At 41.3% G+C, this 144,179-nt stretch overlaps 4 protein-coding genes across 6 annotated transcripts; 3 read left to right on the forward strand and 1 right to left on the reverse strand.

Moving 5' to 3' along the window:
- The first annotated feature begins 26,347 nt into the window (after window positions 1-26,347).
- Window positions 26,348-50,821, forward strand: LOC115388225 (prepronociceptin-like). Of its 3 annotated transcripts, none has more exons than XM_030091254.1 (3): window positions 26,348-26,353; window positions 45,330-45,463; window positions 50,211-50,821. In XM_030091254.1, exons 2-3 carry the CDS (start codon window positions 45,344-45,346, stop codon window positions 50,805-50,807), a joined length of 717 nt encoding a protein of 238 aa, XP_029947114.1. In that variant the 5' UTR covers window positions 26,348-26,353; window positions 45,330-45,343; the 3' UTR covers window positions 50,808-50,821. The 3 variants fall into 3 exon arrangements, with proteins under 3 accessions (XP_029947114.1, XP_029947096.1, XP_029947105.1); XM_030091236.1 differs by lacking the exon at window positions 26,348-26,353 and adding an exon at window positions 31,032-31,063; XM_030091245.1 differs by lacking the exon at window positions 26,348-26,353 and adding an exon at window positions 31,032-31,063 and having other exon boundaries at window positions 45,333-45,463.
- Window positions 50,822-54,840: 4,019 nt separating this feature from the next.
- Window positions 54,841-70,384, forward strand: pdpr (pyruvate dehydrogenase phosphatase regulatory subunit). The gene is made up of 18 exons (XM_030092461.1): window positions 54,841-54,952; window positions 55,562-55,835; window positions 56,119-56,252; window positions 58,066-58,147; window positions 58,274-58,437; window positions 58,586-58,707; window positions 58,998-59,115; window positions 59,704-59,853; window positions 62,937-63,129; window positions 63,334-63,458; window positions 63,793-63,948; window positions 64,260-64,393; window positions 64,608-64,756; window positions 64,851-64,963; window positions 65,089-65,183; window positions 65,430-65,519; window positions 66,708-66,890; window positions 67,454-70,384. The coding sequence occupies exons 2-18, from the start codon at window positions 55,573-55,575 to the stop codon at window positions 67,859-67,861; spliced, it is 2,679 nt and encodes an 892-aa protein (XP_029948321.1). The 5' UTR covers window positions 54,841-54,952; window positions 55,562-55,572; the 3' UTR covers window positions 67,862-70,384.
- Window positions 70,385-70,569: 185 nt separating this feature from the next.
- mrps11 (mitochondrial ribosomal protein S11) lies at window positions 70,570-72,879 on the reverse strand. Its single transcript, XM_030092473.1, has 6 exons — window positions 72,716-72,879; window positions 72,471-72,563; window positions 72,263-72,361; window positions 71,939-72,068; window positions 71,569-71,634; window positions 70,570-70,725 (listed from the first exon to the last, which is right to left on the reverse strand). Exons 1-6 carry the CDS (start codon window positions 72,790-72,792, stop codon window positions 70,618-70,620), a joined length of 573 nt encoding a protein of 190 aa, XP_029948333.1. The 5' UTR covers window positions 72,793-72,879; the 3' UTR covers window positions 70,570-70,617.
- A 492-nt stretch (window positions 72,880-73,371) lies between these two features.
- mrpl46 (mitochondrial ribosomal protein L46) lies at window positions 73,372-78,129 on the forward strand. Its single transcript, XM_030091335.1, has 4 exons — window positions 73,372-73,632; window positions 74,718-74,919; window positions 75,320-75,490; window positions 77,712-78,129. The coding sequence occupies exons 1-4, from the start codon at window positions 73,372-73,374 to the stop codon at window positions 77,954-77,956; spliced, it is 879 nt and encodes a 292-aa protein (XP_029947195.1). The 3' UTR covers window positions 77,957-78,129.
- Window positions 78,130-144,179: the final 66,050 nt, after the last annotated feature.

Genomic DNA, 144,179 nt, shown 5'->3' on the forward strand with positions numbered 1-144,179 from the left:
AGATTTGAAAAATCAAGTTTTTAGAAATGTGAACAGGCTCAACAGTGGAAGGGATAGATGTGACGATGATGATTATCCACAGTGGATCGTTTGCCTTTTTGATCAGGAAATAAATTGAAAATACTACACGTGAAGGGTTGAACAGTAGGATTCAAGTCAGCAAACTTCTGGTTATAAATCTACTTCCTTAACCTCAAATTGCTGCCCATTTCTCACGAAGTATTTAACTCTCAATATCACAAAAGAATTGATTGTAATTTGGTTTCAGGCTGAGGAAAACATGCGAGAATCTTCTGCTGTTTTATTTTATGGAAAAAAACCACCATAGTTATTCCACTATGATTGGATAAAAAACAAAATCCAGCTTATAAGTCCAAACATGTGATTTTTTTTTTTTTTACATATTACATGTTGACATTATTAGATACATAGTTCATTAGTATATAGAAACTCACAACATTCAGTATTGCCTTGCTTGTGTCAAAGAAAATACATTCACAGCAAATTGTTTCCCTTTTTGTGCAAAGCTCCTTTCAGGAATGGAATAGAATGGCTGTTATTGCAGTGAATGTGGCAGGAAATACAAAATAACAACGCAGTATTGCTAATTTTTCCATAGATCAAATTCAGTTTTGTTTCTGTTACGCGTTCTGAGCTGTAATTTGTTGTTTCTGTTTATTTAAAGTTAGCATGTTTATTACATGCGGCTTTCTTTGCTTCATAGTTTTCTCCGATTGTGTTTCTCTCTCTCTCTCTCTCTCTCTCTCTCTCTCTCTCTCTCTCTCTCTCTCTCTCTCTCTGTGTGTGTGTGTGTGTGTGTGTGTGTGTGTGTGTGTGTGTGTGTGTGTGGCGATGAGAGTGATAAAGGAGGAGGGGTGGAGGGGACGGTCCGTCTTCTTATCTGTTCCTTTGTTAAGATGACACGATTACAGTAATTGTTCCGGCCACTAATCAAACCTATGCAGGAGATAGTGTGTGTGTGTGTGTGTGTGTGTGTGTGTGTGTGTGTGTAATAGTGGTAGTTTTATTTTAGCAACTTCTTCAGAAATAGTTGTATTTTTTTTTCATTATATGCACAAGAGTGTGCTTGTTTTTGTGTATTTATTTGTGTGTGAAATCACGACCGTGTTGTTATTAATCCCTTTTTGAGGTGTTCCTTCCAATGTTGCACAGGGGATGTTAGTGGAAATCCAGCCACAGACCAAGAAGCAATAATGTGATATATTAAAAGCTCGGCGTACTGTGAGCGTTACGGAGCTCCTCTGGACTGTGGGCAACACACAGCTCGTGGTCGCAACAGGCTGCAGGAAGCAGCCAGCCGGTGATTGGAGTGATGCTCTGCTGAACTCCCCGAAGACCTCAGGGGGAAAGCCAGACGGGATGGAGACATCATCGAGTGATTCTACCCTCCAGCACGCACACACACACACACACACACACACACACACACACACACACACACACAGAGGTTCACCCTCCGTAAGCTCTCACAGCCAAATGCAGGACCGTCTGGAAACTGAAGATATCTGGATTTATTATGTGTTTACTATCAAGTGATCCATGTTGAAAGATCCGTCTTTTTAATTTTACTGTCTCTTTTATGCATGTTCAATCCAAAATACCGCATCAAATATTATTTGAAAACTAAATAATTCTGGGAAAATGATTTAAACCCCGGGTGACAGCAACTGCTAGAAAAATATATTCAATCGGTGCCATCATGTTGGTGAATATCTGGGAAAATATGAGAGGTGAGAAACAAAGAAAGCAGCTGATTAAAGACCTTACATCTAAACTGAGAAACTGTCTTCAGACTGCTGAGATGGTTTTATATGAAATAAACTTCTCATAGAGGCTTTGCAAAGTAAAAATTTCCATACAGACTAATTTATTTGTGAACATTGCCTAAATAATGAAAACAGAATGATATATCTGCGCTATATCTCCAAATAGCACAAAACCACAACTTCCTCATTTCCTCTTTCGTGTTTTTCATTTTGTGAAAACTTGTATCAGTCAATAGTATGACCTTTTGAAGCTATCCAGTAAACAGTTTGAACCACTTCAAGACCGTCCCATGTATAATATTGTTTGGTTTTAGTCAGTCTAAAAAGATTTATTTTCACCTATCTCAAGTGCCTTGTTAAAGGGCAACTCCGGTTTTTTGACACCTGGACCCTATTTATAGGTGTGTGCATGACTTCCAGGGACCGAATTGGGGCCGAATGGGTAAACGGTCCGGAGCTGCTCCATGGAGGCTCCTGTGGTCCCAAAGGCGGCGGAGGCGCACCGCGCGCGGCCGCCGCGTTCCTCCTGAAGCCCTTTCCTCACCGAGAAGTCAGGCACCCAGGCGCTGTGACAGCTGAGGCCGACTCTAAGTGCCTCTCTGCTGGGGAGAGGAGCTCCGCAACGCTCCCATCAGAGCTAATTGTGGCTAAGTTAGCGAAAACTGTCAGCTCATCAACCGTCTTCAGGTGGGTCAGCTGACTAACCTGAAGACGGTAGATGAGCTGAATTTATGATAGCACTGGCAATGGATGAAAAAATATAGCCAAAATGAGCGATTTTGCAGAGATTATGTCCCGCGCTGAAGCTCCCTTGCCGTGGCCTTGCCGTAAGTGCGGCTAAATCGGTTGGATATAAATAACTTCTGAAGGACTCCGAGCTGCACAATGTTTGTCTGAATGAGTATATGAGCATGCACACTCCTAGAAATAAGGTCCAGGGGTCAAAAAACCGGAGTTGCCCTTTAAGTCTTGAGGAGCTTCCCACTATCTCAAGAGAAAACAGGTCTTTTTTTTTGTTTTTTTTTCTGTTACTTTCCAAAACCAGATCTGTTCACAATAAAGAGACGTCGGAGTCTTGCTACATCTGCCAGTGTCATCAGTTTGGAAATTAAAGATTACACAATGCAAAGTCAAGACTTAGGGATGTTATGCTTTTATCAGTGCTTCACTTTTTCAGTTACCACCAATCATCACTGTTATTTTGAGGCCGGTAACAGTTGCTATAGTCTATAAAACACGTTCTAAGCTTCATTTCTTCCTTCAGGTCCAATACAGATCACAGAAAATGAAGTGATGAACTTAAGGAAAGACATGTTCCTGGAAATGAGCTTTCAGATGTTACACAAGTGTTTTCTGTGCGTGACAGGTTTGAAATACATGGCTTCTTATTTGGGGAGCCGATGATGTGACTAACTCATGATTAACGAAGAGAACATGAAGGCAATATGGACTAATTGAATAATTGTGGTCAATCAGATAAAATCATTTACACAAAGCAGCTTACCCATGCAGCAACAGTGCAGACCACAAAACTCTGAAGACAAGCATTTAGAATGTTAGAAGCCAGGAGGACGAGACAGAGAGGCTCGAAACTGGGAACAGACAATATAGATTCACACCGTATTTCTTTGCATTGAGTGAGTTTACAAAACACAAGGGCAGACGAGCAAGAAAATAAGCTGTCATCAGCACAAAAAAGACATGGTAGTAACATGAGAGTTAATATTAAACATAATTTAAAATATATAACCTATAACCTTTGTTACCTGAACTGGAAACAGAATGATAGATTTTAAATTCAATGACAATCAATAGCTGATGCCCAGGGGGTGTGTTACATTATCCCTTTTTTTTATTGCTTCAGTGATTCCCACAAATAATCAAAAAGCTGGATTCGAGTTTTGCAATCACCGCATTTATAGTCCCCTAAAATTACCATTACTCAATTTAACAGCTGTCAGACACGAGAGAAAGAAATGTTCATATTTTTACTATGATTTATCAAACCTCGTATAAGTAGGGAACTTTTATTTCACTGAATGATCATGTGAAAAATTCCTGCACTGTCAAAAAGCTTTAACTGTCGGGCAGCAACGTCACTGCGTGACGTGAAACAACTGGACGCGACCTGAAGTTAGTCCGCCGAAGTCGTGACCTCAGAGACGTGACGCCACACAGAAGAGCTAAAGCGATGCATCAAACCCCACTCAGTGCACAAACCCAAACCAAAAAACCTCCAGCCAACCCAACCCTAATGGGATCTCAAATGCTCGCTTAATATAATTGTCTTTATTGCCAATTCCCTCAGTGGAGGGCACGGTGCGGGCTTACAGCTGAACGTTAGTGCTGGATGCGTCCTGCAGAGGTTGAGGAGGGCGGTGGAGGTATGGGACTAAAAGCCGAGCCCTGGTCAGGAGACAGTGAAGATTGCTCTTTATGGCCTCGGTGGCGGAGGTCCTCAGCAGAATGTGGTCGTCCATTACTGCGAGCTCTATTAGGTTAATGACTTTAGCAGCTTTATGGGCATGAGCTCATTACTTAGACAGGCCAATCTAATCATCAGCCGCACTAGCAACCACGGACGCTGCAAAAATGGCTGCTGGCTTAAGATGGAAGGGCTTCCCCTGTGCAAACTGGGAGATATTAAGGCTTCTGCTGTGCACAGTGTATTTAACCCAACAAGCTGGAACTGTTAAAGCTAAGGTTAATCTAAACAGTTCAGCTTTTGTTATGTCAGAAATATCAAATTTACTCCTTTATGCATTGATAATAACTGTATGATAGACTGAAAAAAGCTTGTGTTTCAGCTGTGTGTGCCGGAGGGCTACATGCATGTTGAGGGATCACCGTGTCCACGCATGAGTGAGTTCTGTGTCCACCAGCGGTCAGGCAGACAGTGATGGAAAACAGCAGCAGCACCATCGACTGCTTCTGCATCGACTCGTCGTCCTGATGCTCTCTGGGTTTGGGGGGTTCAATAGGGAAGCTGCAGGAGCTGGACTGGTTCACCTCACACACCAGCCACCGGCAGGGTTATTTTAAACCAACACTTTGATCGAGCGCAGTGGTCCAGAGAAAGGGTGTCTCAGCCCCCCGTACTGTGAAGATCCTGCTCCTGTGATCTTTCAGACGTCACCCTGCTCTTACACACCTTATTTTAATACAAACACTCACGATAAATTCTGTTACTTAAAAAAAGAAGAGTCTCCTACTGCATCTTGTAGCCATCTCAAGTTAACTCTTCTCAAGAAGGATTACTAATTACCGAACAGCAAAGCTTGTGGAAATGGGTTAGGCTACACAAGGCTGTACCGAGTGGCTGTACAAGGGGCGCCCTGACGCTCCGTGTGAGCACCGCACTTCTCGACATCACTCGGCATCGCTGCCCCCCCACTCGACAACTCTCGGCACGGGGTGCCCGGGCCAACCCTGTATTAAACACATCATGCAAACCAGTTAAACTCTATTACAAGGATTCTCTCACGAGGGCCGGGAGACTCTCACAGGCCAGGTCCGGCCCACGGGTCACCAGTGGAATAGCCCTGAACTCCAGTCACCAGTCACATCCAAGAATAACAGCTTTTGTGTGTTGTTACAACTTGATTATATGCACAATTTCAATCTTTGCATTTGTTTGTAGTTTCTAGTTGTTTCAAACTAACACTCATGGTCTGTGTAGCATAGATGCAGTAAACTTCTGGAGCATCATTTGTGAAAACAGGAGTCAATTTGCCGCATTAATCCTGATATAATTTCTCTAACACAGATGTTTGAGACAGGTATGTTGGAGCAAGAATACATTCAATAAACAAATATAGGAACATCCCAGCACTGAGATTGAGAAATTACTAAGAATTATTGCAAAAAAAGCTGTAAATTAATCTTTATTAAGTATTTCCTGTAGTGAGAATTCCCTCCTATACTGATGGTCTCTTCAGCACAATCTAAAAACAACCACAATTTAAACCAAATCAGACTGTCAGGCTAAACAGCGCAGGAAGAAAAAACATATCCGAGCAGGTCAACAATGTACTGGGAAGCTTGAGTAGATGGGGAGCTAAAAATTAAGAGTAAAATTTACAAATGTATTCCAACATTTATTGCCAATCATTGAAGGGAAGCCAAGCCAATAAATTTTGCTGTCTGAAGAAATTTCAACAATTCAAGACAGTGATATCCCAAGACTGGAAATAAAAAATACTGAATGTTCAAATAAATTCGTGAGTGTTATTTTCCACATTTCAGTCCATGTTGTTCTGTGAGCTGGAAGTACTTGGCTGTGTTTACAGATTAAACATGGAAGAGATGCAAATGCCAGCATGTCATAGATTGTTTTTGGGGAATTTAAATGTTTTTTATTGCAGGCAACTGAAACACTGTGGCCCAGTTCAAATGAGTTTCTTGCTATTTCCAGTTTGGATTTGGAGATGCAGTATTTAAGTTTATACATATGTTCAAGGTTTAATTTAGTTCATTTTCTGTCCAGACATAGTTCAGTTGAGCTGTTGAATTGGATGTGTTTTGCACGTTTTCAAGCTGGTAGCTTTGAGATGCTGCTGATACATTCTCACGGTGAGCCTGCTGACATTCACCCTTTCTGCTAATTTGCTGCCATTGGTACTTGTGTGTTTTCAGGGGTACATCACCATGCTCTTGATCCAGTTCAGCCATTGCTCCACATTGATGACTCTGATATTCCAACCTACACATTTACCATTCTTAAACTGAGACCTTGTCATAGAGATGATAAATGAAGTGAAAAGTTGGACATTCAGCCTCTGGTTGTAGTTTTTTTTTTTTTTTTTTTTTAAACGTGAGATTAAGGTGACTATTAACTGGAAAAGTGACCAACTTAGCTACATATTTCTTGTCCTTGAAAGTAGACATCTGCATTCACATGATTTTATTTTGTCGCCTAGAGCAAATCCACTTCATTTAAATCCTCTCAAATTTTTAATCGCTTAGTATTTTCTAATTTAGTCTGTTTCCCTGCATTTTTTAAAAAAATCTCATTCTCTGCTGTAGAGTTCTGTGAGGTTGAACATTTGAGAATTCTTATGAAAATAAACCTCAATATTCTTTCAGTTATGGACTTTAAGAGGATATATGCGTCGATTAAATTAACAAAATTCAGGCTCCTGTGTGTGTGTGTGTGTGTGTGTGTGTGTGTGTGTGTGTGTGTGTGTGTGTGTGTGTGTGTGCGCGCGCATAAGTCTTTGCATGGTTTGTATGTGAGAGACGGAGAACTGGCAGCAGAAATGCAGCATCCAGGGAACACTGGTAGATAACGAAATATTTCTGTTCCCGCTCGACTGAATACCAATCACTTTCACTTTCAGATAAAGCCCAGAGGAATGAAAACAGACCAGTGCGTGAGTGCGTCTGCATGTGTGTGTGTGTGTGTGTGTGTGTGTGTGTGTGTGTGTGTGTGTGTGTGTGTGTGTGTGTGTGTGTGTGTGTGTGTGTGCCCACCTTAAAGACTGCACAGGGGTGTGTGACAAAAGACCATTTACTCTTTTAAACGTGTGGTATTAAATATTTCTGCTGTTTTGCTGATCCAGCAGTCCTCCAGTCACTTTCCCCATCTTGTTCTGAATTGCCCCTCAGGTGGAAGAAACCCCCACAGCAACTGCTGGGCTGGGCTTTGCTCAGTCCCAGATGCGTTGGCCTCCTGTCCACATCCTGATTTCGCAGCTAATGGTTCTGCCCTCTATTAGTGCCCCTTTCCTTCACAGGCTCACCTCCTCCATCCTTTTCCCACATCGGGCTCTCCTCTGGTTCTGCTCTTCCTTCTTCCTAAATAGACTCTCTGTTCAGCTCTGCTTTTCTTCTAAATCCAGGAAGGCTGTACACCGACCCTCATTTCGGCAACATCAGGAGTGCTTAAAGATGTTCTGGCTCTCTAACGTGGCTAAAACATGAATGTGAAACACAGATCATGAGGATTATTAAAGAAATTAACCAAAATGATCAGAAAACCCCTCAACATTTTGACATATAATACATTAACATGTAACCTGAAAAGAAAAAGGTTTCAGGAGTTCGATTTGGAGAAAGCACCAGTTAAATAACTGAAAGAAACATAGAGATACATGCTCGTAATGCTTTGTGATGAAGATTTTCAAAGTGTGGGAGGATGAGCCCTCCCCCACATTGCATTCCTCCAGCTCCCGCTCCTCACATGCTTTGTCTCAAGTAGTCATTTTTGGTTGAATGCCAGACCTAATGATGTTTTAAAGATTATTAAAGAGTGTTGCTCATGGCTGTCAGAGTCCATGGACAACAAAAAGCATAATTCTTGTGCTTGTTGGATGTTTTGAATCTGAAGAATCTGGTAAGAGTAGTCTGCAACTGTTAGATTTTGTTTTGCATTAAAACTCTATTTATCCTTCCAATAATGATCCACTACACTTTCAGTGAAGTTGATTCTAAAATATGTTTAATAAGTCTGTTATGATTTCTTGTCAAAATTAAAATCATGAGAGAGATTCAGTTTGGTTTTATGGTTTCTCTGAATCTGTGAATCAGATGAAGGCCCATCAAGATCAAGATCTAGACAAGGGCTTTTCAACCCTGGTCCTCAACTCCCACTGTCCTGCATGTTTTAGATCTCTCCCAGTTGTAAAACACCTGACTGCAATGAGGACTCTTTACTGGGCCTCTTTACAAGCACGATAAAGACATCAACACCAGATTGAGAAGCACTGAAGCAAGAAAAGAGCTAAACCATGCAGGACAATGGGACTTGAGGACCTGGGTTAAGAAGCCCTGATATGGACACGATGGGTTGAATTCATCGAAAGACCACGTTGTCATTATTGCTTTCAAAGATCCTAGTATAACTGCAGCAATGATCAAATTCAACTCTTCCTAAAAAAGATAAATATATGTGTCTACTGTTGCTAGTTTTGGTTGTTGTCACTATTGTTCTATCAAGTGTGAACACTTCAAAGCCACTATATTGTCATCATACAACAAATATCTTAATCGAGGCTGACAGAACACAAAGGATATCCAAAAACAGAGAAACATTGCATCATACATTCTGCTGTGATTGCAGTCTTGTTGAACTATTTGAGTTTTTCTTCGGGCTAAAATTAATCATTTATTCAGTGTCAGTTGCCAATATGTCAACAGAGACTGTATTCCTTAAAAAAAAAAAAAAAAACAAAAAGAAAAGCTCAAAACACTATATTTATTGGTTTTCTATAGATCCATTTCCCCAGCTTTATCTTTCTTTCTGTTTGGTTTTTACTTTTACAGTGCTTTCACACCTGTTAATGTGAATGAGGCTGCACATTTGGTATGGACCAGGATAGAATTTTGATACACTGTAGTCACAACCCAGTCTGCTTTTGTCGCTCTGTACCAAATCCTGCATGAACGAGCAGAGCATCATGTTTCCATGAACATGATTATTCTAGCAAGCACTTTTGGCATAGCCTCCAAATAGGGTTGAAGATGAACGCCACTCCACAAACCACCACCCCAACCATCCACCTCAGCCAACCAAGAGAGACTTTTAATCACCCATCACTGATTGGTCTCTATTTAGAGAAGTAATTCTGTTGACGGCTGCATTAAAATCCTTCTTCTCCGCTTCAGCTTTCTTCTCCCCCTTTCACTCATCTTGTTTTATTGGAAAACCAACAGTCAGATTATTGATGCTTTAACTATTGACCAGTAGATGACTTCTCACTATGACTTACGCACATCGCTTTGAATTTGCTGCTCTCTGCCTTTGTCAAGCCCCGTAGCTGCAACGGACAATCAAAAGACTGATGAAGAAAGATATTTATCCAATCAGTTGCTCAGCAGATCGAGCTGATGCAACCGTCCCAGTGTGGCTTTTACAGGCGGATAAATCAACCATTGTGTTGGTGTTGGGACTGAAGCCTAATTGGCTTTGGCCTCGATAGCTCCTGCTAAATGAAGCCAGCGATGGTTGGTCCCTGCTGTCGTCACAGTACACATCATTCATGACCATTAGCCGAAGCATAACACTTCCTCTTGTGAGAAGGCTGCTCTGATATCACCGATTGATCAGGAGAATTGACCCATCCTGTAAATGATGATCGTAAAGAACTGTTCTTCATTCAGAAGAAGATAGACTACCTAGTAGTTTAGAGTCTTCGCCTTGAATTATAGTTTTCTCCAGTGTAGGAAATCCTAACTCATATTGATGTTTGTTCTTCTGAATTCAGTCATTCACTCATTTAGCTGTTGTTATGAGTTATTATGAGTATAAATAAAAACATTAGGCTGTGTTCAAGTTACAAGAGCACTCTGACTTCATATCCACACATGCTAAGACCAAGCTGGATGAATGAGCTGTATACAGCTGCACACAGCTGCACAGAGCCATGCTGAAACTGTAATACAGGGTCCTCCAAGACCTTCCACAACTTTCTCCCCACGACTCTGAAAACATCTCAGAATTCTGTGTTATGAAGACAATTGTCAGTCCTATCTGACCCTTGCACATACCTAATGTCTTGCTTATCATGTCCCCTGTCATTAGAGTAGTAATGTATGTGTATAATCTACAACTTCTACAACTTCAAATGTTTGTATTGATCATATTTTTATCAGACAGATTCCACTTTGTTCATGCTAATAATGACTCTTTAGCTCATACATGTTTCCTCTGGGTAATAATACCAAGAAACATTCCATCTAGTTCCACTGATATGCAGATGACACACTAATATATTTACCTATGGAACCAGATGATACTGGTCAACTTTAAACTGAAAACCTGCGTCAAAGACATTAAAGGCTGCATGAGCCATAATTTTCTGCTCCTGAACTCAGCAAAAGTTCCCTTGTTAAAACGTTAAATGTAAAAAGTCTTTCTTTCCACCATTGTATATGCTAGTACAAGTGGTAGAGAAAGTGTAATTAAACTGAATTGAATTTATTAGACCAAAAACTATAAAAGATGGATACTTGGTCTCAGCTGGTTTGTTGTTTTCCAATAATAACCTTTTTTTTTGTTTCAAGCTTTGGTTGTGCTGTGAACAAATACTTGATGGGAGCTGATGAAGGTCGCAGCAAGAGGAACATACACTTAAACTGGCAATGCTTCAATTAGACAGGAAAGAAGTGCAGACTGTAGCGGAGAGCAAAGGGGCAGTCGCAGTAACCTTTTTGGCAACTTGTAGGCAAGAAAATGACATGGTCTGACGCTGAATCACATCTGTGACATTTGCTCCACCGAGACATGTTTACATGTGGCGAGAAACACCTCCGGTAAGGCCAGTGAATGACGGAAGCTTCTTTACCTGTTACGAACTTGTGAAAGTATAAACAAATAAAAGACATTTGGGAAAATAACTTTGATGTTCTTCATCTTCAAAAACACATATGAAATGTGTGTTGTTTCACTTTGGATGCTTTCAATAACCTCTTGTATTTCCATCAAAGAGATCCCTCTGCCTCCATTGGCATATTCTCCACCGCCCTAACCTGTTTCTCATTGGGGCTTTGGTGTAAAAGTCGATGAATTGTTTTAACCAGGTCTTGATCGGATCAGGTCTCTCAACGTCTGGCAGGGAGAAGATAAGACCTCTTATCTCCTTTCGACAAATCTGCAACCTCTCTTGTCCTCCCCATGGCTGGATCAGGGAGAGGGAAAAAGACAGAAAATACCAAAAGACAACAATGCGTAACTGAAAAGGAAAATGAGGAGGACGGAACGTGATGAAAGTTAATGAAAATAATCTGTTAAATGTCATCATTAAACCATGTGTGAACACAAAAAAAACCTCGACAATGTTTACAGGTAAAGATGAAAGAGTTTGAGGATATCATCACATTATGAAATGTCATTTGACTCTGTTCTGGTAATTGATTGTCAACATTTTTTTCTATGCACTACTCTTGACACTGAAATAAAATTGTTTGAACCAATTCAATTTCTTGGTTTTCAGCACTAATTGGTCAGAACATGGACCACTAGATTACCATTATAATGGATGGAGATCAAGAAGTCTGAGCCTTCACCTATGAACCTTTGACTTATGTGCTGACAAGGTATTTCTTTTTCCTTAAACCATGGACAAAACAAAAAGAGGAGGTTTCCACCGGCATGTTCAGCATCATGACCCTACAATTAACCTTTCCATAACAGTACCAAGCAGATGCATGCATGCAGAATTTAATCAGTATTCCTGCACCCCAAGACTCTCTAACTGGTTGTGAATCTTCCTCTGATGGCCCAGGCTCTGACTGTCCTTCTCCCAAAGGATGAATTTTCCATGTTTGAAGTCATTTTGAGGATTTGATTTTGTGTTTTAGGTCATTGTCCTGCTGCCTCACCCAACATGACAGCTAAAATTACATTGCCTTGCAGATGCCTTGATAAACTTTGGACGTCATGTTCCACCATGTGACTGCAAGCTTTCCAGACATAGAGACAGAAAAACCGCGCTAAATCCATCATGTTTAATATCTCTTGTCTCACAAAGGGTGTTCTCTTTAGGGAAGACAAACCAAGCTGCCACCCCAGCACATGGTTTACAGTCATCAATGGTCTTTCAGGTTTGGTTTCAAACAATTGCTGTTAAAACGTCTGAGGAAATGGCACGTCACATATTGATAAAAAGGTTCATGATCAGCTGATCCAAAGGTGTCAAAGAGTCTCAATTTGAGTTTCATTCATTAGAATTGATTAAAATAGGTTTCATTGGAATGCTGTTCATCCTTCAGGATGATGTGAAATATTCTCAAATGTCAAATTAGGACTTTCACACTAATATAATATATCTTATTGTGTGTCTGTTTGCTATTAAGGCCTCTCTCTGACTCTGTCTCTGTCTCTCTCCAGTTCATGACTTATCATGTAGTTGCATTTTAAATTTCCAGGTTAAGTTAGGTCATGGTTTCGGGCATGGATGGGACACAGTCATGTTCTGAATCTAATCAGTTCTTCAAGTCTGTTTTCATGTCTGGATTCATGTTTACTGTTGTGACTGTGCCCCTTATGCTCATGTATATTTCAATATCCACTGTCTCATGCACCACCAATTCATGTCAATTGCCTTATGACCTCCATCTAAATATGTTTTTCTTAGCTGACTGGATGGAGATTTGCCCATAAACCATGTGTGAGAACACTGCCAGCAGAAATCTTCATCCTGATGCACCACATGATTTGGTGCACTGGTCATACTCCTATTCTCACTTCACTGCTCCACACAGACAAGAAGAAAACTTTAGTTGCACAGAGAAGGACCTGTTTTTCTCAGAAAATCTTCATGGATGAGTAATCCAGCATTAAAGTAACAACGAGGGAGTCTTTAGCTCTGATAAACTCTGCCAACTGATTGCCAACCAATCATTAGCCGAATAAAAAAAGACCCCGATCAATGAGCAGAGGCTCAGCTCTACACGTCATTGCAGGAAGTTGTCCCACCCTAACAGAAGCTGGTCATCAGTGTTACTCCAACAAAAAACGGAAATATGAAAATGAAAAAAATGTTTATACAAAGCTCATTAGAGGCGAATAAAGAGTTTCAAGCATTTCTTATTGTAATCGTAATAATGTCTACCATGATCTGTTACATTCACCCATTCATACACTCACATTACAGTGGAGCTAGAGGCCATGCAGGGTACTCACACACTACTGGGAGAAATGGTCGGGATGAAGTATTTATGTCAAGGACACTTCAACATATGAACAGGATGATCTGTTGGGTCAAACCTTCAGCCTTCAAACTGTACAAACTGAATGATCTTTATAGCGAGTAATTCTATTATTCTCTTTATAGCTATACAATTTACACTCATTCTGTTAATGGAATTAGCAGAAGTGGGGTTGTAGATACCAGAGGATGGTGTATTTCTTTGCAAATTCCACAAAAGAAATTGCATCCTGCACACAGAAAATACACAGTATAAACAGATGATTCTTTAATAATTTGTTGATTACAGCAGCTTCATGTAACGACATTGCATATGAAATTTGAAATCATTCATCTGATTCTTGCAAAATTTCTGGACATTGTTGCTGGACTTCCAGGAAAAAAGGAGAAAAGAGCAGACATCTTTTTGTTAGTCACTGCATGTACAGTATGAAATGAGTTAAGTCTTAGACAAGCCTGTGAGTAATCCACTGGCAGCCGTCCGTCCACCAGTGACCTTCTCGATATGGTCCTGACATAAAGGAACATGCAGTTAGAGAGGAGACGGCGGCCTGGAGATGAAAGTTAAGAGGGCGCTCAAATACTGCCTCCTCATGAAGATATCCTGTGGTGAACCAAGATGTTTGTCAACTGGACTTGTTGATGAAGACGTCTGGGTAAACCAGCATGACAAACCATAAGATATAATTTAATTTAAAAATGGAGACAAACTGTGAATGTTACGATCCAAAGAACAAACCAAGATGAGAGTAATATGCAAAATACAAGATGTCACTTTGACTGAGTGTTTCGATGTCCTACACTAATTAAAATGATTAGATAGCTTTATCAAGTTAAAAGAACAAATTGCTGACACTCTGAAACATTGTGTGACACCAGCTTTAATTGGAGTCCAAGGAGCATTTTAAAAGACATTTCTCTTATTTCCTCTTGTTGTTTTGAAGCTGCTTATAATTAGCATCTGTTGTGGTTCTGTCTGATTTACTGTTTAGCTATCAGCCATTTCCCACAGGAAAAGTCCTAACGAGTATTTAATTAATGACATTGATTCATTTGGTGTGGGCAAATCTGCTTCATGGATCGGACCCTGAAATTAGACAGGACACGCTTCCTCGTGTTCTTGGACATTCCTCTTCCTCGTCTCAGCTCGGTGGCCCCGCACTCCCTCGAAACTCTGCTCCACACAAGTTTCAAAAGGGCCGGCGTGATACCTCTGTAGGAGGACTGTTTCTCTACGGTGCTGTTGGGCTTAATTAGCGATCAGCTGGATGCAGTCAGCCCCACAATACAAGCTAATTGCTCATTTAGCATCTTGTGTCTCCTTTCAAGCTGCCAAAACACCAGAGTGTGTAATCAGGGGTGGGCGCTCGATGAGGCGACGCAAATAAGTCAGCGTTGTACTGTGTGGGTGATCGTCTGATGCCGTCATTCGGTCGGGTCTCTGAAGATGGAGGAGAGTGTAACTTTGATCTGAAGGAGATATGCATCTGATGACTCCGTCTCTGCTCTCATCATTACATACTATCTGCTCTCCGTTAACTCGATTTGCGTGTGAGCTGATTCCATATGATTTGATTTGAGCTAAGCTCGTCCAAGTTGAATCGAGTTGTATTATTTCATCCTTTCTGGCAGTTTTCTGACGAGCGGGCTCCTGCCGCTGCCAGTCAGCATCACTTGCAACACTCTTCATCATCTTTTTAGGACCAGCTCGGGAGAATTTATCATTCTCTCCACCGTGATTGCTTGAAAAATTAATTATACAGGCACTAAAAAGTCATAATGTTGACACTAAAGCCCAGTGAACATCATGCAGTTACAAACTGGATGGAGTTCATTTTTCTTTTTGAAGTTTACGTGAGGAATATTTCAACCTGTGCTTCAGGATTTTTTTTTAAGTTTAGTTGAGTTGGTTGAAATACTAAGACTGAATAGAATGGAGTGGGCATCGAGCCTTTGACGTCGTAGTTACGGGACTGCCTTTTGCTTTATTTGACTGAACTGCCGTCTCTCCTCTGATGGCTATCTACTAATGAACCATTGAGGTAAAGAGACAAACACAATAATGGCCTATTGACCTCCCGAGGCTTGTTTTTACTGCTTCAACAACCTCCGTCTGAGTAACAGCTTGTTGATAATGCAGCGGTGACATTTTCTGACTGTGTTTCACAGAGATGAGACCTCAGCAGAGACCCTCAACCAGGCCAGCTAAGCTCAAGGAATTGTTTTATTTTTCTGATATGCCCTGTTTTGCATCTTGATGAGAAATGAAAGAGAATGAAAAACTCCTCTGGCTGGTTAATATATGAAGCCAATGCAGGGATGTCAAAAATGTGACCTGGGAACCAGAATGTTGGGATAACACTGTAAGGTGTGAAATTTAATTAGATTTTTTTGTTTTTTAGCAGCGATTGCAGTATTTCAACTGAGTTGATTCGTTGATGTTGTAGGAGTGAAAACTACTGCCTCAATGATGACGTAGTATCAGCATCAAAGCTCCACTGTGAGCATGGAAATGAAATGCTGAATCCTGAAACCTGCTGCAAATGGCAGTCATGATGACGGCATAATATTGAAATTACATTTATTTCCCTTTTATGGAAAAAGATATATGACTTGGTATTTTCTAATACAAGAATATACACACAAAAATATATTTTTTAGTTAATGCAAGTTTCTTTTAATGGTGCTGCTGGAATAGAGTGGGATGCTGAATTCTTCGTAATCTGGGCCAGGCGACATTTATGAGCTTGGATGATGAACAGATGCTGATGAGCTGTGTCACTAAGCCACATCCTCTAATTCTCTGCTCTACATTCCAGTCTAACAGGCACATTTAAAACTAGGCGTATTTATCCGACATTTAAACTCTTCAAGGAAAAAATGGCTGTCCATCACAGAACCCAAGCTGTGTGTTGATGAGTGTTCATGTATGAGAGAAGAAGCAGACCCTCTGCAGAGTCTATATCTAATCTCACAGCTGGAGCATCTGTTGACTTAAGGAAAGCAAACATGATGGATGCTACCTGAGGCAGGAAGTGCTCCTGAAATAGTAAAACAGCCGACATGTTTGACATGAATCCTCCTGAGGAATGACCAATTGACCAGACCTATTATAGCTTGCTTCGTCTGCCCTGAAATGGACTGAAACCTCCTTGAATGATTTCACTCTGTCTTTTCTGTTAACATCTAACTTGAGTTTCAGAAAGTGTGAATCCTGCGGGTGTTACAGTGACACATATCGCCAACCTACATCCCCCCAGAACAGCATTGTTCCTTGATGGCTAGAAAATAACGACCCCTGCCACATGACATCAATGATTCAGGAATGATTTGAGGAACCTAATGAAAAGTCAATCCACTGTTGTCTTGGTTGGTTAGTAAATCTTTGCATTATTGCTGTCTTAGCATGGCCCATGCATGACAGAATGAACTCTTGTATTCTGGAGGGAACTGAACAGAACATACCATCTGGCAGACAGGTCTTGGTTTGTTTTGTGTGGTTCAATATAGATCTGAATGTATAATAGACTAAAGACGTGGGCTTGCTCTGTAAAACTTTCAGGGTTGGGGAGTAACGGATTGCATGTAACGGCGTTAGGTAATCAGGATACAAAAAAAATTGTAACTGTAATCCATTACAGTACACGCAAAAAATATGTAATCTCGTTACAGGTACTTCTAATAAAAACACGGATTACTGAGCGGGATTACTTTTGAAAATCAGACAACACGTCACTTTACGACACTTTATGGCACAAACCGCCACATCGTAGATCTATAAACAATGGACACCGTAGATATATAAATGATAGACGCCGCATCGACTGCTGTCTTGGAGCAGCCTCCCGCTCTACTGATATGTTTAACCGTGAATGAAACAACCCGCGTTGCCATGGATTTTACCACCTGCTGCTGGAGTCATGGCTGCTCCCAGGGAGAGAAACTCATTATTTGGCTGGAAACGTAGATGTAATTTTGTTTTTAAGTCAGATGAGACCAGAACTTCTCTGGACATTGTAAATTCTGCATCCAGCTCTGAAAAGCTCTCAACATCCAGAGACTCATCAAACCTGAAGACACATCTACAGGTACGATACACACCTGAACTCACAGTGAAGCTAAAGTGTTATTAGCCTGCTAACCTGTCAGTAACCTGCTAGTTGAGAACCACAGCCTCACCAGGCTGAACTCAGAAGAATCTGATGGAGGCAATAATATCTTCAGCCTGGATGGAAGATTTATTGGAGGCTGCATGTTTCTTTCTGTCACTGAGGAATAAAACAACTGAACTCTTGAAAAAAAAATACTTTGCATGGCCGACCTGAACACAAACCCTGCTCCTCACTACAGCAGTACAGCTACACAGCAGACTGAGTATATAGTATAAATGTGTGTTAACAGTGTCAATGCGGCTCCTGGTGCTGCTGCTGGACTGTAGAACTACTAGAGGAACACAGACTGAACTGATGGTTCTGATCCTGAGTCAGAATGAAAGTAAGTCAGATTCTCAATAGGTTTAGAGGTTAAAGGTCATGTTGTTGGTATTAACTGGGGCTGAACAAACAGAGTTCAACAGAGTTCATCACACTCAGAGCATTTAGTGTTTACTGTGTAGAGTTGTCAATAAACTGTGAGAACGAGACATTGTATTTGTCTTTATTTTTTGTGTTTGCTGGTGAAGTAATCTAAAAGTGACTAAAAGTAATCGGTACATTACTTTTTAACTGAAGTAATTAGAGTAAGTTACTGATTACATTTTTTGACAAGTAACTTGTAATCGTACCGGATTACAATTTCAAAGTAACCCTCCCAACCCTGGTAACTTTGCAGACAATAGATCAATTTATACTGCTGTTGGGTCTCTTTAATACATTTTCTGAGTTGCTGATTATGTTTAAGCAACCAAAACAGAACACCACAGTAATATCACATGCATTACACTGCACTGAAGACAGGATTGTTGCAAAAGTTATTAAAATGTATTGCAAAATGTGCATCATGTATCTGCTTTAAAAGAAGCACAAAATCAGATGTGTTATTCCTCGTCCCATGTAATTGTTACATAATAGTGACCTGCACAAGTACGAACATAACAGGAAGATGTTGATTTTGTCTCCAGGAAAATCTAGGTGATACATCACGTTTCAAACTTTTTTTTCAGAAACAATTCATATTTGATCATTGTAACCAGATCAGAAATCATAAACTGAATAAGCAATATTTTGGCCCAAATTAAGGACAGGGATCAGAGTACACACACAACTTAAAATTTAAAGTGTGCCAAACATATTTAAGGTTTATACTGACAAGGTAAACATCCATACAAGTGGAAGCTTGTGTTTCTCACTATGCAAGGCACAGGAAAAGGCTTTCCTCTTTCTGAAGTTTACTACAAACTATTTAAGTATTGATGACACCAACTGGTGCAGTGGCCTCCAAAACATCAGCATTGCACTGAAGCTGAGCAATACATGCTGATTTATTAGTTCCTTCTAACTTTCAGTGAGGCTCAGCCATCTCATAAATGTTTTCTTTTTCCTGAAAGCTGCAAAAAAATGCATTGATAACATCAGATAGATATCAGTTTCAAAGTCAAGTGTAACCACACTACTGATAAATGCTGCTTTCCAAAACTGGACACCTGGTAATTCTGACAAAAATCACATATTTTGCAAATTGTATGTATTTAATCCTTATAATAAGAACAAATGTTATGAAGCCAAGCTCAAAGACAATTTTGGAATGAAACAAGTACAAACAAATCAAAACATTGAACAGGTAAAGAAAAATTAAAAGAATTCAAACAATTATTAAATTACTGGTTTTCAATTAAGCTTTTAAAGTGTTGAGGTTTCTGCAGTCACTAACTGTTTTTGGGGCATGACTTCCAAATTCGATGGAGCGATTGGGAAGGCTCTTTGCACCAGGATCTGGCACCTCTTAAAGAGGTAAAGAGAAGGAGGTTGTTGTCTGATGAATGAGGCAGACAGTGAGATGTAAGGTGACGTTGTGCAGGGGTTTGAAGGTAAAGAGGACCAGTCTGAACTGGATACCGTGAGCGATGGACAGCCATTAAGGTTCTATCGTATACACGGTCTTGGGAAGGGTGGAGATGGAAAATAATACAGAGCTGACAAAACACTGTTGTGGTTGAAGTTGGTTGATGTAGTGTTCAACAGTAAGACTGGCATCAAACAGTTTGTCAAAGAGTTGGAAAGAAAGTAAGCTGGGGAGGACTTCATAAGGGACAGGTGGCTGTTAGTAAATGCATTAGTCAGGTTTGAATGATTTTTTTATGTGGAATTAATTATTCAGAAAAAAATAATGTAGAACTGAAGTATTGTAGTTTGTCTTTACATGGGAACAGCAATTCTGAACTGAGCTTTACATGAAAAACACGTTTAATGGCCTTTATGCACTATGCAGCTCTGCTTGGGATCTAGGGATTGAAAACAGTGATGATCGAGTTTGAACGAATTGTCCAAACTTGTTAGTAGGGCTGCAGCTATTGATTATTTTAGTAATCGATTAATCTATCGATTCATTTGGTCGACTAATCGATTAATCGGACATTTTTTATTTTATTTTGGCAAGCATAAAACTCACCACGGACAAAAAAACGAACTACTATTAATGCATGCAGTAACATTTATTAAACTGCACAGGAACACTCATTGCTAGGAGAATATTGCACTTTTAATTCACAAATTATTTAAATTAAAAAAAAAAAATACCTGATAGGGCTAAGGCCTTACCTTCATTATAAAAAAAATGCACATGAAAGCTGATTATTAAAGAACACTTCAAGTACAGTAGGCAATATTCAGTATTATCAAACAATTCTTATTGATATTAATTTGTCATCTGTCTTGTGCAAAAAACAAAAGTAATAATACTCAGGCTGAGTCCAAAACAGCACATTCACCTTTATAAACTGACAGCTGCCCTAAAATTCTAAAGTGCATTCAAAGGAGTGCAAAACAACAATTTCAGAATACAGTCACTTCTTTTTTTTTGTAGCATCGATATGGTGCTGTTATAATACGCCAGGTCCGCTTGGCAGTGCAAACTTTACACCGAGCTCTTCCCTTTTTTTCGTTTAAAGTTGTCCCAAACATTTGACATTTTCTGGCATTTTCTTTGTTGTGCTTCCTCCTTTTCGCCAGCATTTTCTTCATTCTGCTCTTCAACGCCCCGACGCGCCACGAAAACGCGTCGGATGCGTCTCATCGCGGCTGGAACGCTCGTTCCCATTTGTTTTCAATTGTATTTTGACGCAAAATCGCGGAAAGCATTTGGCGGTGTGGATGCAGCTTTGTCCATTTCTCGCGTCGTTTCACCGCGCTGTGCTCCATCTGCTTGCTCCGACATGTCTGTGCGGCTTACACTCTCGTGCAGAAACATGCTGTGCTTTAGTTCCGGGCGCTACACGCTAGCGGGTTCACGGTAGTTTCACTGTACACAATTAATAAACGAATCCTCGAAGCAACAGAATTTAATTCGAAGCTTTTTTATAATCGAATTATTCGATTTATTTGATGAATCGTTTCAGCCCTACTTGTGAGCCACCGTTCAGTAAACTGTCTCAAAATTCATCACCTACATTAACTCACTCACTGAAACATTGCAACAACTAATTAACTGCCAAGAGGAAAAAAAGCACTTGCACACTGCATCAGCTTAAGAGGTATTTAGGTGGATGCTTGAGTCAACTTGCATCAAGTCTTGCATCAATGCACGCTCCCGCTGGCCTGATATCCTTAGGTTTCATTATGCTTAGCGAGCAACAACTATTGAGTATTGAGGATGGATCTTCCAGAAAGTAAGAAAAGACTGGCTTCTAGCACTGCCACAATTCCAGCACAGACTCCACCAGGTAAAAGAAACTTAAATTTTACTCAAGCACTACTAAAAGAGCGAGGAAGGAGTTCCCCTCTTCCATGCATGCAAGCCACAGGCACGAGTGTTTCACTAAGCTGCAGTTACACCCAAGGCCTGCAGGGGCCATTGTTTCGCATAAAACATGCAAACTCCTTAATGCACCTTTAAGTTTAGATAAAACCAAAGGTAGCAACAGCACCAATCAGTCAAAAGAAAAACAGAATATCTCTAAATTGGCTGATTTTTTACAGCCCCAGCAGATACATTCATTTCAATCTTGTAAGTGATTGACAGGTGTCATGTCCCGCCCTCTGTGGTTTACTGAGCGTTTTGGGCTAACTTCAGTTTGCCCACAGGCCACTGACTTTTGACCAACAGCGGCGATTTAACGCAGCGGGGCTGCTGTTTGGGCCAGGGTTGGAAAGGAGGGACAAAAGTTCAGCTATGGTGGGCGTTAGAATGAACTAGGTGGACTATTTGCTTTGGATAATCCAGTTATTTGGACCGATTGAGTGTACTTGCCACGCTGTCTATCGAGACGGACTTCATCCAAAAACTACCAGACTTCAACGACATGGTGATTAACCTGTTTGCATCCCAGAAAGGCGTCGATGTGAGCTTCTTTTCAAATAAGGCAGGCCCATGTCGACCTGTTAAAGGACTGTGACACCTTGTTTTTGCTGAGGTTATCTGTTGTACTGAAGGTGTGTTTGGCACTGCATGTCACCAAACAGTTGTAATAAGACAGTTTCAGCAGGCTGTCTGTGGACAGTCGTTGAAGTTGCGTTGGAACACGTCTGCAGTGCATAAACATGTGTGCATGTGTGTGTGAGAGAGAAAGAGAGAGAGAGAGAGAGATGATGTAGAGCACTAAAAAAGTATAGTGGACCTGTAATTGATGTAACTGTGTATCATAGGTGATGCTGCTTTTGCAGCTCTGTTAACTATTTAATCTGTATTATGCAAGCATTTGTTAGCCCCCCCAACAAATTTCACCACCATCCGCCACTGAATGGTTGTGGTTTATTTGGGATTGTACAGATAAAACAAAAATCATACCATGCAGTTGTTTTTTTTTGTGGTAGAGATGGTATTTGTAGAGATGTACAGTCATCAGACTTACAGAAGATTGTTGTGGTGATGGATCGCATAAGGAGAAGATAGTCGATAAAAGGAGGGGACCAAGCACTGTACCTTGAGGGACACTGTGGGGCAAACTAGGATGTTAGCAATCGTTTTTTTTTTTACCTGTTTGTAAGGTTTTTAACCAGGTTATTGCAGTGTCTGTGATGTTGATAGTGAATTTATGATGAACGAAATGGGACATGTATCTGTAGAACATAATAAGTATACCTGGGCCGTTAACGGCGATAACGTGCTGCGTTATCGCGAGAGTCTTATCGCGCGAGAAAAAAATGTTGCCGTTAATCTAATCTGTCCTGTGCCCCAAACCGAGAGTCACACCACGCTCCAGCTGAGTGTCAAAAAAACACACACGCGCTTTTAGCGGTGAACCACGGTCCATTCCTCATTATTTGCCATGTTGAAGTCGGCCGAATTACCAGAAAAATCACGAGGAAAAGGCTGGTATGAGGCACAAACTGAAATAAGGAGCGCAAATATGGAGAAAATGAAAGTGAAACTTAAATCGCGTGTTTTGTCGGTGCAGCGTTTCGTCCAACTGGGCGTTTTTCTGGCGCTGAAAACACGCAAAATAAAGTATATTTCCCTTCAACACACAATCTGGTTTAATAAAGGTAAGTATGAGGCAAAATTTGGTCTAACTGAATTTAGGCTGTCTTGGAGATGGGATGAAGTTTGAGGAAGTGAGCGCCCTTAAAGCTCAGGTTGGCGATTTGAATGAGATACATTTTTTTAAATACTGGTTAAAATGATGTTTATGACCTGATGGGAAGCAATTCATAGTGTGTTTTTAAACTAGTTTGGAAAATATCCGCTATCTGCAGCAGGAGTAAAACGGGACAAACAGCAACCAATAGTCTTGAGGGGACACCTTTTTTTAAACCAATCAAATCCCTTCGCCGTTCGACCTGCCCCGTGCGCGTACATGTACGCGTGCACTGGCCCTGGTTCAGTGCGCGCGCAGAAGGACGGAGCGTCGTTGCAGAATGGCGGAGAATAATGTTTGGGGGTTCACTCACCGTTCAGTGCGCCATAACTTGGCGTTGTGCAAATAAAGAAAAACGAAGAAACGAAGCGCTGAGGACAGGTTACGCCAGGAACGCACTGGACGCGGAAGTGCCGCACGCGCCGCGAACGTCTCCGCATCTCCGCTCCCAACAGGAGCTCCTCCAATGGGGTGGGAGCTGGGCGGAGCTAGCTAGGCGGAGCCTTGGGGAGATGCAACATGCTAACGCTAGTTTTCCAAGATCGCCAACCCTAGCTTTAAGAGACTTCTATTTTTCATCTGCTCTGTTATTGGTGTGTGTGTGTGTGTGTGTGTGTGTGTGTGTGTGTGTTGGTGGCAATCTTGGTAAAGACTTGGTATTTTAAGCTATTGAATTGTAAAGTTATGTATGTAACACACACATTTTGAATGGAATCGGCAGACTTCAAATGAGCCATTTTAATCGCGATTAACTCCAGGATTGGGGTGCGATTAATCGCGATTAAAAAATTTAATCGTTGCCCAGCTCTAATGATAAGTAACCTTTATAGATGTACATTGTTATAAGGGTTCTATTGAGTACATTGCATTTCTTTACATGGTCCACTGCTCACTCAAAAGTCAAATGATACCAAAGCTTCTTAAAGGCACACTTCCAAAGAACCTTCGGGAAGAGCTGGGGGAAAAAACAGCTTCAAAGGGAAGATTTCAAAGGGGATGGTTTGTGCTACTTAAAACAACAAAAATGTCCTCTCATGCTCCTTAATATTACTAATGAAAATATACATAAGGCATGCCACTCTTACCTGTGTGCACTAAATTAAATAAAATCAGTTCAGCTAATATATTACAACCAGACATGAAACAGTCTTTACTTTCAATAGACTTTGTACTTCCTTTATTTTTCCTTCTTACTTATTTTAAAAGTCACTTGAGTGTTTCATTTGGCTTCATCCTGCGTCAACAGGCAAATGCATGGCCAAAGCAAAGTAACCCTAATCAGAGAGAAACAGGATGCATCCTCCTAATAACGAAAGCCGGACAGACACATAATAATGACAGTCTGGAAGGCACGCTTGTCGTGATTCTTTTGTTTCCAGCGTTTTTCTTTTGTTTGTGAGGAGAATGACAGTAATGCAGTCCTGCCACTGCCTGAGGAGAGGTTGGAGGACATCTGACTGTCACTCCCACGGCTTGGTGGAGGAGTGACAGCCAAATGTCCCCCAAAATGTCCTTAAAACATTTCAACAGATCACAGATTCTTCATTTTTTGTATTTACATGAAAAGGAACAGCAATATCAAAAGGCATTAGCAATGCTGTTATTTGTATTTTTGAATGCATGGTTGCATGTGTTTTTTTTATCGTTGATATAACCTGAATTTTTAGGATCCTGATTTTATATTTGTATTACACAGTACAGTCATCAGTCTTTAGCTTACGTTAGGCCCATATATAGTTTTTTTTTTTTTTTTTTTTTTTACTCATTGAAGGCTGTCAAATTACAAAACCAGTAAAGTTGGCATGTTGTGTAAATTGTAAATAAAAACAGAATACAATGATTTGCAAATTCTTTTCAACTTATATTGAATTGAATACACAGCAAGGACAAGATACTTAATGTTCAATCTGAGAAACTTTATTTTCTTTTGCAAATAATCATCAACTTAGAATGTAATGGCAGCAACGCATTGCAAAAAGTTGGCACAGGGACATTCCACCACTGTGTTACATCGCCTTTCTTTTTAACAACACTCAGTAAACGTTTGGGAACTGAGGAGACCAATTTTTTAAGTTTTTCAGTTAGAATTCTTTCCCATTCTTGCTTGATGTACAGCTTCAGTTGTTCAACAGTCCGGGGTCTCCGTTGTTGTATCTTACGCTTCATAATGCGCCACACATTTTCAATGGGGAACAGGTCTGAACTACAGGCAGGCCAGTCCAGAACCCGCACTCTTTACTACGAAGCCACGCTGTTGTAACACGTGCAGAATGTGGCTTGGCATTGTCTTGCTGAAACAAGCGGGGGCGTCCATGAAAAAGACATTGCTTGGATGTCAACATATGTTGCTTCAAAACCTGTATGTACCTTTCAGCATTAATGGTGCCTTCACAGATGTGTAAGTTACCCATGCCTTGGGCACTAATACACCTCCATACCATCATGCAGGGTGGCTTTTCAACTTTGCACCTATGTGATGAACAGGCCGTTCGTCACGAGGGACATGCACTGCATTTTGCACAGAGACACTTCTTCTCATTCACATTGCACTTTGCATTGCACACAGAACTTTAAAGAAAGCTGATTTGCACATAAAGAATAATTTGCACAATGATTGTCTTTTAAATTATTCATTTATTTATTGAAGGCTGTTTGTCTGTGGGTCCGGTCGGGTGTGGTGATGGCAGCGGACCTGCAAGTCAAACACATGACAAATCAAAATTGGGAACGTGAAACACATGGGCCTGGTTTTAATTGGCTTTCTTTTAGGTGTTCGCATTGATGCAGTGAGTGTATTTTAGATATGGTTTAGGATTTCATGTATTTATTTGAGTCATTAGTTTGGTTTATTCTTAAGTATGGGATTTTAACATAGCTTTAGTGATCAAATATTATGTTTTATACCTCTTGGAGTTTTATGGTTTTTACCCTGTTAGGCTGAAGGTATTTAAGGGCCTGAAGACCTTCAGTCAAGAGGGATAGTGATTGTGGTGGTAGTGGCAGCTGTGGGCTGCTGCTGGTGGTGAAACTCAACTGCTGAGAAAATCCTCCTATGCACTTTTTTTTTGGCACTTTATCTTTGTTTTGCACAAGAAAAATAAAAGAAGTGGACCACTCAACCTCGGACTCATCCCTTAGTGCTCACTGTTTGTCCGCCGCTCACCCCACGCTGCTTACAGCCTTTAACAGTCCGGATGGTTCTTTTCCTCTTTGGTCCGGAGGACATGACGACCAAACTTTCCAAAAACAATTTGAAATGTGGACTCGTTAGACCACATAACACTTTTCCACTTTGCATCAGTCCATCTTAGATGAGCTCGGGCCCAGAGAAGCCGGCAGCGTTTCTGGGCGTTGTTGATAAAGGACTTTCGCTTCGCATAGTAGAGTTTTACCTTGCACTTACAGATGTAGCAACAAACTGTAGTTACTAACAGTGGCTGTTCCTGAGCCCATGTGGTGATATCCTTTACACAGTGATGCCGGTTTTTGATGCAGTACCGCCTGAGGGATTGAAGGTCATGGTTTTTGGCCTTCACGCTTTGGATTTCTCCAGATTCTCTGAACCTTTTGATGATATTATGGACCGTAGATGATGAAATCCCTAAATTCCTTGCCATAGCTCGTTGAGAAATGTTGTTCTTAAACTGTGCAACAATTTGCTCACACGTTTGTTCACAAAGTGGTGACCCTCGTCCATCCTTGTTTGTGAATGACTGACCAGTTCAGGGAAGCTGCTTTTATACCCAATCATGACACCCACCTGTTCTCAATTAGCCTGTTCCTCTGTTCCATGTAAGTGTTTGATGAGCATTCCTTGACTTTATCAGACTTTTTTTGCCACTTCTGCCAGCTTTTTTGAAACATGTTGCAGGCATCATATTCAAAATGAGATAATATTTGCAAAAAAAACCACTGTTGAACAGTTCGAACATTAAGTATCGTGTCTTTGCTGTGTATTCAGCCTAATATAAGTTGAAAGGGATTTGCAAACCATTGTGTTTTGTTTTTATTTACAATTTACACAACGTGCCAACTTCACTGGTTTTGGGTTTTGTACTTTAAATGTTATAAATCAAACCAAGACAAGGGTCAGAGAAGATGTAAACCTGCTGTAATGACTCCAGCAGGACGGTGGGTGTGGGGATCAACATTAAAGAATAATTTTAAGGAAAAAAACAAACAAAAAACTGTTTTGCTGATTAACTTATTGCATGTTATAGATTTCTTTTAATCAAGTTCTGACTTGAATCTAGAAATTGCCATATACTCAGTCAAATGTGATTTAACAAAAGGTTTACTCCCAATCATTTTGTTATCACACTGTCAGTCATTTTGTATTCATTTTGAACACATGTTCAAGCTCATCAAATTATGTTAATCAAGTCACATAAGTCATAATACAGGTTTTTTTTTCTTTCTCCCTCAGGATTGATCAAAACATCTACCCATGATGGAGACCAGCCTGTAAAGATGAACATATAGCTCATCTCCTGAACGTAAGGGGCCTGGATTCACACTATGGAGTGAAATTAATGCCAAAACCTCACCAACACAAAAAATGTGTTTTATTCACAGCCAATGATTCACAAACAAACTCAGTGTGTTTTTCAAAAGCAAAATGTCATTTTTTTTTTTTAATTTGTGGAACATTTTTTTGATGAACAAACCTAAGTGCATTAGCTGTGAATGACATTTTGCTTTTGCAAAACACACTGACTTTGTTTGTGAATCATTGGCTGTGAATAAAACACATTTTTGTGTTGGTGAGGTTTTGGCATTAATTTCACTCCATATCACACACCCTGGATATCTCAGTTTTCTAGTTTGACTTACCCAGACATGCACTGTCCTTTTGGTGAGAAGTCCTACCAGGCGCATCATCAACTCTGGAATTCAACCCAGCATTTTCCAATTGTGATCAGTGCGCATACACATAAAAGGAAGCCGAGTTTGCACTGTCTGATCAATCACAAACATGGAGAAATCACCCAGAGCTATGTATGTCAAGGACCCAAGGAGCCAGGCACTGCCAGGGTAGAGAGTAAAACTCATTTTACTGTCCATGAAAACCAAAAACAAACTAAAATTTGAATGTCCAAAGATACAGCAGAGTTCTGAGTTGGCCACAGACTCAGGCGCTAAGTCCAAAAGCACAGAGCTGGCGCAGCAGACAGCAGAGATGCAGGAGCAGAGTAGAATAACACAGTCACACAAAACACAGGATAAACCGACTACTAGAACACAAAAGGACAGCCCCATATAAACCCAAGGCACCGGGTGACTGCTATCACAATTAGGCACAGGTGAAAGACATCCAGGCATGAAATAGCAATCAAACATGAGGAGAGGGAGCCACAGAGCCTGAAACAAGAGTCAAGGTTAGACAATTTATTTTACTACGGAGGAGCAGTCATTCTGCACAATTATGAAAAATCCAGCGTCTTGGTCCAGGCCGAAGGTAACACTGTTACTGCAACACAAACCAGGAAAGAATGCTGGCAGAGAATAGCCGAATCTGTCAATGCCTAAATTCATGCGATTATACAATAATAATTCATCAGACATTCTGAATGGACAGCACCCTGATCACTCAATTTCACTTTAAGATGGCACACGTTTCATTCTTTTTGTTTATATTTTCTTTAGAGAACTTTTGAGGCTCAGTGTGAATGCATTTTTACGGTGGAATGTTAAACTCTCACCATGACAGCATGAGTAGTTGTGCCGAATTCATGTTTTTGCAGTCATGCCATTTCTGACCATTATTAGTAACATTGTTACTTCAAATGCAACCCGAGTGGAGTAAGCAGACTTGGGAGCAAGTCAATCAGTACAAAAAAATACTTCAAAGCATTTTATTTTATTATACTTCATTTTATTGATGCAGTCCTCCCTGAAAAAAACTCTTTCTGAAGCCCTCTTCTAATGATCCACGCACCACTGGGCAGAACTTCCATAATCACTGATCTCTTATTAAGAACATAACCTGCTCCGCAGCAGGTTAGCTTTCAGTAAATCCTGGCTCATAGTATCGGCTCTGCTCTGTGTAAAGTGATTTGGTTCAGTGACTGCAGTAGGTCTACGTCAGTGCTGGGACGTATAAGGACATATATGAACATTACCACAAATGGCTTCCCTTTTTCATAATGGGAACAACACTGATATCATGGGGGGGTTTGTTTGGGTTAAGCATCACTTGACTGAGACAATTCAAATTTACATGTATTTGTTACATAAGCATTGAAATGATGAAAATATTGTTGTTTTTTTCCCCCTCCGGTTTCATTTAAATATCATATGTATGCCTAAAGTGTTACAGCATTTTGGTGGATTTTTTTTTTTTTTTTTTTTTATCACAGACTAGTTTAGAAGCAGTCGAAACAAGGCAGGATCTATTTAACGAGCAGGATGAATCTAACAAGGCAGGAAGCAAACTAACAAAGCAGACTCAGACTTACATCAAGTATTTGGGAGTGAAGTTACACAGGTTGGACACCAGCTAATAACAACAAGCATAAAACCTGACATGAACTAACAAAAACAAAAACCATTATCCTGGATGTTGGAGATCAAGAGCTCTGGGTTAGATATATATTTGCTGTAATTACTATGATTTAATTCGCTAATCAAACAAGAGACTAGTCGTTGTCAATAGAACAGTAGCACACCGTGGACAGTCCACCACAGGGTACAACAGAGACACAAACACACACATTAACACCTAAGAGTTAGGGTTAGAGGGACCAGTTGGCCTCTTACATGATTTTGGGCTGTGGAAGGAGCATAAATTATCCACAGAGAACTCCTGCATGCTCAGGGAGACCATGCAATTTCCACACTGAAAGGCCCTCAAACAGATTCAGACCTGAGACAAAATCGTAGTTCACTGATTTTATTGGAAAGACATTCAAGCAGATTGCTGATGTTGTGCTCAATATCAGAAAGTAAGTGTGTGTGTGTGTGTGTGTGTGTGTGTGTGTGTGTGTGTGTGTGTGTGTGTGTGTGTGTGCGTGCGTGCGTGTGTGCGCGCGCATTTGTGTAAGTGTAAAATTGATTAAATAACATGGCAGAATTGTGCACAGTGTTTGACAGTCATGCGTGTGCTTCACTGAGTTCACACACACACACACACACACACACACACAAATACACACACACACACACACACACACACATACACACACACACACACACACACACACACACACACACACACACACTGATTTGTGTCGACAGCTTAAATGTCATTTTTGGATGAATGGCAACAATAATAAATTTAAAAGATCATTTAATTGCTTATTTGTGGGAAAAGCATCATAAAAATAGATTGAAAAAAATATTTTGATGTCTAAAAACACTTTTTGCAATATTTTTTAAAGACTTCTCTACTAGGTTTTTATCTTTTCCCAGATTGAAATCACATAATTTCGTTTGCCTCACGCAACTGCCACAAGATTAGAAACACTTGAATGAAACAAGTTACCATTCTTAAACCTTTCTTTTTGCCGAGTGAATTCTCCCCCCTGCTCACCCCTTTGTTTTTCTCCTTCTATTCATCTGGTTACCTTCTTACTCCATCTTCCAGCTTCCTCTTCCTCCCTCGTTTACTCCTCACCCATCTTCTCCCTCCCCCTCCTCCCCTCGGTTTCTGCATCCCTCTCTCTTGTGAAAGAGGGACTTTTGAAAGAGAGTGAGATGGGAAGAGAGAGAGGGAGTGAGAGAATATGAGAGGGGGAGGCTGAAGTCGAGGGGTGGGTCCCTATAAGAGCGGCTGCCTCAATCCTCCACGTAGCCAGAACAAGCAGACAGACTGAGAGAAGGAAACATACGGCGACCAGGCTCAACCTGCACCCCGGACGACCCTCCTGTTGGCACCTACAAGCTCCCCCTCCACACAGGTAAGGACGCTGCGGGGGAAGAAAAGATGACTTCTGACCTTTGATACAGACTTTTTCTTGGAATTTAGTTTTTTATTACGAAAGAAAAAAATTCAATGCTCAGTTATACTTTAAATTTAATGCTTTATTGTGCTTTTAATCCTTCAGTGTTGGTGATGTTGCAGAGTCAGTCAGAATTAGAGTCCTAAGAATAATAATATAAGCCGAGTGCAGCAGAAGCAGTGGGACACGAGGGAGGACAATGGGAGCGAGCGATGTGTTTGTGTGCTTTTGTCCACTCTGTCAAGAGTCGTGCTTCCCTAATCAGTCTCCATCACTTCTCCATCATCCGCCGCCAAACGGAGTTTCCCCGGGATAATAGCTGCTGTTACTCTTGCGGCGCCGTGACCTTTTGACTCCTCAGGACAGGGCACTCGTAATCATGCTGATCAGTGTTTAGGTGGAACACACTGTTTAACTTGATGATTGACAGGAGGTGAGAAACCAACTTAAAACAAGTGATGTGGTCACTGATTGCATGTTTATTACAATCACTTCCAGACCAGCCTGTTATGGCCACTTCTGTGGCTGGATTAAAAAGCAGCACAGATGAGCACTAAAAAGGAAGAACGAGGCAAGAAAGGCTGCAGTTTGTTTAGCAGGAACATTGGTATGTTACAGAAAGAGGGAGAAAGGTCGCAAATAGGTGGTTTGATAACTCATTGATCACTATGGTCTGATTTCCTGAGTCCCACATCTAAAGGGAGAATCTTTGTAGAAAGATGCGGTTTACACCATTGACAGTTCAAGGCAGTTTGGGTTCATGCTCATTGCTCCATCGAGGTCACAGTTCATCAGGTGGCTATTTTTAGATGATCAGAGGCATTTATGTGACACAAAATTATTGATTATTGACAATGTTATCTAAATGATGCATTATAAAAACCTCTGAAAGTCATTTGAAATGAATTATATGAACTAATTCATGAAACTACTGACAGGTAAGCTACATTTATACAATTTCAAGTATGAAAAAACAAAAAAAAACCTGCTCTGATACTGCTTCATCCAATTTAGGGTTGCTGAGTGCGGGCATAGCAGAGTACACACCGCACACCAGTTACACATTCATAAAGAAAGACACACAATCAGACACACACCGCTTTACATCTGAATGTCACTGATGAACCACCAAGCATGTCTGTGTGTTGTGGGAGGAAGCCTGAGCACGACCTTACCCAGCACACACACAGGGAGAACATGAAGCAATCGGTCACAAGGCAGAAGTCATACGACTTCTGGCGGCAATGAATGTAAGTCACAAAAACAACATGAAATAAGGTTAAAATGAGTAGAGTGTCAGGGAACATGTGGGTCTTAATTCAGCTGTAGACCCCGGCACTCATCATGAGTCTGGACCGTTGGAGGGTTTGGTAAGAAAATATTATTTGCTCCTCTTATTTACTCATTTACTTGAATACAATTTATTCTTTGATAGTTTGTTTGATGTAATTGATGGACACTGGTCGTCAATTGAGCATCTTATGAAATAATTCAGTTTTTTTTCTCATTGTCTTCTTTTAAAAGCAGTAATATTAAGTTCAATATTAAGATGATGTTGGCAGCAGATGAATGGTTTTTGTAGAGGTGGACGAAGCTGTCGACTCGTGATGTATTTCTCTCCTGCATACATTTACATTTAACACTTATGGCTGAGAGCTGTGGACCGTTTGCTAACGCAGTTAGGAAACTGTAATGAAATCAACAAACTTGAAGACAAGGCCTCACCTTGCACCTCTCCTTTTTCCCCGCATTGAATAATCAGCGTCACGTTGGTGTTTCGCCTGGAGGCTCGCTCTTCATTTGACCTTGAGCATAGCTCCGTAAACGAGGGCTACGTGCGAAATTTCACGCTCGCAGGTGAACTGCCAGAGAAAGGGTTGTGTTGCCCCCCCGCCGACGTCTACCTGATCGGAATTTTTGTGGGGCATTGATCAGATTATGTTTTCTATTTTTTAAACCTCTCAGGCAAAACACATGTAGGAGAGTACTCAGGCTGAAACAAGGTCGATTTCAACAGGAACTGCTTTCTCACACTTTGAGGCAAACAAACAGCTCTCTCTCTCTAGCAAAGTGTAGAGCTGCTCCTCTGATTGGCTTTAAATTATGCTCTATCAACTTTATCATGGATGAAGCATTTTCCTCTGAATTATTTATTGTAAAGTCACAGTTGTAGCTTATGTGAGATGATATTATAGATTTAAGTTGAAGGGAAACCACTGCAAGAGCAGCCAAAACTCTAAACTAGCGTGCGCAGAGGAACATGTTGGGTATCGACTGAAGCGCACAGTTCTGAAAACATGTTCTCTTCTCTTGACGACCGTCCTTTGTTGTTGTTTTGAGGGTATTGTGTTCCTTCAGGTAACTTCACCACACACTGACAAGGCGACAATAACTTAGGGGACCAAGAGAAACAAAGAAATGAGTTTCAACGCCTTTCAAATGTCTGAAATATCCAAAAGACGACTCTTTGGAGGCTCTTGGTCCTTCGTTGCATTTTTTTGTTTTGTTTTTGTTTGACAGTCAAATCTTTCTCAAGACCAAACAAGATAACGTTGTTTTAAAAAAAGGCACAACTTTTAATTTAGACTTTAAATAAGATAGCAAAACTGATGACATACAAAGAAGTCAGTTGCTGCAATTGTGTTTGTAGTATTATGCACAATCATACATACAAAATTATTGCAACAGTCCGTGTCTCACGAGTCGTATTGCTTTAAAATCCCTCTTGAATTCGCCTCCTCCCCTCATCGGTATCAGTGAATTTGGTTGACTCCCTCCGCAGTGCTGCACACCTCATTAACTTCATGGATAAACCACCCTGGCCCCTGCTAACCTGTCCAGATCAGAGGCCAGATGGGGAAAATGGAGGGGAGGATTACAGGTCACGCTCATGCGGCGGGCGCACACAACCCTGACAGTTGCGCTGAAATTGGCTGTAAACGTGTGGAGTTAATCCGAGGAAACAATGTTCCTGCCGCAGCGGGGTCCCCGTCCTTCCATTTATGAGGGGAGAGTTTTACCGATGACTTTTTAAATCTCCTCGCTGCCGCCGGCGCTCCTCTATTCTCCTCTGGTTACACACTCAAGTGGCTCCAGGCGGACTGAGCAGACAAACCCTGACCTTTCTTCAGCCTCCTTCATTCATCGGCTGTTGGTTTAGCTAATGAAACGGATGTATTTGAAAACCAGTCCCATTTATTAGTAGATCAAAGTTATTTATTCTGTTAATGTTAAAATATAACTAATAAGTACAGTTTTAAATCATATTCCTTTACAACGGTATAGCAAGTTAAAACACATTTTTAACAACAGTCAAGATGTCTGCATGTTAGCATGTTTTTTTAAACCTCAGTTGCATTTTTCCCTACTCAAGGAAAGATTAGGATCCTCCAGATCCTGAGGGTTGAAACACATTACATTCATTTAGATTCACCAAAACTGAAATGGTTTTCTCTTCTTATCTCTATTGTTGCTCATATTTAACCAGACGCAAATATGGAGAGCATTGTATCCACAACTTCCACTCGACTCTCGCCAAATTATAATCACCAACTATTTGTGTGAAGGAATGGACCAGGAAATGAGGCACTAACACTGATTTAATGCCTGTTTAAAAAAGTGATTTTATCAATCTCCATGCTATGTTTTTGAGTTGGATATATGTATGGTGATTATCCGTGAGCAGATTTGTCGAAACACTAACAAAATTCAGTTCAGACACAGACAGCAAAAGAATAAAATGTGTATGGTGGGATGTTACAGTGCATCAGGTAGTATATAAACTGCTGTGCAAAATAAAAAGACGAGTGACCTTCAAATAAATATTGGTATATTTCAACGCTGTGAAGTTTCTTAAATGCTTTCGCGCCTTTTTGTAAAAATTCACCCAAATCATCTTTGACAAAGCTTTGAAACTTTAAAAACTGTTGTAGAATCCGATCAAACAATGTTGCTATGACAATTATCATCACGGCCTGAGTGGTGGCAAAGGAGAGACAAGGTCCCATAAACCACTAACATATAATTATGTTTCCCTGAGAGCGTGTTGCAATAAGTACTCATGAGTCTCTGACCAGGACAAAAAGTCAAAACAAACACAAGAAAGGAGAGAACTAACTGTTTCAAAGTGTGCAGCAATAATCTCTGATCTAAACATCTCAGCAGGTCTTTAGAAAAACCAACACTCTGGGAAGGACTTCTGTAAACTTCACTGAGTATTGGGGACAGTTAAAGTGTCACAAACTCACAGATGCAAGAAGCCTAGAGAAGGGGATCAATGAGTGTGAAAACATACATTTGACGTTTTGAATTGTGGTGCAACTAAAATACTTAGATTTTGGTAGTTTTTAGTGATTTTATGTTGTTTTATCCACAGTTTTGTTAATGGAAGCTCACCTTAACTACACAAAGGAAAAACATTCCTGTGGTCATATTGAACAAATAGTGTTTACAAGACTATTAGCATTTTACAGGTTTTTGAATAATGTAACCACATTATGAGACAATAGATGGAAAGCATTGCTCTCATATTGTTGTGGACCTTCATTGGTCTGTTTGCTACAGTTATTAATAGATTATACACACAATTGAATCAAGGGTTGTAAGTTGGATGTAAAGCAACCATCACCCTTACATCCCTGTTTAACAAAGACATAATGGCTATATGTGTGGAAATACCTGCCCTACTGGTGTTCATAGTAATCTCACAATCATATATATTGAGCCAATAATAATATATCACATTCTAAAACTAGTAGAGGGAAACAAGGAGGGTGAAGGTGAAATTTAGGCAGATGGGATGATAAAATCAAAAATTATAGTCCTTAATCTCATCTCAAAGCATAAACAAAAAAATCAATAAGAAATGAGTCTGCGGTGACCCCTGAGTGAGTGTGCAAGAGCCACCTCTTCACCATCAATCGACCTTAGGTGATTAGATGCATTGAGAAGGCAAATTGATTTAGCTTAGCGTGTCTGCCTGTAATGGCTTCAGCTGCCACGTCCTGCACTGCCTGATTGACAGCGGGCGCCTTGTGGGGGGTGGGTAGAAAAGGCTTCTTCGTGATGTTTCTTCTAACCTCAGATTTGTTTCAAGCAGCAGCTCTGCAATACATCTGCGAGCATCCGTGCAGCTCGCAGCTGAAGTGACTTCCAGCGAGGAGACAATAATCAGGATGTGATAAATATCGGCTTGCACCAATAACAGCGCAGCTGTACTATCAGTGTCTGGCTCCATTATTGCAATAAATCCACATTTTTATAATAATCTTACTAGAAAAGTGTCTGGACACTAAATGTCTGGTATTATATCGATTACTATCTTGGCATAGAAACAGTAATACTGATACAGACAAACAAGTAATGTATAACGGCCTGTTTTTTCATTTGGATGAATGAGTTTATCGCTTTTGTGGAGCCTGAACATGAACTACCTGCAGGAGTTATTCTGTAGGAGAGAGAAAATAAGAAGAGAGGCTGTAAGAACAAAATTTCAAAAAGCCTGAAGTGTTGATCCTAAAATAAAGCACATTCTAACAAGAGAGTAAACAGGTAGACAAGTTTCGAATATAAATGAGCGATTTCTGAAAGCATAGATCCGCTGGCCTGAAATGTGTTAAATGAATGACCACTGCCACTTTGCCAGATAGACATCAATACTACAACAAAGCAACACAATGTATTGCGAGTGGGCTGATGACAATTTGTCAGTCAAAGTGACTCTCCTGACAAGATGAAGCACTCTGGCTGCTCGTGGAAGACTAACTAACGTTTAATTACCTGTCAAACCGACTTGTCAGCCAACAAAACGAAAATCATGAATACTCCCTAATTTGTCACTGTAAACAGTTTTTCTTTTAAAGCCGCCGTCCTGCCTCCGTTTAAGGTTGGAAACCATTGTTCTTCTGCTGAAGCTAAAGTTAGAAACTTTAAATCTACCTTATTCTGGTGATCAGAGAGACAAAACAAACAGTGGGCCTGATTCCTGTCATAGTGCTGAAGACAATCTAAAATATCAAAAGCAACTTTTATATTATACCTATAATGTAAATTTGTATATATTTTGAAATATTCTGGAACTTCTCTAGAGAAACAATTTACAATTCATAATTTCTCTCTAAATTATTTTTCCAATCAACCTCAATATTTCACACTTTAAAGACACTGTGTTATGTTTGTTTTTGTTATTAATTCATACACAAACACACACACAGAACAATACGTATGTACAGTATGTGCAGACGATGAAGCTGGATAACTACCTAGTCCAGGAGAATCTGGACTGGGAGTCATGACACTCTGGAGAAAAGCATTGTTGTTTTTGTTATTCATCTACTCATTATTCACTATAGCTGCGGTGTGCATGTGCAGTTGCAGCTCTGAGCACCGTTGTGTGACAGCTAAAGCGCAACAAAAATTTCCCATTGTCTATTTGGGACAAATCCCATTATGTCAGTTTTGAAATGATTATGATCTGCTGCTATTTGCATTTTCTGTAGATGAGATATTCACACCACGAATGCACCACAATGACAGGTTATGTAAACAGAACCAATTCAATTTCGGATATAGTGAAATAACAGAAAACACAAATAGGTTAAATAAGTGAATGATATCTTCTACAAAACACATTTGCTGCCAAGCCACTGGCTTGTGTTTCCAAGCATCTTCATTTGGGATCGTCTGTTTCTTGCTGGTATTTCAGAATTCTAACATTTGTGGTAAAACAGAGCAAACATTCAGCCGGAGCAGAGTGTGGGTACTGACGAAGAGCTGTGGGGCGTAGCGTTGTGCTGATCACACAAGTTATGCAATAATCTGCAGTTCGGTTTTAAAAAGGAAAAACCAACAGTCCAAGACGGATGCAATGTGCTCGTCCGTTCAACCACGCGTGAATAATCCGGCTTTAAGTCGTGCTTCAGCAGGGAGTCATTTATTTTTTTTTATTTCCATTCTTGATGAGAAAATAGCAATAATGGAGGAAAACGTTTCGTGAAAAACTTGATGAGATGCTGTGAGACAGTTTAAGAATTCCTCAAGGCTGTGCTCAGAGAGTGAGGACACTGTGGATCAGACCAGTGGGTGACTTGAGTTTGGTGGAACATCCTTTGTTGTAACTAAAAGGTTGCAATTAAATAAACATGTTAATGAAGGGGTGGAAACCAGAACAAAAACAAGGCAAACACGAAGGCTTGAGTACAGACTAGAGCTGCATTTACACAGCAACATTTCAAATGTTGTTCTTGTTTATGTATTAGTGCATGAGCTTAAGAACTCTTTACTTTGGCCATGGTGCACATGTGCAGTGGAAGCGTTTCAGAAAAGTTGCGTTTGGTTTTGCCCCATTTCGAGTCTTAGCATGTTTACAAAGTTGCAGATTCAGTGTTTCCAAGCACCGCTTCCACACCTGGATTGTTCCTGATAAAGCACAGCTGACTTGTGAAGGTGCAAACAAGACACTAAGAGGGTGGAGCAACAAGACACCTGGACAGGAAGGATGTGGACAGAGCAGACATCCACACACCGCAGACAAGGTGAACAACAAGAAAGAAATATATTTTCAAAAGATGGAGAAATGAAGAACAAAGTTAATCTGAAAGGAACATGTCAAAATAAAGTGCAACACTATTGGAAAAGTCCTCTGAGGGCTCCTGTTTTTTCCACATTAACTACATTTCAAACTTCTGACGAATTATAAAATGGTTGTCAGGTATTACAATAGAGAAGAAGTGCTGTTCAGACGAGGTGCTGAGAACAAAGTATGGAATGGATTTCTCCCTTCTTGTAAAGTATGTAAAGATCTTAGCCAGACATGAAGTTGGCACATCAGAAAACATGAAACATAAAGCTGACAAGGCGAATATAAGTAGATGGGACAAGACCAGACATGAACCAAAAGGTTTCCAGGCATAAACATGACAGACCAGACTATAAACATCAGCCTGATTTCCAAGTGCTCTCTGGTTGAGACATTTTTCATCCTGGACAAAAGCCTGTGCATGTTGCTTTTTAATTGGAGCCACGTTTGTGAGCAACATGGGTTATCACGAAATCCAGTGTGCACTTCATGGCAAAAATTCCTCAATCATATTATTATTGACAGAAACTTAAACAGTAATGACATAAATTGCATTTAACTGCAACAATCTATGAAATGATTGGGCTCCACATTTCTGACCTTTTATACTTGAGACAAAAAGATTAAAACATTTTTTTTCTCTCCCAGTCTGTTCCCTGGCTTCTTTCCAAAGTTTGTACATCTTAGCATAAAGTACTGAAGTTTGTCATTAAAAATGAAACATTCCACAAAACTGAAATGTTCTTTTTGTGCTTCGACTAGACAGAACACAGGCACCTCGCATGCCCTCGGAGCTTCAGGAGCCCACCTGAGAGGCTGAGAGATAGTACGGATGGACTCATCGTCTACAGACTGCAGGACCTCCATACGCCTTGGGTGCAGCCCCACGCAGCAATGACTTAATTAACTGGCTTATTTAGTGGTTAATCAGTTAATTAAAAGCAGAATAATTAGTTTTAAAGGCTCTTCAGAGAACCTGGCAGACCATGGCATGAAACCACAGGGAAGATGAGGACTCTGCTTCATTTTGAGGTGTATGGCGTTAGAGGACGGGAAACAGCCCCAAAGTATTTATTCAAAGATTGGTTGTTAAAGCGATACTTCAACATTTTGGCAAATTGGCCCATCTAGGGCAATTCGGTAGTCATTTAGAACAGCATACTTACTTTTTTTGTGAGGGCGAGCTGTTGTTTATTCAGCGGTGCGTCTGAGGAGAGCTTCACGGCGGACATAATGGAAGTGAACGGTACAGTTGCTTCACCTCGTCAAACTCATCAAATACACAATCCAACAACCCCAAAACACACTTTGGTGGACACGTTATAATCCACACATTCACTACGCTGTGAAACACCAACAAATAATATTGTAGCATTACGACATTGAAGCAAATATTGGGAACTACTTTTTCTTTTGAGATCACTACGCCCAGACGCCATGTTTAGTAAGTAGTTCCGTCTTAGCAATCTTCGTAAAAAAACGCTCAATCTCGTAATTTTGCATTAATATTTCACAGCGTAGTGAATGTGGGGATTATAACGTGTCCACCAAAGTGTGTTTCGGGGTTGTTGGATTGTGTTGGATTGATGAGTTTGACGAGGGAAGCTACTGTACCATCCACTTCCATTATGTCCGCCGTGAAGCTCTCCTCAGACTCACCGCTGAATAAACAACAGCTCGCCCTCACAAAAAAAGTAAGTATGCTGTTCTAAATGACTACCGAATTGCCCTAGATGGGCCAATTTGCCAAAATGTTGAAGTATCGCTTTAAGTATTAACTGGTTCAATAGGATCTGCTGGTATTCAGCTGAGCTACAGTCGTAACTTTTTCCGGTCCTTCGGTGGAGTCTCCGGACTGATCCTTAAACTGTTACTGACAGCTGTCCAGACATATTCCCTGGTTCATTTTTGAATTGGTTTTCACGGAGCTATAGCGCCTCAGGTATTGAGGTAAACATCCTGATGTTACGGCTAAAAAAAGAATTGAAACCTTGAGATGCACATGGGCTTGGTTGATGTGGTTAGTTCTTTCGCTTTGAGGCTGACAGATGTAATTTTTGAGGGAATGACGATTGAATGACTTTGGCATCTTCTAATTTGTCCTTCATTAGCACCATGAGCCCGGCACCGAATCTGAGTCAAATGTCTCATAAACGATGCAACTATTGAGATGGATTACCATGAAGTTAGCAATCATCCAACTTGAATGACCACATAGCATCCTTGTCCAAGTCATAGACTGCATGAAAGATGGATTGTATGTCACGATTTCCTTCCCCTTTCTAAAAGTGAAGCCAAAAGAGTCGATACAAGCTACCATCTGGTGCCGGTGACGTAATCTGCAACCAGATACTCTGAACAGTGAACTGAAAGCTTTGCTCCCAACAAGCACCAATCCTGACTTTAAATACTGTTTTTTTACAGACTCAAACATTTCTTAACACTGTGAACACAAAAATGCCTGAAATACCAGAAACCATTGTTGGGACTACTTTGTTTTTAATTGCTTAATAATTCTTTGACCAGGTAATGCACGTGCAAAGGGAGGAGGATGACATTCCACTACAGAAAGCCAATATTTAGACATGTCAAGAGAATTTTGGCAAAGCTGTCACAGAATGAATGGCTTTATATCGAAAGCAGTAAGTCAAAGAAAAACCAGATGATAGATTTCCACCAACACATACATAATTTAAGTAAAACAGAAAATTACCTGTTTTAAGAACATCAGATTCAACATGAAAGTTAACATCCACTCAAAGTCCAACATCCAAATGTCGACGCTATTTATTCATATTATGTGTGCTTCATTTGCATCGTTGTAATATTTTGTTTCATTTCCTTGTCTTCTCTTCTTCTCTGTATGTATGTCCTGTCATTGCACTAAACCATCATTTCACATTTGCATAACTATCATCAAGAAATACCGCTTTTGCCTTTTTTTTTCTCTTAATACTTACTAAAGCTACTAAAGCTACAAAAAATGATCAGAAAGGCTCAGATAACATTCATCTCACACGGAGAAATGTAGTTATCGCAGTAGTTTAGCGCTGTGTTTCAAAAGGAAAAGAATATACAAATTTACAGTAACTGACAGTGGATTAAGTTCGACTGGCGGCAATTGCTATCAGGGAAAAATAATTTAATCAGAAGTTGTTTGCACAAATGGTTTATAGGGGGACCGAGGAACAGATGTTCATGTTCCTGTCAGCATACACTGCAGCGACGTTGATGTGTGGCTCAGGAGAAATGGACTCAGAACGCCACACAACACCGATGTTAATGACGAAACTCATCTTATAGCCGGAAAAAGAAATACGTGAAACCAAACTTTAAGGGGTCTTCACCTTCAGAAGAACATCATCACCTGGAGATAACGAGAGACAGGAACACTACGTTTCTGATTTCTTTGTACAATCCCAAAAATACTTTGCCTGAACATTGTGTTTTTTAAGTTTGTGGTCATGAATAAATGTTCAAATACAGTTTACTGAAATGGTAACACTAGCACTGTCACCATGTTTGCAGAGTAATGTGACTTTTCTGCCCAAAGAAAACTTCCATATGCACTGTGGTCAGCTTTAGAAATGAGAATATTATACAGAAGGATTTGCCGATATGGTTCTATACTTTTGCTTTTTTTCCCCTCTTTAATAGTCAGCTCTTATTGCTGGATTAAAAATGCCTGCCACACCTGCTTTGGCGTCCTCTGGCCACCTCTCAGATGAAAACAGAGGCGTGAATGACTCCTTCACGCATTATCCTTCTGTTTCTGGACTCCAAGTCAGCGTCATTGACGGGAAGATGGGGAATGAGCGGCATAGTGGCCAAATGAACACACTCAAGCTGTTTGTCTGAATCCACTGCCATCTGCCAATCGTGGCCCGCCCTTACATTCCTGCCCAAAATGGTTATTTTGCTCTTTTGTCCTTCACTGACAAATCCCTCCACTCTCCTATCAGACGAAAGAAAATTAAGAGGACATGACACACCCTCCTGCTGTTAGTTCACAGGACTAATTAATTTTCATTATTTTTGCAGAGTTGCAGCTTTATGGCTAGTTACAGATTGGAATGAACTGGTATTGCTGTTATACGTTTATCAATTTTTAATTACTCTGATTGAATTCCAAGTCTCTAGGACATCAGAAGACTGTTTGAAGAAAGACAAATTAGTTTTACTTCAATTTCACCACAGTAGTTTTACAGATAATGGCAACCTTCAACTGAGTGAGCAGCTCAGACCCGAATGTATGAGTATGAAGTGTGGACATCAAATCGACGTGAGAGGTGAGAGTGCGTGTGTTAAGTGTGTGTGTGTGTGTCTGTCTGAGTCATTTGTGTTTGGTGCGTCTGAGGCTGGAATGTGTGTGTTTGTAAGCAAGAAAGAAACAATGAGTCAGTTTGTTGCCAGAGGCATTAATTGAGGCATCAATTAAAGGAGTTAACGAGTTTGTTTAATGAGATGAAAACGTTAGCCGTGCTTCTGACGTCACACTCACCAGACTGGGCTGTCTCTACCAGAATAAGGTCAAACTATCGCATTTTCCTCTTCCTTTTGTCACTGTTATTTATTGCTCCCTACCAACTCCCTTGCTTCCTTCTTTTTTTTTTTTTTTTTTTTTTTTTACCTTTTTTTATTTATTTATTTTTATTTTTCAGTAACTCAAACTACATGTCTACATGACCATGACGGTACCTACTGATAGTATTAATACAAATAAATGCTGAGTTATTGAATAATTAATAAATGCCTGCTGATTACATAGGAGATGTATTTGAGACTCTTTATCACAACTGAAACATTTGCAGCACGCTTATATAAAGTTTGCAAACCAACCAGCTATAGTAAATGTTTCTCATGCAGTAACATTTAGTACCATAAGATGGTGTTCAGAACCGTTCTATCACAGGAGTGGGCAATAATTTCCTCAATGGGCCTTGTGAAATTTCATCACCCCAACATAAGTTTTTAAGACTTTTGTTAACTAAAAGTTATGTCTTGATAAAAAGCTTAATTTTTATTTATTTATTTATTTTTTTTAATAATCATAACTTTTTCTTTCCACTCATACATCTGGAAATCCTTGCTTCATTTTGATTTTTTTTTTTCAATTTCAATTTCAGAAAATAAGTAAATAAAAACTGTATTTTGTAATGTAGTTTTCATTAAATGTATTTTTTTCCGCTAGAACGATGATTTTGTGTGGTGACAATTGCTAACTCCACCAGCCAAGATGATATGGTAGAGACAACCAATAATGGAATAATGGCCAATAGCACAAAATATTTCAACAGATGTAACAAATTTAATAATTACAGTATTCAGGAGTTTTCTGTGACACCCAGAAGGCCGAGCAAACAGAAGTACAGCAATATATTGAGGCAATGTTATCATGAAGAATTGTCTCTGCCACTAAGTCGAAAAACTCAACATTCTCAGATTTATTTATTTATTTATTTATTTATTTATTTATTTATCATGGACAATGGATATTGGTCAACACATCTTTTTCAGTAGTTGTATAAATATGCCAGAGTTAGATTTCTTAATGCATTTCCATATTTTGTTTTATTAATTAAAGGGGCTGTATCATGCAAAATTCACTTTCTGTATGTTTTAACCTTGTTATATAGTTATGTACTCACCAAAAACACCCTCAAAGTGTTTTTTTTTCCTTCTTGCCTGTGTGTTTGAGCTTTGCTTGTGTTTCTGCTGCTCAGAGAGGCAGCCCCTCCCGCACCCGTGAAAACAGAGCGTTTTCTCTTCCGGGTTTCAGAATTAGCCCCAGAAAATCCTTTATTTCACACAAAATGACTTTTCCTTAGCGCCAAAAATAAACTATTACCATGTTAATGCCATTTCTAGAGTTTGGACTAAAAAAGCATGATACAGCCCCTTTAAAAAAAGTACTAAGCAAGTGATTATCACAAGCCACCTTTAACATCAGTCAACTTAAATGCCAAACTTATGAGTGCAGAAGAAATGGTCAGTAGCTCTAATAATCTTATGTATCATTTGTGGCATGAAATTTTCAATTCTTTTTTCAAGGCTTCTTTTTAATTCATACACAATGAATGTTTGCTGCAGTCAGAAGTTTGCTATTACAAAGGAAAGGTAAAGTCAATTTTTTGCCATGAGGCAATTATTCCAGGGAGAAAAAAGAAAACCAACAACCTCAAATTGTAGCAGAAGTCATTAAGTTTTAGCCACATTTCAAAGTGTTAAAGACGATCCATCGCATCAGCTTGAAAGGTGACGAATCTTTACAGCTGTGTTCACAGGTTGTACCATGAGGTTTAGGTCAGTCGGCACTATGCAAACACAAAACCTGCCACCATGGCTTAACACTGTTTTTAATGATCCGCTGTGCTCTGTACTGTAATCTTTTATCAATCCTCTCATCATGACAGGTAGCTCACAGTAGCAAGGGTTCATTCCTAGTCTAAATGAATATCTTACAGTTTCACGTGTTGAGCAAATCTAACTGGAATAAGACAGCCTGTGTTCCACAGCTCATAGCCCCCCCCCCCCCCCCCCCCCTCCCACACACACACACACACACACACACCTCAAGGATACTAATGAATTAACGGCGGCGCAGGATGTGTCACATGGTTGACCTGGAAATGTGCTTTCATGATGCAGCAGACGGTGGGACCATGAAGACTGTGGTGGCTCTGCTGCTGCTCTGCCTGTGCGATCCTGGACTGAGCGACTGCCAGGCAGACTGCCTGTCCTGCAGCAACATCCTGCCCAAGCAGCTCAGCTTCAATAACGTGGTGAGGAGCCCGCACACACACACACACACACACACACACACACACACACACACACACACACACACACACGCACACAGGCACATTCATTAACAGGGTGAAGGTGGCCTGCAGGAGAGATTAAGTTTCCATCCAACTAAAGTTTAGGAGCTACTCTTCACCAACAAATGAGATTTCTCAGTTCAATTCAGCTTGTTCAACGTTTTACTGTTTTTCTTCAAGCAATTGTTTATTAGGAACCAGTAAGTGTAGTGTCCAGCTGAGACTGAAAAGCCATGGGATTTCACTCACACACAGCTTACATACTCCATGTTCATGTAATAAAAGACAGTGTACTTGTCATTTGGATTGCATTGGCTGATTACGTGGTTGAAAAGGACGAAAAAAAAAAGAAAAAAACTACAAAAACTACTACATGGTTATTCTCAAGGAAGTTGTCGAAAATCTTCCACATTTTGTAGAACTTGTCTTTGTCCTCTGTTGTGAGACCTGGGAAGAGGTAACCGAGAAGCATGGCCTCCCTGACCTGAACCCGAGTGGTGTTTTGTTATTGGATTTCTGTGTTCACGGTACCTTGTCCATAACAAACACCATGTTTGAGCACAGAGGTGTCCACAGGTGCACTTGGCACCGGGACACCCTAGGTCAGAGGTCGATGATCAACTTTGTGGTTGACACTCAGGAAGAGAGGAGCAGCGCTGTTGACCGATCGCCACCTTGTGGTGAGTTGGATTCGCTGTTTTCTGGTGCCTGCCATTTTGTATAATAAGAGTTATATATTTATATTGTCTACCCATTTAAATCTGAAAATTTACATAACATTGACAAAAGCAAGTCATTATTGTGTATCAGCTTGAAATAAACCATTTATTAATTCAACTAGAAAATAAGACAGTTGGGACATCTGGCATTCAACTGCATAACTGGCATGGAAGACATGAGGATCTGTAAACGAGAAATGTTTACAGATGTATGATATCTTGACATTTTTCTTGTACATAGTTTGCAATTGTTGCACCATATGGACAGTTTGCATTTGTTTTAATAGTTTTTTTTTTTCAACATTACCTTTAGCTGAGCAGAAGTTGGTACCAGTCCCTTGTTCAATGGCTGTCAGGCAGAGTGGGAAAAACAGCCATTGCTTAGGTTACTAGTGAGAAACTGTTTGCTGCACAAGTAAGTCTGCAGTGAAAATTATATTGAAAAGTCCAAATAATCCATCCTGACAAAACTGGATTTCACTCACATGGACGCAGACTGGCACAAAGCACAATCTCTCCACTGGGAATTTCTTTTCATTTGGTGATAAAATAAGTGGAACGCTCTCACCCCACCTTCCTATAATCATCCTGACCTCTCTACTGCTCCCTCACTGTCTCTGACTCAACAAATTACCCTTTTGGCATTTGAGTTTTAATTTGTTGTGGCTAATTGATTCCTGGGGATAGATGTGTGTTTCTCCTCTCCCTGCGTACGCCTGCTGGTTGTTTCCCTCCAGAAAATGACATGTCTTTTTCCCAGATGCTTTACAGGGAACACACTCGAAAAAATGCCTTGAAAGATCTCCTACTCAGGTTAATGTGTGGCACCTGGATCACTGGTGTATTTACTGCAACTTAGAGTGAGCAAACTTAAACCAGCTCCAGTTTACCTTTAGTGTCTGATAAGAAGTTCAATTCTTGGTTAAATTCTTGGTTGAATTCTTGCAATGCATTCAACCATGTAAGCAAATATGTGCAGTTGCATCACTCATGCAGTGTCGACATGAATCATGTGAAATAGTTTCATTGTTGAGAGCCTCCCTCTCGCACCTACTGGCTGTCCCCACTTTTGCCCATAGAAAGCTGGAAGGTTTGACCTCCACAACCCTGAAAAGGATAAAACCTTATAAAAGGTGGATGTTTGGGTGGTTGTGTTCCTCTGCCTATAACCTTTCGAAACGGCAATGCAATGAGATGTGAGTGATAAAATTAATCAATAACATTATTAATACCCTCAAAGATGGGAATTAATACAGTATCAAGTGAAAAAGTTATTAAGGTCAAATCGAATACATTTCTATGAATTTATATCACCAAAAAATACCACAGGATTATAATCTTGATCAAAGCTTAAGTTTAATTTATTATGACAATAGCTCTTCAACATTCTACCATAACTGTGCAGACTGTTTTCAAAAAGGAGACAGTTTCTGATCTACAATCAGATTTACGTCACCACAGCAGTAATGGATGCTCATCCAGACACACACAAGCCCACTTAATTGGTCAGAGTTGGAGATATCGGTCATAAACAGGCTCAAAATGCAATCAGTCTGCTTTTGTCACATTAATGAGCAAAGACCATCACTCTCAAGAAATCCTTATGGTCAGGTGTTGCAAGGCAACCTCATTCAGAGAAAAGGCAGTTCACAGAGCTTTACAGGGAAATTAAGGACATACATTAAAACATGGTGACTGGGAAAGGCATAAAATAAAGAAAGAGTAAGTGAAAGCTTTATTTAGTTTAGTTTAGTTTATTTGTTTCTTTTGTTTAAAACAACACAAAAACAATAAACAAAAAAGATGAAAATACATCAATGTCATATTTAAAGGCAATGGAGAAAGTAAAATCTATTGTTTAATGGAAAGCATGATCAAATAGAAATGTTTTAAGATTTAAAAGATGTGAGAATGTTATCTGTCCTCAGGTGTTCAGGAGGTTGACTCCACAGGTGAGGAGCGCAGGACCTGAAGGCCTGTTTGCTTCTGACTCTGGGAACACCCAGTCATCCCCTCCCTGAGGGCCTCAGGGGTCTGGAGGAGGATGACTTTGAAGTGGATCCTTTGACACACAGGCACCCAGTGCAGAGACTGAAGATCAGGTGTATGGTGTGCCACCCTCTCTGTGTTGATGAGGACTGTGGCTACAGCGTTCTGGATGAGCTGCAGATGGGCACAGTTTTTACCACACAGTTACAATAACTCAGCCGTCTCAAAATTAATGCATGAACAAGTTTCTCTGAATCCTGTTCAGGCAGAAATCCTTTATTAATGCTGATTCTGTTCATTGTCTTAATATGGTTATTGAATTTCAGGTCTGAGTCTGTGATTACACCCAGATTTCTGCTTTGATTTCAATTCCTGAGTGAAACGTAGTGAAGATGAACACTGAACTTTGACCTTTCTAATTTGGGACCAAAAACAATTACTTTTATTTTTTCTGGGTTAAGTTGTTAAAAAAGGTTCCAACGAAAGGCAAAAATTAAGAAAAAAAATTCTTATCATGCATCTATGATCCATGCATCTATATCCGTATGGGTGCTGGACCTGATCTCAGCTGATATCTAGAGAAAACACAGGGGCACACAGGGAGAACATGCAAACTCCTCACAACAGGGGTTCACAGTCCAACGCTGATTCAGAACTTTTAATTATGAAATTCTCCAAGCTGTTTTTTCAGGTACGCAAATAAGTGATTTCCTTACTCAACAGACAATAAATGTGTTTTTTTTTTTTTAACTCACAAGGTTTCATTAAATGTGCATCAAGCATTAGATAAATCCTCATTTTTGCTTCCAAAACCTAATAGCAATACAATTACCTAAAATGTGATTTTTCACACTTCCTCAGTAAGTCTGGGATCCTGCACACAATGTTCTGAACAAAATCATTGATAAGTATTCATGCCAAAAATCAAATTCTCAACCATTCATCATTTACAAGTGAAAAGTTCATCTTTTGGTTTGGGTTGGAATACAGATGTCTGATAATTACCATCAGTCCCAGAGTCCACCCTCCAGGTAATGAATCCCATTAGTTGAGTATATATTTGGTTATTTTTGGGATCACGACTTTGTTGGTGCTGGACGAAAGGTTAAGGCTTTAAGAAGTTAAAGCGATACTTCAACATTTTTGGCAAATTGGCCCATTTAGCACAATTCCTTAGTCATTTCGAACAGCATACTTACTTTTTTGTGAGGGCGAGCTGTTGTTTATTCAGAGGCGAGTCAGGGAAGGTTTTCGGGACGGACACAATGGAAGTGAATGGTATTTTTGGTTCCCCTCGTCAAACTCATCAAATACAAAATCCAACAACTCCAAAACACTTTGGTGGACACGTTATAATCCGCACATTCACTACGCTGTGGAACACCAACAAATAATATTGTAGCGTTACGACATTGAAGCAAATACTGGGAACTACTTTTTCTTTTGAAATCACTACGCCCAGACGCCATGTTTAGTAAGTAGTTCCGTCTTAGCAATCTTCGCATAAACAACTCAATCTGGTAATTTTGCATTAATATTTCACAGCGTAGTGAATGTGCAGATTATAACGTGTCCACCAAAGTGTTTTGGGGTTGTTGGATTGTGTATTTGATGAGTTTGACGAGGGGGAACAAAAATACCATTCACTTCCATTGTGTCCGTCCCGAAAACCTTCCCCGACTCGCCTCTGAATAAACAACAGCTCGCCCTCACAAAAAAAGTAAGTATGCTGTTCGAAATGACTAAGGAATTGCGCTAAATGGGCCAATTTGCCACAATGTTGAAGTATCGCTTTAAGTCTGAGGGAAACGCCAAGGTCTGCTCTGAATTTCACTGCAGTCTGGCCAAGCTTTAAAGCATGATTGACAGCACCATTACAGAAGTCACTCCAGCTGGGGTTTCTGCTGTCCAGGGGGAATCCTTCGTCCTGATGTCGGTGAACTCCTCTGAACTCACTCCTGAAGAAAATGAAAATGATCTTGTGTCTTTGTCTCTGACAGGTGTGTCTCCTTGAGTGTGAAGGCAACGTGTCCCCATCCTTCATCTGGGATTTTTGCCGTAAAGCGTTGTCCTCACCCACGTCCGCCCTTAGTGCTATCATGCGGAAAAGATCTGAGGAGGAGGCGGAGGTCCTTCTCCCAGAAGAAGAGGGGCAGACGGATGGCGGTCTGTGGCTGCCCATGGCGTTACAGAGGTTCGATCATGTCACCCGGGCACTCAGCGAGGGTGACCAGCTGAACACTGCTTACAATTCCCAGAATACCCTGTCCCTTGAGGATGAGTATGACGAGGAGGAGGCCGGACAGGAAGAAGGGGATGTTGACGTGGCAGCGAGAGGACAGGGTGACGGAGAGGTGAGCATCTCCAAGAGATTCGGCGGGTTCGTCAAAGGGAGGCATGGCTACAGGAAACTGATGTCCCCCGGCAGGTCATACCAGAAGAGGTATGGCGGCTTTATTGGCATACGGAAGTCGGCCCGCAAGTGGAACAACCAAAAACGTTTCAGCGAATTCCTGAAGCAGTATCTTGGGATGAGTGCTCGGGCCACCGAGTTCAACAGCATGTCAGAGGACCTCAAGCAACAGAATGAAGTTTAGCAGAATTCCCCTCAAAATCAAATACAAACAACCTTATGTGTTTTGTTCTCCAATCACAAATCTGTCTAATTTAAAAGGTACAGTCCGTAAAATCAATAATACACTGCAGTATGCTAGCACATTAAACAGAATAGCAAGAATCGGAGCTTCTTCTTAAAGACCTCAATGCATTTTGCCGCAAAGCTTTTTTTTTTTTTTTTTTTTTAGGTAAGGTCTGATAATATCACTTTGTTCCACAAGAGGGTGTAGTGAGTCTTGTCTAGAGTTCTTGACAATAAAACTGAAGCATTATTTAGAATTTATTTGGAGACCACTGTTGTTGGATAGTCGACCAATTCACTGCTGAACTTAGTGTTAAATGCTAATGTAGAGTATTGTGTGATTTGGTTACATGTATTTTTGAGTTGGTGTTACTGCACAAGCGCTTTATCTTGACCGTCCCAGCTTCCTGCCAGCATTTCTGTGCCAAAAGTGATAAGCTGATTTAGTTATTAATCAACACACACAAAATTAGGATAGATTGCAAAAGATAACTAGCTCAGAAAATGTCAAAAACAAATCAAGCAGATTAGTTTGCACAGCTTACAACTCTCAAAAAGTCAAACTGTACCGGCTTGATAAGTGCTTTTGTTGCAGCTGATTTTTGTAGTCTTAGATGTAAAGTCACATTTAAGTTTATTTGGTCCATACACTTTCAACCAACACCCAATTTCCAGAAATCTTGATGGTGCTTCAACACGCCACACACAAAGTGGTAGTACAAGATAATATTCAGCTTACATTTTGAATAATGCACCTTCAACTCTTGCCATCAATTAACCAATCTAAAGAACCAATTAAAAATGAAGCTTAAAGACTCTCTTCAGAGTTCCTAACTTCTATTTCCTTTTCTTCTTCTCCTTCTCTTAATGCTTGCAGTCAGATTCCTGAGAACCCACTGCTGATTTCAGTGGCATCACTTGAGATTTTGCCCCCCTTAACCTTCTTATTCTGTGATATCATTTTCATCTGAAAAGCTGCTGGTCATGCATTGATTTCAGTACCAACACTATGAATTAGCACAATTACCGCTTACCTGTTGTTTTTTTTCTTTCATCTGCTAAGTTAATGTTGAATATCTTGTTCCATGCTGACCCCTTTCTTTGGGGTCTCCTCAATGATAAACGTGTTTGTGATCCACTGCCTTTCTTATACCACCCTCTTGTGGTAAGATCCATAACTCATCTGCTATCGAACTCGTCATCAATGTGGGTTTTCCCTCCATGATTTGGCATAATGATTGAGTGCACCATCAGCACTACTGTACAATATACTTAGTGTATACCTTGGATCAATGACAGTTCGTCAAACACAGCCAAACCACATTATATTTGTGCTAAAACACACTGAGACGGAGCTACAGAGGGGAAACAGCTGTAATGGATGGTGACCTGGAGGCCTGCTCAGCTCTAACCACCTCACTATTGATCCGTCTGCCACACTGATGTTATGTACATGTGAGCACCATCCTGGTGTTTGTGTCTGGAAGCCAGACTCCTGTAACTGCAAACAATGTTGAATCTCTGAACTGTGCTGGTGTGAACTGCTTTTGTTGCCCGTCATGAGAACATGTAAATAACTGAATTCAAACATGTCAATAAATATAGTTTACTATTTCCTTCGTGGCTTGTCATGCAGCAACTGATTCTGTGTCTTGAGGTGGTTTTTTTCTTAGTATTGATTGTACTTCCGGAATGAAAATGTATTTAATACGCGGTGGTGAACCATGGGTAAAACCCCATCGGGTTTTTCAGTAAGCGTCATAAGGATCGCGACCAGAACTGATTAAAGGTTTCAGTTCTCACAACTTGACTGAAGCCAAAGGTGAAACATCTCAAAGCTTCAAGCAGATTGATCTGTGTGAAGACCTGTGTGAAGGCAGATCTTCACACATTCAGACAAGTTACCACCAGTAGATATTCAAATATCTTAGATAATTGATTTTCAAGCTTATCTATTAAAAGGAAGAGAACTGTGACAGATTTTCAGTTTTTTTTTTTAATTCAAACATTAATGTAGGTGATTATTAAAGCTTTATAGTTTATCTATTAAAGGGCTGAGCAATTACAAGAAAAAAAATATTGATTTAATACCCTTTATCAAACAAATTTACTTTAACAGATAACTCTTGGGACAGTTGGCTTTCTCACAAAGATCAAACTGATACAAAAAATACTGGGATGAATGAGAAGTGCTACATATTGAGATTATTGCTTATATATAATTGCTTGTGAAAATAATGAAAATGCAAAGTGAAATATCTGCTTCACACTTCTCTTAATAACAGAATGAGTTTCTTCCCTGAGACAAAGCATCTGATGACTATATCTCACTTGATAATAAGAAAATACAGTGGTGCCAACCATGTACAAATGCTCTGGGCAAAGAAAACTGGTGCAAGTAACTGCATTCCCATTTTAACTATGTTAAATACAATACAGACTTCTACCATTTTTTTCCCACAAAGATAAAGATTCACAGTGGCATCTCATAGTAAGAATGATATGGGTTGAAATACTGGCTGTACATGTCTGCCAGCACCAGCCTTACCTTGTTCATGGGTTTCCTTACACAGTCCAAAAACACTCACGGGGGTGACTGGTGAAGAGGCTGTTCATCAACCTGGTTATCCTGACAGGATGAGATGGGAAGGCAAGAATTCAACAAACAGATCAGCCATGTTACAGTTGTTTGAGTGTATTCTCACACCCAGTCACATGGGAGTTCACTCAGCACAGATCGTGCCACACCAGTGAGAAATAAAACAGAGTACTAAATGTGATCTGCTGCCAGATCCTGATTTTCCTGGTGGTTTTTCTGACTTTCATGATCTTACACACTTTGACAAAATGGACCAATTCTGAAATATAAATTAAAATAGTAATAGCATAGGTCTGAAGGTTTCTCAACAACACATTGGAAACTTTGTAACCCCCAGGACTCCCTTTAAAAAGAGGTTTTTAATCTCAACGAGACCTTCCTGGTTAAATAAAGGTCCACTTTCATAACTACTGCAGAAAATGATCAATCCACAAAAGGTGCAGTCTTGGAGACACTCTGACCTTTTCATCTATCCTCCTGATTCCCAGGCTTTCCAGCTACATGCTCTTTTTTGCATGCAGTGATAATCAAATGAAGGGCTGCAAAAGTAATCTGTGCAACAATGAAGTGCCCAGAAATCTTAAAACTGAGTAAATAAAGTTTAAAAGTTGGTTAAATATTGTTTGAGATAGACTAAATGAAGAACGGGTTCAGCAATGGAGTAGTTACAAGCTAAAACACTAATAATATTGATTAAACTCAGACCACAAATTATACATGGTTTTCAAACTTTGTTAAGAAAGTAGATATAAGGTAAAACAGAAAAATAGACGAAATATTTTTTTAAAAAAAGTGCATGAAAAATAAGGCGACTTGACTTACCCAATAAAAAAATGACTTCAGATTTACTTCAGACTTTCACTTTGTGACTCAATCTCACATCTGCCCTCCTCTATCTGGAAAGAGATTGAACTCCATTCAAAATGGTCTCGTAGTAAAACTTTTGCTGTGGCTCCATCTAGTGGACATTGTGAAGAACTACAAGCACAAGTAAATGAATGAATGGTAAAGAAATTAACGACTGTGTTAATCAATCAATACGTGATCTTCTTTCAGTATTTTTGTACCTGGGAGTGGGTTGGATTTTGGTTTCTCCAGAAATACCTCTTGTCTATGGGCTGGCGTCCCTTTAGAGTAGAAGTAACTGAAGCTGAAGTTGAAGTTCTCTTCCAGTGTAAAATGTCTGTGCGAACAAACTCTGCTGCCCTCATATCAGTTTTCAGTTGAAGTCGGCCAAAACGCTCTGAATAACTGACTGGAAGAAGTCGTTAAGTTCTCCTTGTGTCTGTCCGGCTGCTGCTGATCCCAGGCGACAGTTTAGTTTGAAGTTCAGAACAGATGTGCCGCCTGACTGACTTGCTCACCTAAACAAGACTTTTAGTTTGAAGGCCCCGACCGGAAGTGCTGGATGTTTGACTGCCGAACCTAAACAAGACTTTTAGTCATATTACTCACTACTCGCTCCTGATTTTAAAATACCTCCACGCCTGGACAAGGCTGACTCGGTGAGTAGTTTGGAACCATAATTTGAAAAGTAGAAAGCAGACGTGTGACCCTGTCTTAGGTTTTATCCGCCGAGGTAAAGTAAAAACAGCAGCTAGCTTCCCGATAGCCTTAGCTTGCGCTGCGTAGCTCCTGTTACCACTAAGGTTAACTTCATCCCCAAAACATGAAAGTTTCCATGCAGCTTCAGAAACCTCACATCAGCCAAACCATTTTGGATTAAAGCTGAACTTTTAGCCTGATTCAGAGGTGTACTAGTGTAGTGTGAGCTAAAGCTAGCTGTGAAGCTAAGTGTATATTTTAAAGCTAACGCTGGTTTGAAAAGAGTGCTGAAGGACTGCTGTAAGTTAACCTTGTTGGCTTCTCAGGCCCCGTCTTTCTCAAAAAAGTCTCCAATGTTATATTTACAGCCAGTTTGTTGGACCTGTTAACTTTTATAGCCTGTGAAAATGTACAATAAGATCAGGACAATCTGTGCATCTTCGTGCAACCTTGCACACATGACATTTACTGAGGTGACATGTTAACCTACATTAGGATAACCCTGTGTGTGTGTGTGTGTGTGTGTGTGTGTGTGTGTGTGCGTGTGCGTGTGCGTGTGCGTGTGACAGAAAGCACAGCTATGTGCAGCTGTGTGCGGAGCTCCAGGGCTCTGTCCCCTGTCCTGATCCCCAGGCTCCTGCTGCCCCAGTCCGGGTACAGGGCGGCCGGCAGGGGCCTCTGGACCTCCACCCAGTGTCTGGCAACCAACGGAGACTCCCAGCTGCTCCCACTGCCCAGCCAGGCCCGGGTGGTGATCTGTGGAGGAGGTGTCGTGGGAACATCAGTGGCTTATCACCTGGCCAAGCTGGGATGGCAGGACATTGTGCTGCTGGAGCAGGGCAGGTGAGATAAGTGTCTGATAGATGTCTGTCAGACAGAAATATGGTGTACTATCTTCTAATGCGGCTTTGTAACACAGTTATCACCTATTACCTCTTGACCTTGCTGACTATGTTGAGCCTGAGTGAGATATTGAGTTCATTCCAGTTCAGCTATTCTTGCTGCCATCAGTCCAGAAGTTCATATAGGGGCAAGCATGGACAGGTCAATCTCTGGTTCGTGTAAATAATTTTTGTTGGTGTCTAATTGTTCTGACATTGTCATGTTGTTTTGATGTCCCCATCAGACTTGGTGCAGGAACAACCAGATTGTGTGCCGGTATCGTCAGTGTGGCCAAGCCTATCTCCATCGAGTGTCGAATGGCCAACTATTCCAGTAGTCTATATCAGCAGCTGGAGGAAGAGACTGGGGTCAAAACAGGTCAGATGCTTTCACATGACTTGGCTTCACTCTTATTTAATAGAGGTTTATAAATAGTCTCACTGCATCAGTGCATATAGCGGCATTACAATTTTTGTTATTATTGGTATAAAGTGTTTATTATTGTTGTTAGGGCCAATGCATTTGGCCACAAGCATTTTATTTTATTACTGTACTGTACTGTACTGTAGCTGTAGTTTTCCCTTAGCTCTACATATCTATTTACATTTGTTTTAGAAAAGGGCTTGGCAAACAGATTTCATTCATTGCATTTTTCTACTCCTTCAGCAATGTCAAAATGCTTTCAGTCAGGGATGTCCAACATAAGGCCCATCGGCCACAAACGGCTCGCAATAGGCTTTTAGTCTGACCCAGCAAACCAATAAGCAAATCGTAGAAATTTCAAAGTAAACACATTTTTTTCCCAACTAATTTCTTAAAAGTACGAAACACAACACTGAGGCCTGAGCTGAGCTACTGATGATGCTGCCTTGAAAGTTAGCTACTTTGATGCAAAAATAAAAATTAGCATTAGCATAATTTTTATCATTTATACTCTGTGCCACAACAGTGCCAAAAAAAGTGTAGATTTAAAGGTTATCATGACACTGCTTTAGATTGTTCACAGTTTACTTTCTGCGATACAAGACGCTCAATCCATCCATTAGGCGCTTAACTCAAGGATCAGTCATGCAACCATGCAGCCAGATAACGAAGCAAGACATTCACAACCCGGTGACACTGGACATTTCCAAGGTATCAGAGATTGTTTAGATCAACACTAAGACACAGCTTATACCAGAGGTGTGTAAACATGATCTGTCACAGCAAGATTTCTGACTTCACTCCTTAGAGGAGCAACACCGGCACCTGCGTGTGCAGAATGGAGAAAACGTCTCATTAATTAATAAGTTTTACTTCTGAGGAACAGATGGGGTTGTAAATAAAATCAGAGGCCTTTAAATGAAAATAATAAAGGAGTCTAGTGTCTTATTTGAGTCTGTGCACATAATGCAGATGCCTTGTCAAAACCTGTAGAATTTACAGCCTACCACTTTTTTAAATATGATAAACACGGCAATAAAAAAGTTTGTTTTTAATTAAAGCAATTTATGTTATATTATTAAGTTGAGTAAACAAAGACAAGTTGGAGCATTTTGATTATATTTATTGTCATTGTGAACAATAAAAGTGAAGTGATGCATCATCCAGCAGCTGATGGACATCAGCATAAATCTCAGCCTGCAGACGCTCGTTGGACTGTCTTTGTAGGAGCCGCATGTTGGTTTTGTCACTTGTGTGTATTTGGTTTTGTTTGTTCACGGTGGACGGAAGCATAGAGGTGCACCAGGTGTGTTAAGCTTCAGCCACAGGTGCCAGAGGAGCTCTAATTAGTTTGGGTGTGGAGGCGACGCAGTTTTTATCGCTCATGCAACTGCTCTCTTTTTCATTAATTTTGGACTATTTGGTTTAAATGTTAATTTAAAATAAATGGGAACGTTACCAAACATGAACTGTGATTTTGGATAAATGTTCTTTGAAGCTAATTATCAACGGATCTCTCCCTGCAGCCAGCTGAGACTGATGGTTCAGTCACTACAAATATATATTTTTTATTTTATTTTTATTTTTTTGAAGTTTTGAGGTGTTTATTGAATGACCCCATTATTGCATGAATCCATCTTTTCTAAGACCAGAACAATAACAATAGACACCTCTACTTTATTTTCATAATGAGGAGTTTTTTTTAATTTCTTTATTTATATAACATGCAGTTGTGTGTGTGTGTGTGTGTGTGTTCTGTGTGTTCCAGGTTATGTGAAGACAGGATCTTTGTGCCTGGCACAAAATCAGGATCGATTTATCTCGCTCAAGCGCCTGGCGTCAAGACTCAAGTAAGACTTCAAGTGGATGTTTAGGTTAAATGCTTCTTGTATTGGTTCTGCAGTGAGGATTTCACAGCTGATTCAGAATGACACTGCTCGTCACATGGTGAACTCGCCTCTTTGCTCTCTGCTCAGGGTGATGGGGATCAGCTGTAACATCATCAAACCAAAGGAGGTGGCCAAGCTACACCCGCTTGTTAACATCCATGACCTGGTGGGGGCGCTCCACCTTCCTGCAGACGCTGTTGTGTCTCCACCGGATGTGAACCACGCCCTCGCTGTGGCTGCTGCCGGTCAAGGTAACGTAAACTCGGCTTTTGTGTTTTAAAGGATGGAATTCATGGAAAATACTTTATTGATGGTTGAAATGCATTTGCTGTTGCCTCTTGCTCCCTGTGATTTCTCCTTTCTTTTCCTTTCTTTCCTCTGCCCTGCTTCTCCTTCTAGGGGTGCAGATCCTGGAGCGGACCACGGTTCAGCAGGTTCTAGTTGAGAAGGGTCAGGTCATGTCTGTTCAGACCGACCGTGGCTCAATCGAGTGTGAATATTTCGTCAACTGTGCCGGACAGGTAAACCTCCCAGTGTGGTTTAGTGATCAAAAACTAAAAGACTGAGGGATTCGTGTGAGAAAACCTTTCGATAGACAAAAAGGTTTTAGTGCGTGAGCCTTGAAGACCCGATGAACAAGATTAAGGTTAACAGTTATTTAGTTATCCTTTATTTCCTGTGTGAAAACAAATGTCAGTCTAATGGACTCTGCAACAGCCATCAGTTTTAAGATGAAACCTGTTCGATAATTCACAACATTTGGTGGTTTGTGGTCAGAAAGCCTTTGTTCTTCTGCTTGTTTCTTCTCCAGTGGGCTTATGAGTTGGGCCAAGCCAGTGAGATGAAGGTGTCTGTTCCTCTTCATGGCTGTGAGCACTTCTACCTGCTGACTAAACCCCTGCCGGAGGCACTGCCCCCCAACACCCCAGGTCTCACATATCAAACTTTGTCTTATTTATCTGTTGAATCAAAGTTCTCTTTATTAATCAGCATGCATGACATACAAACATTACTTAAAATCACCACTTTCTTGGAAAGTATTTTCAGGATATGTCTCTTTGAAAACTAATAATTTGACTTGGAAGTGAAAAGATACTGGAAAGTTCAGCTGAACACGGCAGGCCTTCAAAATAAACCAGTTATTTTACCAAAGGTCTCCACAATCTTTTATGTTTTGCCAGTTTTTTTGTACGCCAGCTGGTCAGTGATGAAGTCTGCCTTGAAAAGACGTCTCTTGAGTTTTTTAATCCAGCGTGAATAACTCACTGCTTGCTTCCTCTCTGGTATCTTTCCCAACGTTTACGAGGCGACCCGACACCTGGGTCTGACCCTGGTGACCCGGTGGTCTCTGGCTGCGGTCGGTGCGCCCGCTCCAGTCACTCTGACCTCCACTGGAATGTTTGTGTTGATGAGGACCGGAGATCATTTGCATCCATGCTCACGCAACACGCTGCAGGTTCAGGCTTTAAGGTTAACACCCAGACTCGGTGTTTTAACCGACTGTGTTGTGTCTGCAGTGGTGATGGATATGGACGGCAGGATATACGCTCGGCAGTGGCAGGGAGGCCTTCTGTCCGGAGGCTTTGAGAAGAACCCCAAACCCATCTTCACCGAGGGCCGCAACCAGCTGGAGATCCAGAACATGCAGGAAGACTGGGATCACTTTGGTAAAAGCAGGAGGGGAAGTTCTCTCCAACACTGATATGGATCGCTCAGCAACGTTTGAATGAGTAGAAAATTTGGAATTGAGCCTGAAATCAGTGAGGTGATTTGGCAGTGGCAGCTTTTTTGTTAAAGACTAAAATCCTCACTGACAGTAAAAGTGCAGAATGCCAGGTTCCAGGTTCTCCATGGTCTGGATATATGTGGTGTTAATGAACCGTCACAGAGTCATTTGGGCCTCATGCCTTCCTCCCACTCTGGAAAGAAAAACCTGCTGAAGTTTTTGTTCAATGCGAGCTTTCTCTCCTGCCACAGGTTCATCTTCATTAACGAGAATTACAATTAAATCAATGACTGTGTTCTCCGTCGACACAGACTAGATTCAAAGCAGAAATGCATCCCTGAAAAATAACAAAACTGATAAACACTTAAAACTTCAAAAAACAACTATGAGTTCAGAAAGTAATAGAGTGGCATGGTAGGCCAGGATAAAAATACATTTTACAGTACACGTTTGCATTCTGGGGTTTCTGCAGGTACATGTTGTCATGTTTGCTGTCACACCTGAGCTGTCCACATCGTGAATGTAAAACCATGTGACGACGACTTGATGTCAAACATTAAAGCTCGTGTCCGGAGTTTCCGTTCGTTTCCAACGTATGTATCATTTTTCAACAGAGCTTAAATGTGTCAGTCTGGTTCGATACTACAATATAATATTAGCATAAAGTAATATAAAAATTTATTTATGAGCCCCGCCTTCGTCTCATAGATCCCCATGTTATCCGAAAAAGCGCTGGTCAGCGTCAGCCAATAGATTTCGAGCTTCCGCATTCTCGTGTTGTCAATCAAAGTGTGCGCGCAGCCAGAGAGCACGGCCGCTCGCCCAGGCAGAGGTGAGTAACGCAGCAGCCGGCCCGCTTACCTCGGATATATCCATTGTCTACTGAGCATCCACCGTAAACAGCTAAACATGTAGGATGCTGTCGGACTCAGAGGCTCTCATTTTCACCCGACAGATAATTCGCATGCACAAATTAAATGGGCGTGGCTTGGTCGCTCATGAAAGCAGAGGGAGGGCGGAACCTCGAGACTTTTGGATTAAAAAAAAAACTCTAAAACTCTCTCTTTCAAAACTCCGGACACGAGCTTTAAGTGTTGCCACACAGCAGCAAAGTGGCCTCGTTGATGAGTCTCATCACCCCCTCCTCAGACAGTTCATGACTTCTTTTGTCTTGAAACAAAATCAGTGAAATCGATGTAGAAGGAGTAGCAGCTAATCTCCTGCTCTCCATCGCTGTGGTTCTTCAGGTCGATTCCTTTCTGTTTTTCATCATTTCAGGGCATTAATCAAAGTCAGTGTGGTTATACAGCAGTTCTGTGAGAATCACAAAATGTACCAACTTCAGAAACCTTTTATAGACAGGTAGAACATATTTAAAAACTTCTGGAGTAGTGATTCACACAGCTTGGCTCCCTTACATTATCTAGTCTCCATAACTACTGAGACGTAGAATAAATAGAAGTCGGCTTTATTACGCCTCAGTCTGGCTGCCACCACATTTAGTCAGAGAGAAATATTGTCAAAGCTGATACTGAATGCGAGTCAACTCCTGTGAAAAGACCATTTTGTCAGTGGACTCTGCTTTTATCTTGTTTTCAGCAGCCGCGCTGAGACAAACGAGTTGTTACTGAAAGAGACGGGTCAGTCGATCTACTCAGACGTCACCAGCGTAGCTCAGACACCAAGCCTGTTTTGTGTTGTTCAGTGGTACAATGCTTTGAGTGTGTGAAGTCGTTTGTTTTGAGTTGAAAGAGAAGTTCTCCTCCACAGTAAATCTCACAGTGGCTTTAGATTCCTGTCCACGTCACTGGAGATGTAACGTCACTGAGACGTTTAGGAAAACTGCAGATCGCCTCTCAGACTGTGATGGGACTTCTGCACCGAGCATCCATGTATTTATAGATTGTCACAGACCGAAGTGATTCCAACCGGTGTGTCTTTGTGTGTGAATGTACACCTGTCTGTTGGCCTTGGCCCCGTTCTTGTAATGTGAGAGTGCGTATACCGCCTGACAGGCCGTCGTAAAGAGTGAAGGTTATTAGCGGCCGGTCCTCAGCTGGAGGCCTGACACATGGCCCAGAACACCCGTCACACATGCCTCTGCTGTGTCAGGTTCTATTTACTTGACCGCGTTTCACTTCAAAGAGAAACTTGGAAGCAAGTGTCTCATTTCAGTCGAAAAATATGTAAGTGAAGGAAAGTTAATACTTCATGTGAGGCACACAGGAAAGTAAACATTTGGGATTGTATATTAGATTTGCTTTATTAGTAACAGCTGAGTATTTACAGTCCATACAGAAGGAGAATCGGCTGCTTTTCTGGTAGTAAATGAAATAGACAAAAATGTTTCAAGATGGTTGTTGGTGCTCAAAGCAGATTTAGCATTTTTCTGCTAGAATCCAATTTAAAAACATATTTATAGCATATTTATCACTGATACTCAAGAATAGTAAGCTTAAAGTAAAGCGTTTCTTAAATCCACGTTTGGGTTTTATTACCTTGTTCTCAAATTTTTATGGAATTCTAACTATATATCTATATTAAATGAACAAGGCATGCTGAAGCCCCATTGAGCCGTATTTAGACACTAATAAGGAACAACCATCCATGGATTCACCTGCACTGTTGGCATTTTTACACTGTTGTCACCGACTCAACCTTGATGTTGGAATAACATGTCAGACTGTTGTTGGAATAACAAGAGGGTGCAGTTCCTGCTGTGCAGCAAGACGTTGTATTTGTGAGCAAAACACAGTATGGAAAAAAAAAAAAAAGGGAAGAAATTTTAGTGAACGTTCAAGGTTCAACTCAATTGACTGACGCATACATCAGCAGTAATGTCATGATAAAGCCAGTATCCTTCAGGGTGCTGCTGAGGGTGGGATCTATCAGGGAGCAAGTTAACAGGCTCTCCTCTGAGATGACGTATGAAAATCAGCAAAAACTACAAAGATCTGAGTTAAACTTAGAAAAAAAGCTCTACGTTGATGTGGAGATTGAACCGGTGTGGTCTTCTTCCTCCAGAGCCGATTCTTAGTGCCTTGCTGAGGAGGATGCCGAATCTGGAGTCGGCGGAGATCCTCCAGCTGGTCAACTGTCCGGAGTCCTTCACGCCGGACATGCGCTGCCTGATGGGGGAGATTCCCGGTGTGTCCGGCTACTATGTGCTGGCAGGGATGAACTCTTCAGGTCTGGCCTTCGCTGGAGGAGCTGGCAAGTAAGTATAAATGTTTCCTGTCACAGTTTTTTGCTTATTTGAGGGGAAAAAAAATTTGCAAATGTGCTTTCAAGCTCGACTGGACTTTATTGCACCTCATAGTACATTTCTTAAAAAGCTGATGGGGTGAAAGCTCGAGGTAAACCTGCTGTGATGGTGTTGAAACTTTGCACAGACGGTGCACCGTGCGGTGTTTTTCTCCAGGTATCTGGCGGAGTGGATGACCTACGGCTACCCCACGGCCAACGTGTGGCCGCTGGACATCAAACGCTTTGGAAACCTGCAGAGCAGCCGGACGTTCCTGCGACACAGAGTCATGGAAGTCATGCGTACGTCACAAACCTGCACCAGTGCACTGCAAAAAAGGATAACCTAAATACAAGATGTCAACACTTAATTAAAGAAAATTACTCTTAAAACTAGTGAAATTATCTGTCCATGCAGCAAGTGAAATTTACTCAAAATCAGACCTTGATATAAGAATATTAAACCAAGAAATAAGTCTCTGTATCTTAAATATATCTTAAATCAAGTGAGATGAGACATTTTGACTGAAAACAAGACTTTTGAACTTGGTAAGATTTTGAATTTTTGCAGTTTTTGCAGTGTGAGTGTTAAACATGTCTGCCCCTCTTATGTGTGATTTTGTGTGTCCATTTCCAGCCCTGCTGTACGAGCTGAAGGTTCCCCGGTGGGACTTCCAGACTGGCCGTCAGCTCAGAACCAGTCCTCTTTATGACCGTCTGGACACACAGGGAGCTCGCTGGATGGAAAAACACGGCTTTGAAAGGCCCAAATACTTCGTTCCTCCAGGGAAAGGTACACAATACGGCACTCCGTTTGTAAATCCAAATGAGTGTGAACTGAGAATATTGAAAGACCAATAACTGAAATTTAGAAGAAGTCTGCATTTATAGATTAATCAAAGAAAAGAATGTGTGAATGTGAAATTCATTTATGAGATAAGTTCATGGAACTGTAACAGAAATTTGCAGCATTGCATACTGTTTTGTTTTTATTGGGAAAAGCTGAATGTGTCGCTCACGTGTTTTAACAGATTAGCTGATTGTGTTTGGATTTGGTGTCAGGAGTTCAGGATTCACCTCCTGAGTCTTTGTTTATCATTACAGATCTGCTCTCCCTGGATCAGAGTAAAACCTTCTACAAGCCGGACTGGTTCGACATTGTTGGAGCAGAAGTGAAATGCTGCAAAGAGGCCGTCTGTGTGATCGACATGTCTTCCTTCACCAAGTTTGAGCTGACTGTGAGTCTGAACTGTCTCCGTGTTGTTCTTGTTCAGACGCCATTCGTTAGTCTGTCTGTTTGCTCCAGAACAGAGCAAAAGATTAGTAAATCAGAGCAAGCTTTGCCAGATGGAAGCGACTGATGCAACAAATGGACAGTAAACGAAAGAGCTTTTGCTGACGAGTTCTGTATCCACAGCAAATGTAACCTTCTGTTGTGTCCTGATGTCTCAGTCCACGGGGGACCAGGCTCTGGAGCTGCTGCAGCATCTGTGTGCCAATGACCTGGACGTTCCCGTCGGGCACATCGTCCACACCGGCATGCTGAACCAGAAGGGGGGCTACGAGAACGACTGCAGCGTGGTCCGCATCAGCAAGAACAGGTTCTGCGCTTCTCAGCAACATTATCAGCATGAAAAATGTTTGTCGTCTTATAACGAGTCCTCTAAAACTCGGTGATTTCTTTGTTCCTTCTAGTTTCTTCATCATCTCTCCAACAGACCAGCAGGTCCACTGTTGGTCCTGGATTAAAAAGCACATGCCCAATGACCCACACCTCCACCTGGAGGACGTCAGCTGGAAGTACACAGGTAACCTGTTACATAGCATTACAGGATGGAAGCGAAGTGTTGGGAAAACGTGACCACGCACTGTTTTCACATTAACAGTAATATGATATCTGATGGTCTCCACTGATATCTGTGATCATCCACAGCTTTAAATCTGATTGGACCACGTGCAATGGATGTTTTAGCCGAGCTGTCGTATGTCTCCATGACACCAGAGCACTTCCCCTCCATGTTCTGTAAGGTACGGAATGCTGCTGTGTTTACCATTTCATTTCATGTCAGAGAATAGTACAATTATATTTAAAGGCATCAGCCACTTACTTGACATGTACTTTTCTTATTTTAACACAGGATTAAGGTTTTTGTTTTGTTTATCACTCTTTTGGTTTATGTCACCAGGAACATGAACTCACGTGTGTGTGTGTGTGTGTGTGTGTGTGTGTGTGTGTGTGTGTGTGTGTGTGTGTGTGTGTGTGTGTGTTTACAGGAGATGAGTGTGGGCTACGCCAACGGGATCAGGGTGATGAGTATGACTCACACCGGAGAACCAGGCTTCATGCTCTACATCCCCATCGAGGTGCAAACTGCAAACACTAAAACTCTTAAACATTTCACTGGAAGGTTTCGTTCCAGTAAAACGTATCAGTTTTAGCCCCAGGAATGCAAACCTCAGGTCAGGAATATGAAGAATGTAAGTGTGGCACAGCAGCTCTGAATAACCCGTTTTCAAATGACCCTGAGAAATAAAAACTAAGCCTAGGCACGTTAACGCGTTATAAACGCGTTAACGCACTGCTTCCTTATCGCCGACAAATATTTTCATCAGGTGGTTAACCCCCCCCCCACACACACACACACACACACACACACACACACACACACACACACACACACACACACCCCTCCCCACACACACACATTGTGCTCCAGCTGAGCGTCAAAAACGCACACATCTGCTGCGCTTTCTGCGGTGAAACACGGTCCATTCCTCATTATTTTCCATAATGAACTCAGCTGAATTATCAGAAAAATCACGAGGAAAAGGCTGGTATGAGGCACAACCTGAAATAAAGAGCGCAAATATGACAAAAACGAAAGTGAAACTTAAATCGCGTCTTTTGCCGGCAGATCGTTTCGGCCCCGCTGGGCAGTCCTCAGGCTCTGAAAACACGCAAAATAAAGTCAATTTCCCTTCAACACACAATCTGGCTTAATGAGGCACAATTCGGCTTGACTGAATTTATCCTGCCTTCTCTGTCTGAGGGTCAGAAATAGAATGAAGTTTGAGGAAGTGTGCGCTCATAACAAACTTTGTTTTTCCTCTGCTCTGCTCTTGCTGGTGTGTGTGTGTTGGGGGGGGGGGGGGGGGGGGGGGGGGTGGCAATCTTGGTAAAGACTTGGTATTTTAAGTTACTATAAATCATATTTGATGAATTGTAAAATTATTATTGTTAAATTATGCTATTTGCAAAATTCTTGCAAAAAACAAGGTCCCTGTCCCCAGCTGGGGGCAGGATGATCAATACAGAGTTCTTTTGAATTCATTATTGTTTTAACCGCATGATGCGATTAATCGCAGAACAACTATGCGATTAATCGCGATTAACAAATTTAATCGTTGCCCAGCACTAATAAAAACATAAACATGAAAAACCAGTTTATCGAGAAAAAACACAGAAATATTGGACTTGCTTCATCTGCCCGTCGTTGAACTACTGCAAACCAGACATCAAGTGTAACAGAAATGCGTCTCTGCTGCCTCCAGTACGCTCTCCATGTGTACAACGAGGTGATGTCGGTGGGCCAGAAGTACGGGATTCGGAACGCCGGCTACTACGCTCTGCGCAGCCTGCGCATCGAGAAGTTCTTCGCCTTCTGGGGCCAGGACCTCGACGCCTTCACCACGCCGCTGGAGTGTGGACGAGAGTTCAGAGTCAAGTTTGATAAGGTGCGCCATCATTTCATCTGCCGGCATGTTGCTTCAGGCTGTGTGGAAACCTGTGTGTGACCTTAAGGTGCTTCAAAATCTACAACACTTCACATTTCTCTGTATGAAGTTTAAACAGTTCGCACACCGTGTTGCAATGGATTCTAACAGTTCAGTTATTGTTCTGGCATACGTCTCTCTCACATTTAAATGCAGCTTCTATTCTTCAGTATGGTTAGAAGTTGCGAGAGGAAGAGCTTGAATCATTAAAAGATAGAACACAATCTGTTGAACTAAAATCTTCAACATCTGGAAGGTGTTTTGTCCGAGGCATGAAGGGAAATGTGTCAGCGCGCCGCTCCTGCAGGCACAACAGGTGCCGCTGGATGCCAGCAGCGGCAGAGTTTCCCATCAGCTTCTTGGCGAAAGCGGTGACACGTCAGGTGTGCCGCTTCCAGCCGCCATGTCGGCGGAGGATTGATGGAAGGAGCCGTCACTTCGCAGCTGCTCCTCACATCGGCTCTTTCTGCCACATCTGGGTTTCATCTCTCTCCTCCTCCTCTCTGGTTTCTGCCTCCTTACAGGACACAGACTTCATCGGCCGCGAGGCGCTGCTGCAGCAGCGTCACGACGGCGTGTTCCGGCGCTTCGTCATGCTGGTCCTGGATGACCACGACACCGAGCTGGACTTGTGGCCGTGGTGGGGCGAGCCCATCTACTGCAACGGCCTCCTGTCCGGGACGACCACCAGCAGCGCCTACAGCTACACCCTGGAGCGCCACGTCTGCCTGGGCTTCGTCTCGCCGCCGCCGGGGCCCGAGGGGCTCCCCACGCCCATCACCCCCGACTTCATCAACCGCGGCGACTACGAGGTGGACATCGCCGGCCAGCGCTACCCAGCCAAAGCCAAACTCTACCCCTTCAGCTCCCTCTTCACCCAGCAGAAACGCCGCAAGGAAGACATCGAGCTCAGCAACCTTCAGGGGAAGTGAATGAAAAATCTCTGGCTCACCAAACCCACTCCTGCTCAGTTCTCAGCGCCGACGTCTGCTCCCCTCATAGCTCCTAATGACGGAGCCGTATGCAATATCACTGTGTCTCCCTCCGACACTTCATCTCCATGCCGCATCGCCCTCCTCTGAAGTGCAATATTTCTGAAGCGCCAAAAGCTCGAGCTGTATCACAAACAGAGCTCCAGTCTCACTGAATCCCGCAGTTGTCTTTCTCTCCACGCTCACAGTCTTACGGCTGCTTCACCGCCGCGGTCCGTGTTCAAGTGCCTTCACCAAGGCAACCTCAACACGAGCCGTCGGGGACGTTTTCACTACGTTCACTTTAAAACGCCCAGAAGGGATTTCCAGGCTCTTGGAATCTGGATGGAAATAATATTCAGTGCTGATGTGCAAACAGCCGATGTTGACTCATTTCACGAATCGTACATTTACTGCTGTGACAAACGACGTGATGTGACGTAAACAGTGACTGAGGTCTTGTGTGTTCTCCACCGCCGTCAGTCCCTCACAAGGGGAAGAGGCCTGGGGCAATTATTGGGAAATTATTGTTGTCTGTGCCGCTCCATTTTCTCTCTTCCTGTCCTGCTTTTCCAGCCTTTCAAAAGCCCCAAACTTAAAGCTTTTGTCCCCTGAATGTCTTTTACCTTCGGCTGTGAGCTGCTGTGTTAATCTTGTGTGTGTGGAGCTCATGGTGTGTTCTCGGTGATACGGCCCCACCTGTTATTTATGTTTCGTACTTGTGTTTTAGCTTCGTTGCACTTTCAGTGCTCAGGTTTTAGTTCCATTGGCGTTTTTGTTGAATGTGCGGCCGACGTCAGGCGGATCGTAGACGAGGGAAGCGAGGGCGACGGAGGAAATCTGCATCAGGGGCTGTAATCCGGAGCTCCTCTGTCAGACCTCTCAAATTGGAAATTTGACATCGGTCTGATCCAGGGCTCAGATGTTTGTTTGAAAGAAAGGACATCACTACGATTTGAAATCAAATAATGTATTTTTGTACAGTTAGTGTGTATAAAATTTCTATTTTCAGTACTGCACTTTTTTTCTACATAAGTTTGCAGTTTCATACTGTCGATGCATCGTTACAAAGGTTTCCTCTGCATGTAAGTTTTGTTTTTCAGCATCACTATTAATATCGTTAAATACATCTCTATGTAGCTTAGTGCAATCTTCTCTTTTGAGCCCCTCCCACTCAAAGAAAATTCAGCAACAGTGGAAGAGAAAGGCAAATAAGGTGAAGCCACAGTAATCAAAACAAATGTCACGTATAAAAAGCACTTTGCTCTATTTTAGGATCATAATGAAGCGTGACAGGATATTTTCTAATGAAATGTTGGATGTCATAATTTGTGTTTGAATCTAAAAAAGCTCTGCTGCTGTGATATGTTTCAGTAGTTTTAATGAATCAAAGTTGAAAAACCTAATGTTTTTCATCACTTTATCATATCAACTCATTTCTTTCTACATATCCATCTCATATTCTCATATCTTAATAAACTTACCAACACAGCACTGATGGAAAGAGCAGCTCATGTCTTTAAAAACACAAAGCTGCATCAAATCTTTTGTTTCCATTCTTTTAGAGTTCAGCCAATATCATAGACTTGCTTCATATCAATAAAATATTAATAATCTTTTTTTCTGAAAACGTCTCATTCATCAGATTCTGATTTTAGATAGACTTAAAAAAACAGTCATCATAAAGGAAGCATTCAACTCATGGTTTCTCTTGGTATTTAAAGGGCAAATCATGTTGTGACGGTAAAACGTGTTTACATCCAGCATGATGATCCAGAATGTCGTTTGTTTCAGCCTCTGTGCTGCGATGAGTCTGACCTCTGCTGTAGGACTTCATCTGTGTTACATTTGTACGAGAGTCTGACGCATCATATCTGCTCTTCGTGTTGGTCTCACATATCCGACGCACACTGCTGAATTAATACAAGCTCTCATGATAAAGCATGACGCTGTACAGCCTCATGACATGGATCCCTTTCGCTGCTTTTTTTCTTCAGTTTTTGATGATGTATGCACTTGTATTGTAAAAAGGGAAGTGGCCACCATCATTTTGCACTAAACATGGGCAGCCTGCTGACTTGTAAAACACTCCCATGAAACCACAGGGTTGAGTCTTAAAGCTCAAATCTACGCTGAACATTTGAGGCGACCTGTTTTGCTCTGTCCACATCGAGCTGTAATCAGAATGCACAACAGCTCCTCTTAAAAACAGGAACTCAAGTTGTCATGATTGAATTCTTGTATTCAAAGTTTTTTAGATGTAAAACCAGAAGTCATGAATCTGTTCGTGCAAAACTATTCAAGTTAACTGGATTGCATATTAATGCATGTCTGACTTGTATCAATTTCAGCACTTCTCGTACTGATGTATAAACGCCGGTTTTGTCTTCAGAGCTTTACATTGATGTATTTATACCATGTTGAACTGATGTTTGGCTGTCTAATATACTTAAAATTCAAACTATAAAGCAACTTTCTTCATATGAAAACGACTGAATTTGCTTCTTGGGTTGAGTCCTGACGTGTGCTCAGACATCCACAGTTCAGTCTCAGTGACGGTTTATTCGTGAGTCTAAAGCGGAGGAAACGAACCGAGACCTCATTCTTTGCCTCATCTGCATGTTCCCTCTGCAGGATTGCATCATATCAGATCAGCAGAGCCCGGAGAGTTTCACATCAAAACACTTTATTAGCACATTACAACACAGCAGCCTCCGTCACATCCGCCTGGCTTTGCGTGGACGGCATCCATTGTGTGGCACGGGGGTGTTGTCGGTGATGGACACCACCTCCAGGCCTCCCATCGTCAAGCCTTTGATGGCAGACTGCACAACAAAGAACAACACGAAAAGATCAAGAAATCTGTCGCTTCTTCAGCAGCTTTAACTTTTCATTATTAGGTTTTAGTGTTGTTGAAGAACCAAAATGATGTCTATATACAGGACTGGGACAAACTGTTGCAAAGAGACTCAAAAATAGTTATATTCATTGATTTTTATGAATTTACTCAAAATAAAAAGGACCAGGAGAGAGCTGAGTTACTTTACTCTTCACAGTGAACTTGCAAACATTTATTTTTTAAAGAAATTCTGCTGGACAGTTGTCTCAAACTTTCAAAACAAAGCTCTTATATTCTGTGGCTGTAAACTGGTTCAAACTCTTCTGCCTCTTCATGTAATCCTAAACACTTCATGATGTTTAGCCCAGTTAATACCATAATTCAGGACTTCTGATTCATTCTTATACCCTGAGACCCTCTTTAATTACTCTCCTGTAGAGTCAATATTGAACCAATCACTTGCTTTCTTGTTGGTATTTCATGATCGAAGAGTTCCAGTCGTTACAAACAAGCAAACTGTTGGTTTAGCTGGTATGTTTTACTGGTTCATGGTCACTTGCAGCTGATACAGAGAATTTGGTATATCACATTATCAAACAAGGAAAAGGATATCATGAATAAAGAACTATTTTAAGTGTGCTCATTATTTTACTCTTTACTGGGTGACTGTGTTTGAACTAACTTAACAGTTAAAAAGGCCTTATGGTTTATCAGAACAAGTTGTTATGAACTGAAGATCTTTGGATCCAAAAGGGTAAAAGGTCAGTTTTGTTAGGCCTCCTGCAGAATGAGTTCGTTTAAATAAAATAAATTGCCAGGAAAGACTCACCTGACGTCCTGGACCGAGGCCTTTGACCACAACACGAACAAACTTCACTCCTTTCACCGTGGCTTTCTGTTCAGACGGTGAGACACACAGACATTTAGTGCAGCTCTCATTCAAATGATGGATCAAGTAGATGCAGCAGAGCTTCAGACAGTTGAGACGTGTCCACACCTGTCAAGTTTGGTTCGATTAATCAGAACTTTTCTAGTGTGTTTCATCTGAATTCCAGTGGCCATCAAACAAGCCTCCTATCCATATTTCACTAAGTGGTAGCTGAGATCAGCTCCGACCATTGCGACCCAAACCCCGGTGAAGCAGGGAAGCTTTCAGTCTGATATTAAATGTTGTGTAACATGCATCTTCAAGGACTTACTGAGCCAGCTGAGATGCCTGCTGTCTGCGCAGCGATGGGCGTGGACTTCTTGATATTCTTGAAGCCCTCTGTGCCGCAGGACGTCCTCACCAGAGGCATTCCCTTACTGTCCGTGAGCTGGATGTGTGTGCTGGAAGGGAACAGCAGTTTGTTCAGTTTGCTCACACAAACATGACCGAAATCAAGTATAAGCACTGGTGATCTGATTACCGCTTTTAGGTGACCTGTACCTTGTAGGCCTGGTTCAGGAGCATTAATGCTGTTCTTCATTAATACCACGGTAGATACTTCTACTGAAATATTGGAACTATTCTTTGAACTTACTTGTTGTATGTGGCCTTAATGTGGACGATGGGTAAATCCTCAAACTTATTTCCACCCCATCGCAATGCGCTGTCCTGACCCGGCAGTGGAGGCATAACGCTGCAAAACAGTAACGAAAACAAGTTAATATCTCACAGCGAAAGGAAAACTTCTGGTGATCCATCGGATGAGTGTGTGCACTGTGCAGCTTGTGTGAGGAAGATCCAACCTGAACTCTTTTGAGTCTGAGCTCGGTGCTGCAGCCTCCTGCTGTCTGACAGCGCTGCTACATAATGTTCTCTGCAGGCCTCTGCTCCCATACCTGAACAGGTACAACAGGGTTAACATCAGCATGGACCAAACTGACTGAAGAGTTTTATTACTGGTCAGAATGAAGCATCGCAATACACACAAGCGCTTCATCTGTACTAGCCATTAGCTCACAAGCTGCTAGTGAACCCATGAAACACTTACAGAGAGGCTCCGTTTGCAGTCAGCTGTCGACAAGCGGTAGTCACAGAATTAGCTAGTAAACTACTGAATTTATACATATTTAGCTCGTTTAAAAGCCAATTCGCTGTTTGGAAGTTAAGAGCTGTAGAGACATAACAAACGTGACATTGAAGGTGCTGCTGATACAGAACGGATCCATTTCTTCAGGGGTGGAACTGCCATTGTAACCCTATTTTAACTGGAATACACAGCAATAGATCCGAACAAAATCATAAAAATTTAATTTATATGTCTGTAAAATATATTAAACTAACTTAGCATGAATTACTGAAGATTTCTGTTTCATTTTTTTAATACATTAACGCCGTTTAGCCCCTCCATGTAATTGAATGGACTAGTCGGTGTCGAAGCACAGAATTGTGGGTAGAGGGCGGGCAATGGTGCTTTTGGAAACCCTCGAAATTATTAAAATTTTGTTTCACTTAAAATTTTCATGTAACAACAAAAATTGATTTAAGTGTTAGGAATATAAAATATAACTACATGTATGAATTATCTATGTTATAGTGTTTTATTACCACAATGTAGCTGAATTTAAAACCATATTTTAAGTAATATGATTTCTTTGAAGAAGCTCGTTTATTTTCCGGAACAGCTCCTGAACGCACCGCTGGAAGATGGCTGCGCCCTGTAGCAGGATGGCGAGTCGGTGTGTCTTCCACTTTCTTACCAGTTACAGCAGAACAGCGGTGGGAAATGCGAGTTTCCGTCACTTTTCGAGCTCTGCTGTTTGTCGGAACCTCTCTCAGACAAAATGCACGACGCAGAAGGCGGGTTCTCCGTGGTCTTTGACAGCGGCGGTATATCTGCTGAGGCCCCCGGTCATCTCAGCGGAGTACAGTCCGATCGAGCAGCGGTACATGGAGCTGATAGAGCAGGTCAGTCAGATCATCTGACTCGCTCATTATCATTGCTGGAGTAGATTTGGGCATACGTTTCAACACCTATATTGTCACACAGAAGAATAAAGCAGCATTGACAGAAAGTACAGCTGTAACTGCTCGTTTGAAGCAAATAACCCATCAGCCATCAGAAATTCAGTTATTTAGGCATTTTGAAGTTGACTGGATGACTTGCTGTTGTTAAAAAAATAAATAAATAAAAACATCAAATTAGACAAGAAGATTAAGAATGCTGCACGATTGTTGCCACTGATTTGTTTAAATTTCATATTAACATCGATGCTGTCTGCAGAAGGGAAAGTGAGTGGTAATCTTACTGTCTGAATATGGATTGTTGTTACTCTTCAGAACAGAAGGCCTTGATTAGTATGGCACTCTACAAACTTCTGCAACAAGATCCATTTCTAGTTCTTGAAGTATTAAAGTGTCTCTTCAGCTTGCAATTTCATTTTTTTTTTTTTATTATCAGGCTAAATATTAGGAATTTTGTTTTGTGTAGTCTATTATGATTGTTTCAGTAGATCAAAGAAATTTGCAATGCTGTAATATCATGCCTGAAAAGAAGACATTGAGTGGCACTATGCACGATGACTTTCAGTCAGTTGGAGAGGACTCAAAAATACTGCATGAACATGTTGTACCAATCTGAGTGATTATTACAAGAGCTGTAAAGGAAAAAAGCAGTTCATTTGAAACAAGAGAACCTAGAATATAAACTAGAAAACATTCTCAACTTGCATAAAATAAATGTACACTGGATGTATTGAGGAATTCTGCAATAAACCCATGATCCAGCCTGGGTTCTGCTATTCAAAGCAGTTAACCTAAAGACCCCTTCTGCTGAGATTTATGTGATGAGAAATGCTCAGTTTGTGAAAGATTCTGAATAACTTTAACAAAACAAAAATTTGTTGTACTGTTGGAGACATCAACTCTACATTAAGGCTCTGCTGGGCTTTGAGGAGAAATAACAGGCTGCCACCGGCTGTAACTCCTCCAGCACAGCAGCCGGATGACATTCAGCATCGGTTTCCAGCTTGAGTCTCCTGAACTCTTTTCAGATGGAGCTGGAGAAAAGCGTGTTGTCAGACCACGAGCTGCGGCTGCTCGAGGACGCAGATCGGTTGAGCCGGAAGCAGTCGGACGATTACGACTCGGATGAGGAGGAGCAGCACGGGGACCAGGAGATCATCATGGCTCAGGACCTGGAAGACATCTGGGAGCAGAAGCTGAAGAACTTCAAGCCCTCGCCGAGGGTCAGAGGTCAGTTAAGGACACAGCAAATCTCCGGTGGCGTCATCTGAGGAAATACTCAGAGAAAAACGCTCCTGATATCCCTTTATGTGTGTAATCTTGTCATCTTTATCATTTCATCTGTTTTCTGTCGGTGCTGAAGCAAAGCAGGAAGGAAGAGAGAGATGACCTCATGAAACAGTCCCATAAAGCTGGCTTTAAATAAAATTACCCATGAGGGGGGAAAACAGACTTTTAATGCCCTCTCTGTCTTTTTCTAACGTTGAGATAATCTTTTTATTCCAGACATCTGTATCTGCTTTTGAGTCACTGTGACATTTGAAAATGTATTATTGTGCACTTTGCAGACACACACGAAGAAGTGAAGCATTATGTCTCCTGTTTTTTTTTTTTTTTTCTCTCCGTTTAGCCGACGTAGATAAGGACTTGACCTCAGCCGAGCGCTGCCTGGACGAGTCGCTGGTTCTTCTTGCCGAGCAGCAGGTGGGCAGCCAGAAGCTGTGGCTGCTGCCGCAGACCCAGTGGCAGGAGGGTGAAACGCTGCGACAGACGGCGGAGAGAGCGCTCGCCTCCCTGCCAGGTAACACCGCCTTCTGATCCCGAGACAGAGCTGCTGATTTATTCAACTTATTTACATTTCTCAATGCCAGTTTGTGGAAGCGCCACTTTTGACTTTGTATTAATTAACCTGTCAATATTTTACACGTCGAGTGATTGATTTTCCAGATGTTGTTTGGTTGTGTAGGCGACACCTCAAATTAATTTCTTGTGTTTTGCTTCTAATACCTTATATGTTCTCAGTTCAGTGGCCTTTCCTGACTGTAGGTGAAAAGAATAGCACAGGGAGTATAAACACAAGTTTTCTTTGTCACTTTTTTAGGTTAAATTCCACTATTATTTAATTAGTGTTTTTTGTGATAAAAACAGTTTTTCTCATTGGACTGAGAGCAGATTGTTTTACAGACTCGGTGGTTAGTTTGCTATCTTCCGTTCAGCCATACACTCAGCACATCAATAGAAAGGCCGTGTTAATTATTTCTGTTAATTAATTTACTTTCAAAAGTTTAAGATTAAATGTAGCACAGCTTCATTGTCAGTTGATTGACTGAGACAACAAGTGTCTTCTTGGACTGGACGTTAAGACTTTGGGGTGGATGCATAGACTGTGTGTAAAACGTGTGTATATTCAGTCTGAGAGGGAAAAAAAAAGAATACCATTCTCTGGTGTTCGGGAATCAGGATTGGAAGAGAGTATTTAAGGTAATTTAATACAGTTACCCAAAGAGCAGCTGTGCCTGTGTGTTGTTTTCTCCAGTGAAGCTCAGAACTGCTGGATCGGGTTTAATTTACTCCTCGGAGCCTAAATATCAGGTATTGTTGTCCGCACGCTCCATTTACTGTAACCGTATCTCCTCTGCTGTCGTTATGACTGAGTTTTAATTCTAAGGATCATTTAAGTTTGATGGCATGTAATCTGAAATAGCGGGCTGCTACTTAAAGAACAATCACCTATATTATCCACAACAAGAGGGATGAATGCCCTCTTATACCAGCAGCACACGCCTCATTTGCATACAGTCATATTGCAGCAGTCGACGCTCAGATTTCCACTGATGTGACGCGGAGATTAGGTTCCTGTCAGAGAGTTTTGGGGAAAAGGCAGAGGATTGGAAAAGAATTCATGAGTCAGAGGTCAGATCTGCAAATGTATTCAGTGACCCAGGAACAATCCTCCACAGATGGCAGCTGTTGAAGTCCAGATATGCAAGATGCTGACAAAAACATCCAGAAAATCACATTTTCTAGCTCCTGAAATAATCCAGTCATGCGCGTTTCTATGTATGGAGGATTTATACTCACTGCTGTGATAAAAATACAAGAAAAAAAAAGTTGATGTAATTTAGCAAAAAGAAGCAATGAAGTTCAAGTGTGGAGGAGGATGGAGTCGATCAGCGGGTCGCATTCAGAAGCGCCGATGTTTGAGTCGTGACAGGAGAGAGAAATGAACATTTCCTTATGGGAGTGTGGAAGTCAAGCTCTTCTATTGTTTGCTCTTTTTTGCATTTCATTCACATAAACACTAACTTTATGGTAAGCAGAGCTGCAGGATGGACTCATGAATATGAGAGGAAACCTCCACATCGGGGCGGTCAAACTCATTTCAGTTCAGCATGCGGTCCAGTGTCGCCCTGAGTGGGCCGGACTGGGAAAACGGTGGCATAATAACCTTCGAATTTTAAAATTAGAAAAGATTTTCTATGTTATTTCATCAAGAAGAAGTTATGAAAAAGTGAATGTTTTTGCAATATGTTTTTCCATTAGTACCAAAAAATTACTATTGTTCTGATAAAGTTCTCCTGCAGCTGCTGCATTAAGCAGCCTTTTGAATCTTTTTTTTTTTTTTTTTTTTTTTTTTTCAAACTCACCCTGACATCCTGTGTTAAAAAGGCAAAGGTTTATTTACAATGTTTTTTCCGTTTGCTTGGTCATTTTTCTGGGCCAGATTGGAGCGTCTTGCGGGCCTGTTTTAGCTCATGAGCTTTATGTTTGACACCGCTGCTCTATATTCTGTTGGAACAATGTTGATGCTAACATGTGACACTGTGTGCAGCCATCTGGAATGAAATTCAGGTTCTTTGAAGATATTTTCATGTCAGAAAAGAGGTGGGGTGTTTTGATGTGCTCTGAGAAGAAGACGCAGAGTTTTATCAGACTTTAATTAGAGCGTCACACAATGATGACGGAGTGCGTAAAAGCAAAGTCTCCTGGACTCACTGCCTGTTTTCTCCTTCCCGCTGCAGTCGGTTTCAAGGCCACGTTCCTGGGAAACGCCCCCTGCGGAGTGTACAAGTACAAACTGCCCAAAGCCGCCCGGACGGAGAGCTCGGTGGGAACAAAGGTGTTCTTCTTCAAAGCCGTCCTGTCAGAAGCCGCCCCCCCCAAAGCCCCCGACGCTCCACTGCTCTGGCTGAAGAAGAGCGAGCTGGAGGAGTACCTGAAACCGGCGTACCTGCAGAAGGTGGAGCGCTTCATCATCAACCTGTGACACACACACACACACACACACACACAACAGGACTCCGACACAACGATCAATATTTATGAGGCCTGGAACGTTCCCTTTGTTGTCTTCTAAGAAAAAACAATCCTGTCATTCAGTGAGATATATATGTATGTTTCATGAAATAAATATTTGTTTTTCTCACATGTTGTGAATCTTTCTATCTGAGCCGACAGACGGTCATGGTGGATTTTCACCATTCACTCCCTTCATCTCTGAATCAAACCGCCATTCGCTTCTCACCGTTCTTCTCATCTTTTGCACCGGTTTGGATCAGCGCACTGCTAACACACGGCATGCTGCTAATCCAGTCCCCGTGCTGCAACTTTATTTAGTCTGCCAGGTTAACAAATATGAGTACTGACGTATCTGATTATTTCACGCAAACTCTTCTAGTTTTTTGCACAAATACTGAAGTGGAAAATCTGGTTTATATGAACACAAAATGTTTCCATGCTGAGTAGTTGAAAGTGTTTTTGTATCCATAATCTGTGAAACCGCGGATTCTGTTTATGTAAAAATGCTATAATCAGAGCAGTTCGTCAACACACTTCCATCAAAACATTCACATTATGTGTATTTTTCTTCAAATTTACCATCATTGGTGTCACCGAATAAGCTTTTTTAATCATGGAAGTCAACAAAACGATACATTTACATTTTTAGTATCATTAAAACATACAATTTCAGCACGTATGATTATTAAATTGACTTTTATCATGAGTGGATCGACTGTTTAGGGCATGAACATCATTGTGTCTACTCTGTTTTTTTTCTTCTCAGTTTGAGATTGAGTGTAATTCTTGTTTATTAGAACTTTGTGCCAGATGCATCCAACTCATGACATGCTGAGGCAGCAAGTTACAAAGTGTAATGCTTTAATATTGTTCTTGAGTATCCTCACATAGTTTTCTGACTTTTTTTTAACCTGTACTCCCAGTGCTTCAGTCAATACTTTAATAATTTAGCCCAGTGTTTCATTAGATATCTTTATTTCTTTTACTCAATATATTTTTTTCACAAATTTAATTTTTACAACAAATTTTGAACTATTTCTTCTGATGCTGAAGTATAAATATTCACATTTTTAATTTCATTAATCATATTTTAGGATTTTCCATGTTTTACAGTGGGGAAAAGACACATTTATGTACTTCAGCACGCAAACAAGCAGTTTCCATTTTCCAAAAGCACTTGGTACTTCTGTGCAAGTTTTAATTCAAAGTTTCTTCTTCTTTTTTTTCTTAAACTCTGGGAACTTTTCTAACCTGGAGACTGATTGAATGGGACAATGACACATGTATCTGTCAAGACATTTCATGCATTACAGACAAAAATATGACAAAAACGGCATCAAAGCTGCAAGCAGGTGGAACAGAGAGGGAAAGTGGCGGATTGAGCGTGATGTCTGACGCAGAGGAGCAGCACTGACACGACTGAACGTCAACCGCAAGAAGCAGATTCAGAGCAGCAGCGTCGTGACATTGTCTGGCTGGAAGGTTCGAACTTACATGCTTAAAACAGTAAAATGGAATTTTTGTCTAATCTTTTGCAATGATGTACTTGTGAGAAATGCATCTTTTCAGTGTGAGCTTGTAAATAAAGCTGTAAATACTTGGGAAATGCAATTTGAGATACTAATGAATAAGTGCATCGTTTGGATAAAAAAAAAGCTTCTTCACACTGAGTGCCGCCAATCATCCTCGAACATAAGAAAACTTTGCTTTGGCGTCCGTTACAGACATCAAAATGCTCCAGCAGCTTGCTGCAGAGCAGGTGAGCTCAGGAGACCGGCGTGGAGAGCCCTGAGCGTCGGCTGGTGAACGTCAGGTGGGCGGGACGTGGTAGAACGCCGCGCCCGAGGCCTCGAGGTGAGCCCACTCACTCACTCAGCCCAGACTGACAGCCAGATGGCGCCCATCTCGCTCCTGCTGCTGCTACATGCTCGGCACCCTCCTCTGAAGCCCCACGGACGAGAGCCATATTTTGTGTAGCGTCTCGTGGTAACTCTGCCATCGCCACAGGGCGTCAGTGTGCATCTGCTCCTGTGTGGTCCACACGAGGGCTGCACACACACTCTGAAAGCTCACTATTGGCGTTTTATTGCACAATATTTGCAGCAGGGAGTGAAGGAGTCGAGCCCGGCGTCGACCGCTGAGACCCGCTGAGACCTCAGTCTGTTGCTGCTGGTCAAATCTGTCCACTTCTTCTGGCTTCTTTCTGCTATTTATCAGCAGCAGTGCCACAAACTGGTGTTTAAAACAACATTCAAGACTTACAAGATTTATAAAAACTACATTTAAACAATAGCTACCAGAAAGCTGTTCGATAAATTTTGCTCCAGATATTTCCTGCTGTTTTCCAGGACTCCTGACTTTGACCATTTTGTGCCACAAGATGGTGTGGTGAGTCTGGTTTTCCACAGCAAATATCAACCACTTTGTGCAGAAAACTGAAAAAAAAAGAAAACTGGACTGAAGACTCTACCAATCCACCATTATCACTGCCCTTTACTTCTCTGAACTAGAATTCATTTTTTCTGCGTTTGCGTCTTTGTGATTGTTCTTAATGTGGTTTTGTGTCTTGTTGGTGTTTCAGGTGACTTTCGAGTTGTTTTGCTTCTCATTGTGTAGTTTTGTGTTCTAGTTGTGCATTTCCTTGTGGTCATTTTCTGTCCTTTCAGTAGCTGCACTGTTGGAGTGTACTCGGGAGACAGTGATGTGGAGCTGTGAAGCTCTGCTGCTGCTGCTGCAGCTGTCCCCGCCAGACACTGAGCTCCTGCTGACGGCCAGTAGGTGGCAGTGTTTGCACACCGGCCACAGAGCAGAGCTGTGAGCAGCAGTGTAATTAGGCCTGTGTAGTGACCTGAGAGGGGGACTGCAGAGAGAGTTTTTCTGATCAGCTTGGCTTCCTCTTACACATACTGAAAAAAAAGAAAAATCCATCATAGCAGGCTAATGTTCCTTTGGAATAGCTCCGATAATCTGTCTTAGGTAAGAGCATTCTGATGTTCCCGAGCCATTCTCCGCCTGCAATCAGCCTGTTCTTTCTATTTGTGTCTGCTGGGATGAGGAGTTATTAATGTTGTAGACACTGGCATTAGATTTTTCCGGCTTCATTTCCAGGGTTTGCTGAAAGCGGGCGGCTCGAGTTATTTGGAAGATCAGCTAAGCGTAATGCCGCTGGCGGCCGGCGTGGGGAAAGCGAAGGTCAGGGCGAGCTGAAGTGTCTGTTTTCTGACTATTTCACAAAGGAGTGTATGAGGAGCCGACAATAGCCTTCCGCTGCCCTCAGTCCTGAGTGTCACCGGTCGTAAAATCAAGGTAATCGCAGGTACAAAAAGAGGAACAGTGGCTGCTTTCATCTCCAGGGGGAGCCTGATGAAAGCGTCTTTACCACATCCGCTGTCACGGGCTTTTGGGTTGCACAGATTGTCCGTTTAGATCCTGAAACCATCACGGAGCTGTTACTGACCAAAATGAGTCTTTGCCCTCGGTGGAAAAACCAATGTCGAGGTGACCTTGAGTGCAGCGCTGGACCTGCTCTGTGGATGAGAGTAAACTGGATATTTGGCTCCAATGAACTCTCTTTATCCCCAATAGATTACAGACAAAAGGCGACTTCACCAACTTTGAGTGTCACGGTGAATTTACAAGCCTTGTGGAGGCTGCTGCAAGCCTGTGAAAAGAAGTGGGCACACAGGAACGGCGTTTGAAAGAAGCAGCTGCTTCAGAATCAGCTCGGACTCCCATTAGGAATAAGATGGAGCACCGTGCGAATGTGACAGTGTGTCTGCCGGAGTAACATGTCTAATTTCTTAAGTGGCTCTCTGGAAGCTTTGTCAAGCCTCAAGAAAAAAACAGTCCTTGATGATTTTATTGGAGCAGGTCTACCTGCAAGATGTTTTCAGGCTGCTTATTGGAAGTGTAGGAGTAAAAGCCAGGATTTTGATTAGTCCTTGTGAGTGCCCCGACTCTATGGAAGCACACCATTTAATCTCAATAGTACTTTAGTGGACCACTCCACAGATTTCATACTAGAATCAGTTAGCTAGGCACAAAGAGCGCCGCTCAGCCCGTTGAGACACTTGCAGAAGGTTCTCTTGGTCTCCACAGCAACTTGGCTAAGTTATTACTCTGGCGATAGCATTTGGGAGGGTCACACTGAAATATGGAGCTGAAGTGCATTATGAAAAGTGTAGAACGGAAAGCCCGAGCATTTCTGCTGCCAGTGCTTCAATTTTGACCATTCTGTTAAAAAAAGTGTCTGTTGTGTGCCACCAACTTTCTCAAGTATTAAACTAGATCATGAGAGTCTCTCTGGATCAAAGTTCAGGAAAACTTTTTCTTTCTTTTAAGATCTTTTCAAAGGGAGAGTTAAAAGATGAACTGATGGATGGATGGATGGATGGATGGTTGGATGGATAGCAGCTCGAATGAACCTGCTGTTTGAACGAGGCCTTTGCATTTGGAGTTTCCTGCTTGGGGCCTGAAGACACTCATTAGATTATGGGTGAATCTAAGAACCTGTTAACACGACAAATCTTTTCAAGTGAAAATGCAAAACTTTTATTGTGTTTTTGTGTTTCAAATCCCAAGTACTCTCTCTGCACCTACGTATGTATGAAACAAAGCTAAATCTCAACATTGGCAAATGTTTTGATTGTGTTTCGCAGATGGATTTCTGAAATCCCCAGAAGTTGTGAAATTGGCCCAAGGACATCCTAAACTGTTCACTAAGTGGACGCTGCAGAGCTTCGGCTCCAGCGCAGGCTGTGGAACTCACCTTCACTTTCTCTGCCTTGTAAAATTGGCTGTCTGAAAACCTCCAGCTCTTTATTTGAGAGAGAATAATAACAAAATCATCAGAGATCGAGCCTCCTCTCACGGTGAATAAAGATACTTCAGCGGCAGTCAGACCACACAGAACACATCTCATAACTGTGTTTTAAATTCAAGGCAACGCAAAGCTGCCAACTTAGAAAGTCACACAAATCACACACAGCTCATATAGCCTCACACTAATCAGGTCTTGGTTGATGTCAGACTTCCGGCTGAATTTCACTTTCAACTATTTTGTTGGTGTTCTGGTTCACGTTTCGTCTTTATGTTCTCTTTGATATTCTGACTGTCTGTCCTTCAGGCTTCTTGACCTCCCCCCTCGTGTCTGATTGCTGTTTCCTGTCTTTATGTCGTTCACCTGTGTCTGATTGTCTCCACCTGGTGGCTGTGGTATTCCGGGCATCTTCCATGTTCTCTCGTTGTGAGTCTGCGTTCCTTGTGGGTAACACTCCCATGGCTGTCTGTGTTCTATGTTTTTGGGACTTTCCCCTGAAAGGTCTCCTGTGAATCTTTATTTTTGGTGTTTTATTTATTTGGTTTTGCCACATTTGAAGCATAGACGAACTTTTTTTCCACCAATGATGGTGTTGGTCATATTGAGTCGTCCCCTGAGCCAAAGTTAACAGATCTATAGGCAGTAAAAGTGTTAATGAAGTGCTAATAAGATGGTTTGCAGGTTGGTTCATACGTGTATGGTTATTAAAATATGACACTTTTGTTCGTTATTTTACATTGTAATCTTAACAAAAAAAAAAAAGTTTAATACTCCGCTTAAAGTTTTTTCTAATCGGATTTCTTTGTTAAAATGTCTTGCTTTTCAGAACCGTCACAGCAACAATTCTTATTTGGTGTGTTTGGTGTGTCAGAAAGCCTGTGTAGACCAGTTTTGTCTCCATGGCTGTGAAGACTTCAGCACCTCTGCAGGAGACTCTCTCCATGAACAAAGCCTCCTTTGACTGTAGGCCAATGCAGGTTAAACTCTGGACAGATCACCAGCCCATCACACACCTTAAAACAACAGACAGTCACAGAGTCATTCCCACAGGGAAAAGCTGAATTTTGTACCTTTGAATTGCTGAATCAGTAGAAAAACCCAGGAATGTAAGGAAAGGACTGTGCAAACATTATGCAGGAAGCAAGTATAATCACCCACAAAGTTAGCCTGACTGAGATGTCTGCGTACAGATGTCAAGAAACTATTTTAAAACCCAACACCGGGACGGTAGTCAGTCAAAGATGAAATCTCACCACTGTCATCCTCGTGCTGCTGGAGGCGAGCCGACAGCCTACCTCTTCATCCAATTAGAAGACACATCCAGGCAGAATGCCAAATATCAGAGAAAAGGTCTTTCTGCTTTTTGCTTTTTTAATACCGGCCGGAGAAGCTAAAAGACACTCGATAAACACCAAGGCTGAAGCACAGATTCCAGCGCCGGCTGATAGCTGCCTTTCAGTCCCACTTGCTGCACTTTCGGAGGCACTTAAAGGTGGAGCGAAGGATGTTTCCACTGCTGCTGCACCATCACATTCACAGCGGAACTTGTCATCATTGGGGATTTCAAACTGATTTTAAGAGCAGGCTCTGAATTTTTTAACCTTATTCTTGTGGTCCTTTGAAGTTCAGTGCACAGAGCGGGAGGCGCTGCGAGGCTGAGGGGGCCCGGCTCCGCTGGGGTGACCCGTTCTAATAATAGCACTCTCACTTGTGGCACTGTGGAGCATCATCAGGAATAGAAAAAAAAAAAAAGATTTCCACTACACTGTCACTTACAGTTGATAGTACGCAATAATATGCTTCCATACAGCACAACTGCTCTAATTTAAATAACTGTGAGGGGAGGAAATCCAGTGCAGATAAAATGGTCTTTGGCAGCCGTTTGGCAGGAGCGTAAAAAGGGCCTCAGAGCGACGGAGCACACAGTCAAAGTTCCCTACTCTGCCTTGTCAGTGTCGTCTGCAGTTATAAACAATGGCTGGCTCCAGAAGACAGTAACCATCTGTAGAAAGCAAAGCAGCTCTGCAGTCAGACTGACTCAGTGAGAATAAAGGGCACGTCTCCGCTCACATGAAAAATACAGCAACAGCAAGCCAACACTGCAGCTTTAAAAAAAAAAAAAAAAAAGTTTTATTTTATGCAAATCTCTCATGACTGAGTGGGATGTAGGCCGGCCGCTCGTTCGGAGTAGCTTACCAAAACATTTGATAGAGTAGCTTAATAAGTCTCTCTTGGCGGTGCACAATAAAGGCGCGGAGACATGCAGGTGGAGGAGATCGGCTCCTGGCGAGGCGGCTGGATTCCGGCTGAGCTGGGACCACCTTAAGCGCATTAGCTGCAGCCCCCCTCGGTGCAGCGCTCCCAGTATGTGGTGCTACCAGCGCCGGCGCCGAGTTTCTTCCCCTTAATCATTCAGTGACAGCGAACCAGGCACGCACACCTTCACTTCCTCCTGCGCCCAAACACACGTTTACTGAGGGAGTTTTTAAAACTCTGCTCGCTATTAGTCAAGTGTGCTCAGCCACTGACACAAATCAAAACACGGAGGCCTCACATCAGGTAGTCGTGCACAAAGAAGAAAATAAATGATTGTTTTCAAATATAACTCTCAGGTCAACAGTCTGAGCTGTTTGTGAGTACTGAACTCTGTAAACCGCGGTTAGGGTGTTGAATAAATATCAAAAACTGAAAAAAATTAAACTGGATAATATTTGGAAGCAAGTGCAGCTGCAAAAAAACATGACCCTTGACCTGAAAAAAAAAAAAAAGAAAAAGAAGGAAACCTGAGCATCTGAGCTTAAAAATTGAAAACAGATATTTGAAGTTGTAGTTGTGATACTGCTTCAGATAAGTTTAAGTATTTCTGGTACATGTGATATAATATGTAATATGTGATATAATCATTTTTATTGGAGGAATCCTGGTTTTTGATAGCTGAAGCACATGGAGGTTTTATTTCATGACATTTTTCAAAGCACCTGGAAAGGCAGAGAAAAACACAATTCCTCCCTTTTGTAAATGATCAAGAACTTTTTCATTTTTTTTAAAAGAACTTTTTTTAAAGTAGTGTACTTTAGTATCCAGATATTGTCCACTACAAACGTTCTGATTAACTTTCTTATTCTTATCAGTTGAAACCTGGTGGTATTTGACAAAATTAAAGAAAGAATCAAATCAATCAGAGTGTTTTTGAAGTGTGTGTTGGTCCTCCACTTGAGGTTATCAGGAGGGACCAAAGCAATGACTTTACCCTGCATAGTTCTCATTTTCACTTTTAAAGGCAAAATCTTAATAGAAACAAATAGTCTGTAGGTAAAACATCTACTTGTTTCATGAAAGCACACATTTAGTGTGATTTCATCAGTGTGATTAACTCAGAGGAAGATTCCACCAACCGCTCAGAGAATCTGCAACCCCTACTTTCTACTTTTCCCCCTGCACCGCTGAGGATGGAAACACAGCCAGAAGAGGAGGATGAGGTGTTGTTCACGGCGGTGGGATCTGTGACCAATCTGAACCATTAGTCTACCATTCATCACACCACAGAGACACCAACGGACAAACACAGATAAACAGAAAGAGGATTTTGAGGTGACTCATTGCCTTCTGTAAAGCCCGCTCTGTGGCCGAGATGTCATTTCTCTCCATTCACCGGTCGGGAAAAAACATCCTTATCAACAGTCCCAAACAGACGGTCGAAGTAAGAGTAGGCTTTTCTGGATGTAAAGAGGTGTGGAGTCATTTTGGGGGCAAAGTGGGGGGAATGGTTGTGAGGCTGGTACCAGATTTTACCCCCCAATGTAACCTTCACAGTATTTGATGTATGGCTAAGGCCCTCTCTGCTGTTTTTCTCTTTGTAAAATAGAGCCTCTCTCTATGTAGTTTTTTTTTTAAAACACTATCCCAGATCTTGCTGATATTAATCATGGGATATAAAACTGTAAAAACTGACCTTTAATAATCAAATTTACCACCACTATTCAGAAATTTCACACTAATCGTTGTCACCAAAAAATAGTTCTCAGTTGAAAAGTCCAACACTCATTGGGAGTCAACATGTGGAATTTCTCAAATCAGGTAAGAAGATGTTCTCTGGTCCAGAAAGAACATTTCCAAATGACTGAAGAAGGGTTCACATTTGCAGTTCACATTCAGGCTGTAATTTTTAACACTCAATGAAAAGACAGCATGTAAGATGCTTCTGGGTCCGGGACAATGCTGGTTTAGCCGCTCTACGGCACACAGACCAGGAAAATGCTTGGGTTTGGATTGCAGACTTCATACTTCCACCAATAAATCATAATTTAGACAGCAATTTTTCAAGATTTGTTTTACTTGACCTAAAACTGAGAAAATTTGAATACAGTCTGATTACATTTGGGTCATCATTTAAACTGTGTTCTTACCTCCTGTTTCCCTCCTGTGGTAATCAATGGAATCGAACAGCCATCCATCTTCACTGTGCTTATACTGAGGAATGATTCTTCCAGTGAACCATCAAACCTTCTCATGAAATCACCTCAGGACAGGAGGACCAAGCGCTCCCTACTGGTGCAGATCAAAGCTACTGGTTTCAGAAACGAAGAGCGCCTTACATCAGGCCCCACATTAATGCTTCCCACAGCTGCACACATATCCTTACATCAGTCCCACAAAAGGGACTCAAAAGGAGAAACTGGCCTTCAAGGATTAAAGCAAAGAGACCAAAAGAAAGAAGCAGGGGAACAGAAATACTACAGTGAAGGGTATCGAAAACCTGGAGCTGGTGTAATGACTCCAAATGGGAAATCTTTGGTCGGAGCCGTCGTGTCATGAGATTCAGAGACAAACAGATGGTGTGAGGCCTGCTGCGAAGCGTGGAGGAGGAGTTGTGACCGTGTGGGAGGTCCTTTCCGGAGAGGCTTCTGGACACTTATTCAGAATGGGAGGAATTACTGTACAGAGCCTTCTGTCTTCAGCGGCGCTCTGAACTTCTTTCATACAGAACAAGCCAGAAATCACCTCCAGGCTCTGGAGAAACCAGAGTGATGGATTTTCTACTCCAAACTCATTCAAACCAGCCTGGAATGGATCATAAAGCGAACGAAAAACAGGGCAGATAATTATGCTGAGCAAACTGATAGAGATGTACATATATATTCTAAAGAGTGTGTAAAAAGTTTGCATTTTCTGTCTGAGCATAGAGTTTATTTTTTTAGCTTGATCCCAGACTGACCATATGATGGATGGATGGATGGATGTTTTGTTCCTGAGTCTTTACACTGCAGTGAAACAATAATAATATAAACCTATAATAAAAATTTGATCGCAAGAAGCAAAGCTGTCTCCTTCAAGAGTTGATCAAATGAAAAGAAAACTGGAAGGTGCAACTTTTGTGTAAATGTACCGTAACTGCAATTTTCCAGGTTGAAAGACACTGAGATGTTTCGGGGATTTCTGCACTGTCATGTGATCAATATCTCTCCATTTGATTCTTCTATATTGTTCTCTCTGAAGTAGTAAGAATATCCGGTCATTAATGGAAATCTTCATATCTGTTGGGAACTGGGAGCAAAGTTTAACCATCACAGTCAGCGCCGTTCTGCATCGAGCTGGATTATATCATGGGAGTTTGTTGCAAATGGTCAAAGTCCGATATAAAGGGAACCCTTCTAGACCGTATTTTGCTCTCCTATACAACCTCCATATTATTTTTTCAGATGGATGAGCTGAATGTTGAGAAATGTAAATGTGTGATTTTATGCGTGAGTACAGATTTACGAGATGATTTATATGCGGCAGAGTGAGTGTACTGCCATGCCAGGCCTTTAGTAGAAGCATTGCATTAAATCATCAAATTAAATGTTTCATATTTCACTTTTGGCTGTTCCTGCTTTGTGCGAGTCCAGCTCGGCTGAGTGTGCATGCATTAGGAGCGAGAGTGAAAGATTGTGTGCGATGTTGTTGGGATGGAACAGTTGGAGATGGCAGACACTCCTCCTGCTTCCTCCTGTCCCAGACTGCAGGAGGAAGCCTCCATCCTCCACACCTCCAGCTCTCCTTCCTTCTCGCCCTCCTCCTCTCCATCCCTTCTTCCGAAGCTCAGTGTCTCAGTCAGACGTTTGCATAATGAATATTGTTTCGTCTGTGGCGGCTCTGTGAAACCCGCAGATTTCTTGTTATTTATTGCGAGTCTCATTTCTACATTTGAATGTTTCGGGACGGTTGAATTGAATAACTGTGCCATGTCCCCGCAGCTCTTTGTTCTCTTTTTCTTCACGGACAGATCTAACACTGCCTCCCCTCACTCCTCTCCGCCTCGCCTCGCCTCGCCTCGCCCCGTCCAACACACACACAGATCCGCTCACACTGTGTCTGGCAGGCAGACCTCCGGCCTGCAGGGCGAGCCCTCCTCCCTGCCTCCCACTGTCTGGATCTGCCACCTCCTCCCACCTCCTCCCCCCTCTTCCCCGGGAGCTGTCAATCCAAAACAAGACTGGTGGGTTGGTGCGGGGGGGGGCGGACGTGGCGGATGGATGGATGTCAAGTGGCGTGTGTGGTTTGGAGGGCTGGCGGAGGAAGAGGAAGCGAGGGGTGTGAATGGACAGCAGGAGGGTTAAGGTCATGTCCCGCTGTGTGCTAAGATGGCACGGCGTCAGGGTGGACGACCCCTCGCACTGACACCGACTTCCTCCATCGCCATCACTCCTCCTCCTCCTCCTCCTCCTCTTCCTCCTCCTCGAGCCCGCGGGCCGTCTGATTGGCTATCGAGGTTAGCGGTTCACCACCAACCACCAGCTGGATGTGAGCGTCATCACACCTCCAGGTCACTGGCAGCATATGGAGGGGGGGCTGGAACCAGTTCACCGGTTCAGCGCTGTGCAGTAATGAACCAAGAGGAAAGGGAAGCATTTGATCAAAGAGCACGGAGAAAAACAGCAGCCTCGGCTCTGGAGAAGTCACAGCACTGACGGTGTATCCATTTTTAAAATCCAGCATTTAGTTAAAACAGAACAAAGACAAGTTTCACAACAGAAAAATATCTGAAAACTATTTCCCCGCTCCGAACAACAATCTTTTCCATAAGAATAAAGGCTTTGCAGAATTTCGTCCACGTTTGTACCCACTTTATCAAAATTAGGGTTGACAAAGTTGGAGTTCACCCTGGCCGACGCACAGAGAAGGGCAGACAACAGCCGGGAAAAGCTTCCAGTCCACAACAGAGCCAACACACAAACACACGATCTGCCACACCAGCAGCCTACTGAGAGTCAGTCATCACCCCAACCAGCATGTCTTGAACCCTGGACTTCTTTGCGAGGTTACAGGGCAAACCTAACCTGGCAAAAGCCAGATTGACATGTGCAGCAACAAATTGCTTCACATGTCAATCTGGGATTTCACTCGGCAGTTCCATTCGGGGAAGGAGGGACTTGCTGTAGAACTCTTTGCGTTCATTGGACGGAAGGACACCATGCGCCCACCTAACCATGTTTGGTTTCAGCCAATCACCGCAAAGAAAAAACCTCTTGCTGATCGTTTTTCAAAGACGCAAATTAGGATTCATCCAAAACAGATTTAATCGCTGTCGGGATATCCATTGTTTTCGCTAGCCAAGCTAATATTGTTAGCAGTCCGTCGCTTCCTGCTTCTGTCAAAGCTTCATGTCCCGCCCTAGACGACGCGTGATTGGTCTGACGGAAAAAAGTCAGAGCCCGAGCACATTAGCGTGAGCGGTGCAAGATGGATTCTCGTGGTGTGTGCGAACAAATACCGCGAGAATTCAGCTTGCCGACAAGGTTAGGGCAAACCACTACACCACCACTCCACCTGTAGATCTGATCATCCGCTATCATTAATAGCACCAAAAATAATCTAAGAAGTCACAAAAATCTACACCCACTTCCTGACAGCGTTCTTTGTGGTCACTTACAGACTATCAGCGTAAACTCAATGTGAGGAAAAAAAACATATAAAGGCAAAAGCATGGTTGCTTCTTTCCCCTCTCTTAATTTACGGAGTCTGAGGTGAAGCGGAAAAAAAGTTTTTTGCCCAAAAAAAAGGGATAGAAGAAAGCCTGAACCAACATCTGTTGACGAGGGAGGAAATTAACATTGGTTAAGAACAGGATATTATGGATAACCCAGTCTCCTCATTAGACAAATTTAAATCAAAGTGCATAATGTGGTGGAATTAAAAACTTATTAAGACAGAGAAAGCAGCCCTGAAGTTGTGTTAGAGGTAGTATTTGTCTTTACTTCTATCCGCCCTCTGACGGACAGCACATTGGAAGCTTCCATGATTAACACCAGACAAAAGTAGCAGAGAACTCAAGTTTATTCCATCAAACACATGGCAGTTATCCAGTCCACCGCAGGGCTAAGACAAAGAAACACATAACCTAGACACGAAACCGATGAATGTAAATCATGTTAGAAGTACCTCGAAATAAAAACCCATATCATGCACAAGAACATGCAAACTCCACACAAAGATCCCGTCAACTAGAAAGTAACAAATTAAGTTGATTATTTAGAAATAAAGGGCAGAAAAAAAAGAAGTTTTCAGATGTGGGAATAACATTGTATGTTAGCGAGATTTAAACCAACATCAGTATGTTAAAGGTGCTGTAGGCAAGATTCGGCATCTCCGCCATCTTGCTTAGGGTTACCTAAGCAAGATGGCGATTTGACTCACCTAAGATGGCGATTTGAAACCCAGCACAGCCAATCCTGTCCTGTTTTCTCTGACATCACGTCCTTATGCAAGTTAAGCCCCTCCCACAAGAACGTGCGACGAACGCCCCTCCACCAATCACAGTTAGAGCCTCAGGGGCTCTTCTGATTGGTCAAAGATACCGGGAGCTGTCGAGATTCCTTTTCAGCTCAGAGCAGAGACAGATGGAATCGCTGCGCCCTCATGGTAGTGCAATTATGCTACACTCCTAAAGGATTATCAATGGATACTCTAACATTTAATCCAAAGAAAACAGAAAAATTAGCATTGACTAGCAAAATCCTGCCTTCAGCAGCTTTAACTTCCAACCAGCTTTGATTTTGTTTATAACACTGTCGTGGTGTTTAATTCCGGAACAAACACTGACCAGATAAATATTCACTTCACTCACTGGCAGATTTTAGAGTCACCAATTTACCTCAAACTTATTTTTCTGGATTGTGTAACAGGAGAAAAAACAAAACAAAATAAAACGCCCACACAAGGTAAAAGTCTCCAAACCAAGACTGGAGAAGTTATTATTTAGAGGCACAGCTTTACTTATAGGCTAACTATCAGAACAAATGAGTAAAAGAGTGAAGAGTCCCTCCAGCCTGGTCAGCATCTCTCACACCGGTGTCTGCCAGTATTTGTGGCGTAACTGATTGAAACAGAAATATGTGAGAAGCCTCTACTAAGCAATATTTACAGGTTTTGGAGCCGCAGATGCTGCCGTCCACACTCTCTTCCTCAGGGAAGGACTTTTCTAATTCAGCAAGACCATTCTGGACATTGTCCAACTGCATGGCTCCATGATAAAAGAGGCCAAACTGACCTGCCTGCAGTCCACACCTTTCACTCACTGAGAATAGTTGACACTTTAAGAAACCCAAAATATGACAATGGACACTCGGGTCTGTTCAGGGGCTGAAATTCAATATCGAGCAAGAATGGGAAAATGTTTGACTTTTTTCTCTCTCTTTTTTTTTTTTTCCTTTTTTGCTTTCAAAACTGGAACAATTGATTTCCTCAGTTTCCAAATGCTTCCAGCTTTATGTTTAAAGAAAATATGATGCAACCGTGGTGAACATGCTGCTACCCAAACCAAACATGTCGCTGGTATCAAATCAGAAATTCAACACTTGTTTGTTTTTTTCAGCCCTTCATCAAATATAATCTTAATAAGATGGATGCAATTCTCTGCTCTGTATTCTTGTCGTTTTTTCACCCAACTTTGCTGTATTTGGAGTTATGGTCAGTGCAGACAGCATTGGGGGGTTCAACCAAGTGTGTGTGTGTGTGTGTGTGTGTGTGTGTGTGTGTGTGTGTGTGTGTGTGTGTGTGTGATAGTCAGGAATAAGGTGAAATTGCAACTGTAGATTAAAACAGGTTTGATAATGAATGTTTCTACCTCCACATGAGAGTAGATACTTTTACTTCTGTGAACCACAAACATCCAGACTGAGTTTTATTCCTAAAACTAATGAAGATATTCATTTAATCCAGCATTGATTTATGGGTTATTGCTGAGCGTCAGTTGAGTGTTGAGTGGCAGCTGACTGCTGATCCCATGTGGCCGATGGCAGCTGGATCCACAGAGACCTTACTGTCTTTCATGGCCAGAGCTAGTAAATGAAATGCTAATCCTTCAGACTATACTGAATGCGTTGCACACCTAATCACTGTTTGCATGCTGTATGTTTCTACACAAAGATGCTAATATTTTCTGGATAAGAGGCAAAACAGTACTAATGGAGCTATCTATCTGCTTTGTGTACATCTGTGTTCCCTCAAATGATCTGTGATGCTCCGAAGGCGAAGGAAAGAGGAAAAAAAAAAAAAAAAACAACAATATTCAGACATACACATATAGAGCTTAGGAAATATTTTATTGTGCTTTAGTTTAATTAATCATCATGATCATAGTAGTCACCAACAATAGAAAATCTTCTTTATCTCTTTTTTAAATCGTTCTTTTTAAACCCCACCTCTTCTCCTTGGCCTTTACCACCATGTAGGATGCTGGTACTCATTTGGATTTTGTCTTTTAGGGTTTTTATTGTATTATTTATTTTTGTGTACAGTACTTTATGTCCTCATGGTTGTTTTTAAAGTGCTCTATAAACAGAGATTGATTAAATTGGACAGATAAAGGAATGGGTAGTAAAATGATAAAGTTCTAACTCTACACTTTGTTCTCTTGAATTATTGTTTAATTTCCACCTCCTTAAAACAATATTATAAGAAGCCGTTTTCTATTTCCTGTCTTTCTGATAAAAAAGAACAATGTACAAGGGAACAGAAAAGATCCAGTGTAAAAGAAACTAAAACACTGATGGGTCGTTTCATCATTGCAGAGTTCCTGTACATCAAGTTCAACTTCAGACTAAAGTCCAAAGGAGGGTTTTTCTAAGGAAACCCAGAAACCCAGACCTGCACAGGCCTCTGATATGGGTCAGAAGATGATGTATTATTCCCTACACAACTTGGTCGCTGTCGTCCAAACACAGAACCGAATGAGCCCAGTCAGATAAATCGCTCTTTAGTCGGGCGTTTAACCGTAAAGACTGAACGCTTCCCCACATGCTCTCCATCCATTGATTGGTGTGGATATTTTGTTGGCAGCGGCCCGTGAAGGGGCGAGTCCCCTTCCAAAGACCTTTTCTGATGACGACCAGCGGTCCCCGAGGGGTTTTGCGGACAGCTCCGCTTTGGCAGCGGCTCCAGCCGGGAGTCCCCGGAGACGGAGGGGACGGCAGCTGCTGCGGCAGGACCAAACATCTGGCGGAGACAGGTAGGAAAGTCAAAGTCTTGTCCGGAAGGTTGTTAAGGAGACACGGCGGCGCCGAGCACGCCGTAAGATGGAGCTGTCATTGTTAACAGGATCTGCAAACAGCGCGGCGCGGCGCTCCCCAGACGTAGGAGTCATCTGTATCGTTCTTTCAAAGTGCTGCTGAACATTTCTGCAATGATGAAAGACACAGCGGTTTTGATAGGAGGGCCTGCGGGACTGTGTGAGGCTGTGTGAGACTCTGCTGCACAGTGCATGCATAGTGGCAGCCGGTGTGTGAGCCTCTGGATTTTTTTTTTTTTCCAGCTGCCTGTCTGCTGCACTTCAGCTGCTGCATTTCAGCTTATTTCCCCAAGAGCAATCAGTCAGAACATTTAGTTTCTTTTCAAGCGTATTTTTGAACCTCGGCGGACCGTCTGCGCCTTTCAGATCCCGTCTGAGTCAATAATGTCGCGTGAGAGTCATCAGAGTCACTTGAAGGAAGGTGTGATCTGTTGTGAGCTAAAGCCTGCGATATCAAACAGAACGAGGACTTTAACGATGTACTTGAGAGAAATAAAATACGCACTAGCTTGTTGTGAGTCAATTCCTCCTGGATTTCTTTTTCACTACCATCAGTGTTAATTCAACACGGCCCTGTGATATTAGCCTGGATCTGAGTGAACTATACAGCAAAAATGATTGGAGAAAAAAAAAACAACAACAAAAGAAGGATATTTGGCAGTATATTTAAACAAGAGGCTAAAATAAAACAAATATGAAGATATAGGGAGCTATGGGGGAATGTTTGAGTAGTAGTGTATTCAGGACATTTTAACTGAGGCTGCAGAGATAAAAGGCATTTTTGGTGCACCAGTTAAAGTCATTGGCATTCAAGCACCAATCAGCAGTTTGGGGAGATACGACACTAAACCAAGTCATATTAGCAACCGCAATGTTTTACAGTCAATTTGATTTTTTTCCAACAATTTACTGTTAGTTTTATAAATGCTCTGACAGGAAAACACTGCACATATCAGAGTCCATCGCTTTCAATTCAGATACAAACACATGTGAATACATGATAATCTGGAGTTAAAAAATTGGCAGATGAGACCATCTGAAAACCACATGAGCACAAACCACAGCCAAGAACCACCGATCCATTCAGCTGGGCTCGGGATTACTGTGAAAAGAGTAATATGTTCATTAGTCCACATTGTGTTTTGAAGTCACTATAACCAAATAACAGGGGAACGAGAGCCGGTTGGATTTGACCTACCAGTGAGATTCACTGTGGTTTTATTAATCCAAGTCTAATACCCTTAAAAAGAAAACAAATGAAGCAAGAATAAATGATTTTCGATGCTGTTGCTAATATCTCAGTAACAGTCAGACAGAAAGTTATGAACTGTTGTTCTCTTTCAAAGCCTTCACCTAATTCAGAGAAGCCTCTGGATATGCCTCATGTTATGTCCAATAGTTTACATTTTAATGAATTTCTTGTTTTTACTTATATTTTTATGTTTTTTTCATGTAAAGTAAAACACATTTTGTCAGTGTGCATGTCCCCCCAAAACTGATTTTAGCACAAATATAAATTAATATTCTGTGTTTTGATCATAATTTCAATGGTTATTCCTGCAAAACATGAAAGCAAATTTAGATTTAAGTCACCTTTAAACCATAACACAAAAATCAAAAGGAAAAAAGATTTAGTTGTGATTTAGTTTGCCTCAACAAGGCAAATTCCCAATGATGAGGCCTTTTTTTTCTCCTGAATGAATGATGGAATGATGTGCAGAACGATATAAAATTCATTATCTGTTTTCACACTAATGTTTGAAAGCAGATGTTTGTTGAATCTGTAACGATAAAAATCCAACAGCAGCTCACATGAGCATGAGCGGCATTTCAAACAGCTGGAATCTCAGTCCGTATCTGTCCGACCACCCTTCATCTAAACCCTCTTCTCGGCATGAAGGTCATGAGGAGTCAGAGTCAATCAAGGGCGGATTGAAGAACATGCAAACTCAACGCTGAAAGACTTAAACAACATGACCTCGTTCTGTGGAGCTGAGGGTGCCGACCACTGCACCACCGTGCCCCTTCAGTCTAATGCAGTTGTTGTGCATGCTGATCATGCAAAATACAAGATTTAGGTAAAATGTTGCAACTCTGTGACGGTCTGCAGCTGAAACCAGGGTGAATCTGGCAAAATCTGTCCGCCATTGTTGTCACTGTCTGCTGATGTAGTGTTTGATCTTCGACCTGATAGTCTGTGGCTTTTAGCATAATGTGATTTTCAAACAATTTTGGTCTCACTGCTAATGAAAATAGCCTTAATTGGTGCCAGAGAGAAATCTCCAAGCATCGAGATAATTCAGCAGAAGGAGGGATGTGTTGATTAAAGGGAGATAAATTCTTCCACCCTTCCCAGCAAATCACACCCTGGTTGAAAAAAATTAATAAATAAATAAATAAATAAATAAATAAAAAAAATAGTCAGGTCTGATATGGATTTTATTCAACAGCACAAATGAGGCCACAGCTGTGTGGATCTATGCTGCTGGATCCATGCACAGATTGTCAAAATGTCAGTAAACACACAGAAAATAATAATTTTTGCATGAAAAGTGTTGCTAAGAAGCTGTGAGCCGTTTCTTAATACCTCAGGAGACGCACTGCAGCACCTCTGAAGTGACAGGATTACAGTACACTCACTGGAAAATCAGCATTTGAAACAGTGGGGGAGCAGATACAATAAAGAAGAACAAGGTAATAGATTGAATAATAAATAAAGAAGTCTTCCGATTTATTACAAAATTGCACACAAGACATATGAGACTTCTTCTGTTCAAATATATTCATAGATTGTGCAGCTCTAATGAGTGATTTGGGGTAGATATCTTTTAATTGTTTAATGTTTTTGTTGGAAAAAAAAAAACCCTAACAATCAGCAACAACTTATTCAAAGGAGAGTATTTCATGTACATCTTAAAACGTGTCTGGAGGGGATCTTTAACCATTTTTAATGCTGCGACACATGTGGTGTAGCAGAAAGCGCCGAATGTGCCCCGGAGACGACGCACGACTCATTGGAACTTATTATATATGATTATCAGTCTGATACAGCAACAGAAGTACAATCAGGAAAACACTTGTGTGATATCCTGGAGGACCTGAGAAGTTACTTTAAGCTCAGCAGAAACTTCAAATGCTCCGAGCGGAAGCAACAGCTCATGCAAGACGTCTGCCAGCAAAAACAGCTTGCATACAAAAAGATAAAGTTCAACTCCAGGCGTTTAAACACTCTGCACTTTGGTTAATGATTTCTAACATCATTTGTGGCGATGTCAGGGTCTCCTAGCTTTCAGCCCATCCTAATATCGTTGCCGGTCAATCCTCTTCCAGCCATTTTTTTTTTTTTTTCATTCTGCCCGCCCTCGTCAGTACTTACCACTCCGCACTCTGATGGAGAAGTTCCACAGGAGGTTGCTGAGCATACAGTCCTAACAGAATCCCTTTTCAAATTAAATTTAAATGACCCCCTCAGCTCATAAGCAGAGGCTCTCCTGACAACTTAATTCATAATTCAGTGCTGAGCCAGGGCCTTGAGGGCCGTAATGGCGGCCTAAATGGAGGAGAGATGCCACTAAATGGGCTGTTTGTTTGCACCTAAACCTCTTTACAGGCCACAAGTCCACAGCTCAGCACTGTGGTGGAGAGAGGAGAGAGGGAGGAGGCAGAGAGGAGGTGGAGGAGGAGAAAGGGTGAGGCGGAGAGGAGGTGGAGAGGAGAGAGAGATAATAGAGAGGAGGTGGACAAAGGAGAAAGGGTGAGGCGGAGAGGAGGTGGAGAGGAGAGAGAGATAATAGAGAGGAGGTGGACAAAGGAGAAAGGGTGAGGCAGAGAGGAGGAAGAGAGAAGGTGGAGAGGAATAGAAGAGGTACAAGAGTGTAGGTGGAGGAGAAGAGGAAGCAGAGAGGAGAAAGAGAGGAGGTGGAGAGGAGGTGGAGGGCTCAGTCAATTCTCTGACCGCCTGCTTTCCGGTTTCGGGGCGTCGCTGATTCTTCGCCACATCGAGGTTTCAGGAGGTTTCAGCGGCGTCTCAACAAGGCGAAGAGGTACAAGCATCACTTAATGGCAGAGAGAATTCCGGACTGTCACACAGCGTTCAGCCAGTAAGTGAGCCTAAAAGGAAGCCGCTGGTGCAGAATGAGAAGAAGGCGGCAGACGAGGGGAGGCTGAGGAAGACGGTAATAACAATAGAAAACAACTAAAGGAGGTAGAGAACCGGCTGCAAAACACTGAAGGTCTTCTTTGGATTAAACGAGGGGAGTGCAATTATATTTTTTTTTTCTGAGAGATCTTTTAAAAAAAAGAATAGTGTTTTGGGGGACCGAGTTTTAAATTGAACCCATTTCTGCTCAAAATCAATACAACTGCTACTAAAAGGCCGTGTGTTTGGTATCCTTACCTTTGACTTCAGTAAATAAGTTCTTCGATGTTCTAATCTTGTTAAAAAACTTTCATTTCTGCTTTGACCTGACATAGATTTTGTGGGTTTGCAAGTACAAAACAGTGAAAATGGGTAAAAGCACCAACACCCACAAGCACAAACTATGGACTTTAAAATAAAAAAATAAAAACAGCCCCTTTCAAAATGAAAATAAAACAGCTTGCACTGTAAACATCATTTATACTTTTTTTCATCATGAGAAACAAAAATGGCAGCAGTGGACGTACACGGCCCGGGTCTGCTCTGAACTGGGAAAGGGATGCTTGTTGACTGCAGATTCTGCAATATTCTAGAAATCACCAACAGCAACACCCAAACAGCACAATATCAGTGATCTACTGAAAGAGAGGAGACACTGTTGTACTTCCTATCCTTTCTTTTGCAAGAATTTCTTGTTAAACACTTGTCTTAAATGATTCTGTTTGAATCATCTATTTGTATACTGGGTGGCCAGATAAGCTGCCAGTCAGGACGAATCAGGCTGAAGGTAGTTTTGAACCTGGAGGTAAAAACACCGGCCTCAAACTGAGTTTGGTTCAGAGGCTCCAGGTCAGACTTGACCACATCAGGCTCCATATGTCTCAGTTGGTGGAACAATCAACCTTCTAATCACAACATTGATTTGATTCCCAAGTTTGTTGTAGTGTTGATGTGCAGAGGTGTCAAGAAAGTACTTTCCCATGCCATATTTTTGTTGTGCCCAGTCAGTTAACAAAGGGCTGGGCTGATTTGAATCACCTGCAACAAACAGTTCTGGGCCCAGGTGATCACAATCAGCCCAGCTCTTCGAGAACTGACTGGGTACATGGAAAACATGGCATGGGAAAGTACTTTCTTGATACCTCTGTTGATGTGTGGAATGTTGTGGAACGACTTCCATGAGAGTGAGTGAATGAATGTGACTGCTGGTTAAAATGTGCTCCATAAATCACGTCCATGCAGAACGGTTTGGTCTTCACATGACTGGAGTTTTAAAAAGAATGAACATTTCCTCCTGTATTTAATCCCAAAAAAAATCTAAATGGACTCACATTAAATTTATTGTACAACACTCAACAGGAAGTGCAAATCCTCAAGAAAAATGAACTCATTTGGGACTATCTTCATAGTGTTTCTGTTAGACTAATACTGGGTGATGCACCATAAAACCTTCACCCTCACAGTGCTGCTGTTTAGGGGGAAGATTCTGAATAGTATTTATGTTTATTTAAAAAAATAAATCTGTTTGTAGTGTTCATGCTATGTGTGATTTCCCTATGCCCAGAGGCCTGACGTTTGACACAAGTGAGCAATTGTTGTAACGCAAATATAAAAATCTCTCATCTCTCTCTCTCCCTAAAGCCTTCTGTCCATGACTGCTGACTTACATAAAACTTTTATTTCTGATTTGAAGCTCCTATATTTGCAATGTTTTGCAGGACTGTGATTTACTTGTTGTGGTGTAAAGTTGATGAGTAAAGCAGGCAGGTAGAGGAGAAAGAGGGGGAAACACTCGAGCAGGGAAAACCTAGAAGCAAGAAAACTTTATTCATAGGCATAAGGCAATTATTTTTCTTTGAAGTGAGCTGAGACACCATCTTTGACTTCAGTGTTCAGTTTCCTCTGGAGAGCTGCAGCAAACCCGCAGGCAGCCTCGTATTTCTGCACTTCCAGTTACTTCACACCCAACTTGTCAGGAGGGTTTTGGGTTCGGTGTCTACAACAAAATGTACGGTGGTCTCAAATCCAGCGGATTTGCAGCTTGGCAAATGTACCAGCGATTTAACTTGAACTTGTCAAAAGCAGCAGTTGTTACAGTAACAAATGAAACATCACTATTTCACCTGATCTTTTAATGTATGAGTTTTCTAAACATACGACTTGTCCAGCTTTCGCAGTGAGGAGATACTGGAGGAGCTACGTTACTACAGCAGCTGGATCCTTCAGAGGAGCGATGGTGAGAAAAATGTGAAAAGGTTCTAGCTGAATGAAATGTTGGACTTCTACAAACTTTTATTTGTCATAAATTTCACTTTCTTTTACAATACAACAAATAGTCTGACAATTCTACTCACTTTCTTTTTTAACTTTTAGTCTGCAGCAAACTTGCAAGCAAGTTAAAATTTTAGCAATCCAGCACTTCATGTGTGTTTTACAGGTAAAAATAACACCATGACTTACATTTAATGAGTGTTTAACATAGTTTAGACCCTGTTTACATGGTAAACACCACATTGCCTGCTGCATGTTTTTACCAGCGTGGAATGCAGAACTGCAATTGGTGAATGAAGTTATTCAATACATCTGAGCTCTACAGCTAATTACTCTGCATTTGGCAAAATGCATCATGGGAGATTATAGGTCACAAAGACATAATTTGAAATTCAACACAGAGAGTGTCTTACAAAAAAGTCAGCAAACAAAAGTCATGGTGAGACCTGTGGAAATGACACCAGCATGTCTCGTGAAGACTGAACTCGTTTTCATATGTAAACATGGAAAAAGACGTCACAATAACCAGCACAAGCATACTCAGAGGTAAAAGTCACATTAATCTGTCTGTTTAAACTCCTCCAAGTATTTTTGCATGATCTAAAACACACACCCAATTATCCATATTCATCAAGGCTGCCAAATTAATTCTGTCACATATGATCCTCAAAGAAGCAAACTGGGATTTTTCATCCTACAGTAACATACTAATGCTTGATCCTGTTTTCATACAACCTTAGTCAATCTGCACCACAAAAGTTGAAAAGTTTTCTCCTAAAACATCCTCCATTGCCCCTGGTACTTTGTGTTTGATGTTCTATTAAATCTACTGCTGACATGTTGACACAAATTTAAGTCAAAGATGGTTTATTTATTCAGAAAACACTTTTCAAAAAGTTCAAAGATGCTTGACAGATTTTACTAAAAATTCTTGAAACACGATTCATTATAAAGACAAAACAAAAAAAGAAAACACAAAAAGTATTTGAAACATTTTAAGAATTTCATAAATGAAATATTGGGTTTGGTGTTGAGGTTTTCTAAAATGATTTACGGTGTGAGATCCAGAGTGAAGAGGCTGTGTCCCTAACAGGTGGAAAAGTATGAATGGATGAAGGAAACATCTAAAGATGAGGAGAAGCAGTTTATGTGAAGATTTAATTTTGTGTTTTTTAAATCTTGTATTGGAGTTTGTTTCGGGAAAATGATACTGCTTGTCCAAGACACAGTGACAGTGTCCAGGATATTCTGGCATCTTTCAGTCTTTCAGAGCTTGGAAACTGTTATCTGATGGAAACTATAGAAAGCTTCAATCCAACATAAACCAATTAGCTCTGAGCTGAGTCAGGCTGAATTGATAACAGCACCTTGTTCTGTTACATTCTCTTCAATCGGAAATCAGGAAGCTGTTGAAATGACCACGAGCTCTTCGCCAACAGATATATATCTTCATTAGATCCTCAGACGAAGTAGAAGTGAAGTAGAAGAAGAAGTGGGCGCTAACAGCTTTCGACCCTGAAGGCGACACGGGTCAGCTTGTTTCCTGATGCCTGACTGAAGCATCACATCCGGGGGAGGCATTTTGACAGCAAAGTCGAAAATCTGTCCCAAAATGCCTTCAGAGACATTAACTAAACCACTGAGCCCAGCGCCAGAGCTGGAGGGCAGCGGCAGGCTCAGCAGGTAGCCCCTGCCTCGACTCCTCTAACATGAACAACAATGAGAAAGACTGAGTGCAAAAAGTCATGATTACATGTTTAAAAATTAAACATCATTCAAGAGGCATATTAAATTATATTCCCACTTTCTGCAATGTTTCCCACACTTTCTTTTAAGACTGTTATTTTACATTTTAATTCAACTCCCTTCAAAGTCGGCTACCGATAAGAGGATTAAATGAATGACCTGTAGGCGTTTTTTTTTTTTAAGTTGTTTCTGTCTTACTAAGTCCCAGAAAAATAAAGACAGGTCCAAACTGCAGCTCTGGAAGAACATGGCAGACCTCCTGTCAGCCTCATGGTGGAATCACCGACTGGGCGGGACGCTCGTCAGAAGACGACGTAAAAGCAACACAAGGCCATTTCGCTCGGTGTTGACAGGAAGAACAGGCACTTAGTGCGCTATGGAGGAGTCCTTGAGTCCGGTGGCGGAGTTCACCGATTTAATCCCTGGTGAAACAGCAGCTCATGTCACGGCTCCGTCGCTTTACCACACACACTCTAAAAGCCTCCGCGGATGAAAAAAAAAAAAAAAAAACACGACTCGGAAGTAACACACAGACATCAGATGCAGCAGATCGTGATGGTATGAACAAAAAAAACCCCTGTGCTTTTGTAGTATTGAGCACAATGCTAAAGTTACACTAAAGGCAAGAAAAACTCCTCCTAGTTGCTCGAAAGTGTATATTTCAAAACACTCCCACCTAGTGTCACTCTCTGGTACAGGAGGCCTTTAATATCCTTCCTCATGAAAGGTTACAAGCTGTGCTAAAGGGTAAAGACCAGTCGTTTCTAAAGGTTTAGACACTTTTCCAAGATTATATACCTGCATATCTAAAAAGGAATCTGCTTGTGACGGCCAGACAGTTTTCTGAATGGAATAAAATCTCCCACTGTAACTCTTAAAATCGGGAGCAGAAAGAGAGTCTGATGGGCTACTGATAGACTGACAGATTACCATCAACTCATGATTACATACTGCAGGCTGGAGACATGCTAGAGATGCAATTTAATTTAATGTAACCTTTTAGTTAATTTTTTTTTCAAATTATTATTATTATTACTATCATTTTTATTGTTATAATAATCGTCTTGGTTAATTTGACTGTTCTGCATCTCTTATCTGGATATCATACTACTTTCATACTTGCAAATGATAAAATGTGTTTAAAACCGTAAAAAAGACCATCAAACACGAGCACAGGAGAAAGGTTTGGAGGTAAACCGATTCTTTCCCATCTACGAGAGTTGGGTAAGTGAGAAAAAATAGGCACGGGATTGCAATAACACAGTAGGTTTTGGTGGTAATTAAAAGAAAAAAAGGCACTTTCTCTTCCTGTCATCTTTCTTTAGCATCTCCCAAAACATTCCACTGAGCCTTCCACATTAAAATACCTATAGTGCCACATCAGGAAGTGTAGAGTACATTAAATGGGCTATTATACTGGTTCCTTCTCTCCTCCATTGATGAAGACTACAGGCTCTTCACTTATTCAGCTCCTCAATGGCTTTATGACTCAAATCTGAAAAGCACTTAAGGAAAGTGTCACAATAGCTCATGAGTTTATTTGATGACTTCAACCTGCCAGAATAAAACATGGTGGCCTTTTTCATGTGAGGAGTCTCACCCAGAGCTCATTCAACAGTTTGGCTACTCCTGATATTTCTCTATACAGTGCATTTCACTCTTAAATAGAAATACCAATATGGGCAAAGCACAATATACACTATTTCAAATGCATTTTTGCTTGCTTCACTTTAAATTTCTCAATGATTTATTGTATTGTATTCATTTGCCGTTTGTCTTCTAATTTCTCTTTGTTTCTATGATTTTATTGTAATTTTATTTTCCTTTTTCTTTGTGAATTGCCTTGTGTGTGAACGGTTCTATACAGATAAACGTGCCTGGCCTCGCCTGGCCTTGCTGATAATGTTGCAGAGATCCTTGGATGCACATTCAGCAGTTAACAGCCAATAATCTATGACTGCATTTCCTGTCCAATAAACGTTAAAAACACTCCGAGGTGCAGATTGATGACTGTGTAGCAGTGATGTCAAACTCATTTTAGTCCAGGAGCCACATACAGCCCAGTGTGGTCTCAAGGGGGCTGGACCAGTAAAATGAGAGCATAATGATCCTATAATTAACCACACATCCTCATGTGTCCATGCCATTCAGTGCAAAGAGGTCTGACAGTGTTCACATTCAATAGAAATGCATCACACAACCTGTGAAAGTTGAAATTTTGAAAGACGTTCAAAAATATTCTATGTTATAGTATAGAATGAATCATTTGCAACACACATTTTTTTTCTTGTGATTTACAAAGCTCATGTCTAAAGATCATGCAGTGTTTGATAAACGCCTTTTTTTTTTCTTATAAGTGAATTAGACAAACCATGAAATGGCCTATGCTTAAAAAACAATTTGTATAACAACAGTAGCAGACTATAGAAAAAAAATATTTACCAGGTTCTTGGAATTAAAAGTCCAATTGAAAGACTATATTATTGGAAAAACTGGAAATGTGCTTGTTTCAGCTCAGTTAGGTAACGCGTGTCATTAACGTATCAGCGAAAATCTGCTTTACTCTCATCTCCAGTCACACTCTTAGATGTTACTCATTAAAGACAGAAATACACAAGAACATTTTTATTTATGTAAGACTGATGTTGTGTATGCGCTGTGTGACTGACATAATGGCTGTGGCCAGTTCAGGCTGTTGATAAACCTGCAGAGATCGAGGTTATCGAAGCCCTCCCTGCTTAAATATACGGTAAGTTGGATTCATGTGATTGTTTGGTCTCTTTACATTTTCCCTATTTTTATTGATTTACTTTTTGGAGATTGTTATGATGCGTCATTTACCATACATGTGGTGATGATTTTAGCGTGAGATTTTGAAGCAGTTGTCGTCGGGGCTGGTGTTTATTGAGCTGGCAGGCCCAAACGTCCTGACTGTGTCGACTGGATCTGGCATCCCTGAGAGCAGGCGAAGTCCAAGGCTGGCGGTGTCATTTCAAATACAACAGGCCGCCACTTGGCAAACCTCCAGCGAGAAAGTATCGACTCAGGAGGCCTTCACACCGGAGCTCTCAGGTGGGAAAGCTCACCAAGCAGGGGAACTCCGGTCCATGAAACTGTTGGTGTCCTTTCACTTGAGAGAGATGAAGCTTGTTTGCAGTGGGGAATGCTGGGGGACGGTAAAGGAAAAAACAGAAAACAAATCACAGACTATGAGATAAAGCACATGGTATATTTAGAATAGAAGAAAAACAGTTCTTGTAACTAAAGTGTAGACAAATAAGAATTTTAACTCAGTAGCTGTTCTACATGCATTATGTAGACCAGTGAGGGACCATCCTTTAAGACTGTCCACTAGGTGGTTAAAGTGGATTTGTGCTGACACAGCAGTTCTCTAGTCTCCTGCCCCAATCAGTCTGACATGTACAATAGTAGATATATCTCTTAAATACTGTTTTTGCTTTGCTTTAACAGCTTCCAAAGCTCTTTTATTTACACTATAATCCCATTCAGGAGAAGATGAGGAATCACAGCTGCAACATTCCAACTGAGTGATTACCAACTGAGAAACAACCAACTGAGAGACGGCAAACTCTACCAACTGAGCCGCATCTACCACAGGAAGCAGTAATAGCAGTAATAGTATGGATAAAATCATACGAACAAGGAAAAAAAACAATAGCTAAAAGGGCGAAAACGGTTAAAACAACTACAATCACTAAAATATGTAATTCAGCTGAAACAACTAGAAAAGAGCTTCAGACTTTGGATGAAGTGAGAAAAGCTTAATAGCTACAATTAGTTAATTATCCTAAAAATGTCTGTAGAGTGAAACAGCTAAAACTTTGGCCTAAGGTGTGGAAGTGTGGGAAGATACTTATGCAAATTCACAGCAAAGACTTGTTATTCTCCAAGAAAAAAACAAAAAAAAAGGCAATTAGAATTGTCCCCAAGGTTGGCTTTCATGAACATACCAATTCGCTATTCCTACAATCAGAAACTTTCAAAGTTTCAACTTTCTTGTGGAGTTTAAAACTAAAACAAAGCAAAGAATAATTTATTACCCCATAATATTCAAAACAGGTTCTGTGAAAGAAAGAAAAGTTTCAATCTGAGCGGGGAGTTCCAGTTTAGAATTCATAAGTCCATGCCATCTTGAAAAGTTTCTGCGTCACAATGAAATTCAGGAGAAACTTACCTGTGGATCCTAGACAAGGATAAAATAACTGAATTCAAAGGGACACATAAAGAACTGATTCTGGCAGGGTACAGGATTTGGAGATGGCAGGAGGGTTGTTTGTTTATGGTGCTGCATTGAGTGATGGGGGTCAGGGGCCAAAAGTATAATCTGTTTTTCTGACCAAACCAACAAACGAAAAAGGAAAAAAACGGCTCAATTTTCCTTTTTTCGTTTTCAACCAAAAACGAAAAAACGCTTTTTTTTCTTTCTCAATTCAAAACCAAAAACGAAACCAACACAAGCAAATTATGGCCGAATTTTGTTTTTTGGATTTTAATTCTTCGTTTTTTCGTTTCAGGTCTCAAAACGAAAAAAACGGAAGGCCCTGGGCTCTCGGCTCTGCCAGCTGCCTCCTGCCGGCCGTGGCTTCCTGGGACCCGGGCCGCGGGGCCGCCGGGGATCCCGGCCGGGGCGTTCCTCTGTCTTCTTCTGGACCAGAACGTGGGCGTCTGCCTGGGGGAGGGGATCAGGTCTGGGCTCTGGGATGGCCGCCGGTTGTCTGGGCTCTGAGGGCCCCTCTGGCCTGCTTCTGGCCTTCGTAGGGGTCAGAGGTCATATATGCATGAACACTATCACTATTACATTTGCATGATCACGCTGATCTTTGATCTTTAATCACTCTTCACATTCTACTTGTGGAATTAGTTAAATTGTTTTCCTGTGGTGGGTTCGACTAATAGTGATCTGTTGCAGGGAAAGGGGGGGGGGAGTAAGATGCCCTTTGTCATACTCTTGTAGTAGTCGTAGTAGTACACTCTCACACACACACATACAGCCAGTCAGCCCTAACACACTCGCATTCTGACACACTCATACACTCTTACCCGCACGCAGACACGCACACACACAAACACACACACACACACACACACACACACACACACACACATACACACACACACACAGCCAGTCAAACCTATTCCAAGCACACTCACATTCCCGCGTCATCCATCCGTCTTGTCCTGTGGGATTGTTATTAATTTTATTATTAAATTATTACTTTCTAACATTATTACAAGCCTAGTAGTGTATGCAATAAATGCTGTGCAAAAATAAAAACACTATTTAACGTAATTTATCTTTTATTACCCATTTATTAATAAGGCTTATAGGGAGTCCATTTAACCCGTGACGGTCAGGGGTCACATGCTTCCGTTTTTTCGTTTTGAGACCTGAAATGAAAAAACGAAGAATTCAAATCCAAAAAACAAAATTCGGCCATAATTTGCTTGTGTTGGTTTCATTTTTGGTTTTGAATTGAGAAAGAAAGAAAACGTTTTTTTGTTTTTGGTTGAAAACAAAAAAAAGGAAAATTGAGCCGCTTTTTTTCCTTTTTCGTTTGTTGGTTTGGTCAGAAAAACAGATTATACTTTTGGCCCCTGACCGATGGGTGTGGTCTAAATGTTGTAGAAAATCAGAACTGTTGACTTCTGTTACACTGACGTGCAGAAATTATTGTTACATTAGGAAAATATGTTTTTTTGAGGTATAAAATGGTCATGGCAAAGATACAATGGAGGTACGATTAAAAAAGCTTTAACTTTTTCGTTTTTTAAAACGGGACTTGTTACATCCTTTTTCTTTATCCTTTGGTTCATTGATTGTTTATTTTGTTTTACGTCTTTAAAATAAAGCGTCAACCAGCCAACCAAGTCAACCAAGTAAGACTTCATGCAGTGGAAAATTGCTCAAACTGCTCTTTAATTCAATTCAATTCCGCTTTATTTATGAAGTGCCAATTACAACATGGTCGTTTCTAGACACTTTTACAGAGAAAACCCAACAGATCCACATGAGCAAGCATAAGCGACTTTGGAAAGGAAAAACTCCCTTTTAACAGAAAGAAACCTTTGCAGAACCAGGCTCAGAGGTGGCGGCTTTCTGCTATTCCAGTTGGGGTGAGGGGACAGAAAGAGAAGGAGATAGGACAGACAGTTTCTTGTATCTACTTACAATTCATATATAAACACAGGGTACATAGGCTACAAGAGGAACAATCATCAATGGCATGTAGCAATACCATGAAATTACATTGAAACAAGAGAAGGAGCAGAACTGGGAGCCAGTTCCACATGGCAGGAGCCCGGGGTTAAGTAAACGCTGACACCCACTGGGTCCGGGTTCCTCGATTAATCAGTGGAGCAGCTGTTTTGATTGATGCCCAATTAGAATTGCACCCATTGAATCCAGGCTGTCTCAGTGGATCAGCCGCGATTGATGTTCTGTCTGCGATCCCTCAAGCACGGCTCTAGTCCACCTAAGAGACAGCCTTTTCGTCCAGGGTTTCGGTGTTCTGACTTTAATTAATAAAATCAGATGAGCCTTGACCTCAGGTATGAACGTTTCTTCAACTTGATGAAGTAGCACTTTAGTTTGAAACGTAACCAGACTGGAACAATGTTCAAGTATTTTTATCATTAGGATGATAATGACAGTCTCACTCTTCATATATATGAAAAAAAACATGGCTGTGAAAAACATTTTGATACAGAAATGTTGGGATTGAACAGACTGGAGAAATATAGAATGACAGCTTTTGGTTTCAGCTGTTTCAGACTGTCCAGTTTACTGTGGACTTGTTAAAGTGGCCCCGGCGATCTTATGTTTATAAACTGTATTACAAGTGCTCTTTCTGCCAAGATTTTCCCACTAAAGCTAATAGTTTGTTCTGTGTATTTGTATCATACTTGAATGGACAATAAACATGAAAATTGTGAACTTTATTGCTTTTGTTGCAGCTGACTGATCACATTCAGTTCTATAAATTCTGATCTGGACTTATCGAAGTCGTGGAGGAAGTGCAAAAAAAAAAATCTAACATTTTTTCATAAAAACTTAGATCAAGGGGAACATTTTGGGAACATCAACAAAAAAGTGTTTTTCCAACTAACAGGGATATTCAGCCTGAATCTGTTGAATTCCTTTCAAGCATCTACCCTATGTAAAATTTTATTGGTAATGCAGCATTATTATTGAGCGCAGCATCCGTTTTTTTCCGCTGTGTCAGCCCACTATAGATTTTTGCTCCAAGGAATGTAACACGCTTAAGGCTTTTCTCATGTGTCTGCAGCAGCATGGTTTACTGTGAATATCAATATCTCACATAAAAGATGTGGAGAGCGAGAGAGACCGCCATGCAGGTCTACTTTAGAAACTCTTTTAGAGCAGAGGAGAACTAAGGGTGTTGCATGTGAGAAAACTCCACAAGACAACGCAAAACTGGTACCACAAGTACCATGAAAAAAATTGTTCAATAGACCTCTGAAGTACTATTGGTTTCTGCAGGTTTTCACTCTGAAGAGCAGCATTTGCTTAGGTGGTTTCATTATAGACATTTTTTTTTAAAACATGGGAATGCAGGAAGAAGGAATCTTCCTGATCCTTTGATTTTACCTGCTGCTTCGCTTTTGGCACGGTGAACTTGAACTGAGCGGCACAGTACTGCAGTGGTTTACACTGTCAACTCACAGCAAGACCTTTCTGGTTTCATCCATTGACTCCAGTGAGGTTCGCATGCTCTCCTTGTGCAAGGGATGACATCTTCAAAAGGGATGTTCGCTCCAGTGGTGGCTCAGTGCCTCCAGCTGGTAGCCGCGCTGGTTTCACTTTGTTTACCGCTCGTGAAGTTAGCTCCAGCTGGAGGCGGCGCAGAGTGATATGAAGGGAGAGAAAATAGTGCCAAGCGTTTACGAGGTCTGACTTTTTTGTGAAAAACGGTTTTGTGATCCAAATATGTCACTCTTTCGAATACATATTGGTTTGAGAAGAAAAACGCTTTATTTTCGGGACCCCAACAAACTTGCCGGACTACTTTCGTCTGGACCAAAACCGGACAGGATCTCTGCTCGCTGGACGCTGTCAGGGGTCAGTCTGTGTGATGGGCAACACTGATGACGGGGATGCTATACAGATTCATGTCAAAAATCCCGAACTATCCCTTTAAGATCATAAATATTGACTCACATAACCATGTTTGACTATCAGTGTTACGGTTTGTGTGGATGTAATATCTCACTGGTTCAGCAGAGGGAGTCTAGAGTTACTTTTTATTTATTTTTTTTCCCCATTAAGTAGTGGGTGGAAATTGACCTTTAGAAAATCACCTGAATACATTTTTCAAGATCTTTTTTTTTTCTTCTATATTTCTCAGACTAAAACAAAAAAAGACAGAGTGAGATGTGAGTATGAGTGTGGAGTGAGTTGGCTGAACAGGTCCGGAGGCTGCGGCTGCAGCTCTGACCCACTGAGTCACTGCACAGCGCGACCCAGAGCGAGTCAGCCGGGTCGGCCATGTGTCACAACACCTCCTCTGTCTTCACTCTTACAGAAACAGTTCCACTCCTCTCAGCGACACTCTACTGATTCCCTCATAGGATAAGATTTATGCTCATCAGATTTATTATCTATTGATTATTATCATCAACATTGTTTTCACTTAAGCAACTGAAGAAATAAAATTTAAGAACAATCCACAAGTTAGTATTGACTATTGGTTGTAATTACTGCTTTTTCCACACAGTATGCTGTCATTTTTGCAAATGGAGATACAGGACACGCACCTCTGCCGTGCACGGCAGAATTTAAACTAACAATTATAAATTATGGACAAAGAATTCGGCTTGTCTGAGAAACTTGTTGAAAAGAAATCTGTTATTGCCAAGGAAGAAAAGAAAAATGGCTCACTGTAGTTCAAAAACCAAGTCAGAGCTGAAGAACCTCACACGTCAGTGCAACTTATAAATGTTTCATCCCTCTTCACGACACTTTTTGACAAATGGGACTATCAGAGATGATAAAGTGTGACTTATAGTCCAGAAAATACAATATCAATTAATAAACAAACAACCACTTAAAAGTAATTGATGATAATGCTGTTGAGATCTTTGGTCCCACATTTAGCAGTAAACAGCCAATAATCTACGAATCTTTTTCCTGTCCAACACACGTTACAAACCCTTAGGAGCAGAATGATCACCGCATATCTGAGGCGTCACAGTCATTTCAGTACAGGACCCTTAACCATCCCAGTTTGGTCTCCAGCAAGCTGAGCCAGTAAAATGAGAGAATAATATGGTACAATCCACAAATCCACGTGTTCATGAGATGCAGTGCAAACAGGATGGAACAGGTTCACGTTAGTTAAATATGTTTTGACATGAGCTGAGAAAGTTGCAATTTTACAGTGTAGTGATAGAAGACTGCCAAGTCTTCAGAAACTGTGTCTTTCAATTTCCACCAATGAGATCAGGCATAAATATGGTACAGTAGGTATATCTTCACAGTATCAATATGATGCTAATGTGGCACTGGTAACATTAAAGGTATAATGGACGATTTTCTCGAAAAAGTCGAAGCCAAACGTCTGTTACTCGCTTTTTGAAAACACGCATGTGCCAGACCATCCTACCTGCTCTGCTGCTCCTACGAGCGCGCTTGACGGCGTGACGCAATCATTTCTTCAGCGTGATTGACATGTCAGAGGTCCAATAGCTGACACTCGCATTACGCCATTCATTGACTAAAACATCGTCCATTATACCTTTAAGGTAGCTATAGCATTTGATGTCTGGGGTCTCGGTAAACAAAGATATTTCACATCTAGTAAGTGAATAGAAGAGAAAGCTTCTGAATGAGGAGAGAAGTTCAGTCAGTTCACTTTGTGATCCAGAGAGAAAGAACATGACCCTGATGACAGAATCGTCACAGACTCGTGTTTTTCTTAGGAAACGACCTGCGAATATTGTGTGCTTTGGAGTACGGCTTAACAGGGACAGCAGATTAAAATCGAGCCTGTAGGGATAATTCCAGCTCATTTACAGCTCATTTTTCTTCTAATCAATAAGCTCTGCCTCTGTCAGAAGAACACAATGCAACATGCTGGGAAGGAATTATCCTGTTTATACCGAAGGCCCAAGAAATAAACGATGAGGATAGTTAGAATCGTATCGACGGCAATGAGGCTGAAATCGCATGTATTTAACCGAATGTAACAGTCCCGGTCTCATTTTGCATTGTATTTGTGCTAAACTATTGTCAACTGAGCTCATGTTTGACTTAGAGCTAGTGAAGGAAGTGAGAATGAAGACTCTTCAGTTTCATCTTTCACCCAAGTAAAAATCTGCCTTTCAGCAGTTTGGTAGTTTTTGTGATTGCCCTCCGTGCTCTCACATCTCATTCATTTAGTTCATTTTCTCTTGCTGCTGTGTGCGAATCCCAACCACCAGCTCCGCTTTTTTATTTTTTTCCTTTTAAGTGCGACTGAATTCCACAATTTGGCTCGGCAAATTGAAATGTAAACCACTGAAATTAGAGGGTGAACTGACACAAAGGTGGGGCGTCTTGACTCCGACTGAATGCTGTGTTTTTGTTTTTTGTTTTTCATTCTTCGGGGCTGCACTATCTTCAGCTCACCCGTACGAGGACAATGCGTAACATAAATGGCATTTAACAGAGACATGGCAGCAGGATAAAACAAGCAAAGCCAGGAAAAACAATCTAAATGTCAAACATGATTCCACCGAAGCTGCAGGGAAGACAGTCAACATACCACAAAGCTGCTGTAAGCGCACTGGAAATATTTCTTTGCTGTATTCAAGGAAAAAAAAAAAAAGAAAGAAAGAACAGAAAACAGCGCTCAGAGGTCATGTAATGGTGTCACAGTACGTTCGGTTTTCCCCGCTTGGATCCAACATGGATGGCAATCAGTGCTGCGCTACAGGTTAACGTCAGAGGCGAACTGTATGTTCCATGCGGTGGTGAAGTTTGCTTCTGGTTAAATGCCAAAGAGCAGAGCCATGCAGAGGCCCCGGGCTGTTAGAATGTGTCCTCTTTTTATCACAGCCATGTTGGTCACGTGTGTCTCAGCAGCGTTTTGAATCGTTCATGAGAGTTTTTCTGCTCCTCAGAGTCTAAGGGAGGTTTCTGGCTTCCAGATTTCCACTACGGTGATTAATCACTGTAACGTTATCAGATTATTGCCTCTATGGGCCCAGTTGGAAGTCGCTGATAATATTAACATTTGGCTTAGAAACACAAAGCAGCCAACACAGAGTCCAAACACCAGCTCTAAATCATTTACCATCTTGAAACAAAAGCTTTTTTCTGATGAGCTTTTAGAATTATTGATTGAAATTGTATGATTCATTTTATGAACTGTGTCGACAAATAGAACCAAAGCTTCACATGATTTTTAATTTCCCACCACCCAGCACTCGTGGCACACTTGGAAGACTTTCTGGAAGTCCTGTCCTTCACATGAGCCAAGCACCATCTGCAGCGAGCGCTGGATCCTCTCCACTGCACCGAAAACAGTGACCCGTCAGCGGGAACTTCATCTTTTGGAAGACGAAATAGTCGCAGGGAGCCGTAACTAGCAGGGCTGGTGGGCAGCAGCAGTCATGATGAGGCTGCTTGGCATTTATTTACTAATGTAGTATGTGAACAATGTGTGTTTGGCTCCTAGAGGAAGTGAGTGCTGGCTCTCTGATCTGTGGAGAAATTCACTCACTAACAACACATTTTATTAAATTCAGCTTCTTTACAGCACAAACTGTACTTTCGGCGGAAAATAAAATGGACTTTGACATTTGTAGATAGGTTTGAATCATGCACATTACATATTGTTCTGATTCCTTTAAACACAAAGAGGGAAAAAAAAATAGAGATTTATTTATACACTGCACTACCCACGAACCCTGCCTGTTGCACATCACTGTAAATATACAGCAGTTTAAAGATGTTATTGTACATATTGTCCTCTCCTGTTCTCTTCTTTTTTTCTTTATAAATGTTCGTACGATTGTAAATGTTGGGACTTCCTGCTTTTCAGAATGTTCCTATTTATATACATTACCATTCTCTAATATAATTTCCAGAGCTTCTCTCTTCTCTTCTGTCCTGTTGCGGTTTGTTCTATTTTCTCTTCTTTAAGTAGAGAGTGAACAAAAGCCAGAGTCAAATTCCTTACTTGTCATGCACAAACTTGGCCATTAAAGCTGATTCTGATTCTGATGTATCGTGTGGTCGTACTGCTGTAGTCTCCTGATGAATAGTGATGAATATTATTTTGTAACTGTATACAGTCAGTACCTGGCACAAAAATGTAAAATGTTTTAGGAAAGTTGATTTAATGTCCTTTTCATATGGGATTAGAAGTCCCTGTGGACCTCTGGTAATTTGTAAGTTTCCCCCTGATGCTTGTGTTTCTTTTATTGCATCGGCATGGGTCAAGCAAACTGTGTTTTACTGGAATTTACAGAGATCACAACCATTCTGCTGGTTCTGCATGTCATCCATCCAGTAGCGAGGCGTGGCGGAGCGGAGTGAAGACTGCTTGGCTTCCACTCCTCGTGTTTGATTGCTGCTCCCGCCCTGATGTGTTTCAGTGTGTGATTGTCTGTACCTGGTGACTTTGGAATGCGTCATACTTTGGCTCTTTGTGGGTTATGGTTGGTGGCCTGTCTGTGCTCCTGTGTCTTCGTCTCCTTTGGTTAACATGCTCTGGAGCTCATGGAATTCGGCTTTGGAAATTTTTGTTCCTGCCTTTTTAATTAAAGTAGCTCCTTGATTGAGATGTGTGAATGTAATTAAATCCATATATTCTTTTGTAAGAAATATCCAATCAACCCATCAAATTATAAGTAAGTTGTACAATAAGATTCCTCTCAATGTTGTTTTCTCCTTGTTCTGTGTACATCACAGGGTATCTGTAGAAGCAGCTGTGGCTCTGACGTTGGGAGGTGTGCTTCCAGTGTCTCAGTATTTTTATTCCAAGACAAATGATTTGGTATCGGACTCAAATCACAAATGTGTTTTGGGAGACACGTACTTGTCTTTTGCTTTGGCTGCACACATTTTAGGATATCTGAAAATTCCCATTGGCACATTTTTTTATTTTCTTACAAAAATCTTAGCAAGAGAAACTTGTATGTTCTGTTGTAGGATCAATTTGCTCATTTCAAGGAATGCTTACCTCTTTTATTACTGATTCTTTTCATTTTTTGAGAGCAGCCTTTCTCAGAGTGAACAGTCCGTTCAGACATGGCATCTCTCAGTTGGTCAGTAAATAGCCTTGTGAGAGTTAATGATTTGTTTGAAGATGGGTTGTTGTAGCCTTTTCATCCCTTTATTGCCATCTGCCTGACTTCACTCAACAGTCTGTACATATCTCAGGTTTTACCAGCCAGCCCCCTTTAAGTGAAACAGTGAATTATGGTCATTCTCATGTGGAAAACGCTCATATGGGCCTACTGTGTGAGCTGGAATGAGCCATGTGTATACATCCTGACCTGTTATTACTTTAATAAATCTACCAGTAGAGAAAAGACAGGGTGTAATACAATTCAAAATGGTGGCCCAAAGACCAAGAAAGTCCTCATTTAGAGGGGAATGAGATGTATGGATGGATCATGGACATCACTTCCAACAGAATGAACTCTGCATCGAAGAGATAAAAAGCTAAAATGATGGTACAGTAAATTTCAGAGTCTCTTCAGTATTTTTTCCGTTAGGATCCAACCAAACACCAACACTCTTTATTTTTTAGACTGAATTTACAATAATTCTTAAAAATAATAATTCAGCTATTTTAGGATAAATCAGTGTGGAATGTTCAAATTCATTGTAATCTGCATTTTTTCTGTTCTTCATGATTGCTGGGTGAAGATTTTTTCCAATGAAGGTGAAGCTTATCTAATACGAGAAAAGGCCCTGCAAAACTATCCTCAGTCGATGTAAGGACTTTTTTTTTTTGTTTTGTTTTGTTTTTTTTTGCAGTGTCACATTTTCATCAAGAGAATTTCAGCTCCATTCTTCTCACCCCTTTAAATATTTCCAAGTGAGACACTGATTTTTATTTCCGATGCTTCCCCAGCTAACTGTCGGCTCCTCCCAGCCATAAGTCACTTCTCTTAAAGGTTGTATAGAAGATCTTTATTACTAACAAAAATGAATTAGAGCTAAAAAATGGCGTTATTAAGCTGTAGCAGCCTTGTTTTTATCGTGATCAAAAAAAAGAAAATAAACATTAATCAACTCTGGACGTGTAAAACCAACATTACTTTAGCCAATCAATAACGAGGTAGCCTCGTTATCTATTGGTTTTCTAACGTGTCAATCAACCTCTCTACATTTGTAGCGTAACTGTCATGCTCCTACGCCCTTTTCCAAAATAAAAGACTTTTCGTACTCCCCTCCCCCACCCGCTCCACCCATGCTAGGCTCTGCTGCTGCTATCAACACCTTTTCACCTGTAGACTTGAGACAACTACCACAAACAATGTATGTTTTAATCTTAAAGGTGCCTTAAGGAGTTTGCACGTTTTATGCGAAACAGCGCCCCCTGCAGGCCTTGGGCGTAATGCAGCTTAGTGAAAAACACGTCCCTGCGGCTCGCGTGCACGGAAGAGGGGGACTCCGTCTTCGCTCGTTTAGAAGTACTCAAGTAAGATTTAAGTTTCTTTTACCTGGTGGAGTCTGTGCTGGAGCTGTGGCAGTGCTAGAAGCCAGTCTTTTCTTACTTTCTGGAAGATCCTGCTCAGTTGTTGCTCACTAAGCATCTGGCGGAGTAATGGCGGACATAACGAAACCTAACCAGCCGGAGCGTGCATTACGTCATTCCTTTCAAATTCTCCCCAAAAAAATTCTGGTGCCGGACCGGCACTGCAACTTTCAAGTGACAATTTAGCGCTGTTAGAGGTTCTTGCAATGAATATGTCAGGGCACATTGTACACATCATTAAAAATGTGTAACATATTTATGGTGGAAAATAAGTATTTTTAAGGTTGTAAAACTCCTTAATGCACCTTTAAAACAAGACTTGTATGAAAAAGTCCTGAGAGTGAGAGGAGGAGCGGGGGTTTGTTTATGCCTGCATGCTGCAGCGCACAGATCAGCTGTGAGCTCCGAGCGTCTGCTCCAGTCCTGCAGCTCCACGCAAACCTCCCCTGTCCTCCTCTGATCCACCCGAGAGCAGGGACGGCTCAGGGACAGGATTTGGCGCAAGTGCAAGATTATACTCATATTCGCTGTGTTTTGTGATGTTCAAAAGGACACGTTGGTAGCTATGTGTTAGCGCTATGATGCTAAGTTGCTACATGCTACATGCTACTCAGCGCGCAGGCACGAACTTTCTGCGTAAGGAGGAGGCGTTCCTCCGGAGACAGCAGGGGAGGAGGGGGTGTGGGTCACGCATGCGCAGCATTTCAAAAAGGACTAACAGTCACTAGATTTCTCTCTCCATGGAAAATCTTCTATACAACCTTTAAATGCCTATAATAATCTCTTAACATGAAACAACGACTGGAAGACTGGTGATCCCTCAAACCAATTCACACCATTTCAACCTGAACACGAATCACACTGATACAAGTCAATATAATGCTTCAATTTATGATTCAATAATCTCCAATTAACACTCTTTTTATACCTGCATGTCATTATCGCAAACTGAAGGATTCACTATGTTGAAAATACTGTCCATAAAAGTAAAACTCTCTCCCTGTATTGCAATAATTTCCTTCGAAGAAGATTATATGTCCATTAAATTATATATTTTAGCTTTCACTCCTATAATTGTCATCTCCTCTTTAACTGGAAGTGGACCTAAATTCCATCCCGTGGCTCAATGATGTGATGTCCTTTTATGAACTGGAGAAGATAAGATATTCTTCAAGGACCAACCATTCAGCTGCCTTCACTCTGTCTCTGGACTGAATGAGACTCTCTTAACCCAATTTTTTACGTCCTTTCTGTTTTCTCTCTCATCCTCCAGCTCATACTTTGTTACTGAGCATATTGTTTGAGGCACTTCTTTAACAGTCTTCATTGCTAACATGATTTGTATTGCTTTTCTGTTTGTGATTATGTCTACTGTTCTTTAAACTTAATACGAGGGAAACAAAGTGAGGCCTACTTATTCTCTCTGTTTTGACATTTATGGAGGCAAACGTCCCTTCCAGTCCTCCAGTGTTTAATATACAATGTCCTGTCATTATTAGGCCTTATCTTCCTTTAATGAAAAGCTTAATGATGGAGATAAATGCTTTTGTTGTTGGGACTTTTGGTGCAGTTTATCAGTTTTACCAGAAACTCAACAGCTCTATCAAGGCCCCGTTTACGTTTTGTTGCGTTTTGGGGATCAGTTTTCAGTAAAACGGTGCTTGTAACCAAATATGAGTTTACACTAACCCCTTTTTTTGGATTATCCAGATCAGACATCATTCTCAAAACATTGCTGTGTAATGCAAAATTTTGCTGAAACAGAAACACAAGAACAACTGAAAATGTCATGAAAAAATAGTCTAACTCAACAGCATTTATCACCTAATGAACCCTACAGCCACTCTGAAAACTCTTCTTCAACCTGAAACAAACAGTATGAAGATGGATAGAGACAAGCTACACAGGACCATACTATCGACTGCTGTAATATAGTTATTTTGAGACTGATAACGTTACTAAAATAGTGTTTTTGAGATAAAGAAATTTAAATGTTCTTGTCATAAAAGTCTTTACATTAGCTCTTTTTTATTCTATTATAATAAAAACAGTTTTAAGATATTCGTCAGCTAGATGTTCACAGAAATGCAGGTTTGATGTAGGTCTTTCTTTCAGCTCCTTACACTGTATATTGTCTGTATGTTGATTTTTTCTGTCTGCTGAAAACTCAGTGAAAATCTACTCATTTATGTTTTTTTAAATTTTTTTTTTTTTTTCGAAAAAAACAGCTGATGTTGTAGTCTTGACTTAATGCAGTCTGAACAATTACAAACTCTCAGAGGCCCCCATAGCCCCTGTAGGAGAAACCTTAGTCAGCAATGCAGGGCATTGACAGTTTTACATTTATATTGAAGGAATTTATCATGAAAGACAAGAGAAAGACTCTGCACTGGGACAAAGTCAAACTGAGACAGTTTACCTGCAGCCATGCAGGCTCTCAGAGGGGCTGAAACTAAACGCTTACAGACACTGAAGCCTCTGTGTCCAATTATGTACCATTATGTGCCCCGCTGTCTCCAGCAAAGGAGGAAAAAGTGTCAGGATCTAATCTCATTCCTATTCTGATGCATGTTGTGAGGTGAGCAACAGCACCAAGAGAAAGTAAGAATAGTAGGGATCATCTCCACCTGTCAGAGACGTTGCACCTGCTCAGGATGACAAATGACCCGACGTCCCTCTGATTCAGTTCGCTTTATTGCCGCCAAAAACTCAGACATCACTTCTGATCAGCAGACAGTTCAAATAGAAGCGCTCAGATATGACTTGGTGGGGATGAATGGAGTTTCCTTAATTCTCCTCATTGGGTCTCGGGTCAGTTTGACTCATCTTCTCTCTTTAGATGTTGCAGATACTGCATGTTTCCTTCTTGAACTTTTTGACTTTCCCATGATGGCTGTGCTGAATTCAAATGAGTTTATGTGAACTATCATACTTTTCGGCTATTGTCCAGATTAGAGGATTTCTCCAAATGACTGCAGGTCTCAGACGGTGGAGTGGATTGTGGTCCGATTTCTGGGCTGGTGGTAAAAAGCCAGTCCTTATCTGTTCATGCCCCAGACACGAAGAAGCCAAAGTTTCTGTAAACAGAGGGCGAGCACATCGCATGTCGTCACTGGTGCGTGAATGGGTCGATGCGGCTCATTGTGTGAAGCACTGTGAGACTGCTAAAGCAGGGACCACATGCTATCAAACTGAGCTTCATTTACCACCCGTCCACACGTCCTCCGCACCTGCCGATGCAGCCAATTCCTCCTGACAGCAGGTGAAATGCAGGTTAAGAAATGCAGAACATATTGTCAGTCGATTGCAGGGCCAACGCACTGACACATGCCTCCACTCGTTTCAAAGGCATCAAGTAACAGAACACACGTGTTATAAGGGGAAGTAACCTGGTGTGACCACTTGTGCATTTTGAAGATGGGAATAACAACTTCAGAAAGGCCCTGAGCACGATTAAGGGTGTTAAAGTCCTGAAGAGAGACTGATAAGGATCGCTGTTCCTCCAGCAGATCCACCCCAGAGGGACGAGGTCCCTCCGACCATCCAGTTGCTTTAATCTCATGATCATTTTGATATTTTAGCTGTCTGTTAAAAGTTTTTTAATGAACTTTTAATGAACTGCCATGAAGCTTCAATGTGTTCAAGAAAGCTTAAAAGAACGAGGACTTTTGGTGTCTTATTTTCTAAGAAGCTGCCACCTTTTGAGTTTTCAATTATTTCACATTTATGTCACATTCTTCACATTTTTCAACTTTATTAGTTCCAGATGAGAAATCCCGAAGACTTCTGAAGCATTTTCTGTTCTACTACCACAATACCACTTATTAAAAGTCTTATCACAGACTGCGCTTCAGCCAGTCACGATCCCTTCAGAATGAATTACATCGGCTTTCATGGACATTTGACTTTCCATCAGCTGCCATCATGAGGTCAAAATATTAATTTGTTGAATACTTACTGATGAAATCTATTCTCATCGGCTAATTAGTGCTAAGTAGCTCCTTTAGCATATTAACACGGCAAAATGTGACGATGAACTCTAAATCTTCCGGCACCTGTTTAACATTGACATGTTTGTGCTGTCCTTGTCAGAATGGTTTTGTGCAGACCTTTATTTCCTCATTCAAAACGGTTTTGAGGAGCAGTCAGTCATCTGTTGCTCGGCCTTTAACAGTCACTTCTTGAACTTGGAGGAATGTGGACAATGATGAGCCTCCTTTTCTGTGTGTGCATTTGAGAGCACATTTCCAGTTTTGCCCTTCTTAACAAGACACTAAAAATAAGTGCCACATGTTTGCCGAGTACAAACACCCTCAGAAAACATAACACAGTGCTAGACAGAGAAAATAGAGGTGAATATCCCTGAGGTGTGCTAAATGGAGAGGTGTCAGTATGCTGCAGTTGCATGTGCAATATGAGGGGCGAATGTGTCCAAAAATATCTGTGATGAAAATTAAGGTGTTGAAAGTGCATGAGAACTGAAAACAGAGACCTAAAAGTGGACGTGGACTGAATACAGACTCATGTGTTATCAAACGATCTGATTAATTTAAAGCCCATTTTGATTAAAACAGTCATGAGAGAGGGCCATTCTTCCATATTTTTCCTATCTTTCATTCATCATTCACAACACCAAAATGGCATGCATTATTGAGTGAAATTGCCCCAAGGATGAGTGTAACAAAAAATGGAAATGCTTGCAAATTGTTGTAATGAAAGTGATGAAATATATGTGAAGTGAAAAATAAAGACATGAATTATTGGTAGGTGTGATGAACTCGTTTATATTCACCTCGATTTTGAACTTGACTGAATTTATCATCAAAGACTGACATTTATACGGTATGTTGTCCTCAGTTTATTGGGGAAATTATTATTATTCTTTTTCAAACTTGAATTTAACTTGGAACAGGGAGCTGCTGTGAGGTGGGACCTTTGCTCAGGAACTAACAGAGATCACCTGTCAGCCAGGGGTGTCAAACATAAAGCCCATGGGCCAAAACTGGAACACGAGAGGCTGCAGTCCATGACATCAATCCACGGAGCAAACTGTAAAAGTTGCGAAGAAAGCAAGGAATTTTTTAGTTTTCTCAGCTAAGATACCGGTGATGCTGCTATGACAGATACAGTAGCTGCCAGACCAGCTTCAGCCACGCTGCCAGGATGAGTTGGTGAAAACAGGCACGGAATACGCTGCAAAATAACACTTATACATGGTTTTTTGACTTTTAACTGTATGTTGCATCACTAAAAGTGACTTTATGTTGAGATTGCAGTAAATTTTGATAATAATGTGAAAAATTTTGACTTCTTCAAAGCTTACAGTCTATGACAAAAAATAGAAAACTTTAGAGTGTAAATTCAAAGGTTAACGGATTTAGCCCACACAAGATGGAATCGGGCTCTTTGTGTCCCCCTGACTGGAAATGAGTTTGATACTGGTGATTTAAGCAGTGGGATTCAAACTTGCAAGCCTTCAAACACAATCTCTGACATCTAACCCACAACTGCCCTGCAGTTATTGATTCATTACTTGATTTACTTGGTACAGTTGCGTTCAAAATTTCAACCAATTGCACCCACTGCTTCGCTGTTTTTAGCATTGATGTGGTACAACACAACTAATTCAGCTTATGAACAAACACAGACAACTTTACCAACAACATTTGGGGGTGGCAGTAGCTCAGTTGGCAGAGCAGGTCGTCTTATAACCAGAAGGCTGGCGGTTCGATCCCCGCTCCCGCAGGCGTAAAACTGTCGTTGTGTCCTTGGGCAAGACACTTCACCCACCTTGCCTAGTATGAAAGTTGTGAGAGTGAATGGTTGGTGGTGGACGGAGGGGCCGATGGTGCAGATTGGCAGCCTCGCTTCCGTCAGTCTACCCCAGGGCAGCTGTGGCTACAACAGTAGCTTACCACCACCCAGTATGGTGTGAATGAATAATGTAAAGTGTCTTTGAGTGTCCTGAAAAGCGCTATATAAAACCAATGCTATTATTGGTTAATATTATTAACACTTTAAGAGCAATCACTTGAGCTTGGCTTTGGAAGCACCTTCCTCCACAACACTTTGCTGTGCTCACCTTTTCGTTTAGTTCCACCGGATGAGGATCGGGGCCCATTAAACATCCCTCAGAGTCTGCTTACAAATGCAGACCTTTTACCCTCTTGGCACTGTGAGGCTTTGGAGGCCTTGGCCACTTAAAATCCACAAAGATGGATCACTAGTGGGGAAACACATGACTCGAGAAGTCCGGCTTGCTGGATCTGCATTAACGAGATTATCCTTCTAATTCCTGCTTGACAAGGTAGATTTCCCTGAAGGAGGAGACTTTTTATCTCGTCCGGTCTATGTTTATCATAAGAATAGTAGAACCACCAAGAAGATAGGATTTGGTGCAGTGCGATGCAAAACAGCCGATGGAGAAATTTCCTTTGTGCTACAGCACAATACAGCACTTCAGACACATTATGAAGCACACGACTTGTCAACAAACAAACACAACCATAAATAATGTGAAGCAGCGGTTAGCAAGATAAAAACTACCTGCATCTCTCTTCCTGAGGATATGCCTCAGTTCTTTGCGGTGTATTTTTTCAGGCTAATGTCCCATTCAGTAACATGAAAGGAGGAGATTTATACCTACACGGCAGACATAACAGGGTAATCAAAATACTCCTTTTTTATCCTCTTTTTCTGTTGTGACTCCTAAATTATGGAATGAGCTATGTACTGCTGCACATCAGACAAGCCCCATTCACTGTCCCTTTGTAAAAATAATCTTAAAACACATTTATTTTATTCCTTGGCTTTTAGCCTAGCTATGATTTCAGCTCGTATTTTATTTGTTGCCTTTTTATTGTTTTGTTTTTATTATTCACACTTTATGTGATTAGGTTTTATGTATATTAATGTTCAGCGCTTTGGTTCATCTTTGGTTGTTTTTCAAGTGCTTCGTAAATAAATTTGATTTGAGTTACACAGTCTGGGGTGCACATGTAGTGTCTACTTGAACACGGACCTCTGCAGTCATGTTTGGTCTGAGAAGTACTTCAGTAATGATTCCCAGAGATCAGAGAGGAGCATTATGGAGACACAATCAGAGCTCCGGGTAACAAAGGTGGGAAACCAGTAATACAAAGAAATGTAAGTAATCCTTTTAAAATGTAGAAACATGCCATTATTACATTGACATCTCTATCAGAATAGCTTCATTTAATGTGATATTTTTGGTGGATAAATATGCAGGAGCTTTCATTCAGGTCCAAAAACCTCAGTCTGATCTTCACTTTAAGATGCATAGTTAAAGACCAAAGCCCACAAAATATTCATGTTTTCTGAGAATTGTTTACAGGTGGAAATGTGTATTCAAGTAAAGCCCTGACCATATAGCGTTTTGATCGACTAAAACCACATCAGTGTTTAGCCTGAGGTTTGCAACATTATAGAACTTAAAGGCGATGGCTGAAGTTCCAGGTGCCAACTCAGGATTAGAAATGCTACTTTGCGTTGTACTTAAAAAGTCTCATTATGAATGTGACAGCATTGGCTCCTCCGGCAGGGAAACCCGCCCGAGTGTGGCTGCAGTAACAGAGGACCCAACACACATCTGTGGAGAGCCGCCGTCACCTCAGGGGGCAGTTGCTTTTAAAGAGGCCGGACCACCCATGTCCTGCTGTGCCATTACCTGCTTTAACAGCGGTGATTTGTCGGTGACTCTCTCCGGCTCACTATGATGTAGGTTTGGGAGTGAGCTCTATTAAAAAGTCATTAAAGCCGAGAGAAAGCACGGTGGACTCAACCCTCTTGGCGAAAGCCGCCTCTGGAAATTACTCCATCCATCATAATTACACCAACCGGACACCGCTCACAGAGGCCAAGGGACAGAGATCCCTTCACGACCCCCCTGAACCGGACTGCGAGGAAGCAGGCGAGGAGGGAGGAATGAGTGAAGAGGCGGAGGACGAGAGGAGTGAAAACTACCAAGAAACAAGCAGATAAGGGAAGTGAATGAAGCAGTGAGGCTTCGGGGGGAGAAGGAAGGAAGAAGGAACGAGAGGGGGAGAAATGTGACCCTGTTTGAGTGCACTTTAACTGTGAAGAAAGTCTGCTGTCATAAAACAGATGATAAAAGAAGAGACCATATTTTCTCAGTATCTGACTGCGGGCTCTGTTTCTGTTCCGTGAATCAGTAAGTGCACAGAGGGTGGCAAGTGATTTTTGGTAATTTTGCAGCCAGCGGCAAACAGTGCAGCCGGAAATTAGGTTGGATTTAGAGAAACACATTATCTGTGGGTCTGGCTTCAGTCATGACCAATCAGATAAGCACTTTCCCTTCCTTTGAAACTTGGAAAATTGTATGATGTAATCATCCAGAGCGTCACATAAGCTTCTCTTGAAGGGAAAGTAACATTGTTGTGTGGGAAGTGCAGAATTGCCACAAGTGAATATGTGGAACCTTAAATAAACTACTCAGAGATGTTGATTGTATTTGTTGCCGTGGCCATAGGGGGAAAACTGGCCCGGCGCAGGAAATGATATTAAGAGGTAAGACAATCAAAGGTTGGGAAGGAATGGTAGTGTGACCGCAGTCTGTCCCAGAGCGCACTGTCTGGAGAAAACAGGAACCTTGATGACCTGTCTCTTCTTTACGGCTGTGCACAAAGAAACACATGCATATTTAAGTCCAGGGCTGAATTACTGTCCTCCCCTGAGCTGGGGCTTGATTTGATCAAATGTGCCATCCAATCTTATTGAATCTACTTAATTCAACATTTGCAACCAACTAAAGTTTAAATAACTCAAACTCAGTGCAATGTAATCAACTTTCCCTGGTTGGGAGGGCATTGCCTCCCAAGTGCTTGCCAAATTAATGATGCAACAACTGTTGTGCTTCTGATTCTCAATTATTTAAATAATGAGCCCAAAATATTCATATAAGGCTTAACTGGGAGATCTTACCAGGACTGCCAGGAAAAAAAAAAGTGTCTTTTTTCATTTCCGTTTCAGAAAAGTTTCACATTTACACACATTTACAAAGCAATGTTTTGAAAACGATGTCTGCTTGTTTTAAAGGGATACTTCAACATTTTGGCAAATTGGCCCATTTAGCGCAATTCCTTAGTCATTTCGAACAGCATACTTACTTTTTTTGTGAGGGCGAGCTGTTGTTTATTCAGAGGCGAGTCGGGTTTTCGGGACGGACACAATGGAAGTGAATGGTATTTTTGTTCCCCTCATCAAACTCATCAAATACAAAATCCAACAACCCCAAAACACTTTGGTGGACACGTTATAATCTGCACATTCACTACACTGTGAAATATTAATGCAGAATTATGAGATTGAGCTGTTTATGCGAATATTGCTAAGACGGAACTACTTACTAAACATGGCGTCTGGGCGTAGTGATTTCAAAAGAAAAAATAGTTCCCAGTATTTGCTTCAGTGTCGTAACGCTACAGTATTATTTGTTGGTGTTCCACAGCGTAGTGAATGTGTGGATTATAACGTGTCCACCAGAGTGTTTGGGGGTTGTTGGATTTTCTATTTGATGAGTTTGACGAGGGGAAGCAAAAATACCATCCACTTCCATTGTGTCCGTCCTGAAAACCTTCCCCGACTCGCCTCTGAATAAACAACAGCTCGCCCTCACAAAAAAGTAAGTATGCTGCTCGAAATGACTAAGGAATTGCGCTAAATGGGCCAATTTGCCAAAATGTTGAAGTATCCCTTTAATGTATTTGGCGCTGTTGTTTTTTTGTTTTTTTTTTTTCAATTAATCAATACACACATGTGCGCAGAGAGCAATATGGTATAAACAATCACAATGTCGAGTAAACAGACATTCGTACAGACGGATGATGAAGATGGATTGCTTTTATAGTGAGTCTCAACTCTAAAACTACCAAGTCCAGGAGAACATGGAGACTCATGATACTCTGGAAGCAAACACTGCAGAAGAAGTATTTATTGTGGCCATGGTGCACATGTGCAGGAGCAACGTTTTCAAACTGTTATGTTTTCATTGGCTCCAAGCACCATTGCTGTACGGACACCCAAACTGCCTCTAGTTTCAAGTTTTGGTGACTGAAAGTCTTCTGTTGTCACTTGAAGACGTTGTTGCTTAAACAAAGTCTCAGAGAAGCCACATCAGTTTGTACACCGGGTATCGAACCAGACTAAAGTCACGATGAATTCAGAGTAAACCATTCACTTTGACAGCAGATTGGATTTGACCTCAGTAATCGCATATTGAACTTGCAATAGACTAAAGAAAATAAATGGATAAATAAGATAAAACACAAAGCCGACCAGTTTCCAGTTGCTCTGTTTCTGAGACATTGCTGGTATGAAATGCAATTGTACGCCTGATGGGAAAAAAAAAAAAAAAAAACCCACTATGCTCCTCAACCACATCAGGGATTTGGGGTTACATTCTGAAATGATATAAATATAATTTGTCTGTGTTCGAGCTGCTTTCTCCAAATTCAGAAATCGTAGCTGTCTTTGGTGTTCCTGAGGCTCAGTGATAAAAGACTTTTGAGGTCTGTATCCCAAGACGAGCCTTGGATGAGTGTTGAGGATCCGGGGTTTTGTCTGTGAGAAGGCGACATGCAGTGTGAAATGTCAGCAAGCTGTTTCTACAGCATGTTGACATTTTTCTCAGCGTGAAGTTAAGATGTTCTTATGAATGGAACACATCGTACTATTTTTATTCATTCTTCGAGAGTACCAGAATGCTACACCTTGATTTTTTTTTTGGAACGAAGGTACATCAGTCTAAATTTGGAAGTTGCACCGAGACAAAAGAAAAGCTTCAGGATAAGCTTTCCAGAAAACCTGCAGCATAACTCCTTCATAAACCATCACAACATGTTAAGTCTGATTATTGAAGGCAGCATGTTGCGATGTACAGGAAAAAAACCTTTGTTAAAATCAATTAAAAGAGACACTGACAGGAGATACAGTATCACTCTTCATCAATGGCACCTGCTTTATTCAATAGTTTCCTAATGAAACACCTGGCAAAGTCTTTCATTAATGTCATGCTTGTAAATGCATTTGGAGCTGTGACTGACAGACTATCGCTATGACACGATGTGATTCACTATAGCACACCGACGTGATGTAAAACATCTATTCCTCTGCACACTTTGTTATCGCCTGCTTTTGTATTCTGAAAGCTTGCTTGGCTTGTAGGGCTGTTGTCTAGATTTAGCTACGTGTGTGTCTCGACTGATCTCAGTCCTCCATCTCTCCCTGTGCACCGGAGGCGCCGAGCCTGGCAGCAGGCTGGAGAGAACATCAGCCTGGAGACGCGGAAAACAGGCAGTGAAAGGGACCGGGGTTATTAATGATGACCGCTGAAGCTCGCCGGAATGACAAAAACAAGGGAACAAATAGCGTGTGAAATGCACACCTGTCTGCTGGAGTTGCACGGGCCTCGGAGAAAGAGGTGAAGGGGAAGGTGAACGCTATTAAGATGGACGAAGAGGTGCGAGGTGCTTTGGAAAAGCAGGACAAGGAGTCCTGGGAGCCAGAGGACGAGGATCAGCCAGCAAGAGCTACTGAGAGGAGGAACGAAGCAGAAGTTCAGAACAATCTGGCTGGGTGAACCTCTTCTGGACTGCTTCACGTGCTCACAAACTTTTCTTTATGGTGGAAGATCAGCCAACCATGCTGACGTGTGACAGGCGCACACAGATATCCTCCTCGCTGCAGCTTCTGCAGAGGCAGGAGGAAATATTCATACCAAGGCACAAGCAGATGCTTTGCATTGTAATATAGTATTGTCCATCTTCCGTCCGCTTTATGCTTTTTTTAATTTGGGATTGTCGGGTGGATTGTCATAAGGCTTTTTTTTTGTGATTGTGTCTTTCTTATGGATTTTGAGGCAGCTTCCTTGTGAAAGTTATCAGGATTTTTTGGGTACCGCAGGAACTAATAATGTATGAATGACATAAAAAAGGCACAGTTTACACGACAACGACAGAACAAAAACACGGTGGTTTGTGTTTTTTGCTACAGAAACATTTTGCATTTAGAGACGAAAACAGTTGAAATACTGAAAACTGTCTAATTTTCTTGTGGGAACACTTGTGGGAACGTGTTCATATAATGAAACCACCAATAAATGCATGCTGAAAACATTTTGTTTTTTTGTGATCGCTGCATTGATGTTTTGCTGTTTGTCCTCTGGTGTCTTTCCCTTCACTAGAATTTTTTTTTATTTTATTTTTTTTAAATCATGTATTCCTTAACTGTATTGTGGATGCTGAGATTTGCTTTTAGCATAGTGAATATAAGAGTAAATGTGGAGTAAAAGCTCAGGGATACCATGGAAACAAATGCAACAACCAGCTGGCAGGATATGCAAATGTCTGGAAAGACGATAAGTTGTAGAATACTAATCGGAAAAGAGGTGTTGATTCAGCCGGGTGTGAGTCTGGAATAGAGTCATGTCTGCTGGGTTTGACAGGGGAAACAAAAAAAAAAGAAAAACAAGGGAGAAAGGAGAGAGTCAGAGCAGGAAAGGAGAGTGAGATGCTAACCCACATTTCGATCACGATGCGGTGTCAGTGGTCAGTGTGTGAGGTTTCCTGTTGCTTAGTTACTGTACTGCAACAGCAGCGCCGGTGTCTGCGTCGGATGTGTCATCCTTTCCCAGTGGTGGGTGGCTGCACGACTCTCCCACCGCCGCTGTTAACAAGAATCGCTCCTCTGACAGGCAACTTTCACCTCCACTAGTTTCCATGTATGGGCCCTGCTGCATAGTCCGCTCCAGACTGTCAGCGGCGCGGAGGGAATGGCAGCGCCCGGCTGGGACGCCGCCGAGCCGGCGTGGACCCCGTGGACGAAGCGTGTGCATCGGCCCAGGTGCCCCGTCATAACCCCACCCATCAGTCACTTTTGGCTGACGGCTCCAGCCCTAAAGGAAACGTGAATGGCCTCCTCCCACCCTATGTCTGCCTTCAGGATGATGGATGAGGACCGGGGGCTCGGCCCTAAAGGCTGTGGCTCTATGGAGTGTGAAGCTGCATGGAGGTAGCAGTGGGAAGAGGAAGGAACCCAGGGACAAGCTGCTAAATTGAATCTTGTTGTGAGTTGAAAATTTGATTTTTTATTTCTATTTAGTCATCAAAATATGTGAAAAACACCTCAGAGTTCAGTGATTTCACTTTTCCCCAGGGGAACACAAACCCAATTTGATAATTTCCTTCAATCAACGAAGTGAGAAAGCTCACATAGCTGTAAATTCAGCAATGGCAGATTAGCAGCATAGATGTGAAGAAAGAAAAAAAAAAGTCTTTGCACCCTTTGCCACCTTTATTTCACTTGTTAGAGAAGAAAGAATCGAACTAAAGTAGGCGAAGTGAGATGAAACAACTTCTTCATACCGACAGTTTCAGCATCACAAGACTCTAAGTGTAGATAAGAGAGAGAGAGGAGAAAGTCCTCTCACAGGGAGGAGTATCAGATAAAACATGCTCGAGAACGATTCTGCAGTTTCATGTTCAACAAGGTGGTAATAAAAGTGCTAAAAAAAGCCAATTCTGAAGCCCACCACCAGTTGTCATTCAACGACCTTCTGTCTTAAACCAGTACTTCACCAGGCTGTTTCTACTTTGACCTTAAATAAAAGACATTTTTGTTCCTTCAGCGGTTGGAATCCTTTATTTATGACACTGAGTGTTTGGTTCAGTATGAGTGGAAGCAAAGTTTTCCTCAATGAGAAAAACCAAATGCTTAAAAAGCAAAATATCAAACAGAAAACAATCAACAATCCATCATTATTATAATCCATCATTATATTAGAGTACGACCTCGTTGTGGATGGAGTCGTCATATTGAGGCGACCTGAAACTCAAGTGGCGTCTTTTGTTCTGCGACACGCTGCGGATCGCTTCGATCTGCTCGTCGGCCACCAGAAGAAATGTCTGTTGTTCCATGGGTTTGATTTCTGTGCATCCATCTTTGATCATGTCCGTTCTTTTAGTGATCCCGCTCTGAAGATGGCAGGGTTGATGCTGATGGGTCAGCCACTCTCCTCATTCATCCAGTGTCATCGCGCCCTGGCCAATCAGGGGCTGGCCGTCAGCCGACGTCACACGTTCAGCTTGACTGAGCTTGTATGGGAACCGCAACCAAGCAGGTACTAAAAAAGTGTCTGGTATCAGGTGCTAATATGTAGCAGAAAAGTCTAAAGTCTGTCTGTCCTCTCCTTTTCTCCCTTTCTATCCCCTCATCCCAACCGGAATAGCAGAAAGCCGCCACCTCTGAGTCTGGTTCTACAGGTTTCCTCTTTTAAGAGACAGTTTTTTCTTTCCACGGTCACTTTTGCTTGCTCATGTGGATCTGTTGGGTTTCTTTGTAAAAGTACCTTGAAATGACTGTGTTGTTTGCCACTATATATATAAAGTTGATTTAAAAACCGAGACGAGGCAAGCCGAGTAGGCAGCAGTGAAACAAAAGCCATTAGAGTCAGTAGTTAACCTCACATGCATGTTTTTGGGGTTTGAACCTTTCACACTTGTTGCTATGTGGCAGGAGTGCGAACCACTGCTGCACCATACAGTCCAGAGTTAAATATCCATGAACACACACACACAGCGTTGCCTCATGACATGCCTGGTGCTCCACAGACTAAAACTAAATCAGACACCAGTAAGTGATGGCACACACACCGATGACGTCCTTTATTTCCCAATGATACAATGCCTGTAATTCCACTGAGCACATTTTTCCAAGGTTTTACCACGACAGTGTGAAATATAGCTTTATGGACACTATAACTTGTAAAGACAACACTGCTTTTATTACAAGATACTAATTTGTAGAAAAAAGTAAAAGCAAAACATATCAAAAGTAGCAACATTCAGTCTAATCAACGAAAGGGAAGTTCACTCTTCAAACCCAAAGTTAAAAGTTCAAATGAGAAGAGTTTGACACAGTCTATCCAGGATTTGCTCTATATTTCACTCTCCTTAAAAACAGTTTTAATCGAGCTGATTTAGAGGCCAAATGTACAATAACGATAATGATGGATTTGGGGTCCATTAGAAAACAACAGGTTTCAAACCAGTCGCTGCATGAAAGGTCCGTTTATCCAACTGTGAGTCACTAAAAGCCCAACAAGACTGAAAACATATCCTAAGATTGATCATAATGGGTGTGTGTTCAGTTGTGTAACCATTGCCATTGTTACCATTGTGTGACTCTTAATGAAACCCATCATTCACGCTAAGATCGGTCAGCTCTAATGTCTCTCTGAGTCATTTTGAATCCTTTACCTAAACAAGAGACTGGTCCCCAATTCAACTCCGGCTTTTCTTTTTGGTGACTTGAAGTTATTGCCCATAAGATGAGGACTATTTATCTTGCGATGGACTGTTGTCCTGCTCAGGATGAACTGCTGGCACCCAGCAAATCTCAAGAGATTATTGGGAAGAACCTATAATATGTTAATTACTGGTAACATGGTGCGTCCAGTAACCGTCATCCTTTCATTGATAATTTTTGAGAATTATAAGGTTTTTTTTTTTAAATTAGATTATTACATTGTAAAAGCTTGTAAGTTGAACTTTTGCAGGATTTCTTCTCTTAGCAAAAATTAAAACTGTTATTTTTGCTCTCGGTATAATTACATGAATGCAACAAAGTGTATTGAATGTTGGCTCTGGTCAAACAAAAAAAAAGAAATTACAGAATTCCACTACTTTTCTTCAAAATGCTAACATTTGGTTTTCCAGGAAATAACAAGGGCATCTTTGCCCACTAGTAGGATTAAATTAAAGCTCGTGTCCGGAGTTTTGAAAGAAAGAGTTTTTTTTAATCCAATGTCTCCAGGTTTTGCCCTCCCTCTGCTTTCATGAGCGACCAAGCCACGCCCCTTTAATAATGCACGTGCATTAACTGTCGGGTGAAAATGAGAGCCTCCGAGTCCTACAGCATCCTGCATGTTTAGCTGTTTACGGTGGATGTTCAGCAGACCATGGATATATCCGAGGTAAGCGGGGCGGCTGCTGCGCTGCTAACTCACCTCTGCCTGGGCGAGTGCGCGTGCTCTCTGGCTGCGTGCACACTTTGATTGACAGCACGACAAAGCGGAAGCTCGAAATCTATTGGCTGACATTGACCGGCGCTTTTTCGGATAACATGGGGGTCTATGAGACGAAGGCGGGGCGCATAAATAAATTTTTATATTGCTTTATGCTAATATTATATTGTAGTATCGAACCAGACTGACACACTTAAGCTCTGTTGAAAAATGATACATACATTGGAAACAAACGGGAACTCTGGACACAAGCTTAAAGCATCTAGCTCAGCATAAAAAATATATATTGTAACCAAATCAATGTTATTCCTGTTCTGTGAAATACTGACAACTTAAGACTGATCCTCCAACTATTCCTTTTATACATAATACTCCATAGTTTATTTCTTCTTCTTTTTTTTTTTTTACCAATGGAAAATGTTATAATACAGACACAGACATTCAAAGGATTAATATTCTGAAAAAAGTTAAATATTTAATAAAGAAAGGTTGCAACTTAGCATCAAAGGTTTTTGCAGTGGAGGCTGACGAGCTAGTTCTGACAAGTCATCAATCTCCTCCTTGGTTCCACTTTAGAAGTATCTCGACAAGCGCCGTGTGGATCAGGGTCAAGTTCAGACGTTACTGTCCATGAGTAGTATTTTGAGGTAGTTCTACTTCGGACATGTACGTCCACTCATATTTGAGTATATTTCAAAGAACCTGTTGAATATTCCTCATCAGTTTATTCTGATCTGTTTATTCCTGTCTGCTCAGGAACCTATAAGAGTAATTCCCTGTTTCATGCTTGTTTTTCTTCTCCCTTGATCTTTAATGGGTTTCATCTTTTTGATAAATGCTATGCTTTTTATTATCTAAAACAAACAAAAGACGTCATCAAGGGTTGACAATGTGAATAAACTTGTTTTTAAAGAATATTAAAATTTTTGAGAAAACTACTTTGAGTATTATTTACTGACAGTAACTTTACTTGTAATTTACTAGAATTTTGGCATTCACCTGTGGTGTTTATTGCCAGGATCCCAACGATAGAGGACTATCTGAATCAATCTTCTTTTAAGAATCGATAATGTGTTTTAAATGCAAAGCTAGCCGAGGACACTCAAACCCAAAGCCATCAAACAAGGATGTCAGGCCAGCTGAATTCCTCAGGTAGTGGCTGGTTTGCAGGAGTTTACTCAGTTCAGGTTACTTGTACATGCTGTTGGTGGTTGCTTAAGCAATGTGTCCCAGTGTGGCAGTGGATGTATTAAATGGGAAGGAGAACTCAGTGAATCTGCATCAGGAAGTGGCCCAGATTTATGTGCTGCACCTCTGGTTGGACACGCTGACTTTTTAGATTAAGTAGCTGCTGGTCCCAGTTTGTGCCAGCCACACACACATACACACACACACACACACACACACACACACACACAGGAAATGCAGCTTGCACAGGACAGGCAGGATGGACAGAGCGTCAGTGGACTGCCACTACACTGAATCTCTTAAAAAGTCGCAATAAACTTTGTTTTATTTTCTGTCTTTATTTTCTTTATTTATTTTTTTGAATTATTATAAAAAAAGTAATACAAAAAACCTAAAAACAAATCTTTCATTGTTCAGTAGAACAAGCATCCAGCTCGGAAGTTTAGTATCAGTTGTTCTATTTGTTTTGTTCTTGTTCTTTTAAAAACTGTCTAACCTACAATGATCGACAGCTAAACTGTGCTAGAGGCTTGTAAAGAAAGGTGAGTGTCTTTCAGGATTATTTCTGCCTTGAGACTGAAAATAAGATGGAATTTTTATTTTTCTTCGTCTGATGGCCGGTGAAGTGTCCAACTACCAAGAAGCACGCCGAGGGTCTCCGGTTAAGCTGGCCAACTGTCTCTTCTGGCGCGTTCGAGAGGGATCTGAGGAAGATGACAATGTCTAGTGGGTTTCAGATGGATTATAGAAGTCTGAACAAAATGTCTGCATCAAAATGAGGGAAAACCTAACAAAATATCTCACAAATACGGACTGTCGTGTGAATGTAACTTTGCTTGTGCGAGCTTCATCAGGAAGTGGAGATGAGGTGTGGAGATTCTGCTTCTTCTCCAAAGTTCCTGCTGAAACACCTGCGTAACCAATGCATGTAAATTAAAGCTCTACCTGCTGGTTGCAAAAGGACTGGATATCACTGCTGCCAACACGGATTTCAGCATCTTATCTGCTGAACTCCCGTCAGAGCTGACATCTTATCAACACCTCAATTTCAGTTTGAATTTAGCAGGACGAGGGCTCTTGATCGCCCTCCTGTTAACGGCAGCTCAAACATTAACATCTCAGTGCAGGAATAAGAAGTCAGACAGCAGCCTAATCAGCACATCCTGATACTGATACTGATATTAAGCACCATCAGAACCGCAGAGATCAGCTGTTTTCTTCTTCTTTTTCAGAGGGGCTGTGTTGGATAGAGATAACGACAACAGTCAAGAGTTTCATCTCTTTGATAGTGTTGTTTGTGTTGTTACACCCGACAGGAACAGTGAGGGAATGGGAAAGAGTTAAAGAGGCACTGATTTGTTTGTGCTTTTGTGAAGTGTTGAGGAGGATGAGGTTTGATCGAGGTCCAAGGTTTGAATTCCATCTCTATCCAGAGCTGCTGGGTTCACAGAAATGTTTCCTTTTGACTTGATTTTTTTTTGTTTTTCATGGTGCTCTATAGGTCAAGGGTGTCAAACACATTTTAGTTCAGGGGTCACACACAGCCCAATTTCATCTTGAGTGGGTCATACTGTTAAAAAAGAGTCATAACTTCTAAATTTAGACTCAAAAGCTTTTCTGTGCTGTGGCACGTGTTTTGAAAAAAGTCTTTATTTTTCCAGATTTCAACAAAAATTACTGCAATCCAGTTTTGGTTGTTGTGCCACAGAAGTGTGATGAAAATGTTGATACTTGGCCAAACCAAACAAGTGCTATTGAAAAATGTCAACTGTCTCGACAAAAAGCCAACTTTAATGATACCATCGCAAAATGCAGAGAAATATTGACAAAATGTCTCATTCAAATGTTTCATTATGCATGTTTTTATAAACTCAGCCTGACAACGTGGTTTTGAGGCTGTTTGACTTGTAATGAGGCTGATGTCCTTCACCAAGTCAGCTCAAGTCTCACTGCTGTTATGTTCCTTACTCTGAGGAAAACAAATAATTTACGTGGTGGTTTGGTGAGCCATATCAGAGCTTAATGTGGGCCAGTTTCAGCCCACAGGCCTTATGTTTGACACATCTCCTATAGGCACTCAGAAACACTGGGAAAAAAACAGACAGACACACACACACACACACACACACACACACACACACACACACACACACACAGACAGTGATTGACTGCTATTGTGTGACTGTTTTCAAAAGCGTCTGGTTGAACGAACCATCAGTCCTAAAGTTGGCCGTTTGATCAGAGTCTGTGTTGAAGGTTCAAATCCCAAGTTGCTGTGAATACGGGACAATCCGGATCCATCAGTCGTCCTCATTCCTGTGCGGTAATGGGACTAATCATGCCAAGTGTATCAAGACAATTCAAGTTCCTTTGTGACTCCGACATGTTTTGGTCTTTTGCCTCTGAGAACACGAGTGTCTTCATGACTGTCTTTGTGTGTCTTTTTGCGTTTGTGCTCATTTTTCACCTCTTTGTATTTTGTCAAGCATTGTGGTAGTTTCCTATCACTCTGAGACCCTCTTTACCCTTCTTCTTCCGCTGATGCACAACAAGCATCTGCCTGTCTCGAAGACAAACTTATATGTAAAATGTGCCGTCTGCCGGACACCACCATCACTTTGATCTCACTTTGTGTCAACCTTGTGTTAACGTGTCTGAGGAAGATAAGACTCGTCATGTAAAACCACAAGCACTCCTGAGGGTCTGCTGGGGCCTTATCTGAAAGGAAGTCTCCAACGGTGTGTGTTTGTGTGTGTGTGTCTTTTTGTGCCTGCTTCCTTTTAAGTTTCTCATAAAACAACATATGATATCTGTCCCAGAAGACACATTCTGCAAATGAGCAGTGGCAGCTGAGAGACTCCGTCACGCTAATAAACGTGAGAGAGATGAATGGTTGATTTGATTTTTATTTTTTTCCTGCTCTTCTGTTCTCGGAGAAGTGATGAGAGTGAAATTAGAGGCCGTGTGAGCTGATGCTGTTGAGGGCCAGCTGCAACACTGCTCAGATTATGCAAATGTATTTAATGCTTTATCCTCCAAGTAAATAGCTGCCGCCAATATTTTTCCCAACTTGCGTCGAGATGTGCTTGAAGCACGACTCTGCCTTTATTCCTGCAGACTGCGGCGGTGACGATTTCACCCCTAGCGTGATGAAAAATGAGAAATATTGTCTTGGGGAGAGTAACGGCCTTAAACACAAGTCTACCACCGGAGTTCAGATGAACACATTAACGGCTTCTGAGATGAGCGGACTTTATTTGGATCCTATTAGATGCGTCAGCTGCATGATTTAGATGGAGTGAAGCTCTCAGTAGTGTAATGAGATCCACATACAATGGCCTCGATCGCATCTCCACTGTCACGGTCGATGTAAAATACGGAGGCCCTAATCACAGAACAGGAGCTAATTGCTGAACATTCATATGTAATATGTTGGACTCTTATCGACGGCGCTCTGACTGAGGAGTGTTCTTTGTGACTGGATGAAGTGTCATAAGCTGAGTGGGTTTTAGATCATTCAAACATTTATTAAATTGTGAGAAATGAGGCACAGGGTGACGACGACTGTGTTTTACTGTGAAGCTTTCAGGATGACATGTTTAATGAGCTGCAGCTCCATAAGGGGAATAAAAAGCCTCTTTTTTTTAGATATAATGTGATTCGGATGATTGCAATATGTATTTGAGCAAGAAAATTCTATAATTTTATCATTAAACACATTGTATTCTCAGAGTGCTTTTGCTAAAGTTCATGACTCTGCATACAACGGTCCGTTTGTATTGTCTTTTTTTGCAGAGGCACATCCCTATCACTAAACCAAATCAGAGACCTTATCTCATAATTATAACTTACTACCTTGCAATTACAAGAACAGACCTTGTAATTACAAGTTCTGAGTCTTGCAATCATGCAAAAAGGTTAAGGCAGTTATCAATCATTGCAGCACTCAAGATAACCGGAGTGATGCTGCCACCTGGTTAGATATGATGAATTTGAGAACTCTGGTAAAATGTCACTTTGAAAGTCTTCAGCTGCGCGAACAAATAACTCAAAGTCTGACATTGAAAATGTGTTCCTGTTTCCTCAAGAGTGGCATTGCATGCAAACAGCAGCATTCAAATCAACGTTTGTTGTGTATTAGTCTTTTTTCCACAAGAAACATCTGCTGGAAATAGTTTCCATGTTGGTTTTCTTGTGTTTGATGTGACTGGACTGAGCGGAGAGCCCCTTAAAGCAAAGTGAAATGTGACACAATAGAGTGGAACTTCATGTTGGAGGGAGTCATCAAACATACAGCAAGACAATCTGAACTGAGCAAAACATGAAAGGAGAATTGAGGAAATGATCTGTCACAAAATAAAACCTGTGGGAAAAACATTCATGTTGCAAGACCTAAAAAGGGCGAGAGCATAAAAAATATATAAAGTTCAATAAAGTTCACAAACAAAAGTTCTGATCAGCCAGCTGAGAAAATGACTCTTCTCCCAGTAAGAGCAGCATCTCTGTTGAATGCTGAGCCGATTCACATCTCCTTCCCAAACACATCAGAACAGATGCTTGATGTTTGATCATGAATGATGCAAACCGTTTGAGATGCTGAAAATCATTTTACATGTCTTGCTTTAATCTGTTAACATAAACTCCTCCCAGTGTTTTGCATAATCTGGAACATACCTCCAATATTCCATTGGGGAATGCACTCAAACCATCACGTTATTTGTCGGATGCTTTCCTCTGTGCGTCGTGGCAGTAGAGCAATTTGCACGTGTGTCAGTTAAATATCAAATTTGGGTCAATTTGTAATGGCCTGCAGTCCATTGGTTTAATGTGGACAGACAGGTTGTTTATACAGTGTGTGGGAAAGCTGTGATGTTGCGTATTAACTAATCAACTTTCACTTAAAAGTTAACTGATTTCATTCAAGTGGCTTCAAGCAGGGATAAAGATTAATAAAGTGGTGGTGAAAGAGTGTCAACTGTTTCCTCTCATTTGATCTGTAGTGAATGCAGCGTGTCAGGAGGAGCTTCACCTGACACAGACTGCTGGTTTTTACCTCAACTTGCAATGTTGTGGGTTTATCGGTGGCAGAAAACTCTTTCCCCCAATTTCCACCGGACGCGATAGCGCCGCGCCTTGAAACGCACTGCGCTGCACTTAGAACCCATTCTCTTCTATGAGACAATTTCCACTGGACGTGAAAGCGTCGCAGCGCTGGTGATTCGCTTCAGTTCTATTTTCTGCGCCGTCGCTTCATAACCTCATAAACTCACTGTCGTTGAGAAAGCACCAGACAGGAAGTTACACACGGCAGTTTCAAAATAAAACACAATGCACGACCTCACGGACGTACATTTTTTCCTATATGTTGTTATTACTCCGCCTCGGGAGGCACGAGAATCAGCTCAACAGGGTCCCAGACAGTAGCAAACGCGGAAATGACCGTTTTTATATAGAATAAACCAAACAAAAGAAACTATTGGATAGAGAAAAGCACTCATTTGAGATCAAAACATAAACCATGTACTCACCCTTGCTGGAAGTACTATGAATCACAGAGCAATGCAGCTGGACGAGCAGAACGGCCTTGCAGAAGCGAAATGAGGCGTTTTTGTTTTTTCTTCTGTTTATATCATGTGTTGCTCTTGTAATATTGAGAGCGCTACAGCCTCTCCGAGGAGCATCCCTGAAATGGTGTTTCAGGGATGTGGTTGCTAATGCTTTGTAGCCACTTCTGTCTGAGGTAGTTGCTGTTTGGTTGGAGACGTACACACTGATCTGTGTCTGAAGGAGCAGTTTTTTCAAGTTGACATTTTAACCCACATTTAAAACTGTGCAGAATTCTATCCGTAGCATGTAAGCATTGTATTAATGTTCCCACAGTAATGAGCATCTGCTGTGGCACTGTGAGTGTCCTGCTTCCCAAACATCAGTGGAACTTTATCTCAGCGCTGTCACTTGCTCTTTGAAATCCAGTTTACTGGAGGACGATTTAGATGGAGCACAGTCATTAAGTCTGGAAGTTACTCATTCCTTCTGACAGCAACAAGACAGATATCCGCCTGTAATGTCACATCCACCGCACCTGTGTTGCATTAGTTGTGTTAGATTAATGCTTATCTTTTTATACCTTCCGCGGCTGAGGCAGCTGCGGGTCTGAGGCTTTTCTTTTTCTTTTTTTTTCAGGGTGTTTGTCATCCCATTCCCATTCACCTGACGCTCCGGAAAGTAAATGATAAAATGATGTGATTGAGGTGGTCTGGCGCTCAACGTCCGGTGGCCTCAGGTTTGTCCGGTCTGGTTTTAGCTTCAGGAAGCCGGGGATCGTCGTACTTTTATTGAAACAATTTTTCATCTGCATTGATGGACAAGACAGAGACGATGCAGCATCCATAAATTTTCAGATTTTGTAGTCAAATCAGTGTTGTCTTCTAAAATGCCATTTTGACTACAGCTTCTATAGTGAGTACGTAAAAAAAAAAAAAAAAACATTGGTCGTCAAAAAGACCAAAAGCTTTTAAATCCACTGGCAACAAAACAGAATATGTCTGGTTATAATAATCCTTCTTGGGAATAAAACTGATTATTTTTGAGATCCAAACCAGATAGTGAGCGTCTCAGGCTTTGAGAGAATACGAATATTTTACTGACATTTTAAATACCAAACATCTAATGGCTTACTCAAAAAGTTTATACACTTATAAAGTGTGACGATATTTGTAAATTGAAGACCCATAAAAAGTTCAATAACTCTGAAGGTGACAAATTGTGTTTGCTGATGACTAAAAAGTGAGGCTGCTGTACTCTGACCCCTTCATACTGAAGTCCTTGGAATACTTTTCAACTGAATACGAGGGGGTACCCAAAAAAAACCGGAATTTGGTCAGAAAACAATAATAATAATGAGTTCCGACTTCTGGCCGTCAGATGTGCTGCAGGTAAGCCTCATGCACATCTGTGAGAAATTTGAGCTCCGAGGGTGACACTGACGCCTGTCAGGAGCTATTTATAGCAACAGAGTGCAGAGGCGGTCTGCGATTTTTTCCAAAATGGCGACAGTGACTGGGAAGCCAGAGCAGCGCGTAAACATTAAATTCTGCTTTCTGCTGGGAAAAAACAGCAGCAGAAACACTCACCTTGTTGCAGCAAGCCTACAAGGCTGATGCTCTGGCGAAGAATCAGGTCCATAAGTGGTTCGGGTGGTTTAAAAAGGGCCAGATGTCCGCGCGTCAGGTCCGCTCAGCAGTGAAAACAATGCTGAGCTGCTTTTCCGCTGTCCAGGGTATCGTCCACAGCAAGTTTGTCCCTCCAGGTCAGACTGTAAACCAGGACTACTACATGGAAGTCCTCAGACGGCTCCGTGAGGAGGAAGCGGCCCGCGGAGTGGCGGAGTGGAGCCCGGTTGATCCACCACGACAGTGCGCCAGCGGACACGGCGCTGCGCGTCACGCAGTTTCTGGTGAAGAATAAGATGAATCTCCTCTCCCATCCGCCTTATTCGCCAGATGGAGCCTCGAGTGACTTTTTCTTGTTCCCCAAGCTGAAGAAAGAGCTGAAGGGACAGTGGTTTGCAGATGTGGAGGAGGTGACAGAAAAATCGCAGCCGGCAAAAAATGGCACTTTTACGCGCGGGTCTGACGACGCATTGGTGAAGCGGGAGACACGGCTGGAGCGCTGCATTAATGCAGATGGGGATTATTTTGAAGGCGACGGTGGTGTTTTATTTTTAAATGTCATAAATAAAAAGTTATAATCAAATTCCGGTTTTTTTTGGGTACACCCTCGTATTTTCATCTTTGATGTAGTTAAAAAATGTTTAAAGTCTCACTGGTTAGTGCTTGTTCTTTCTTGTCTTTTCTTTTTTCTTTTTTTTTTTTAAACAATTTGTATAATATAACCAGTCAGTAGGAATAAGCATCAATGAATAATCTCTACGGAGCATAAAATCTTTTGGAAATTGAACAAAATTCCAAATTAACCACTTAAATAACCACCATTAATATCTTACAATAAAACTAAATCTAAAGAATGTAGTTTTCTTCTTCTGTTAAAAAAAAAAACAGCTTTCGTAGTCCAGTTTTTTAATTTTATAAACTTTGTGGTGTTCGTGTTTTTCATGAGTAATGTGTTTTGCAGTCGTCAATAACTTATAAACCCGAGGCTAAAAGAAACAAGCAATCAAAATGTGAAACACTGCAGATCAGGGGTGTCAAACATATTTTAGTTTAGGGGCCACGCTTTCAGTCCGATTTCATCTTGAGGGGGTCAGATCGGGGAAATAGTGCTGTAATAAACTTTAAATTTAAACTTTAAAGTTTGTCTTTGTTGAGAATGTGATGTGATGATTTAAAATGTATATCAAATACACGATGCGGCAGGCATTTAAAATTTCACTTTTGCCTCCGCAGAGTAACATCGACTATAAGTTCTCTGTCACTCTGAGGCTCCTTTGTGTGAAGCTGGAAGAGAAAATGCAAAGAAGAGCAGAGGGCTGTGGAAAAATCGAAAGTGACAACGACCTTCTTGACAGAAGGCACCGCGGACAGGATTTCATGGAGCCGTGCCTCCATGTGCCACTTCCACAGATTCCTGGGTGAACAGCAGCGGTGCGACGTGTAGGGAGGGCTCTTTGTTTTGATTTTAAGCTTGGTCATTTTAATTATATATCAATGTAAATTATTCAGGCTCGTCTTGCACGAACGGTCTTTTTTAAACTGATTTGTGCTACTGAGCTGCGGGCCTGCAGAAAACACATTTTAAAGAGGGGGAAATGAGAAAAACAGCCTCCCTGAGTGAAGAACAGACGAGCCTCTTCTCCCACACAGCAGCAAGAGGATGAAATGCATCATTATGTATGAAGCTTTTAATAGTGAGCAGCAATTAACACTAAAAGCTATCTTTAGAATGAAAGGGGTATCGGTTGTAGGGATGTTTAAATAGTGCACAACAGACCATAATTGCATTTTGCAACTGGCTTTCTGGTTCCTGTAATGTTTTGTGTCGACTCAAGTCAAAGAAATGGAGTTGTTTACAAAGGCTGCAAGCATAACACGCAGCAGCATGGCTGTGAAGAGCTTGTTACTCACTGTGAACTCAAATATCCATGTCGAGGGCAATGCAGGGTCAGCAGCGATCCTCACATGCATGTTTCTATGGGAATAAACTACAAACCTACACACACATTGTTAGAACATGCACACTCCACACACAGAAAGGCCCAGCAGGTCTTTGAACCTGGCCCTTCTCTCTCACCACTGCTCCGTGCCGCCACAGCTCTGTCGTTTCTTCGAGTCTCCTTCTAGTTTCTTCATTCAGTTCTTCTGTTTACTCCAAACCACATAACTTTGTTGGGACTAGTTGGGTTTGGTGCTCTTTGTGGCAGTTTTTTTTTATGATAGTTGTTTTAGAAAAGAATGAATAACTTTACCAAATTTCTTTCTTTTGTTTTTTGTTAACGCTGCTTTCTTTTAAAGGTAAAACGCATTTCAAAGGTAAAAGTAAAACTTCCCCAATCCACAGACCTTTTTTAACCAATGGGAACAATTTGGTTTTTCATAAAAACTCTGGACCTTTTGGGGAGCGACACTCTTTCATCAGACAACAATGAAGCAACATTTCTCTGCCACAATCGGCCTCCGTGCTTTGGTGGCCTTTACACTGCGTTGTCACAAAGCGAGGATAAAAAACTG

This window comes from Salarias fasciatus, chromosome 1, assembly GCF_902148845.1.
Source record: "Salarias fasciatus chromosome 1, fSalaFa1.1, whole genome shotgun sequence".
Classification (NCBI taxonomy): domain Eukaryota; kingdom Metazoa; phylum Chordata; class Actinopteri; order Blenniiformes; family Blenniidae; genus Salarias; species Salarias fasciatus.

What these genes read in the sequence shown, in the direction of transcription:
- mrps11 (XM_030092473.1), bottom strand. Translation starts at nt 72,792, where the DNA reads ATGTATAAATTCAGTAGTTTACTAGCTAATTCTGTGACTACCGCTTGT. An exon ending in ACTGCAAACGGAGCCTCTCT is followed by an intron (nt 72,564 to 72,715) that starts GTAAGTGTTTCA and finishes GTACCTGTTCAG; the next exon opens with GTATGGGAGCAGAGGCCTGC. An exon ending in TCAGACTCAAAAGAGTTCAG is followed by an intron (nt 72,362 to 72,470) that starts GTTGGATCTTCC and finishes ACTGTTTTGCAG; the next exon opens with CGTTATGCCTCCACTGCCGG.
- LOC115388225 (XM_030091254.1), top strand. Translation starts at nt 45,344, where the DNA reads ATGAAGACTGTGGTGGCTCTGCTGCTGCTCTGCCTGTGCGATCCTGGA. An exon ending in AGCTCAGCTTCAATAACGTG is followed by an intron (nt 45,464 to 50,210) that starts GTGAGGAGCCCG and finishes TGTCTCTGACAG; the next exon opens with GTGTGTCTCCTTGAGTGTGA.
- pdpr (XM_030092461.1), top strand. Translation starts at nt 55,573, where the DNA reads ATGTGCAGCTGTGTGCGGAGCTCCAGGGCTCTGTCCCCTGTCCTGATC. An exon ending in TGTGGCTGCTGCCGGTCAAG is followed by an intron (nt 58,438 to 58,585) that starts GTAACGTAAACT and finishes TTCTCCTTCTAG; the next exon opens with GGGTGCAGATCCTGGAGCGG. An exon ending in TCACCAAGTTTGAGCTGACT is followed by an intron (nt 64,394 to 64,607) that starts GTGAGTCTGAAC and finishes CTGATGTCTCAG; the next exon opens with TCCACGGGGGACCAGGCTCT.
- mrpl46 (XM_030091335.1), top strand. Translation starts at nt 73,372, where the DNA reads ATGGCTGCGCCCTGTAGCAGGATGGCGAGTCGGTGTGTCTTCCACTTT. An exon ending in GCCCTCGCCGAGGGTCAGAG is followed by an intron (nt 74,920 to 75,319) that starts GTCAGTTAAGGA and finishes CTCTCCGTTTAG; the next exon opens with CCGACGTAGATAAGGACTTG. An exon ending in AGCGCTCGCCTCCCTGCCAG is followed by an intron (nt 75,491 to 77,711) that starts GTAACACCGCCT and finishes TTCCCGCTGCAG; the next exon opens with TCGGTTTCAAGGCCACGTTC.